The 144,179-nt window shown below is 45.7% G+C and overlaps 2 protein-coding genes across 3 annotated transcripts in view; both read left to right on the top strand.

Annotated features, from left to right (window-relative positions):
* LOC137323971 (caspase-8-like) overlaps positions 1–59,702 on the top strand; it is a 60,185-nt gene extending 483 nt beyond the window's left edge. The window contains exons 2-11 of the mRNA XM_067988133.1: positions 8,734–9,038; positions 23,838–23,937; positions 24,546–24,687; positions 26,832–26,971; positions 29,611–29,674; positions 30,425–30,487; positions 36,429–36,532; positions 41,910–42,024; positions 48,868–49,360; positions 59,307–59,702. Of these exons, the coding sequence (XP_067844234.1) occupies positions 8,749–9,038; positions 23,838–23,937; positions 24,546–24,687; positions 26,832–26,971; positions 29,611–29,674; positions 30,425–30,487; positions 36,429–36,532; positions 41,910–42,024; positions 48,868–49,360; positions 59,307–59,454 (1,659 nt within the window). The 5' untranslated portion in view covers positions 8,734–8,748 and the 3' untranslated portion in view covers positions 59,455–59,702. The remainder of the gene's footprint in view (positions 1–8,733; positions 9,039–23,837; positions 23,938–24,545; positions 24,688–26,831; positions 26,972–29,610; positions 29,675–30,424; positions 30,488–36,428; positions 36,533–41,909; positions 42,025–48,867; positions 49,361–59,306) is intronic.
* Positions 59,703–73,808: 14,106 nt separating this feature from the next.
* On the top strand, positions 73,809–142,232 carry LOC137323970 (sentrin-specific protease 2-like). 2 transcript variants are annotated; one of them, XM_067988132.1, is made up of 15 exons: positions 73,889–73,977; positions 74,293–74,426; positions 75,233–75,288; positions 77,417–77,556; positions 85,447–85,522; positions 86,971–87,037; positions 90,305–90,431; positions 103,133–103,251; positions 112,007–112,107; positions 117,923–117,983; positions 124,773–124,854; positions 125,386–125,550; positions 129,451–129,582; positions 134,385–134,588; positions 142,052–142,228. In XM_067988132.1, the coding sequence occupies exons 4-15, from the start codon at positions 77,500–77,502 to the stop codon at positions 142,208–142,210; spliced, it is 1,350 nt and encodes a 449-aa protein (XP_067844233.1). In that variant the 5' UTR covers positions 73,889–73,977; positions 74,293–74,426; positions 75,233–75,288; positions 77,417–77,499; the 3' UTR covers positions 142,211–142,228. The 2 variants fall into 2 exon arrangements, with proteins under 2 accessions (XP_067844232.1, XP_067844233.1); XM_067988131.1 differs by lacking the exon at positions 74,293–74,426 and having other exon boundaries at positions 73,809–73,977; positions 142,052–142,232.
* The last annotated feature ends 1,947 nt before the right edge of the window (positions 142,233–144,179 follow it).

Genomic DNA, 144,179 nt, shown 5'->3' with positions numbered 1-144,179 from the left:
TAAAATCCAGAAGCTTTCGGAGGCTTCCTCCTTCCTCAGGTGAATGTCAATTCCACATTCACCTGAGGAAGGAGGAAGCCTCCGAAAGCTTGTGGATTTTAAAATAAAATTGTTGGACTATAACTTGGTGTTGTAAAATTGTTTACAATTGTCAAGCCCAGTCCATCACCGGCATCTCCACATCCCGCAATCCACATAGAGGAGACAGGGGGACCCGATGGTAACTCAGACTCGCACCTTGCCAGGTGTACAGTAACACTTTCCCCTCCACTCCCGCTACTAACTAGGCTGAGTTGCTGATCGGTGCCGTCTGTTGCAGGCAGACGGTGTTAAAGGCCGATAGTGACTGGTAAGGACACACACTAATATTCGGGAGCACAGGTGCTGGATGGTGAAGGTGGAGAGAGGGGGATCAGCCGCTGTTGTGGCTCTGCTCCGCCAGTTGCTGGAACTGGCATTAAATGGCGTGTGCCCGGGCTGTGGTCAGGTTAGCGGCAACCCACTCACCGATTGCTTGGTGAGTCGTGCCCCTCACACTAGTGCTGGCGGGGAGTTCCTGGTACCTGGTGCCCACCTAACGAGGGCTCAAACCCGTGCGTTTAATGAGACTATTTTAATTTTAAAGGGGGTGCAGGAACAGAGAGACCTGGAGGTGCACAGCCACAAATCTTTGAAGGTGGCAGGACAGGTTGAGAAGGCTGTTAAAAAAGCAAGCAAGTTACGCTAAACCTTTATAAATCACTGGTTAGGCCTCAGCTGGAGTATTGTGTTCAGTTCTGGGCACCGCACTTTAGGAAGGATATCAAGGCCTTTGAGAAGGTGCAACGGAGATTTACTAGAATTATACCAGGGATGAAGGTCTTCAGTTATGTGGAGAAGCTGGGATTGTTAACATAAGAACATAAGAAATAGGAGCAGGAGTAGGCCAATCTGCCCCTCGAGCCTGCTCCGCCATTCAATAAGATCGTGGCTGATCTGATCCTAACCTCAAATCTAAATTCATGTCCAATTTCCTGCCCGCTCCCCGTAACCCCTAATTCCCTTTACTTCTAGGAAACTGTCTATTTCTGTTTTAAATTTATTTAATGATGTAGCTTCCACAGCTTCCTGGGGCAGCAAATTCCACAGACCTACTACCCTCTGAGTGAAGAAGATTCCCCTCATCTCAGTTTTGAAAGAGCAGCCCCTTATTCTAAGATTATGCCCCCTAGTTCTAGTTTCACCCATCCTTGGGAACATCCTTACCGCATCCACCCGATCAAGCCCCTTCACAATCTTATATGTTTCAATAAGATCGCCTCTCATTCTTCTGAACTCCAATGTTCTCCTTAGAGCAGAGAAGGTTATGGGGAGATTGGAAAGAGGTGTTCAAAATTATGAATGGTTTTGATAAAGTAAATAAGGAGAAACTGTTTCCAGTGGCAGATGGGTCGGTAACCAGAGGACACAGATTGAAGGTGATCGGCAAAAGAGGCAGAGGCGACATGAGGAAACATTTTATTCACACAGCGAGTTGTTCTGATCTGGAATGCGCTGCCTGAATGGGAGGTGGAAGCAGATTCAATAATAACATTCAAAAGGGAATTAGATAAATACTCGTAGGGGAAACATTTGCAGGACTATGGGGAAAGAACAGGGGAATGGGACTAAATGGATAGCTCTTTCAAAGAGCCAGCACAGGCACGATGGGCCGAATGGCCTCCTCCTGTGCTGTAGCAAACAATGATACTATGATTCTCTAGTGGCTGCAACTTCTTTCACACCCCTGGTGAAGGAAATTTGCAACCAAATCAACACCCTCACCAGACTCAGTAATTTAATACTGGAACCAGACAGGTCCACAGTACTCCAGGACATGGCTACTGATTTATCACAATAACTCAGGGCTAGACTAGGTAACATATAGGTTGGTTCTAGCTGAACAAGCCGATTTCAAATGTAATCTCAATGTCATGGGACAGAAATCAGTGCAAGTGCCCCCTCAATCTGAGGAGGGTACCACTAATAATAGTCTAACCCGAGGTCCAATCAAACTGAAAGCAGTGTAGCGCAAAACTAAATCAAAATCTCGGCGGAAGGTCTCAAGCGTACCAGTGGACACTGTACGGTCCCTCTCCAGAGCCACCTGGGCGCAGACAAGACAGCGGAAAGAGAGGCAGACAGTCAGAGCAAATCTCCCCGCAGGTCCCTTGCACCTTGGACCTGCTGGACAAGCAGCAGGAATCTCACCAATGTTCTGGAATTTTAAGTGGTGAGATTTTAACTGGTCAAACTCTAGCAGTATTCCTGTGCATACATGGGGATCCTCGAGCTTTTGGTTTGCTACACTGTGCCTTAACTCCTTGGACTCATGCTATGTCCCTGTTTCCATTGTTAAATAGCCAACCAACACTCCAGAGACTAATTTACACACTTGTCCCAAAAACAGCAAATGAATGAATAACCAGATAACTTGCCTTGGTTGGTTTTGGTTGAGGGAAGAATATTGGCCAGGGAACTGGAAGAAACTCCATGCTCTTCAAATAGTATCATGAAATCTTTTACACTACCTAATCAGGAACTCCGTTTAGTGTTTCATCTGAAAGCAACACCTCCCTCAGTACTGCACTAAAGTGGCAACCCAATTTAGGTGCTCAAGTTCTAGAGTGGAGCTTGAACTTACAATCTTCTAACTGCCAACTGAGCCAAGCTGGTATTTACCAAGTGGCCATTCTTAATTAGAAGCCAGATAGTGAGTGATGCTCATTGCATCTTTGACAGTTTCAGTTTCTCTGGCCCCTGTCTCCGCTTCACCATAAATAGCCAATCCCTTCGCACCTCAATTTCTCACTAGGGTGGTTTCTGGACCCTCCATTACTTCCTCAGTCAGAGCCCCGCCCAGTATCCACCTCCCTCAGGCTGAGCCCCGCCCTATCTCCATCTTCCTCAGACTGAGCCCCGCCCTATCTCCATCTTCCTCAGACTGAGCCCCGCCCTATCTCCATCTTCCTCAGACTGAGCCCCGCCCTATCTCCATCTTCCTCAGACTGAGCCCCGCCCTATCTCCATCTTCCTCAGACTGAGCCCCGCCCTATCTCCATCTTCCTCAGACTGAGCCCCGCCCTATCTCCATCTTCCTCAGACTGAGCCCCGCCCAGTATCCACCTCCCTCAGGCTGAGCCCCGCCCTATCTCCATCTTCCTCAGACTGAGCCCCGCCCAGTATCCACCTTCCTCAGACTGCGCCCCGCCCAGTATCCACCTTCCTCAGTCAGAGCCCCGCCCTATCTCCATCTTCCTCAGACTGAGCCCCGCCCAGTATCCACCTTCCTCAGACTGCGCCCCGCCCAGTATCCACCTTCCTCAGACTGCGCCCCGCCCAGTATCCACCTTCCTCAGACTGCGCCCCGCCCAGTATCCATCTCCCTCAGGCTGAGTCCCACCCTGTCTCCATCTTCCTCATGCTGAGCCCCGCCCTATCTCCATCTTCCTCAGACTGAGCCCCGCCCAGTATCCATCTCCCTCAGACTGAGTCCCGCCCAGTATCCACCTTCCTCAGACTGAGCCCCGCCCAGTATCCACCTTCCTCAGACTGCGCCCCGCCCAGTATCCACCTTCCTCAGACTGCGCCCCGCCCAGTATCCACCTTCCTCAGACTGAGCCCCGCCCAGTATCCACCTTCCTCAGACTGCGCCCCGCCCAGTATCCACCTTCCTCAGACTGAGCCCCGCCCAGTATCCATCTCCCTCAGACTGAGTCCCGCCCAGTATCCACCTTCCTCAGACTGAGCCCCGCCCAGTATCCACCTTCCTCAGACTGCGCCCCGCCCAGTATCCACCTTCCTCAGACTGAGCCCCGCCCAGTATCCACCTTCCTCAGACTGCGCCCCGCCCAGTATCCACCTTCCTCAGACTGCGCCCCGCCCAGTATCCATCTCCCTCAGGCTGAGTCCCACCCAGTATCCACCTTCCTCAGACTGAGCCCCGCCCAGTATCCACCTTCCTCAGACTGAGCCCCGCCCAGTATCCATCTCCCTCAGACTGAGTCCCGCCCAGTATCCACCTTCCTCAGACTGAGCCCCGCCCAGTATCCACCTTCCTCAGACTGCGCCCCGCCCAGTATCCACCTTCCTCAGACTGCGCCCCGCCCAGTATCCACCTTCCTCAGACTGCGCCCCGCCCAGTATCCATCTCCCTCAGGCTGAGTCCCACCCTGTCTCCATCTTCCTCATAGAATCATAGAATCATAGAAGTTACAACATGGAAACAGGCCCTTCGGCCCAACATGTCCATGTCGCCCAGTTTATACCACTAAGCTAGTCCCAATTGCCTGCACTTGGCCCATACCCATCTTACCCATATAACTGTCCAAATGCTTTTTAAAAGACAAAATTGTACCCGCCTCTACTACTGCCTCTGGCAGCTCGTTCCAGACACTCACCACCCTTTGAGTGAAAAAATTGCCCCTCTGGACCCTTTTGTATCTCTCCCCTCTCACCTTAAATCTATGCCCCCTCGTTATAGACTCCCCTACCTTTGGGAAAAGATTTTGACTATCGACCTTATCTATGCCCCTCATTATTTTATAGACTTCTATAAGATCACCCCTTAACCTCCTACTCTCCAGGGAAAAAAGTCCCAGTCTGTCTAACCTCTCCCTGTAAGTCAAACCATCAAGTCCCGGTAGCATCCGAGTAAATCTTTTCTGCACTCTTTCTAGTTTAATAATATCCTTTCTATAATAGGGTGACCAGAACTGCACACAGTACTCCAAGTGTGGCCTCACCAAAGCCCTGTACAACTTCAACAAGACATCCCAACTCCTGCATTCAATGTTCTGACCAATGAAACCAAGCATGCCGAATGCCTTCTTCACCACCCTATCCACCTGTGACTCCACTTTCAAGGAGCTATGAATCTGTACTCCCAGATCTCTTTGTTCTATAACTCTCCCCAACGCCCTACCATTAACGGAGTAGGTCCTGGCCCGATTCGATCTACCAAAATGCATCACCTCACATTTATCTAAATTAAACTCCATCTGCCATTCATCGGCCCACTGGCCCAATTGATCAAGATCCCGTTGCAATCCCAGATAACCTTCTTCACTGTCCACAATGCCACCAATCTTGGTGTCATCTGCAAACTTACTAACCATGCCTCCTAAATTCTCATCCAAATCATTAATATAAATAACAAATAACAGCGGACCCAGCACCGATCCCTGAGGCACACCGCTGGACACAGGCATCCAGTTTGAAAAACAACCCTCTACAACCACCCTCTGTCTTCTGTCGTCAAGCCAATTTTGTATCCAATTGGCTACCTCACCTTGGATCCCATGAGATTTAACCTTATGTAACAACCTACCATGCGGTACCTTGTCAAATGCTTTGCTGAAGTCCATGTAGACCACGTCTACTGCACAGCCCTCATCTATCTTCTTGGTTACCCCTTCAAAAAACTCAATCAAATTCGTGAGACATGATTTTCCTCTCACAAAACCATGCTGACTGTTCCTAATTAGTCCCTGCCTCTCCAAATGCCCGTAGATCCTGTCCCTCAGAATACCCTCTAACAACTTTCCCACTACAGATGTCAGGCTCACTGGTCTGTAGTTCCCAGGCTTTTCCCTGCCGCCCTTCTTAAACAAAGGCACAACATTTGCTACCCTCCAATCTTCAGGCACCTCACCTGTAGCGGTGGATGATTCAAATATCTCTGCTAGGGGACCCGCAATTTCCTCCCTAACCTCCCATAACGTCCTGGGATACAGTTCATCAGGTCCCGGAGATTTATCTACCTTGATGCGCGTTAAGACTTCCAGCACCTCCCTCTCTGTAATATGTACACTCCTCAAGACATCACTATTTATTTCCCCAAGTTCCCTAACATCCATGCCTTTCTCAACCGTAAATACCGATGTGAAATATTCATTCAGGATCTCACCCATCTCTTGTGGTTCCGCACATAGATGACCTTGTTGATCCTTAAGAGGCCCTACTCTCTCCCTAGTTACTCTTTTGCCCTTTATGTATTTGTAGAAGCTCTTTGGATTCTCCTTTGCCTTATCTGCCAAAGCAATCTCATGTCCCCTTTTTGCCCTCCTGATTTCTCTCTTAACTCTACTCCGGCAATCTCTATACTCTTCAAGGGATCCACTTGATCCCAGCTGTCTATGCATGTCATATGCCTCCTTCTTCTTTTTGACTAGTGCCTCAATCTCCCGAGTCATCCAAGGTTCCCTACTTCTACCAGCCTTGCCCTTCACTTTATAAGGAATGTGCTTACCCTGAACCCTGGTTAACACACTTTTGAAAGCCTCCCACTTACCAGACGTCCCTTTGCCTGCCAACAGACTCTCCCAATCAACTTCTGAAAGTTCCTGTCTAATACCATCAAAATTGGCCTTTCCCCAATTTAGAATTTTAACTTTTGGGCCAGACCTATCCTTCTCCATAGCTATCTTAAAACTAATGGAATTATGATCACTTGTCCCAAAGTGATCCCTCACCAACACTTCTGTCACCTGCCCTTCCTTATTTCCCAAGAGGAGGTCAAGTTTTGCCCCCTCTCTAGTCGGGCCATCCACATACTGAATGAGAAATTCCTCCTGAATACACTCAACAAATTTCTCTCCATCCAAGCCCCTAATGCTATGGCTGTCCCAGTCAATGTTGGGAAAGTTAAAGTCCCCTACTATTACCACCCTATTTTTCTTGCAGCTGTCTGTAATCTCCTTACATATTTGCTCCTCAATTTCCCGTTGACTATTTGGGGGTCTGTAGTACAATCCTATCAAAGTGATCTCTCCCTTCTTATTTTTCAGTTCTACCCATATAGACTCAGTGGGCGAACCCTCGGATATATCCCCTCTCACTACTGCCGTGATGTTCTCCCTAATCAAGAACGCAACTCCCCCTCCTCTCTTACCTCCTGCTCTATCTTTCCTATAGCATCTGTACCCTGGAACATTGAGCTGCCAGTCCTGCCCCTCAGAGTGAGCCCCGCCCAGTATCCACCTTCCTCAGACTGCGCCCCGCCTAGTATCCATCTCCCTCAGAGTGAGCCCCGCCCAGTATCCATCTTCCTCAGACTGAGCCCTGCCCAGTATCCACCTTCCTCAGACTGCGCCCCGCCCAGTATCCATCTCCCTCAGAGTGAGCCCCGCCCAGTATCCACCTTCCTCAGACTGAGCCCCGCCCAGTATCCACCTTCCTCAGACTGAGCCCCGCCCAGTATCCATCTTCCTCAGAGTGAGCCCCGCCCAGTATCCATCTTCCTCAGACTGAGCCCTGCCCAGTATCCACCTTCCTCAGACTGCGCCCCGCCTAGTATCCATCTCCCTCAGAGTGAGCCCCGCCCAGTATCCACCTTCCTCAGACTGCGCCCCGCCCAGTATCCACCTTCCTCAGACTGCGCCCCGCCCAGTATCCACCTTCCTCAGACTGCGCCCCGCCCAGTATCCACCTTCCTCAGACTGAGCCCCACCCAGTATCCATCTACTACTGCCTTCCTTTCCTGGATGACTTTGTTCTAACCTTCAACTATTTCTCTTTTCTAACTGCACTAACTTCCTCTAGATCTAGTGGCATTATGAGAAGCCCATTGGTCCCAATGAGCTAGATGGAATACTGTCCACTCACTGGGCCTTTTCACTGATGGTTCCTTTCAGATCTTGAGAAGTTCATTGACTGCACTCCCCACTTCCATCCATCTTTACATGATCCACCTCTCGACTGTTCCCTGCCATTTTGGGAGTTCTCTCTTTCCGTTTCTGGCAACCGGCTTTTCACAATTAACTCTTACTAGCCTACTGATTCCTAGAAACAACTCAGATTCTGAGCTTCCTTCCTGTAAAGACTCTACTTGTTTGTGTCAGTTTCTCCAGCTTCTTCACTTTAGCTTTGATGGTTCCACTTTCCACACCAGAGCTTCTGAAATGCACCATTTTCCCTTTTTCCCACGGTTAACAAGGCACAACTTCCTGTGCCTCTAGTCTTATTCCTCCCTCCGCTCACAACAAGGCAGGGTCCATCCTGTCCTCACCTTCTAACTACATCTGAATGGTCACTTGGGCAAGATATTGCAGCGTGGTGGAAGTGCTTTGGAACTGCGCCACAGCAAGAAACAATAGAAGTGGCAAAAAAAAGAGAAAGTTGGAAACAAAAATGACCACCAGAATTCACTAAGCATATGCAGCAACGCAGCCTGAAGTCCAAATTTTGTCAATGATACTACAAATTCATCAGTGATACTACAAAAACACCACCTTACATGGGAAGATCTTGCAGGTATGGCGGTGTAATGGTTACGTTACTGGACTAATAATCCAGAGAACACGAGTTGAAATCCCATCATGGCAGTTTGAGATTTTGAATTCAGTTTTAAAAATCTGGAAATAGGAAAAAACTGGTATCAGTAACAGTGACCATGGAACTGTTGGTTTGTCGTTAAAATCCCAACTGGTTCACTAATGTCCTTTAGGGAAGGAAACCTGCCGTCCTCACCAGATCTGGCGTATAGGTGACTGTAGTCTAGTCCCACACCAGCGTGGTTGACTCTTAACCGCCCTCTGAAGTGTCCTAGCCAGCCGCTCAGCTGCATCAAACCACTGCAGCGATTCATAAAAGAAGGCCCACCACCACCTTCTCAGGGCAACTAGGGATGGGCAATAAATGCCAGTCTTGCCAGCGACACCCACATCTTCAGCAAAATGAGAATTATTTCTGAACCTAAATTTTGCTTTTCTTTAGGAGACTGCGGAGAAGATGGCCATTAAGTCAAACATCAATGCCACTTTGTTAAATATAAGCGAGGAATTGAGCGACGAAGAGGTGAGGGACCTGAGCTTCCTGTGCTCCGACCACTTTTCAGCGGGCCAAAACATAAAGACCGCACTGAAGATTTTCACACAACTGCAGCAGCTAGACCTGGATATTATTCCAGAACTTCTGTATCGAATTCAGCGTTTCAATTTACTTTCCAAACTAGGAAAGCGGAAGGCAGACGTGGAGATTTTTTTGCAACACCGAGAAAATTGTAAGATCTCAAATTACAGGTACAAATTTTTATTTATTTATCTACTTATTGAATTTTTGCGCTGACCTTACCTTGAAGGTGTGGTCTCTTGCTGGGGTATGGCTGCAGACACTCTCTGGAGGTTTTTCACAGAATGATACAGCACAGAAGGAGGCCATTCGGCCCATCGTCTTTGTGCCGGCTCCCCGGAAGACCCTGTACCAAATCCCTGCAAATTTTTCCCCCTCAAGCATTCATTCAACTCCCTCCTGAATGTCACCATTGAATCTACTTCCACCGCTCTGTTCAGGCAGTGCATTCAGAGCAGAACAACTCACCGTGTAAAAGAATGTTTCCTCATTACTGAATTGCGGTGATAATTTTTGTTTCCAACTTTCTCTTTTTTCACCACTTCCATTTAACAATAGAAACATTACAGCTGACCCTGATTCTGTTTACACACACACACCTTCCTAGTTTAGGGGTTATTGCAGTTCCAACTACTGCATCGACCTCGATCAACTAATTCAGCAGAGTCTGGGAATCGATCCTGCAACTTTCTAGTCCAAGTAGCTTACTTACACGTTGACTTTACCAACTTGCTTTATTTTTGCGCAATTTATGTCTTGCTCATGGCAGCTTTACAAATGGCATTGTCAGGACTTGAATTAAAGTAATACCATATAAATGCATTTCACGGCATGTTCCAAGACTTGGCAAACACTGAATATATTACAGCCTTGTAACTCACTCTCAGCTAATTGTATTTCATTGGTGTCTCGCAACACTTGAACATTGGCAGATTATTCCTTTATAGCTGTATGACTTTCTTGCTTCCCATCTGGCTGAGTTGCTTTGATGACTTGCTATGCAGTTGAACCAGGGAAATTACTACATGCAGGGTCATTTATAGTGATTTATTCTGTTTGGTCTTGGGGAGGATTTTTGAATCATATCAGCACTTTTATGATTGAGCACTTTTATGGTTGAGCACTTTTCTGCTCCCTCTCAGCTTGAGCTCTCTCTCCCCCATTTCAGGGGTGACCTGGCTACTTGTTCAGGTGGACATTAAAGATGCCACAGCATTATTTGGAGAGCAGCAGGGAGTTCTCCTGGATAACATTCCTCTCTCTGCTAACACCACCCAAAGTAGAATAACTGCTCATTCATTGCTCTCATTGCTGTTTGTAGGAGCTTGGTGTGCACAAAGTGGCTGCCATGTTTTCTACATAACACTTCAAAGTAATTCATTGTGAAATCTTTGATGTTTTGGAGAGATGTGATAAGATATAACATAAAGACAATTCCTTCCCCCCCCCCCCCCCCCCCGCCTTCTGATATAGCAATTCTCTCCGGGATCTCCCTTTCCCTTTCTTTTCTTTTCACCGAGAGATTTGGGTAAAGCTGCTGCGAGGTGGTGCTATCTTACTACTCTTGCATCCAGCCATAGTAATGGTCTGATGCCAAAAGACATTTAGTTATGTTGGATTTTCCTAGCATTAGGCAGCTGGGCTAACAGCACCTCTTCACAGCACCTTTTCAATACAATGGCATAACGCTCTCTCAAGGTGAGCGTTCACATAGAGAGTGGACACCAAGAACTGTGCTGGTCAGAGACTGTGCACATAGAGCTTCAAGACTCGCGACAGAAGCCGGGGGTTCCCTGTACGCCATCAACGCTCTCAAGACCAACCGCAACATCGTCATCAAACCAGCGGACAAAGGAGGAGCCACTGTCATACAGAACAGAACGGACTATTGCAAAGAAGCATACCGACAACTGGACAACCAGGAACACTACAGACAGTTACCCGCAGATTCATAGGGCCATCCCCTATGGACAGGCCCTATGAATACACAGGATCTGCTCAGACGAGGAGGAACGCGATGGACACCTACAGACGCTGAAAGACGCCCTCGTAAGAACGGGATATGACGCTCGACTTGTCGATCGACAGTTCCGATGGGCCACAGCGAAGAATCGCATAGACCTCCTCAGAAGACAAACACGGGACGCAACCAACAGAGTACCCTTCGTCGTCCAGTACTTCCCCGGAGCGGAGAAACTATGCCATGTTCTCCGCAGCCTTCAACATGTCATCGATGACGACGAACACCTCGCTAAGGCCATCCCCACGCCTCCACTACTCGCCTTCAAACAGCCACCCAACCTCAAACAAACCATCGCTCGCAGCAAATTACCCAGCTTTCAGGAGAACAGCGCCCACGACACCACACAACCCTGCCACGGCAACCTCTGCAAGACATGCCAGATCATCGACACAGATACCACCATCACACGAGAGGACACCACCCACCAGGTACATGGTTCATACTCCTGTGACTCGGCCAATGTTGTCTACCTCATACGTTGCAGGAAAGGATGCCCCGGAGCATGGTACATTGGCGAGACCATGCAGACACTGCGACAACGGATGAACGGACACCGCACAACAATCGCCAGACAGGAGGATTCCCTCCCAGTCGGGGAACACTTTAGCAGTCAAGGGCATTCAGCCACCGATCTTCGGGTCAGCGTTCTCCAAGGCGGCCTTCGAGACACACAACAACGCAAAATCGTCGAGCAGAAGTTGATAGCCAAGTTCCGCACCCATGAGGACGGCCTCAACCGGGATCTTGGGTTCATGTCACGCTACACGTAACCCCACCAGCAAAAAGGGAAAAAAAAAAGTTATGTGTTTTAATATTCTCTCTCTCTCTCTCTCTCTGCCATTTGGGTCTCTTTCTGTCTGTCTGTGTAATTGACACAATGTATATCCAGTGTACTGGGACGTGCTGTTCTCTGTGACTGGCCTGTTTGAACAACAACGACACCTTTTGATTGGTGTGATGCTGTCCCAGCCTAATATAAGATATGCGATTTGAGAACCTTCCACTCATTCACCTGACGAAGGGGATAATCTCCGAAAGCTTGTGATTTTAAAATAAATTTGTTGGACTATAACCTGATGTTGTTAAGATTCCTTACATTTGTCCACCCCAGTCCATCACCGGCATCTCCACATCATCAAGATTGCGGATCATGGAATAATGGGGGCAGTAGCAATATGGATACAGAATTGGCTAAGTGACAGGAAACAGAGAGTAGTGGTGAACGGTTGTTTTTCGGACTGGAGGGAGGTGTACAGTGGTGTCCCCCAGGGGTCAGTGCTGGGACCACTGCTTTCCTTGATATATATTAATGACATGGACTTGGGTGTACAGGGCACAATTTCAAAATTTGCAGATGAGACAAAACTTGGAAGGGTAGTGAACAGTGAGAGGATAGTAATAGACTTCAAGAGAATATAGACAGGCTGGTGGCATGGGCAGACACGTGGCAGATGAAATTTTTAACGCAGAAAAGTGCGAAGCGATATATTTCGGTAGGAAGAATGAGGAGAGGCAATATAAACTAGAGGGTACAACTCTAAAAGGGGTACAGCAAAAGAGAGATCTGGGGGTATATGTGCACAAATCATCGAAGATGGCAGGACAGGTTGAGAAAGCGGTTAAAAAAGCATTCGGGATCCTGGGCTTTATAAATAGAGGCATAGAGTACAATAGTAAAGAAGTCATGATGGACCTTTATAAAACACTGGTTCAGCCACAACTGGAGTATTGTGTCCAGTTCTGGGCACTGCACTTTAGGAAGGATGTGAAGGCCTTAGAGAGGGTGCAGAAGAGATTTATTAGAATGATTCCAGGAATGAGGGACTTTAGTTACGTGAATAGACTGGAGAAGATGGGGTTGTTCTCCTTGGAACAGAGAAGATTGAGAGGAGATGTGATAGAGATATTCAAAATCATGAAGGTTCTAGACAGAGTAGATAGAGAGAAACTGTTCCCATTGGCGGAAGGGTCAAGAACCAGAGGGTTTAGATTTAAGGTGATTGGCAAAAGAACCAAAGGTGACACTAGGAAAAACTTTTTTACACAGTGAGGGTTAGGATCTGGAATGCACTGCCTGATGAGGTGGCGGAGGCAGATTCAATCATGGCCTTCAAAAGGGAACTAGATAAGTACTTGAAAGGAAAAAATTTGCAGGACTACGGGAAAAGGGCAGGAGAGTGGGACTAGCTGGATTGCTCTTGCATAGAGCTGTCGTGGACTTGATGGGCCGAATGGCCTCCTTCCGTGCTGTAACCTTTCTATGATTGTATAAGGGCAAAATTGAAACTAAAGAAAAAGGCATAAAGTACATAGACAACAAAGGAAAGGGCGCTAAAAGGGAATATGAAAGGGTTAGGAAAGTCAAAAAACAATTGGGAAAGCAAAGAGAAACTACAAAATTAAATTATCAAGGAATATAAAAAGAAATAGTAAAATATTCTACAGACACATAAATAACAAGAAAAATCAGGATAGTGATAGGGCCACTAAGGGATACGCACGATAAACTCACAGGTAAGGACAGCAAAATGGCAGAAATATTGAATAGTTACTTTGCCTCAGTATTTACTAGGGAGACTAACATGGTGGGCATTAGAAGAAGAGATCAAAAAAGATATAAAGACATTTAAAATAGAAAGGGTTGGGGGTGTTATAGATAATTCTTAAACTAACCAAACAGAGGATAAACCCCTGGGTCCAGATGGATTGCATTTGCGCATATTAAAAGAAGTTAGGGAAGAGACAGCAGAGGCACTGTCACATATATATAAAAATTCATTAGTAAAGGATATAGTGCCAGAGGACTGAGCTAATGTGATTCCTATATTTAAAAAGGAAGATAGAACAAGTCCAGGGAACTATAGACCAGTTAGTTTTGGCAGTGGGAAAGATAATGGAATCCTTACTCAAAAGATGTAATAGATAAACATCTAGAAACCGAAAATATAATAAAGAATAGTCAACATGGATTTCAAAGGGAAGGTCATGCTTGACCAACCTTAAAGAATTCTTTGAAGAAGTAACAAAGTGTAGACAAGGGCAATGCAGTAGATGTAAATATTTGGATTTTCAAAAGGCATTCGATAAGGTACTGCACAGTAGACTCATAACTAAGGTCAGAGCATGTGGAGTCAGGGGACAAGTAGCAGAATGGATAGCAAACTGGCTACAAAACAGAATGTGGAGATGCCGGTGATGGACTGGGGTGGACAAATGTAAGGAGTCACACAACACCAGGTTATAGTCCAACAGCTTTATTTGAAATCACAAGCTTTCGGAGCTTGTGATTTCAAATCCTCCTCACTTCACCTGACGAAGGAGCAAAGCTCCGAAAGCTTGTGATTTCAAATAAACCTGGTGTTGTGCGACTCCTTACATTTACAAAACAGAAAACAGAGAGTAGGGGTTAAGGGTAGTTACTCAGACTGGAAAAAGGTGGGAAGTGGTGTTCCACAGGGATCGGTGCTGGGACCACTGTTGTTCACCATTTACCTAAATGATTTGGACTCGGGAATCGGAAATACAATTTCAAAATTTGTGGATGACACCAAATTGGGGGGGGGGTACAGTTAATACTGAGGAGGACTGCGACAAAATACAGGAAGACATTAATAAATCTGGAGAATGGGCGTGTAATTGAATTTCAATATAGATAAGTAACAGGATAGATAGTATGTTTTGGTAGGAAGAATAAGGAGGCTACATACTCCTTGGTAAATAAGAGTCTTATTGGGATAGAGGATCCATATTATAAATAGGATATAGAGGCACTGGAGAAGGTGGCAAAAAGATTTACTAGGATGACTCCAGAACTGAGAGGTTATACCCATCAGGAAATATTGAACTGGCTGGAGCTCTTTTCTCTAGAAAAGAGAAGGCTGAGGGGTGACCTGATAGAGGTCTTTAAGATTATGAAAGGGTTTGATAGGGTAGATGTAGAGAAGGTGTTTCCACTTGTGGGGAAGATCAAAACTAGGGGCCGTAAATATAAGATAGTCACTAATAAATCCAATAGGGAATTCAGGAGAAACCTCTTTACCCAAAGAGTGGTGAGAATGTGGAACTCGCTACCACAAGGAATAGTTCAGGCGAATAGCATGGATACATTTAAGGGGAAGCTAGATAAACACATGAGGGAGAAAGGAACAGAAGGTTATGCTGAGAGGGGTAGATGAGGTAGGGAGGGAGGTGGCTCATGAGGAGCATAACCACTGGCATGGACAAGTTAGGCCAAATGGCCCGTTTCTGTGCTGTACATTGTGCTGTACAATGAAAAAGCTTGGGTACCCTGATGGCCTAGTGGATCAAGGCACTTCCCAGTGAACCATACAAACCGGAAGGTCCTGCGTTCAATTCTTGATCTGTGCTCAGTTACTTGATCCCAATTAACTTTAATGTCACTGAGCTAAGGAATGGAAAATCAATCAGAGTTCCAGTTCCTGATTGCTATCTAGTGACCCCCAGCTGCAAAATGCACGTGGGAATAGGATTGGGCTTGACTGTCATGTTGACGAGACGGCTGACAGAGTTATAGATAAAGGATGTACACTTGGGTGATGTATTGAAAGGTTACGCACACCTGTAGAACCAAACCCCAGGAAGAACTGTCATTTATCACTGATGCTGCTGAAAATTCCCGTAAATTTCCATTCTTCAGAATTAAAGTTAATCCAAATACTTTTGCATTCTGGGTTTCCCCAGCTTAGACTAAAATGCAAGTGATGATCAGAAGAAAAATAAACATGATGCTTCCTGCTTAAACCCTGTGCTTTAATAGTCCATTCTCAAGATCATCCTGCATCCTTTAACTACTAACCCTTTATTACTAAGGTTCTTGAACATGTTGCCACTCAACTCTGAACCCAACTCCGTATTTGAATCCCATTAGTCTGGTTTCCATTTCCGCCCATAGCACGGAGACGGCCCTGATCAAAGTCATTGAAGTTCATCACCCCTCCTGGATCTCCCCACCACAGTACATTGTCCCTCCTTGTCCTTGGACTTCACCATGGTTGAGGTCATCATCCTCCTCCAAAATGACGTCAGTCTTGGAGCTCTTAGTTATGAGGACAAGCTCCAAGAGTTGCAGCTATTTTCTTTGGAGAAACACAGCCTTATAGGGGACGTGGTTGAGGAGGAGGCACATCATCATCCGTGGCAGGCACGGCATGCAGTTCTGGGAGTTGCAGATGTACAAGACAGAGGTACACCACAAGGACCTGCAGAAGAGCGGAGAGGGGACCAACGGAGGGGCTGAGGTCGCTGGAGACACTACCCACGTGAGAGGGTCCACAGGCAGAGGCTGAGCTTCCTGGATCTCTCTGAGGAGCAGTGCCTATGCAGGCTCATATTGAATCACCAGGTGATTACAGACATCTTCACGCTCCTTCGTGCAGAGCTGCTCCTGGCTGGGCCTGTTGGGCACACATTGCCCGTCGCAGTTAAAGTCACCACTGCTCTCAATTTCTTCACCTCTGGATCCTTCCAGGGCGCCATTGGTGACATCTCCAGGGTCTCTCAGTCGTCTGCACATGAGTGTATACGACAGGTCACAGATGGCTTGTTTGCCAGAGCATCCCACTGCGTCAACTTCCCCATCGACGACATCAGCCAGACTGAGAGGGCAGTGGGTTTCCACTCTCTGGCTGGCTTCCCACGGGTGCAGGGTGCAATTGATTGTACACATGTAGCAATCCAAGGACCTCCATCTGAGCCAGGACTGTTCATAAACTGAAAGGAATATCACTCCATCAATGCACAGCTGGTTTGTGACCACTGGAGGAGGTTTCTGCAGGCGTGTGCCAAATTCCCTGGCAGCTGTTATGATTCGTTCATTTTGCGCGAGTCCAATATCCCGGACCTCTTCCACACAGAAAACAGACTTAAGGACTGGCTGCTTGGAGACGAGAGATACCTCCTGCAGACATGATCATGAGAAACCCTACCAACGAGGCACAGCAGTGGTACAACGACAGTCACATCACCACCAGGTCTGTCACTGAACAAGCCATAGGAATGCGAAAGATGCGCTTCAGGTGCCTGCGTCGATCTGGGGGAGCCCTCCAGTACTCACCAGGGAGGGTATGCAGAATAATCGTTGTCTGCTGTGTCCTGCACAACATCGCTGAGCAGAGAGGATTACAGGTGGAGGAGCTCGAATGTGCTCATGAAGCATCCTCATCTTTTAACATTGAAGAAGATAATGAGGAGGAGGAAGATGACGATGGGCAACCCAACGCCAGAGCCGCGGCACACATGGCTGCTCGTAATGCCAGGGTCTAACGGGTTCTCATAAGGAGGTCTGCAAACTGAAGAATGTGAATTACTCACACCGCCTGGAACAAGCACCAGCATTACCAGCCCACCCCCTCCGCTTGCACAAAACAGTCCTTCAACCACGCCTACATCCATTGTACACATGCCCAATGGGTGGCGTCAAATCTTGGCATTCATGATGAAGCATGATAAAAGGGTGCTTTCAGAAAAGACATGGCAGTGGTGGTGACAACAACATTTAATGTGTAGGTATGAGAAAACAAATATAAATGAAAAACATGACATTGCGTCATATGCATAACCTTGGTGATTACAAAACCTTTGCCTTCCTCTTCCTAGCGTTTCTACGTGGTGCATCCCCTGTGGCTTCAGCAGAAGAGGCAGGTTGCTCAGGTCCCTGCCCTGACTGCTGAGATGCTCTCGGCTGACGCCCTTTGGGTTTTGGAGCCCACGAGGGCCCCGCCAAAGACTGTTCCACCTGCACCTGTGCAGGGGCAGACTCGGCCATTGGGAAAGGAGGCAGCATTGCGGGTACTGGTTGGAGATGGGGGGGGGGGGGGGGGTGGGAAAAGGGTGAGACGTGGGAGCGCTTTGAGTGGAGTTCCCACTTCTATGTCCCCATTTGCCATCATCTCTCTCCAGAGCCAGGGCCACATCACTCCTACCACCCTGCTGGACACCAGCTTGAAGCACATCTGTGACTCATTCAAAGGCCACAGCTAAAGTATCTGTCTGCCTGTTTAAGGCGGCAGATATGTTGGCATCCTGAGTCCGCACGGCCGTTGTCATGGCTTGAATGGACTCATTTATGGGCCGTGCTTGAAGCTCAATGGAGACTTCCATTCTCTCCATCGCAGACATTCCTGCCCTTACCTGCACCACCATTCCACTAATCCTGGAGGTGGACTCCTTCATCCTCTCTGATATTGTAGAGAGTGTGCGTGACAAAGGTACACCCATACCTCTATCATTCTCATTCTCAACAATGGCCCCCAGGGTTCAGCATCTGTGTCCAGCTGAGCAGAGCTTGGAGAGAAGTGCGCCCCCCGCAATGCGGACTCACCATTGCTGGCCCTGCCACCAGTGTCTGCTCGTGCTCACTTGTGAGAGGTGAATCACCAGGTGGCAACACAACTATCTGCCTAACAGGACCCACCGAGGTGCCAGTATCTGCGCTGGTTGCATGGCTGGATGTGATGTGAGGGTGGACTCTCAGAGGAATGGAGCTCTTCTGAGGAATCGCCTTTTCCCATGGAGCATGCCTCCTCATCAATCCGTGAAGGACCTGGAAGAGAACATAAAGCAATATTAAGAATCATCGCAGAAGTTAATTTGCAATGAGCATACTGAGGTGTGCATCAGGTCAATCATTGATAACATCAATCCATGATGTGCATGAAGGATGTTAAAGTTCTGTCACCAGCTGTTTGCAGGTTGCCAGTCTTGCCATCTCCAATGGCCAGGCATTCACCCGTGCGGCTGAGCTCCGACGCCTTCTCCTCGTTAAAGCGGGGAGCTGCCGTACTCCTTTGATGCTGCATCTCTGCACATTCCTCCTTTCTCCCTCAAAACCCATGGTTGCAATGGCCCTTTAAATACTCCAGCTCCCAGCACATCATTCGGGTGCGCAGTACACCCGCTGCGCAGCTTGGAGACGCGGAACCTGGAACTTACATTAAGGCCCTTCAATTTAGTCCCGATTGCTCGAGCCGATGCATAGAAAATTTTTCCGTGTTTCCCATGCAACTATTCACCCCCCGCTGAGGTCCTGCTGTCATGTTAAAATTATGCCCATGACATCAGGTTCCACACGACACCCAGCTCTACCTCACCGCCATCTCTCTCGACCCCTCCAATGCCTCTGCGTAAGTCACACTGCTTGTTCGAATCCAGTCCTGGATAAGCCACAATTTCCTCCAATTAAACATTAGGAAGACCAAAGCCATTCTCTTTGTCCCCCATCACGAACTCCATTCCCTTGCCACTGATTCTAACCCCTCCTCAGCCTCTAAGGCTGAACCAGACTGTTTGCAACCTCGGCATCCTATTTGACTGAACTGAGCTTCTGAACCCCACATCCTGTCCATTAGAAAGAACACTTACTCCACCTCTGTAACATCGCCCATCTGCCATTGAAACCCTCATCCATGCTTTTGCTACCTCCAGACTTGACGAGTCCAATGCTCTCCTGGCCGGTCTCTCAACTTCCACCTTTCTTGAGACTTGAGCTCATCCAACACTCTGCTGCCCGTATCCCAACTCGCACCAAATCCCACTGACCCATCACCCCTGTGCTCACTGACCTACATTAACTCCCCGTCCACCAATGTCTCAAATTTAAAATTATCATCCTCATGTTCAAATCCCTCTATGGCCTTACCTCTATCTCAGTAACCTCCAGCCCTACAACCCTCTGAGAATTCTGCTTTACTCTAATTCTGGCTTTTTATGCACCTCCCACTCCCTTCGTCCCACCATTGGTGATTGTGCCTTCAGAAATGTGGTAAGATGCTACATGAATGCAAGTTTCTTTCTTTCTCCATGCTGCCCAGGTCATGTACAGCACAGGTTAGATGCAGAGTAAAGCTCCATACTGCTCACCAGTGCCTCTAAATCCCAATTGCAGAAGTGACACCCTTCCCATTGCTCCAGCGTGTAATGCTTCTTTCCAACATCAACCTCCTAATTGCTTCTCTGAGTGAGTCTGGCAATTTGTAATGAATTAGGGACAGTTTGTCCTGGGGGCCCTTGCCGATTAGGAACTGGATCAAAACTGCTCAAACGCATTTCACTTAGCATCCTTGCAGCCACCAGATGCAGGAGACTTGTAGTTTAGGAATCAAACCCCAGTTCAAAGAGGCAAAAGGAAAATGCATCACCCAGTCCCCTTCAAAAGTAATCTCCAGTAACTGAATGCCTATTTCCCAATGTATCATTGTTGGGATGACCAATACGTGGGATCTCATAACCGTACGAAGCACACCCAACAACCTAGTTAGTAAAAGTATTGCCTGGTGCTATAATCTATCACAGTGTGTACACAGAGTCATATGAATCACAGAAAATAGGAGCAAGAGTAGGCCATTCGGCCCTTCGGGCCTGCTCCGCCATTCAAAATGATCATGGCTGATCGTCTACCTCAGTACCCTATTCCCACTTTTTCCCCATATCCCTTGATCCTTTTAGCATTAAGAAATATATCTATCTCCTTCTTGAATACATCTAATGACTTGGCCTCCACTGCCTTCTGTGGTAGAGAATTCCACAGGTTCACCACCCTCTGAGTGAAGACATTTCTCCTCATCTCGGTTCTAAATGGCAAACCCCGTATCCTGAGACTGTGACCCCTGGTTCTGGATTCCCCAGCCATCGGGAACATCCTCCCTGCATCTAGTCTATCTAGTCCTGTTGGAATTTTATATGTTTCGACGAGATCACCTCTCATTCTTCTAAACTCAAGTGAATATAGGCCTAGTCGACCCAATCTCTCCTCATACGACAATCCTGCCATCCCAGGAATCAGTCTGGTAAACCTTCGTTGCACTCCCTCCATGGCAAGGACATCCTTCCTCAGATAAGGAGACCAAAACTGCACACAATACTCCAGATGTGGTCTCACCAAGGCCCTGTACAACTGCAGTAAGACATCCCTGTTCCTGTACTCAAATCTTCTTGCAATGAAGGCCAACATACCATTCGCCTTCCTAACTGCTTGCTGCACCTGAATGCTCGCTTTCAGCGACTGGTGTACAAGGACACCCAGGTCTCGTTGCACCTCCCCTTTTCCCAATCTATCACCATTCAGATAATAATCTGCCTTTCTGTTTTTACAACCAAAGTGGATAACCTCACATTTATTCACATTATACTGCATCTGCCATGTTCTTGCCCACTCACCCAACTTGTCTAAATCACATTGGAGCCTCTTTGCATCCTCCACACAGCTCACATTCCACCCCAGCTTTGTGTTGTCTGCAAACTTGGAAATGTTACATTCCGTTCCCTCATCCAAATCGTTGATATATATTGTGAATAGCTGGGGCCCAAGCACTGATCCCTGCGGTACCCCACTAGTCACTGCCTGCCACCCGGAAAAAGACCTGTTTATTTCTGCTCTTCGTTTCCTGTCTGTCAACCAATTCTCAATCCATGCCAGTATATTCCCCCCAATCCCATGTGCTTTAATTTTGCACACTAACCTCTTGTGTGGGACCTTATCAAAAGCCTTCTGAAAATCCAAATACACCACATCCACTGGTTCTCCCCTATCTATTCTACTAGTTACATCCTCAAAAAACTCTAATAGATTTGTTAAGCATGATTTCCCTTTCATAAACCCATGCTGACTTTGTCCAATCCCGTTAATGCCCTCCAAGTGTTCTGTTATCACATCCTTTATAATAGACTCTAGCATTTTCCCCACTACTGATGTTAGGCTAACTGGCCTGTAATTCCCTGTTTTTTCTCCCTCCTTTTTTAAATAGTGTGGTTACATTTGCCACCCTCCAATCTGTAGGAACTGTTCCAGAGTCTATAGAATTTTGGAAGATGATCACCAATGCATCCACTATTTCCAGGGCCACTTCCTTTAGTACTCTGGGATGTAGATTATCAGGCCCTGGGGATTTGTCAGCCTTTAGCCCCATTAATTTCCCTAGCACTATTTTTTTACTAATACTGATTTGCTTCAGTTCCTCCATCTCACTAGACCCTTGGTTCCCTAACATTTCCGGAATGTTATTTGTGTCCTCCTTTGTGAAGACAGAACCAAAGTATCTGTTTAATTGTTCTGCCATTTCTTTGTTCCCCATTATAATTTCCCCCATTTCTGACTGTAAGGGACCTACATTTGTCTTCACTAATCTTTTTTTCTTGACATATTTACGTGTACGGAGTGAGCTGACAGTCGGTAGGAGTGCTATAATCTATCTCAGTGTGTACGGAGTGAGCTGATCTCCGAGCTGACAGTCGGTAGGAGTGCTATAATCTATCTCAGTGTGTACGGAGTGAGCTGATCTCCGAGCTGACAGTCGGTAGGAGTGCTATAATCTATCTCAGTGTGTACGGAGTGAGCTGATCTCCGAGCTGACAGTCGGTAGGAGTGCTATAATCTAACTCAGTGTGTACGGAGTGAGCTGATCTCCGAGCTGGCAGTCGGTAGGAGTGCTATAATCTAACTCAGTGTGTACGGAGTGAGCTGATCTCCGAGCTGGCAGTCGGTAGGAGTGCTATAATCTAACTCAGTGTGTACGGAGTGAGCTGATCTCCGAGCTGGCAGTCGGTAGGAGTGCTATAATCTAACTCAGTGTGTACGGAGTGAGCTGATCTCCGAGCTGACAGTCGGTAGGAGTGCTATAATCTAACTCAGTGTGTACGGAGTGAGCTGATCTCCGAGCTGGCAGTCGGTAGGAGTGCTATAATCTAACTCAGTGTGTACGGAGTGAGCTGATCTCCGAGCTGGCAGTCGGTAGGAGTGCTATAATCTATCTCAGTGTGTACGGAGTGAGCTGATCTCCGAGCTGGCAGTCGGTAGGAGTGCTATAATCTAACTCAGTGTGTACGGAGTGAGCTGATCTCCGAGCTGGCAGTCGGTAGGAGTGCTATAATCTAACTCAGTGTGTACGGAGTGAGCTGATCTCCGAGCTGGCAGTCGGTAGGAGTGCTATAATCTATCTCAGTGTGTACGGAGTGAGCTGATCTCCGAGCTGACAGTCGGTAGGAGTGCTATAATCTATCTCAGTGTGTACGGAGTGAGCTGATCTCCGAGCTGGCAGTCGGTAGGAGTGCTATAATCTATCTCAGTGTGTACGGAGTGAGCTGATCTCCGAGCTGACAGTCGGTAGGAGTGCTATAATCTATCTCAGTGTGTACGGAGTGAGCTGATCTCCGAGCTGACAGTCGGTAGGAGTGCTATAATCTATCTCAGTGTGTACGGAGTGAGCTGATCTCCGAGCTGGCAGTCGGTAGGAGTGCTATAATCTAACTCAGTGTGTACGGAGTGAGCTGATCTCCGAGCTGGCAGTCGGTAGGAGTGCTATAATCTAACTCAGTGTGTGCGGAGTGAGCTGATCTCCGAGCTGGCAGTCGGTAGGAGTGCTATAATCTAACTCAGTGTGTACGGAGTGAGCTGATCTCCGAGCTGGCAGTCGGTAGGAGTGCTATAATCTATCTCAGTGTGTACGGAGTGAGCTGATCTCCGAGCTGACAGTCGGTAGGAGTGCTATAATCTAACTCAGTGCCTCTAGGGTAGGGAAGGAAAAAAAAAATCAGCCAGGAATCCTACTCCTGATTGCTATGCAGTGACCCCAAGGGTAAATGTAGGATCACTGGGTGAGAACAGGATTGGACCTGGGCTGTGAATTTTCCCTCCACCGCCCTCCTTACCACTGCCAATAGCCTTTCAACACTCTGTGTTGGTTCACACACAAAGACTGGCCAGGTGGGTGAAGTGATGAGAGGTGCAGGGTGCCAGCACCTGTGGAACCAAACTCCAAGCAAGAGTCAACACCTATACGATAGGAGGAGAGAAAATTTGGAAAAGAAACCAAGATGAGTATCGCTTCATACCATCGGGAAATTGTGCCTTAAAGAAGTGATTTCTATTTCTCGGAACATAGCTTCAGAACTTCCTTCAGAAACCAGCCCTAAAACTTCTTGTTTCTGTTTACAGAGTGCTGCTCTATGACCTTTCCAAACAGCTTGATGATGAAGACCTCAATAGGATAAAATTTATACTGAAAGTGGAGAAGAGCAAATGGCAGGACATTAAGGTGAGCTGGGGTGTATATTAGTAATAGTGTCTGCTCCATTGGTGCAATAACACCTGTTAAGTTTGAACCCCAAAATTCACTAATCCCCTTAATCATTTCCATGGAAGTGGGTTTTTTGTTAAAATGGTGAGCTTAGACATTACTTCCTGGTGGCTGATTTGTTCAAGGCAATGTATAACTGACTCATAGACCAACAGGCCCCGGGTTCAATTTCTGGTCTAGGCCATCTCATGGGATCTCAGCCGGCATACTGGCAAGGGTGATGCAATCGGCAATCACTCTTGGGCTAGCAAGAAATTAGTGAGTGTTTCCGCTCCTGATTGATATCCAGGGTTGCTATCCATTGCTGGAAAGCAGGTGTGTGAACTCTGCATGAGGACAGGATCAGATTCAGTTGTGATGTCTTCACCTGATGAAATAGCCTGATGACACTTACTGTCTGGACTGACATATCAGGAACAGCCACTTTGGTGAAGTACAGGTGGGCACCTGGTGCCTGTGGAACCGAATCCCATCAAAAGTCACTGCCTTCAGGACAGGACGGGAGAAAATTGAAAATGTTTTAAAGAAACCTCACTGAACTATGCTTGTGATTTGTTTTCCTTTAGAATTTTATGGATGTCTGCACTGATCTGGAAAGAAAGGAGTCACTGGCGCCAGATAACCTACAGCTTCTGCTGAGTATCATGGGGAATATCAAAAGATTAGATCTCAGGAAGAAACTAGAAAAGTACCAGAACGTGACTGATGGTACGCAATGTGACATTCTGGTTTATAGATCTGGGAGCTACTTATCATTAGCTGACATCTGTTGTGGTGACAGGGGCTATGTCTGCAGGCTTTTCAGACCAGTATGGTTGAGAATGGGAACTTAGTGACGTGAGGGGTTGGTGGAGAAGGAATCAAACAACTGTTCAATCTGAAACTAATGATTCTCTGCTAATAACTACTGTAAATCCAACTACTATAAGAGTTGCTAGACACCATCGAAAAGAGGAGATAACTTTACGCCTCCAGTGGTCAGTCTACTCCTTTGCTGCATGTCTTGTACCTTCAGTGAATTCTCCTCTTCTGTCTTGATGGTACAATTACTAACTCTCCTAAAGGGAAAGCTAGCCTTTTTCACCTCCAGTTCTACTCTTGATGATCCTGGCCAATAAGCCCACCCCTTTGCTCCAAATCATTCAACTCTCAAAAATTGGCTCAGTGACAGGATGTAAAGTGTAATGGTTGACAGGTGTTTTTGCGACTGGAAGGCTGTTTCCCACGGGGTCCCGCAAGGCTCAGTACTAGGTCCCTTGCTTTTTGTTGTATATATTAATGATTTTGACTTCAATGTTGGGGCTTGATGAAGATGTTTGCAGTTGATACAAAAATTGACCGTGTGGTTGATAATGAGGAGGAAAGTTGAAGACTGCAGGAAGATATCAATGGACTGGTCAGGTGGCAGAAAAGTGGCAAATGGAATTCAATCCAGAGAAATGTGAGGTAATGCATTTGGGGAGAGCAAACAAAGCAAGGGAGTACACAATAAATGGGAGGATACTGAGAGGTGTAGAGGTACAAAGGGACCTTGGAGTGCATGTCTACAGATCCCTGAAGGTAGGACAGGTAGATAAGGTGATTAAAAAGGCAAACGGGATACTTTCCTTTATTAGCCGAGGCATAGAATATAAGAGCAGGGAGGTTATCCTGGAATTGTATAAAACATTGGTTGGGCCACAGCTTGAGTACTGCGTACAGTTCTGGTCACCACATTACAGGAAAGATGTGATTGTACTAGAGAGAGTACAGAGGAGATTTACGAGGATGTTAGCAGGGCTGGAGAATTTTAGCTATGAGGAAAGATTGGATAGGCTGGGGTTGTTTTCTTTGGAACAAAGGAGGCTGAGGGGAGATTTAATTGAGGTGTATAAAATTATGAAGGGACTAGATAGGGATGACCTATTACCCTTAGCAGAGGGGTCAGTGACCAGGGGGCATAGATTTAAAGTAATTGGTAGAAGGTTAGAGGGGAGCTGAGGAGAAATTTTTTCACCCAGAGGGTGGTGGGGGTCTGGAACTCACTGCCTGAAAGGGTGGTAGAGGCAGAAACCCTCAACTCATTTAAAAAGTACTTGGATGTGCACCTGAAGTGCCGTAACCTACAGGGCTACGGACCAAGTGCTGGAAAGTGGGATTAGGCTGGATAGGTCTTTTTCGGCTGGCACGGACATGATTGGCCGAATGGCCTCCTTCTGTGTCGTAACTTTCTACGATTCTAATTGTTAAGACCAACATCAAGTTTTATATCTGGCTGGTGTTTTAGATCCCGTCCTCTCTGGATATCAATAAAACTTTACTGCCGACATACTTCTTTTCCCCTCTACTATTAACTGTCTATAAAGCACGTCCATCGGAGACTTGAATACATCTCCCATATCTTGGGTCTTCTGGCAGTTCTCTCACACTCTTACTCGTCTTCCGATGGGTTATACCTTTCAACCTTTTTGTCTTGTGTTTTTTTTATAAAAACTACTACCATGGTTCTACACCCTCATTAAATCAAGATTCATCACACTGTTCCTCTCTAACTCGTTCTTTCCCAGGGCCTCGAGACTGCCTTACCTCCTGCAGTCTTCCTATCCTCTTGAAAAGATTTTTAAAACCCTAACCTTGGCATCAACTTGCCACTACTTACTGATTTGCCTCATCTTCTCATCTACTCTTTTCAACTTGGTGGTGGTCTGCCACCTTGGTAGCTCAGTAAAAACAAAACTGTGCCCTACCACTTGGCTTACAGTGATTTACTGTGATGTGCACCATGTAGACTCCTTTTATTTCTTCTCATACTTTTAAAAAAAAATGAGATGAATCCACTAATGAAACTCTTACCTTTTTTTTTTACTTTTAAGTTACACTGCCACAAGAAGAAAGCAGGGGAAAAACAAAAGATATTGAAGAGCCTACCCAAGAAACCAGGTGCCCTGCTCAGGTCGATGCCAAGCCAGTTGGAACCAAGAGTCACAAAGACCTTCAGCAAGCACCATCCACCGTAGGAATATAAAGAATTCTTGCAGCTGTCAGATAGGAGTGCACAGAGGAAGTCTTGCTATGGCATTGTGCTTTCACTCACAACTTTTTATTGAAGTCCACTAACTTGCTTTCTCTCACACACTTTCTCTGTGTCGTCAGACTCTGAAAGGGAGATCCAGAAACGCACTGAGCAGCAGATACCCTGAGGGCTATAGGTGACGGGGAGAAGGGCCACAAGTAGTCGCCAGGGCCTAGTTATGACCAGCACTGATTTACATTGTTGCACCAATCTGCTGTGAATATAGTGCTCCTCTGGTGGAGATCACTTATGTGACCACCTATCTAGTTTGAGTTGGACAGTTCAATTTTGGAGATGGCCATGCAATCATTTTGAGAAATGAAAACTGGACAGAAAAAACTTTGGTTTTCAAGTACTGGATTTAAAAAAAAACAGTGCCAAAGTGCAAAACTGAAACCAATCGTGCACATATTGCTTTGCACGTGCTCACTCAACCCCTCAGCTCATCCATGTGTAGTTGGGGCCCATTTTGCATGTGACACCCTAGCCCACCCCAGTCAAGGTTTTGGATGAGGCAAAAGTTGAGAAGTTTGAATTTGAGGGCTACCCACCACAATCTCACCTCATGTGGGTACAATTCAAGAGTTTGGTTACCTGAAGAATTCAGTAAGAACAGTATTCCAGTGCAAGAGGAGCATAGAACTATTATTACCTTGCCCGCCCAAGTCCTCCTGCAGGAATCCCATTTCCGTCATAAGGTGGTGAGTGACTCACTAACCTGCACTCTCAGTTGGCAGACGATAAATGTTACCAAGCAGATTTGTTTAGGAAGAAAAGATATTTAGTTTAATTACAGGCAACCAAAGGTTAAGAGAATGGAACACAATGTACTCCATGACTCAGGGGGTTTCCATGAGCTGCAGACTTTTTTTTTCTTCTCTCTCATTGATATCATTGGGGCCAATACTGCTCTTGTTGCTAGTAAGCTCCAAATCATTGTATATGCTCATTTTTCAGCTGTTTTGCATTGCCACTGTGTTGAGATCAAAACTCACATACCTGAGTTTTTGAGATGGCCTGAGTCCTGAGTCTTTCCCAGGATCTCAAAGCTGCAAAACACAATTCCCTGCGTCTTCCTTTCCTCCTACAATCTACATGCTTTTAAAACAAAGCTTGCCATCATTTCATTATTAATTACTTACTTTATCTCATCACTTTTTCTCTTTGCTGGTATTCTGCACTATGAGCCATGGCACTTCACCCTGGTTTCTTAATTTAAAGAAGTCAATGGTCTGTTGCTGCCAGGAGTGAAAGCTGTGGAAGTGTTCAAACAATTTACAGTAGATGAGCAATCACCTAAATCTGAGATGGCATGTACATATCCTGAGTTAAGTTGAGGGTTCACTCCCACAATTTCTATTATAGTGAAGTACTAGACGCAACTAGGCCAACTGGAGACAGTCCGTTCCTTAACTATAAGGGAGGGTCAGCGGAGAGCCAACGCCGGTTATCATTCACCCCCTCAAGGTCTCATTACAAATCACCTGCTGGTCCTGTTGGCCTGGAATTGGTCTGGGACAGGAGTGTCCATGTTGTTGCCTTTCTGCCACATACCACGGAGCCTCAGGGACCACATATAAAGTCAAACTCAAAGATCCCATTAATTTTCATACATCTCAAGCTGCCGATACTAAGATCTTGGTGCTCTGATTTAGGAGTTATCCACCAAAGAGGCAATAGTGCTAAAGTTCCCTTTCCAAACCTCCAGGCTCACAAAATTCAATCAGGATAAACCACAAACAAGTGTGCAAATAGGACTTCATTGCCTGGGCTTCAAGAGCCAGATTGCCTGAGTTAGGCAGCAGCATGTGGCCCTGGGGTTTTCAGGATGGATACCCCTAGTCTAGAGCTAGGCAGCAGCATGTGGCCCTGGGGTTTTCAGGATGGATACCCCTAGTCTAGAGCTAGGCAGCAGCATGTGGCCCTGGGGTTTTCAGGATGGATACCCCTAGTCTAGAGCTAGGCAGCAGCATGTGGCCCTGGGGTTTTCAGGATGGATACCCCTAGTCTAGAGCTAGGCAGCAGCATGTGGCCCTGGGGTTTTCAGGATGGATACCCCTAGTCTAGAGCTAGGCAGCAGCATGTGGCCCTGGGGTTTTCAGGATGGACACCCCTAGTCTAGAGCTAGGCAGCAGCATGTGGCCCTGGGGTTTTCAGGATGGATACCCCTAGTCTAGAGCTAGGCAGCAGCATGTGGCCCTAGGGTTTTCAAGATGGACACCCCTAGTCTGGAGCTCTGTGAACATCAGAAGTACAATGCAGAGCAGGTCCTTGATTCAGTCCCCGGTCTGTGTCGAGTTAGCTGATCTCAGCCAGGATGGGACACTAAGGGCACTACAAATGGCCTCATTGAACTAGAGAGGGGGAAATCATCTGGAGTTCCCACTCCTGATCACTATCCAGTAACTCCATATCAGGTGTGCTACCTCCACAATCAATCAAATAGCCTGCAAACATTCACCATCTAGGCTTATACACAAAGAACGGGTAGTGGGCCTTCAAGAGAGGAAGAGAAAACGGTCAAAAATATACAAACACAAGACATATATAATTAAATTGTTCTTTCTTGTTTCTCACAGGTGGATGACCCAGCAGTAGAAATGCCACATCTCCAGGGAGCAGGAGGTTCAACTACAAAGCAGAGTAAGTGGAAATATGTTTATTTTCCGCAGCAATTTTTTTCCTCTTTCTCTCCTGTAGGCACTGACTTTTACAGGGGTTCAGATCGATCGGTACCAGTTACACTCTGGTATCTTGCCGAAACGGCCATTCGTATGCAAGCCTAGGCAGTGAGGCTGTTTGGTCGTGAGGGATATTTTCTGAGCCCGATCCTGCCCTCACTCGCACTTGCAGTGCCTGCAGAGGTCCGGGGTTGTAATCAGGAGTAGGGATGCTGGCTAATTTCACCACCCACCTCCCCCCCCACCGCCACCCCGCCCCCCCCCACCCCCACCGCCCCCACCGCCACCCACCCCCACCGCCACCCCCCCCCCCCCCCACCGCCACCCACCCCCACCGCCACCCCACCGCCACCGCCCCCACCGCCACCCCCCCCCACCGCCAACCCCCCCCACCGCCAACCCCCCCCCCCCCCGCCACCGCCCCCCCCCCCCCCCGCCACCGCCCCCCCCCCCCCCCCACCTTTCCCAAAGCAATGATGCCAATTGTAGTGCTCCAAATGGGGAGATCAGTTAAATCAACATAGACCAGGGATTGCACCAGAAACCGTCTGGTTTGCATGAGTCAGTGCCAGACTGAATGATGCATCTGTCAACCAAGCCATCAGGAATGCTCGAGTGGAGATCTTTACTCTGAACTAACACTACTTATACCTCCTGCAATTTTTCTTTGCTTTATACTGATTTATCTTTTATTGCTAATGCTGTTTTTCAGATTCAAATGCCATGGCCAATCTACAAAGTGCTATGGAGGCAATAAGTGTGGAATCTGCACCAGGTAACACTGCAAGTAGAAAATATATTTTCTTTTCTCAAGGTATATTGTGCACTGCTCCCCCACCCCTCCTCTATTTTCTTCTTTGTTCAGGTCTCACCAGGCCGCAGACTCCAATAGCCGAGAGAAACAGGTGTGACCTGCCCTTAGTATGATCACCCATCCAATTTTGAAGCAGAGAGTCTGTTTTCTGGGGGTGGCTGTCCAGTGATTTTCGGAACTTCAAAAAATATTGCATTTGTTCCCTCATTTAGAGAACAATTGCTGCATGCAGGCACAAGTGGGTCTACCTGGAGTTGTCGTCCCCCACTTCCCACCGCCCCGCCCCCCCCCCCAGCCCCACTGGTTTTGGAAAGGGGAAAAGACGGCAGTCCTACCTACTCTGCTAATGCCGCTGAGAAGCTGGATCGAAGAAAGATTTGTGGAGGTACAGACCAACCATACTCTCAGCTGTACTAGGCGTGTGGCCCAGGGACAAAATACAGGGCTGGGGTAAATCTGAGAAAATGCACAGCCTCTAAAGGAAAACCAAATATTTGGGCTCTTTATAAGTCAGGTTTCACCACCTGAATTTGTGTCTGTTGCTGCTAACAGTTTCTGCATCCATGGGCACGATATTCCACACTACATGACGGAAGAATTACATTCACTGCCTTAAACGAATACTTATCAAGACTTTTCTGTCTAATCACTTAATTTCTTTATATTCCCATTCTGTTTTGTTTGGATAAGAATTTTTGGGATCAGCAAATAGCTATTAGATCCAACAAATCCAACAAGCCTGTTCCTGTTTCATAGTTCAACTCCATCTACCCACCATATCCTTCAATCTCTTTCAGAAATGCACCTGGTGCTTTCTTGAACCCATTTATGCTCTTCATCAATGGGCTTTCCAAGGGGGTTAATTTCCTCTGTGGGTTAGAGCTAGCAGATAGAATCATAGAATGGTTATAGCACAGAAGGAGGTCATTCAGCCCATCGAGTCCTTGCCGGCTCTCTGCAAGAGCAATCCAGCTAATCTCACTCCCCTGCCCTATCCCTGTAGCCCTGCAAATTTTTTCCCTTCAAGTACTTATCCAGTTCCCTTTTGAAAGCCATGATTGAATCTGCCTCCGCCACCCCCTCAGACAGTGCGTTCCCGATCCTAACCACTCGCTGTGTAAAAAAAGTTTTTTGGCGTATCACCTTTGCACAGTACATGCACTAATTGGGATGTGGTATATCAATGGTGTATGAACGCTTGGCTACAGGTCTGTTGATGGGGAATTCTCCTTACATGCTGCCTTTCACTGATGTCCAGACAAATGACTGTTGGTCATACCCGTTCTGCATTGGCTAGTAACAAGTCCAGAAAGGCAATTAAGGGTAAGAATTTTGTAATTTATTAAGTTGGTGGCTTCTGCAAGTAAATGTTTCCAATACACAGACTTTTTTTTGCACAGACTCGTTAACTGCTTGTTCAGTCCCAATGAACTCAGTTACTTCATTCCCACACTGCATTAATTCCTCCCATTTAAACCTGGTTAGGGGGTCTGGCATAGTTCTAACGGTGAGCAAAGCAGGAGAATTTGCCTGAAGAAGGCTCTAGACTTTCCAATTACTGCTATTTCAGTGCTGGAGTTAACCTGTTTATTTTAGATGGGTTAAGGCTGATCAGAAAATCTAGACTGAGTGTTTTTAGATGAACACTGCAGCATGCATGATGGGTCAAGTTTGGCAATGCTAGATATTAGGCTATTTTACAACACCAAGTTATAGTCCAGCAATTTTATTTTAAATTCACAAGCTTTCGGAGGCTTCCCCCTTCGTCAGGTGAACGATGTGAAATGAAATCCTCGAAATCATTTCACATCGTTCACCTGACGAAGGGGGAAGCCTCCGAAAGCTTGTGAATTTAAAATAAAATTGCTGGACTATAACTTGGTGTTGTAAAATTGTTTACAATTGTCAACCCCAGTCCATCACCGGCATCTCCACATCATCAGATATTAGGCTGGAAGAGTAGCAAAAGTAGCAAAAGGAAAAGACAGTGACCTGGTGGGTAGAGGACACAGGTGACTGCCTTTCTGGACTTGTTACTAGCCAATGCAGCACGAGTATGACCATACTATATGGGATTAGAGTAGACAGGGCTGATGGCTGGCGCGGACACGATGGGCCGAAGGGCCTCTATCCGTGCTGTATAACTCTATGACTCTATAACAGTCATCTGTCTGGACATCAGTGAAAGGCAGCGTGTAAGGAGAATTCCCCATCAACAGACCTACAGCCAAGCGTTCATACAGCACTCTCAAGTGAAAAGAAAGTGAGCACCACACCAAAAATCAATGCCATTAGGGTGTTTCCAGACTCCAACGGGTCAAGTGAAGTGAATCAGCCATAAAGCAGTCCACTGCTGCGTCACGGAGGTTTTAAGTTTCTCTTCCACCATGTGTCGGCATACATCAAATTCAGTAGCAATGCAGCACCCAACGTTGCCAGTCATGTGGAATTTCCCCAAGCACAGGACACTATTGACTGTACTCGTGTTGCTACTTGTGCACCTCCCAGTAATGAACAGAAAAGGTTATTGCTTCCTTCAATATTCAGATAGTATGCGACTCACCTCAAATAAATAATTTTATAAGTTAATGCTTGTTTTGTGGGAAGTGCCCACGATGCACATATCTCAAGGGAGATGGGAAGGGAAATACTTCCCAGTTCATGCTTCTCCGTTTCATCAGTCACTCTGTGAGATTGGAATCACAAAGCAATTCAGCAGGTCTCTAACTTCAATAGCCGTGTTGTAAAGACTTCCCATAATCAGTGGCTGACTCACAAATACCTTCCAAAGTACGTGTTTGCCTGCGCTGGTTCTGATTCCAGTGAAGTGGATGAGTCAGGGTATTGAGTTGCGTGACTGGTCTTTTCATAGAATCATAGAAAGTTACAGTACAGATGGAGGCCATTCGGCCCATCATGTCCGTGCCAGCTGAAATATAGAGCTGTCCAGCTTAATCCCACTTTCCAGCACTTGGTCCGTAGCCCTGTAGGTTACAGCATTTCATGTGCATATCCAGGTACTTTTTAAATGAGTTGAGAGTTTCTGCCTCTACCACCCTTTCAGGCAGTGAGTTCCAGACCCCCAACACCCTCTGGGTGAAAAATATTCTCCACAGCTCCCCTCTAATCCTTTTACCAATTACTTTAAATCTATGCCTCCTGGTCATTGACCACTCTGCTAAGGGAAATAGGTCCTCCCTATTCATTCTACCTAGTCCCATCATAATTTTATACACCTCAATTAAATCTCCCCTCAGCCTCTTTTGTGCAAAGAAAACAACCCCAGCCATCCACTCTTTCCTCATAGCTAAAATTCTGCAGTCCTTGCAACTTCCTTGTAAATCTCCTCTGCACTCTCTCCAGTGCAAACACACCTTTCCTGTAATATGGTGACCAGAATGTACACAGTACTCAAGTTGTGGCGTAACTAATGCTTTATACAGTTCTAGCATAACCTCCCTGCTTTTATATTCTATGCCTCGGCTAATAAAGAAAAGTATCCCGTATGTCGTCTTAACCACCTCATTGACCTGTCCTGCTACCTTCAGGGATCTGTGGACATGACTCCAAGGTCCCTTTGTACCTCTACACCTCTCAGTATCCTCCCATTTATTGTGTATTCCCTTGCCTTGTTTGCCCTCACCAATGCATTACCTCACACTTCTCTGGATTGAATTCCATTTGCCACTTTTCTGCCCACCTGACCAGTCCATTGATATCTTCCTGCAGTCTACAGCTTTCCTCCTCACTATCAACCACACGGCCAATTTTTGTATCATCTGCAAACTTCTTGATCAAGCCCCCCCACATTCAAGTCCAAATCATTAATATATACCACAAAAAGCAAGGGACCCAGTACTGGGCCTTGTGGGACCCCACTGGAAACAGCCTTCCAGTCGCAAAAACACCTTGCTTCTTGCCACTGAGCCAATTTTTGACCAGTCTGCCATGTGGGATCATGTCAAAAGCCTTGCTAAGATCCACATAGACTACATCAAACACGTTACCCTCCTCGTTACCTGCTCAAAAAATTCAATCAAGTTACGTCCTTCCCGTAACAAATCCATGCTGACTGTCCTTGATTAAACCGTGCCTTTTTAAATGATGATTTCTGCTGTCCCTTAGAATTGATTCCAATAATCTGCCCACCACCAAGGTTAGACTGATTGGCCTATAATTACTCGGTCTATCTCTATCTCCCTTTTTAAACAATGGTACAACATTAGCAGTCCTCCAATCCTCCGGCACCACATCTGTAGCCAGGGAGGATTGGAAAATGATGGTCAGAGCCTCCGCTATTTCCTCCCTGGCTTCTCTTAACAGCCTAGGATACATTTCATCCAGGCCTGATGATTTATCTACTTTCAAAGATGCTAAACCCCTTAATACTTCCTCTCTCACTATGTTTATCCCATCCAATATTTCACACTCCTCCTCCTTAACTTCAATCCCTGCATCGTCCCCCTTTTTTGTAAAGACTGATGCAAAATATTCATTAAGAACCCACATCTTCCGCCTCCACACATAGTTTACCTTTTTGGTCTCTAATAGGCCCTACGCTTTCCTTAGTTATCTTCCTGCTCTTAATTTTCCTTAAATTTACTTGCCAGTCTTCCTGGATGTGTAAAATTTCTGTTATATAAAAAACAACACATACAAGATGGCACAGGAGGAGCTCACGGACTTTGTTATGCATATTGTTGTTGCATACTTTGTTTCATGAGAAGCACAAACACTGCTTTGAATCTACTGAAATTCATTACCACTGTGAACATATTATTATTGTAAAAACCACTGTTGTCTTGACATTTCACTGAATGTTGAAGTGTGTAGAGGACAAGGTTGTGCAGTGAGTTAGGCAGTGGGCTTTGAATCTGGGACCTGGGTTCAAAACCAGCCCAGACTCACTTTGCTGGCACTAAGGGTCCTATGTGAAGTGAGTTTGGGCAGTCTCAATGCAATCTCTTGTGGATAGGGATCCACTGCTTAAAGTGGCATTAATCTAGACTCAGAGAGACCACAGGATGGTTGGTTGGTCTTGAAATGGAAAACCATTACCCTGGTCCAGTAGGGGACACTCTTCTGAGGGTGGGACTGATGTACATTCTGGGGAAGTGTAGAGGGAGCTTTACTCTGTATCTAACCCGTGCTGTACCTGCCCTGGGAGTGTTTGATGGTACAGTGTAGAGGGAGCTTTACTCTGTTTCTAACCCGTGCTGTACCTGCCCTGGGAGTGTTTGATGGTACAGTGTAGAGGGAGCTTCACTCTGCATCTAACCCGTGCCGTACCTGCCCTGATGCTGGCACTGGGTGCCTGAAATGGAAAGGGTTCTACTTCCTATCTGCAACATCCCTGAACCTTTGGGTTCAAACTTTTTTTTTTAAATAGAGTGTTATTTGATAACAAACTAGTTCACATGGTATTATGAAGTAATCTCAACTACAATGGGCTGAATGGCCTCCTTCCGTGCTGTAACCTTTTTTTTACCTCACCACCCAAATGACTACTGGGGAGGGGAGTGGTCATGTTGTGCTCTCCGAGATACACAGTCCCTGTTATGCTTTTAAGGTGACCACAGACAGGAGAGAGCAGAGGCAATTGTGTAATGTTTAAAATTAATTCATTCACTGCTCAGAAAAACTTGCTATGTGTGTGGCCATCTGTACACAGTCCAAAAGCTTATGTTAATTTGCTGCATTAGAAACGGAAATCAACTTAAGCTTTCTTGCAATGTGCACGAGTGGAGGGCAAGTGTTTTCAGAACTCCTCTCCCCGCTCTCCATACTGTACGGTCCATTTGAAAACTGATAGTCACCCTAACTGCTTTGAGGTTGGGTATGTGTGAAACCTCACATCTGCAGCATCATAAATACTGTTTTGCTCTCTCTCTGGCTCACACAGTAGAGACCTCGACAGCCTCCTCAATGGATGCAGTAGCTGGCCCTCCTCCGCGTCCTTCGGCACAGACCGTTTCAAACTCAGAGGGGAATCAGCGCAATTTCCAGGTTGGTGAGACCCAAGTGAACAGTGTGAAAGGCAATACTCTGAGCTCTCCCAGAGGTGCTCCAGGATATCAAACGAAACTGTTGTAAATCTCCTCCTACCTCTCTCCTCCCACCTATGACCTCGTCAGCCAGATCATGAGTTCAGTGGGTGGTCTGTGCTGTCAATTTCAGTCCGAGCTGATACATTTGACCTGTGACCCTGGGCAAGAGTGAAGACGAGCCAGTTAGGTGAGGGATTGGAGGGAGGCTGGCATCCCCGGAACGGTACCCTCAGCAAGAGTCAGTGCCTTCAGGAGAGCATGTTAAATAAAAATGGTGTAGCACAACAGTGCCATGAGCAACTTAAAATTATTTATTGATACAGCTCCCATGAGCAAGATCTCTTTGTGATTAAATTGGCCTCAAGGAGAAACCCTTGGCAATGAAAAATTGGAACCAAGTTAACCCTGCGTGGCAGACTTGGTAATCCAATACCTGAGCCAGACAGGTCTGCAGTACGCCAGGGCGCAGTTGATGATCAGCCTGCATTCCTCATGAACTGGGAGGGATACAGCCTCCACTAGGCATTGGGATTCTTCCCATTCGGCTCCGGATAACCGTGCGACCCAAAACCCTAATAGATAGGGTGGCACCATTTGGACAAGCAGCAGGAAACTTACCAGTGCCCTGTGCTGTGATGCTGTGCAGTTTTAGGCACTTGAACTCCAGCAGCACTCCTTCGCACATCTGGGAGATGCAGACCTGCCCCTACGTTATTTAGGCTTAGGTAAGTGTGATTTATCCCTACAGGGAGAGTGTGCACTCCATATCATGCAAACATGTGTGGGTTTTTGTGTAAACTGGTTCGGGTAGATTTTGCGAGTCCTCACCTGCTATGAGTGCTTATTGAACATTAGGTGCAGGCTGTCCAATAATTTCCATTCATTATATTTTGCGGGGGTACGGTGTCTCTGGTGCCTTGGCTCAAGTGGCCATTTTTCATGTGTAAACCTAGGCAAGGAGCGACGGTGGGCTATTCGACCATAGGGAGCATTCAAAGCCGAGCTCGAGCCATCCCTTGCCCATCATCCGCGCACACGCACTTTCCAGTGGTGATCATTGGGCAGCGATCATGAGCAGGGGCCTAGGGTCATTTCTACTATCCCTGGTCCAAGGGTGCTGACGCCAGTTGTTATGCCCTAGTTGTCAGCTGTGGCTCAGTGCGTAGCACTCTTGCCTCTGAGTCAGAAGGATATGGGTTCAAGTCCTCACTCCAGAGATTTGAGCACATAATCCATGCTAACATTTCAGTGTAGTACTGAGGGAGTGCTGCACTGTCAGAGGTGCCGTCTTTCTGATGACACATTAAATCAAGGTTCCACCTGCCCTCAGGAGGATGTAAAAGATCCCATGGCACTATGTGAAGAAGAGCAAGGGAGTTCTTCCAGTGTCCTGGAAAATATTTATCTCTCAACCAATACTATTATAACAGATTAACTGGTCATTTAACTCAAGCTGTTTGTGGGATCTTGCTGTGCGTAGTCTGGCTGTTGCATTTCCCTATAACAGTGACTACACTTGAAAAGTAATTAATTGGCTGTGAAGGGGTTTGACACTTCTTGAAATTAGAATCATAGAGCACAGAAGGAGGCCATTCGGCCCATTGTGTCTGTGCCGGCTCTTTGAAAGAGCTATCCAATTGGTCCCACTCTCTTGCTCCTTCCCGATAGCCCTGCAAATTTCTCCTTTTCAAGTAAATATCCAATTCCCTTTTGAAAGTTATTATTGAATCTGCTTCCACCACCCTTTCAGGTAGTGCAGTCCAGATCATAACAACTCGCTGGGTAAAAAAAAACTTTCTCTGCATCTCCCCTCTGGTTCTTTTGACAATTATCTTTAAATCTGTGTCCTCTGGTTACCGACCCTCCTGCCAGTGGAAACAGTTTCTCCCTATTTACTCCATCAAAACCCCATATTATTTTGAACACCTCTATTAAATCTCCCCGTAACCTTCTGTGTTCTAAGGAGAACAGTCCCAGCTTCTCCAGTCTCTCCACATAACTGAAGTCGCTCATCCCTGGTACCATTCTGGTAAATCTCCTCTGCACCCTCTCCAAGGCCTTGACATCCTTCCTAAAGTGTGGTGCCCAGAATTGAACACAATACTCCAGCTGAGGCCTAACCAGTGATTTATAAAGGTTTAGTATAACTTCCTAGCTTTTGTACTCTATGCCTCTATTTATAAAGCCTTGGATCCCGTATACTTTTTTAGCAGCCATATCAACTTGTCCTGCCTCAAATTGTGAAAGATGCTAAATAAATGCAAGTTTACTTAGGGGTCAAATCTGGGACTCTGTATGACTCAGCTCTACATCTGGGAGTGCCATCAAGGGCTGTTTTTCCAGTAATTGCTTTTCTTTAAGTCTCAGCATTACTTTTACACAAGGGACCTCATCAGAATTCTCATTAAAAGTTTGAAACAAAAGAATTACCGATAAGTTTCTCCTTATTTTTTGAAGGGGAGATAGAAATTTTATTTTAGTAGAGAATATATAGGACAATATTGGGATAAGTAAGCACCATAGAGAGAGCTTTGCTGTGTATCTAACCCGTGCTGTACCTGCCCTGGGAGTGTTTGATGGGACAGTGTAGAGGGAGCTTTACTCTGTATCTAACCCGTGCTGTACCTGCCCTGGGAGTGTTTGATGGGACAGTGTAGAGGGAGCTTTACTCTGTATCTAACCTGTGCTGTATCTGCCGTAGGAGTGTTTGACGGGATAGTGTAGAGGGAGCTTTACTCTGTATCTAACGTGTGCTGTACCTGCCCTGGGAGTGTTTGATGGGACCAGATGATCTTGTTTTTATCTCATTGCTCTTTCTGGAACCTTGTGTGCAAATGGACTGTTGTGTTTCCCTACATCACAACAGTGACTACACATCAAAAGTACTTGATTGTCTGTAAAGCACTTTGGGAGGTCCTACGGTCATGAAAAGCACGATATAATTGCAAGTTCTTTCTTTACTGTTGCCCTGGCTTACATACCTCCTAAAAGGTGTCTATCTGAGCACTGGCAGAGGCCACCCACCCTCTGCATCACAGGTTTTGGATCTCCTGAGGAGAAAATTATAGCGACATTTTATCTTCAAATGTAAAAAAAAATCCAAATCTGATGCTGCCCTAACGGAGTTTGTGTGAGTGTGCAGCGATCGTGCACGTGACACGTGGCATTGTTGCAGAATGGTTTCAGCAGAAATAAAATACGATCAGCTGAACTGGATTAGGGATAACATAACAAAAGCCAGGGATGACAAAATGCCATTCAGCTTATTACATCGCTCACCACAAAATCTAATTGAGTAATGGCAATGTTTTGCTCATTAGCTCTGCTTGGTAAATTATCCAAAACATGTCTCATTCTTTGAGAAGAATCTGCTTTAAATTTACTTTCCACTAATTTTCATTTATGTCCTTCAGCCCGACTTTCCTAGCCTCAGCTGACTTGGTTCATTTTCCTACTATATAAAGAGAGCTAGGTGGTGCTGTGGCTTAGGCAATGGCATAGGGATGGGCAATAAATGCTGGCCTTGCCAGCGACGCCCACATCCCATGAACGAATAAAGAAAAAAACAAATGGGACGGACGTCTCCATATGGAAAGAGACTAACCAATCTCAACCCTAATGGGCAGCAGGAAACTACCCCTAATTCTGCACCAATTGGCAATCTCAATAACGTGCCTCAACCCCAACCTCAGAAAGCAGGACTGCAAGATTGCGATATTTTCATTTGCTACATCAACTGTCCTTGTGGTATCTCTCCGCGAGATTGCCAATTTACTGCCAGTTAATGCTGGTTGAGTCAGTTTTGCGCTACCCAAACTCATTTCAAGTAGGATTCCTATGGGCATCAGAGAGAGGAAGCAGGCAGCCCAGCAGCCTGACCTGGATGTGAGCCCAGGTTCCAGGAGAGAAAGGCCACGTTTCAACGCGCTGAATCACTTGCTTCATAGAATCATAGAAAGGTTACAGCACGGAAGGAGGCCATTCAGCCCGTCGAGTCCGTGCCGGCTCTCTGCGAGCAATCGAGCTAATCCTACTCCGCCATCCTATCCCCATAGCCCTGCAATTTTTTTCCTTTCAAGTACTTATCCAGTTCCCTTTTGAAGGCCATGATTGAATCTGCCTCCACCATCCCATCAGGCAGTGCGTTCCCGATCCTAACCACTCGCTGGGTAAAAAAGATTTTCCTCATGTCACCTTTGGTTCTTTTGCCAATCACCTTAAATCCATGTCCTCTGGTCCTTGTCCGCACCCCTCCCCCCCCCCCCCCCCCCGCCAATGGGAACAGGTTCTCTCTATCCACTGTGTCCAGACCCTTCATGATTTTGAAAACCTCTATCGAATCTACTCTCAACCTATTCTGCTCTAAGGAGAACACCACCAGCTTCTCCAGTTTATGCACATAAGTGACATCCCACATCCCTGGAATCATTCTGGTAAATCTCCCCTGCACCCTCCCTAAGGCCTTCACATCTTTCCTAAAGTGTGGTGCCCAAAATTGGACACAATACTCCAGTTGTGGCCGAACCAGTGTTTTATAAAGTTTCATCATAATCGCCTTGCTTTTGTTCTCTCTGCCTCTATTTATAAAGCCCAAGATCCCGTATGCTTTTCTAACCACTTTCTCAACCTGCCCTGGCACCTTCAACGATGTGTGCACATATACCCCCAGATCTCTCTGTTCCTGTACCCCTTTTAGAATTGTACCCTTTAGTTTATATTGCCTCTCCTCATTCTTCCTACCGAAATGTATCACTTCACACTTTTCTGCGTTGAATTTCATCTGCCATGTGTCTGCCTATTCTACCAGCCTGTCCAAGTCCTCTTGAAGTCTATCACTATCCTCTCATTGTTCACTACCCTTCCAAGTTTTGTGTCAACTGCAAATTTTGAAATTGTGCCCTGTACACCCAAGTCCAAGTCCAAGTCATTAATATGCATCGAGAAAAGCAGTACTGACCCCTGGGAAACACCACTGTACACCTGCCTCCAGTTTGAAAAACAACCGTTCACCACTACTCTCTGTTTCCTGTTACTTAGTCAATTCTGCCACTATCCCCTTTATTCCATGGGCTTCAACTTTGATGACAAGCCTATTATGCGGCACTTTATCCTTTTGAAAGTCCACATCAACCGCATTGCCCTCATCTACCCACTCTGTAACCTCATCAAAAAACTCAATCAAGTTGGTTAAACACAATTGGCCTTTAACAAATCCATGCTGGCTTTCCTTAATTAATCCACACTTGTCAAAGTTCTAAAACTTTTTAAACACTCTGTTGATAAAATCTGTCACCCTGTCGAATTTGTATCTCATGTTGAGATAACTGTTTCAACAGCGTATTGAAGTGTACAAAATGGATAGTTCACCACTCGGAAACTGTTTAATATTGAACAACAGTTTATTTCCTGGGACAATGTACAAAGAAAGAAATGGGACCGAAAATGATGCAGGTAAAGTATTTATCCAATTCCCCTTTGATAGTTACTATTGAATTTGCTTCATTTGGGAGATTGGGAGAGTTTTAGAAACCAGCAAAGGACGACCAAAAAATTGATTAAAAGGGAGAAAATAGAATATGAAAGTAAACTAGCAAGAAATATAAAAACAGATTGTAAGAGCTTCTACAAGTATGTAAAAAAGAGTAGCAAAAGTAAACTTTGGTCCCTTAGAGGCTGAGACAGGAGAAATTATAATGGGGAATCAGGAAATGGCAGATGGGTTAAACAAATATTTTGTATCTGTCTTCACAGTGGAAGACACCAAAAGCATACCAGAAATAGTAGGGAATCAAGGGGCTAATGAGAGTGAGGAACTTAAAGTAATTAACATCAGTAGAGAAAAAGTATGAGAGAAATTAATGGGACTAAAAGCCGATAAATCCCCTGGGCCTGATGGCCTGCGTCCTCGGGTTCTGAAAGACGTGACTGCAGAGATAGTGGATGCATTGGTTGTGATCTTCCAAAATTCTCTAGATTCCAGAATGGTCCCAGCGGATTGGAAGGTACCAAATGTAACCCCGCTATTCAAGAAAGGAGAGAGAGAAAAAAACAGGGGACTACAGGCCAGTTAGCCTGACATCAGTCATTGGAAAAATGCAGGAATCCATTATTAAGGAAGTGGTAACAGGGCACTTAGAAAATCATAATCAGGGTCAACATGGTTTAATGAAAGGGAAATCGTGTTTGTCAAATTTATTAGAGTTTTTTGAGGATTTAACCAGCAGGGTAGATAAAGGGGAACCAGTGGATGTTGTATATTTGGATTTTCAAAAGGCATTCGATAAGGTGCTACATAAAAGATTGTTACACAAGATAAGGGCTCATGGGGTTGGGGGTGACATATTAGCATGGATAGAGGATTAGTTAAAGGCAGAAAACAGAGAGTAGGGATAAACGGGTGATTTTCAGGTTGGCAGGCTGTAACTAGGGGGTGCCGCAAGGATCAGTGCTTGGGCCTCAGTTATTTACAATCTATATTAATGACTTAGATGAAGGGACCGAGTGTAATGTATCCAAGTTTGCTGACGATACAAAGCTAGGTGGGAAAGTAAGCTGTGAGGAGGACACAGAGTCTGCAAAGGGATATAGACAGGTTAAGTGAGTGGGCAAGAAGATGGAGTATAATGTGGGGAAATATGAGGTTATTCACTTTGGTAGGAAGAGTAGAAAAAGATCAGAACATAAATACATAAGAAATAGGAGCAGGAGAAGGTCATATGGCCCCTCGAATTTTGAATCTGTGTCGCCTGGTTCCCGACTCTCCTGCCAGTGGAAATACTTTCTCCCTATTTACTCTTTCAAAACTCATCATAATTTAGATCAATGTGTTTTCAGTTCAAGAGGCAGTACTGGACCTAATCTAGGAAATTAAGTGGGACAGGTAGCTATTGTAAGGGTAAGGAAACAACTAGGAAACAGTGACCATAACATAATTAGATTCAATCTAAAATTAAAGAGAGGGAACCATCAAAGATAAAGGTACATGAATGGGAAAAAAGCCAATTTTCATGAGATATAAAAGGAACTAGCCCAGGTAAAGTGGAAATAAAAATAAGCAAATGAAACAGTGCACAAACAATGAGAAAGGTTCAGAAGGGAGCTGATTACGATACAGACTAGACACATTCCTAGAAGTAGTAAAGATAGTATAGCAAAAGCTGGAGTTTCTCGGATGAGGCAACAATTAAAATGAGAATGACACTTAAAAAAAAGCATATGTCTAATATAGGACTAGTAATATAAAAAAAGAATAAGAGGAGGTTTAAAAGAGAGGGGCAGGGAACAAAATAGGAAATAGGAAAGGATATTATAATCACATAAAAAATAAAAGAATACCTAAAGAGAAAGATGGATTAGAGATGAAAAAGGAAATCTAATGGAGGGTGTAGGAATGCTGGGATACGAAATAAAGTACTTTGCACAGAAGAGAGAATTAGTGGGAATGAAAGGGTACAAGTCGAGGAGGCAGAGCAGTTAGTTAGCATAACTATGGATAAGGAAGCAGTACTGAAAGAAGTGGTGGATCTGAAACTGGAAAAGGCACTGGGCCCTGGTGGCATGCATCCGAGAATATTGAGGGAAGTCAGAGTTTCAAATCACAATCTTTCAAGCATTCTTAGGTAGGAAGTTGTGCCAATGTAACACCACTGTTCAAAAAGGGGGAAATCAAATAACTAGAAACCAGTCAGCCAAACATTGGCAATGGGTAGGCTTCTAAAGGCCATAATACAGCATAAATACTAGAAGGACATTATAGAATCATAGAATCATAGAAGTTACAACATGGAAACAGGCCCTTCGGCCCAACATGTCCATGTCGCCCAGTTTATACCACTAAGCTAGTCCCAATTGCCTGCACTTGGCCCATATCCCTCGATACCCATCTTCCCCATGTAACTGTCCAAATGCTTTTTAAAAGACAAAATTGTACCCGCCTCTACTACTGCCTCTGGCAGCTCGTTCCAGACACTCACCACCCTTTGAGTGAAAAAATTGCCCCTCTGGATCCTTTTGTATCTCTCCCCTCTCACCTTAAATCTGTGCCCCCTCGTTATAGACTCCCCTACCTTTGGGAAAAGATTTTGACTATCGACCTTATCTATGCCCCTCATTATTTTATAGACTTCTATAAGATCACCCCTTAACCTCCTACTCTCCAGGGAATAAAGTCCCAGTCTGTCTAACCTCTCCCTGTAAGTCAAACCATCAAGTCCCGGTAGCATCCTGGTAAATCTTTTCTGCACTCTTTCTAGTTTAATAATATCCTTTCTATAATAGGGTGACCAGAACTGTACACAGTACTCCAAGTGTGGCCTCACCAATGCCCTGTACAACTTCAACAAGACATCCCAACTCCTGCATTCAATGTTCTGACCAATGAAACCAAGCATGCTGAATGCCTTCTTCACCACCCTATCCACCTGTGACTCCACTTTCAAGGAGCTATGAATCTGTACTCCTAGATCTCTTTGTTCTATAACTCTCCCCAACGCCCTACCATTAACGGAGTAGGTCCTGGCCCGATTCGATCTACCAAAATGCATTACCTCACATTTATCTAAATTAAACTCCATCTGCCATTCATCGGCCCACTGGCCCAATTTATCAAGATCCCGTTGCAATCCTAGATAACCTTCTTCACTGTCCACAATGCCACCAATCTTGGTGTCATCTGCAAACTTACTAACCATGCCTCCTAAATTCTCATCCAAATCATTAATATAAATAACAAATAACAGCGGACCCAGCACCGATCCCCAGTTCTACCCATATGGACTCAGTGGGCGAACCCTCGGATATATCCCCTCTCACTACTGCCGTGATGTTCTCCCTAATCAAGAACGCAACTCCCCCTCCTCTCTTACCTCCTGCTCTATCTTTCCTATAGCATCTGTACCCTGGAACATTGAGCTGCCAGTCCTGCCCCTCCCTTAGCCATGTTTCAGTAATAGCTATAACATCCCAGTCCCATGTACCCATCCATGCCCTGAGTTCATCTGCCTTGCCCATCAGACTTCTTGCATTGAAATAAATGCAGTTTAATCTAGACTTCCCTTGGTCTTTGCCCTGCTTTCTCAGACCATCTGTCCGGTCATGTTCTGTACACTCTCCCTTACTGCCTTTTGTTTCTGTCACCACTTTATTTCCCACTGACTTCCTGCATCGGTTCCCATCCCCCTGCCACATTAGTTTAAACCCTCCCCAACAGCACTGGCAAACACTCCCCCTAGGACATTGGTTCCAGTCCTGCCCAGATGCAGACCGTCCAATTTGTACTGGTCCCACCTCCCCCAGAACCGGTTCCAATGGCCCAGGAATTTGAATCCCTCCAGCTTGCACCATCTCTCAAGCCACGTATTCATCTTAGCTATCCTGTCATTCCTACTCTGACTAACCCGTGGCACTGGTAGCAATCCTGAGATTACTACCTTTGAGGTCCTACTCTTTAGTTTAACTCCTAACTCCCTAAATTCAGCTTGTAGGACCTCATCCTGTTTTTTACCTATATCGTTGGTGCCTATATGCACCACGACAACTGGCTGTTCACCCTCCCCCTCCAGAATGTCCTGCAGCCGCTCCGAGACATCCTTGACCCTTGCACCAGGGAGGCAACATACCATCCTGGAGTCTCGGTTGCGTCCGCAGAAACGCCTGTCTATTCCCCTTACAATCGAGTCCCCTATCACTATAGCTCTGCCACTCTTTTTCCTGCCCTCCTGTGCAGCAGAGCCAGCCACGGTGCCATGAACCTGGCCACTGCCACCTTCCCCTGGTGAGTCATCTCCGCCAACAGTATCCAAAACGGTATACCTGTTTTGGAGGGAGATGACCGCAGGGGACCCCTGCACTGCCTTTCTACTCTTCCTCTGTCTGTTGGTCACCCATTCACTATCTCCCTCAGTAATTTTTATCTGCGGTGTGACCAACTCACTGAACGTGCTATCCACGACTTTCTCAGCATCGCGGATGCTCCAAAGTGAGTCCATCCGCAGCTCCAGAGCCGTCAAGCGGTCAAACAATAGCTGCAGCTGGACACACTTCCCGCAGGTGAAGGAATCAGGGATACAGGAAGGATCCCTGAATTCCCACATCCCACAAGAGGAACATGACACGGCGCTGGGATCTCCTGCCATGACTTAACCCTTAAATTAGCTTAAGAACAACTACAATGTCAAGAGAAAAAAAAAGGAAAGAAAAACTACTTCCCACTCCCTTTAAGGAGTTTACTCCTTTAAATTGTTCTCAATTTAGAGAATGTTAACTACACTAGGGACCTTGATTCACTAAAAAATAAACGCTACTTCCTATAAGACCTGCAGACCTTCCCTTTCCTTTTACTTCAGTTACTGTAGATAAGGAGAAATACTGACCTGAACCAACTCACCAATCAGGTGCCTCCCCTGTGTCGCGTCCCGATCTGATTCCTGACGTCACTTCGAACTCGGCCGCAGCTCCGCTCGGCTCGGCTCCTCTCAGCGCTCTGAAATCCCGCCTTTTATCGGACGCTCCCTCCGCTCGGCTCGGCTCCTCTCAGCGCTCTGAAATCCCGCCTTTTATCGGACGCTCCCTCCGCTCGGCTCGGCTCCTCTCAGCTGTTCTCAGCGCTCTGAAATCCCGCCTTTTATCGGACGCTCCCTCCGCTCGGCTCGGCTCCTCTCAGCGCTCTGAAATCCCGCCTTTTATCGGACGCTCCCTCCGCTCGGCTCGGCTCCTCTCAGCTGTTCTCAGCGCTCTGAAATCCCGCCTTTTATCGGACGCTCCCTCCGCTCGGCTCGGCTCCTCTCAACGCTCTGAAATCCCGCCTTTTATCGGACGCTCCCTCCGCTCGGCTCGGCTCCTCTCAGCTGTTCTCAGCGCTCTGAAATCCCGCCTTTTATCGGACGCTCCCTCCGCTCGGCTCGGCTTAATTAACCAATTAACATTGGTTAATTAAGAATAGCCAGCACAGATTTGTAAAAGGCAAGTTGTGCCTGACAAACTTAATAAAGTTCTTTGAGGAAATAACAGCATATTGATAGAGGTAATGCAGTGTATGTTGTGTATATAGATTTCTAAAAGGTGTTGCATAGGAGGCTAGTGGATAAAATTATGGTACATGGTAAGAAGTGGATTGATGAACAGAACACAGAGTAGTGGTTGATAAATATTTTACAGACTGAAGGGATGCAAACAGTGGTGGTCTCTAGGACCGTTGCTCTTCTCAATATTATATCTATATAGTATACGTATATGTGTGTATATATATACACACACACACACATATATATATATATATAAAATGATGTGACATGGGGACACAATATTTGCAAATAACAAAATTGAGCATGGTTCATTGTGACTTCAGGAGGACATAGATTAGTAGGTTGTGCAGAGAGATGTCAGATGGAATTTAACGTGGAGAAGCATGAGATTACATACTTTGAGAGGAAGAATAAGGAGAGGAAATACATACTATATGGTAAAACTTTAAAGGAGTAGAGGAGCAGAGAGACTTAAGGTTTGATGCACAAATTTTTTTAAAGTGGAACAAGTTGATAAAGCTGTAAAGAAAAAGCATATGGGGTCCTAGGTTTTATAAATAAGGGTACAAAGTACAAAAGCAAGGAGGTAACACTAAACCTATACAATTGATTGGTTAGGCTGTAGTTAGAACATTGTGACCAGTTTTGAGGTGCCCTACGTCAGGAAGGATGTCATGGCCACGGAGAGGGTGCAGAAACAATTTACTGAGACGATACCGGGGATGAGAGGCTATAGTTATAAGGAAAGACTAGAGAAATTAAAAGAAAGACTTTAAAAATTAGAACAAAGAACATTAGCAGGAGGTCTAATAGAGGTGTTCAAATTATGAGGTAAATTTCCACTGGTCAGTAAGTCAGCATCTAGAGGGCCTAAATTTAAGATCAGATTAAGCAGAGGGTTGTTACAGCATGGAATGTCTTAGCAGAAAAAGTGCTGGAAGCAGAACCCGTAATAACTTTTCAAAAGAAAGTGGATAAATATTTCTGAAATAATTTAAAATGGTATGGGGAAACAGGCAATGTGGACAGCTTTTTCAAAGAGCCAGTATAGGCACGATAGGATGAATAGCCGCCTTCTGCCCCGTAAAACTATGATTAATCATTGGAAGGCTGAGAGAGGAACTTCAGAGCAGCAGGCCAAAGAACCCCATGTCAGTGAGACTCAGTGTCTTCAGAGAAGGAGCAGAGAAATTTGGAGGGCAAAAAAAAAACATAAATGTACATTCAATAATCAAAAAAATAGCCCATAAATGTATTTTTCATTTCCTTGCAGCAAGATTGGATAAAGTGTTTAAGAAGTTGGGGTTTGAGATCTACAGACACGATAACTTAACCGTGGAAAGTATGAAGGAAACGCTACAGAAGTATCAGAAGCGTGATCATCACAACATTGATTGTTTTGTGTGTTGTATCCTCTCCCATGGTGAAAAAGATGCAATTGTGGGAACTGACGGAAACCTTCTTGATATCAAAGACATAAGGTCCATGTTTTCGGGGTCCCAGTGCCCCTCACTGCTGGAGAAGCCCAAGGTCTTCTTCATTCAAGCTTGTCAAGGCACAAGATCACAAACAGCCTGCCCAGTGATGGAAAATGTTACAAGCAGCAACTCTGACCTCGAATCAGATGCAATGTCGTATTCCATCGCTGAGGACAGGGATTTCCTAGTTGGAATGTCTACAGTTCCTGACTGTGTTTCCTATAGGACTAGTGAAGGCTCCTGGTTCATTCAAACACTGTGTGCCTGTTTGGAGGAATACTGCTGGCAGTAAGTGTTCTGGTTTTATTTTCTTTCCTTTCTTAAAGTTGTTGACTCGTTATTGGAGTACAGTTCCACGGGCACCAGTAGCCCCCCAGTACTTTGCCCAAGTAACCATTACTCACGCATGAGGTGAGATGGTGAGCATTGGCAGGTTTTCCATGGCAGCCCAGCTTGACCCGGTCTTAACCACAGGGTCCACACACCAGCATTCTTTTCACGTGCTGGTGGACCTGCTGTGCATTTCCAGCACATTTTGCTCCAAATTTGTTCTTTTACTATTGTGCTATTAGAAGAACTTTTTCAGTGCTATGTTTAACATTTTTCACGATACTCGTCTCTCTAAAGGTCCCCTTTCCACTTTGAACATCCCTTTGAATCTGTCTTAGCACATTTTTATTCATTCTCAGGATGTAGGTGGCATTGGCAAGGCTGCAATTGCCCAGCCCTGTTTGCCCTGAGAAGGTGGAGCTGGGCCTTCTCCTTGAGTTGCTGCAATTCTTGTAATGATGGTGCTCCCACAGTAATGTTAGGTAGGAAATTCCAGGATATTGAGCCAGCAAAAATGCACTGACATCTGTCCAAGGCAGCATGGTATTTGACTTGGAGGGGAACTTGGAGGTAATGGTGTCCCACAACGTTGATGCTGTTGTCCGTCTTGGTGGTAGAGGTCGCAATGTTGGGATAATATGTAATGCAGCTGCAGTGTGTCAGTGATGAGCCGGGGGGGGGGGGGGGAGGGTGGCGCGGGGTTGCTGTGCAGCACACTGCAGTCCAGTGCAGCAGGGGCAATCAAGCGGACTGCTTTGTCTTGCATAGTGTTGAGCTTCTTGAGTTTTGTTGAAGCTGCACTCATCCAGGCGAGTGGTGAGTATTCCACTACACTCCTGACTTGAACCTTGTAGCTTCTGGGGAGGCTTTGATGGGTCAGGAGATGAGGCACGTGTCAGAGTACCCAGCCTTTGCCCTATTGTTGTAGCCATGGTGTTAATATGACTAGTCCAGTTACGCTGCTGGTCAGTGGAGACCTCCAAGATGCTGATGGTGAGGGACTCTGCGATAGTGGTGCCATTGAAAATTGGGGGGTTGGGGGGTGCTTTCTCTCGTCACCATGGTCATTACCTGGCACAATACTCTTCTGAAAGTCGTCCTCCTCCTCCTTTTCCATGTGCCTTAATATAATTCAAATTGTCATCATTTTGGGGACTGCTTATTTAGCCTACACTTATTTCTCTTAGTTTACAAAATAAGTATATACCCAACATTATAGTTTTAAAAGTGCTCGAGCTCAAAGTTTCAGGAGGTGGTCACCCCGCAGCTACAGAGTTCAGGCAGGAAGGGAAACAGACTAGGAGGAACAGGCAGGCAGTGCAGGAGTCCCCTGGGAGTGTGGCACTCACAAACTGGTATTCAGTGTTGAATACCAGTGAGGGTGTTGACATCTCGGGTGAGTGCAGTCAGGAGCAAATCCACGGCACGGGGGAAGACGACTGCAGGGGGGGGGGGCAAAAGAAATGCAGTTATAGGGGATTCAAAAGTCAGGGATAGACAGGCTTTTCTGCAACCGCTGACCTGAGTCCTGCATGGTGTGTTGCCTCCCTGGTGCCAAGGTAAAGGACATCACAGAGTGGGTGCAGAACATTTTGTGGGGGGTGGAAGGGGAACAGCCAGAAGTCGTGGTCCATGTGGGAATCAATGACATAGGAAGCTATGGGGCCGAGGTCCTGCAGTCAGAGTTTCAGGAGCTAGGGAGGAAGTTAAAAAGCAGGACCTCAAAGGTAGTAATCTCTGGATTACTCCCAATGCCACGTGCTAGAGAGTATAGGAATAATAGGATAAGAAAGGATAATGCGTGGCTGGAGAAATGGTGCAGGAGGGAGGGCTTCAGATTCCTGGGACCAGTTCTGGGGCAGGAGGGACTTGTACAAGCCGGATGGGTTGCACCTCAACAGGGCTGGGACCAATGTCATCGCGGGGAAGTTCACTAGTGCTGTGGAGGAGGGTTTCATCTAATTTGGCAGGGGTGTGGACACCAGGATGAAACATTAGAGAGGAGAAACAAGGTGCACAGAGGACTGGGAGGGGCAAGTAGCACTAGAGTAAAGAATAGTTCAGAAATAGGAGGGATCAGACAGGGGGCAAATGCGAGACTGTCTAAGATGAGTTTAGAGTGCATGTGCATAGATGCACATAGTGTGGTAAATAAGGTTGGTGAGCTGCAGGCACAAGTCGCCACATGGGACTATGATATAGTGGCAATAACAGAGACCTGACTCAAAGAAGGGGAGGATTGGGTACTTAATATTCCCAGCTACAAGGTATTCAGGAAAGATAGGGAAGGAAAGAAAGGGCGGGGGGGGGGGGGGGTTGGCAGTATTGATCAAAGAAACTATTATAGCACTGGAAAGGGATGATGTAGATGAGGGGTCAAAGATAGAATCTATTTGGTTAAAATTAAGGAACAATAGAGGAGCTATTACACTACTGGGTGTAGACTATAGGCCACCAAATAGTGGGAAGGAGGTAGAGGAGCAAATTTGCAGGCAAATTACAGAAAGGTGCAAGAACTATAGAGTAAGTGATAACGGGAGATTTCAATGATCCCAATATAGACAGGGATAGTAACAGTGTAAAGGGCAAAGATTCCTGGAATGTGTACAAAAGAACTTTCTTGATCAGTGTGTTCCCAGCCCAACGAGGAAGGAAGCAGTGCTGGATCTAGTTCTGGGGAATGAAGTGGGGCAAGTGGAGCATGTTTCAGTGGGGGAGCATTTGGGGAACAGTGATCATTATATCATTAGGTTTAGAATAGTTATGGAAAAGGACAAGGAATAATCAAATGTGAAAATACTTAACTGGAGGAGGGCTAATTTCAGTGAGTTAAAAAGGAATCTTGCCCATTGTGGATTGGAATCAAAAATTGGTAGGCAAAACAGTAATCGAACAATGGGAGGTCTTCAAGGAAAAGATGGTTTGGGTACAGAGTAGATACATTCCCACAAGGGAGAAAGGAAGGACATCCAAAGCTAGAGCTCCCTGGATGACTAAAGATATAGAGATTAAAATGAAACAGAAACAGGAGGCTTATGACAAATATATGGTTGATAATACAGTAGAGAACCAAGCTAAATACAGAAAGTACAGAGGAGATCTAAAAAAGAGAATAAAAGGGGCAGAGAGAGAATGTGAGAATAGATTCGCGGCCAACATAAAAGGGAACCCAAAAGTCTTTTATAAACATATAAATAGTAAAAGGGTCGTCAAAGGAAGCATGGGACTGATTAGGGACAAAAAAGGAGATCTTCTTATGGAGGCAGAGGGCGTGGCTGAGGCACCAAATGGATACTTCGCATCAGCCTTCACGAGAGAAGAGGCTGCTGCCAATGTAGCAGGAAAAGGAGGAGGTAGTAATGATATTGGAAAGGATAAAAATAGATAAAGAGGAGGTACTTAAAAGATTAGCAGTACTCAAAGTAGAAAAGTCACCCGGTCCAGATTACTGAGGGAAGTAAGGGTAGAAATTGCAGAGGCAACAATCTTCCAATCCTCCTTAGATATGGGGGTGGTGCTAGACTGAAGGATTCCAAATGTTAAAAGCCCTGTTCAAGAAGGGGGAGAGGGAGCCAGCAATTACAAGCCAGTCAGTAGATGGTGGGGAAACTTTGAGACAATAATCCAGGAGAAAATTAATTAGCACTTGGCTAATAATGAAAGTCAGCATGGATTTGTTAAAGAAAAATCATGTTTGACTAACTTGATTGAGTTCTTTGATGAAGTAACAGAGAGGGTCGATGAGTGTAGTGGGGTTGATGTGTATCTGAAGTTTCAAAAGGCATTTGATAAAGTACCACATGCATAAGAACATAAGAAATAGGAGCAGGAGTAGGCCATATGGCCCCTCGAGCCTGTTCCGCCATTCAGTAAGATCATGGCTAATCTGCGACCTCAACTCCACTTTCCCACCTGATCCCCATATACCTTGATTCCCTTAGGGTCCAAAAATCTATCGATCTCAGCCTTGAATATACTCAATGACTCAGCATCCACAGCCCTCTGGGATAGAAAATTCCAAAGATTCACAACCTTCTGAGTGAAGAAATTCCTTCTCATCTCAGTCCTAAATGGCTGACCCCTTATCCTGAGACTATGCCCCTTGGTTCTAGACTCTCCAACCAGGGGAAACAATCTCTCAGCATCTACCCTGTGAAGCCCATTAAGAATTTTATATGTTTCAATGAGATCACTTCTCATTCTTCTAAACTGTAGAGAATATAGGCCCATTTTACTCCATCTCTCCTCATAGGACAACCCTCTCATCCCAAGAATCAATCTAGTGAACCTTCGTTGCACCCCCTCTAAGGCAAGTATATCCTTCCTTAGGAAAGGAGACAAAAACTGTACACAGTACTCCAGGTGAGGTCTCACCAAAGCCCTGTGCAATAGTTGCAAGACTTCCTTCCTCTTGTACTCCAACCCCATTGCAGTTAAAGGCTAACATACCATTTGCCTTCCTAATTGCTTGCTGTACCTGCATGTTAACTTCTTGTGTTTCATGTATGAGGACACCCAAATCTCTCTGAACACCAACATTTAATAGTTTCTCACCATTTAAAAGATATTCTGTTTTTCCAATCTTTCCACCAAAATGAATGAGACTTAAGATTGACAAATCTCCAGGACCTGATAATTTTCACTCCAGAGTATTAAAAGAAGTTTGTGAGGAAGTTGTAGATGGTCCAGTCATGATCTTCCAAAACTCTCTTGATTCAGGAATTGTCCCTTTGGGTTGGGAAATTGCCAATGTCACTCCATTATTTAAGAAGGGTAGGAGAGATGAACTTAGAAATTAGAGGCCTATTAGTTTAATGTCAGTTGTAGGGAAGTTACTAGAATCTGTTATTAGGGACAGTGACTGAGCACGTGGACAAATATGAACTGATCAGAGAGAGCCAGCATGGATTTGTAAAGGGTAAGTCATGTCTAATGAACCGAGTTGAATTTTTTGAGGCGGTAACTAAGGTGGTAGATAAGGGAGTATCTATGGATATTATTTATTTCCAGAAGGCATTCGACAAGGTTCCACATAAGTGACTTAACAAAAATGACAGTGTATGGAATTGGAGGCAACCTATTGACATGGGTAGGGAATTGGTTAGTAGGTAGGAGACAGAGAGAAGGGATAATGGGTATGTACTCAAATTGGCAGGAAGTGACTAGTGGTGTCCCTCAGGGATCTGTACTGGGGCCTCAGCTTTTCACTGTATTTATAAATGACTTAGATGGAGGAATAGAGGGCCGTATATCCAAATTTGCTGATAGCACTAAGTTAGGTGGCACAGTAAATAGTGTAGAAGGGAGCAGAAAGTTGCAAAGGGACATTGATAGATTAAGTGAGTGGGCAAAACTGTGGCAGATGGAGTTCAATGTGGAAAAGTGTGAGGTCATCCACTTTGGACCCTAGAAAGATAGATCAGAGTATTTTCTAAATGGCGTGAAGCTAGGAACTGTGGATGAGCAGAGAGATTTAGGGGTCCAAGTACAGAAATCACAAAAAACTAGTGAACAGGTACAAAAAAAAATTTAAAAGGCTAATGGAATGTTGGCTTTTATCTCAAGAGGGCTGGAATACAAAGGGGTGAAAGTTATGTTCCAGCTGTACAGAGCTCTGGTTAAACCCCATCTGGAAATACTGGATTCAGTTCTGGGCACCGCACCTCAGGAAGGATTTATTGACCTTGGAGGGGGTGCAGTGCAGATTCACCAGAATGATAGAATGATAGAATCATAGAAGTTTACAACATGGAAACAGGCCCTTCGGCCCAACATGTCCATGTCGCCCAGTTTATACCACTAAGCTAGCCCCAATTGCCTGCACTTGGCCCATATCCCTCTATACCCATCTTACCCATGTAACTGTCCAAATCCTTTCTAAAAGACAAAATTGTACCCGCCTCTACTGCCTCTGGCAGCTCGTTCCAGACACTCACCACCCTTTGAGTGAAAAAATTGCCCCTCTGGACTCTTTTGTATCTCTCCCCTCTCACCTTAAATCTATGCCCCCTCGTTATAGACTCCCCTACCTTTGGGAAAAGATTTTGACTATCGACCTTATCCATGCCCCTCATTATTTTATAGTCTTCTATAAGATCACCCCTAAACCTCCTACTCTCCAGGGAAAAAGTCTCAGTCTATCCAACCTCTCCCTATAAGTCAAACCATCAAGTCCCGGTAGCATCCTAGTAAATCTTTTCTGCACTCTTTCTAGTTTAATAATATCCTTTCTATAATAGGGTGACCAGAACTGTACACAGTATTCCAAGTGTGGCCGTACTAATGTCTTGTACAACTTCAACAAGACATCCCAACTCCTGTATTCAATGTTCTGACCAATGAAACCAAGCATGCTGAATGCCTTCTTCACCACCCTATCCACCTGTGACTCCACTTTCAAGGAGCTATGAACCTGTACTCCTAGATCTCTGTTCTATAACTCTCCCCAACGCCCTACCATTAACGGAGTAGGTCCTGGACTGATTCGATCTACCAAAATGCATCACCTCACATTTATCAAAATTAAACTCCATCTGCCATTCATCGGCCCACTGGCCCAATTTATCAAGATCCCGTTGCAATCCTAGATAACCTTCTTCACTGTCCACAATGCCACCAATCTTGGTGTCATCTGCAAACTTACTAACCATGCCTCCTAAATTCTCATCCAAATCATTAATATAAATAACAAATAACAGCGGACCCAGCACCGATCCCTGAGTCACACCGCTGGTCACAGGCCTCCAGTTTGAAAAACAACCCTCTACAACCACCCTCTGTCTTCTGCCGTCAATCCAATTTTGTATCCAATTGGCTACCTCACCTTGGATCCCGTGAGATTTAACCTTATGTAACAACCTACCATGCGGTACCTTGTCAAAGGCTTTGCTGAAGTCCATGTAGACCACATCTACTGCACAGCCCTCATCTATCTTCTTGGTTACCCCTTCAAAAAACTCAATCAAATTCGTGAGACATGATTTTCCTCTCACAAAACCATGCTGACTGTTCCTAATCAGTCCCTGCCTCTCCAAATGCCTGTAGATCCTGTCCCTCAGAATACCCTCTAACAACTTACCCACTACAGATGTCAGGCTCACCGGTCTGTAGTTCCCAGGCTTTTCCTTGCCGCCCTTCTTAAACAAAGGAACAACATTTGCTACCCTCCAATCTTCAGGCACCTCACCTGTAGCTGTCGATGATTCAAATATTTCTGCTAGGGGACCCGCAATTTCCTCCCGAACCTCCCATAACGTCCTGGGATACATTTCATCAGGTCCCGGAGATTTATCTACCTTGATGCGCGTTAAGACTTCCAGCACCTCCCTCTCTGTAATATGTACACTCCTCAAGACATTACTATTTATTTCCCCAAGTTCCCTAACATCCATGCCTTTCTCAACCTTAAATACCAATGCGAAATATTCATTTAGGATCTCACCCATCTCTAGTGGTTCCGCACATAGATGACCTTGTTGATCCTTAAGTGGCCCTACTCTCTCCCTAGTTACTCTTTTGCCGTTTATGTATTTGTAGAAGCTCTTTGGATTCACCTTTGCCTTATCTGCCAAAGCAATCTCATATCCCCTTTTTGCCCTCCTGATTTCTCTCTTAACTCTACTCCGGCAATCTCTATACTCTTCAAGGGATCCACTTGATCCCAGCTGCCTATGCATGTCATATGCCTCCTTCTTCTTTTTGACTAGGGCCTCAATCTCCCGAGTCATCCAAGGTTCCCTACTTCTACCAGCCTTGCCCTTCACTTTATAAGGAATGTGCTTACCCTGAACCCTGGTTAACACACTTTTGAAGGCCTCCCACTTACCAGACGTCCCTTTGCCTGCCAACAGACTCTCCCAATCAACTTCTGAAAGTTCCTGTCTAATACCATCAAAATTGGCCTTTCCCCAATTTAGAATTTTAACTTTTGGGCCGGAGCTATCATTCTCCATCGCTATCTTAAAACTAATGGAATTATGATCACTGGTCCCAAAGTGATCCCTCACTAACACTTCTGTCACCTGCCCTTCCTTATTTCCCAAGAGGAGGTCAAGTTTTGCCCCCTCTCTAGTCGGGCCATCCACATACTGAATGAGAAATTCCTCCTGAATACACTCAACAAATTTCTCTCCATCCAAGCCCCTAATGCTATGGCTGTCCCAGTCAATGTTGGGAAAGTTAAAGTTCCCTACTATTACCACCCTATTTTTCTTGCAGCTGTCTGTAATCTCCTTACATATTTGCTCCTCAATTTCCCGTTGACTATTTGGAGGTCTGTAGTACAATCCTATCAAAGTGATCTCTCCTTTCTTATTTTTCAGTTCTACCCATATAGACTCCGTGGGCGAACCCTCGGATATATCCCCTCTCACTACTGCTGTGATGTTCTCCCTAATCAAGAACGCAACTCCCCCTCCCCTCTTACCTCCTGCTCTATCTTTCCTATAGCATCTGTACCCTGGAACATTGAGCTGCCAGTCCTGCCCCTCCCTTATCCATGTTTCAGTCATCGCTATAACATCCCAGTCCCATGTGCCCATCCATGCCCTGAGTTCATCTACCTTGCTCATCAGACTTCTTGCATTGAAATAAATGCAGTTTAATCTGGACTTCCCTTGGTCTTTGCCCTGCTTTCTCAGACCATCTGTCCGGTCATGTTTTGTACACTCTCCCTTACTGCCTTTTGTTTCTGTCACCACTTTACTTCCCACTGACTTCCTGCATCGGTTCCCATCCCCCTGCCACTTTAGTTTAAACCCTCCCCAACAGCACTAGCAAACACTCCCCCTAGGACACTGGTTCCAGTCCTGCCCAGATGCAGACCGTCCAATTTGTACTGGTCCCACCTCCCCCAGAACCGGTTCCAATGGCCCAGGAATTTAAATCCCTCCCTCTTGCACCATCTCTCAAGCCACGTATTCATCCTAGCCATCCTGTCATTCCTACTCTGACTAGCCCATGGCACTGGTAGCAATCCTGAGATTACTACCTTTGAGGTCCTACCTGATACCAGGGCTAAAAGGGTTAAATTATGAAGACAGATTGTACAGACTAGGCTTGAATTCCCTTGAGTATAGAAGATTAAGGGGTGATCTAATTGAGGTGTTTAAGGTGATTAAAGGAATTGGTAGGATAGGTAGAGAGAAAATGTTTTCTCTGGTGGGGGAGACCAGAACAAGGGGGCATAACCTTAAAATTAGAGCTAGGCCGTTCAGGGGTGATGTTCAAGAAGCACTTCTTCATACAAAGGGGAGTGGAAATCTGGAACTCTCTCCCCCAAAAAGCTACTGAGGCTGGGGGTCAACTGACAATTTCAAAACTGAGATTGATAGATTTTTGTTGGGTAAGGGTATTCAGGGTTATGGAACAAAGACGGATAGATGGAGTTAAGATACAGCTCAGCCATGATCTAACTGAATGGTGGTACAGGCTCGAGGGGCTGAATGGCCTACTCCTGTTCCTATGCTCCATTCCTTTGAAGTGTATCTTTTTTAAATCACGTATAATTTTGTCCTGGTCCTTACTGTGTTGGTAAATTTAACCATATTTTGGTCACTGGTCCCTTCAGATTCTACTATTTCTATATTAAGGATGTTATCCTAAATACTTATGAAGATGATCTAAATGCAAATTCCTTTAGGTCTGTAATGCATTGGATAAAAAACATGCCATTAACACATTCACTACTTCTGACTCTATAGACTCACTTCCTTTTGAGAATTCCCAGTTTATCCTGGGGTTGACTGAAGTTACCCATTATAACATTATTGTCTTTCCACATCCTTCTTAACCCATCCTACTTGATGTTGTCAACATCATTATCCAGTCCAGGGTCTGTTGCAGACCCCTGTTGTTGATCTGGTCCCCTCCGCCTGCTTAGTAACACTTCTGTTTGCTTCCTCAGAGGATACGACCTCCTTACAATTCTGACTGAAGTGAATCGGAGAGTGAGCGAAAAACATCGCGATAAAAAGCAAATTCCAGAGCCAAGGTTCACCCTATCCAAGAAGTTGATCATTTTGCCCCCTTCTACACAGACAACGAACAGTTGATCCAACTTCAGCTGCACAGGAATGAAAACTTTGTGTTTGTCATCTCAGGAGAAAATTGAGCAAGTACGCACTAACAAGATAGCTTGACTTGTACCTGTGCGCCAAGACCACTATCGTGAGTGGGAAAATTCTGGATTAATTTTCTGTAGCTGCCTGAAGGAAATTTCCACGTGGATCGTTTTTAAAATTTCTTTTAAATGTAATTGTAACATTTATATTACAAGAATAAACATTTCCAGAAGGAGAAAGGGCTGTCCAGGACTCTTGCTGTGTGAGGAGGAAACTGTGTATTCAGCTTATCCCTCCCAAATCAGTGGTTGTGGATACTGTGTAAGTAGCAGCTCAGTCAGAGCAACAGGCCTTTGGAGAAAGATCAACTTGCATTTATATAGCGCCTTTCACAATCCCAGGGCGTCCCTTTGATCCTATGTGTTTGGCGTAAATCTGAGAAAATGCATGCAGGGCTACAGTGTACAGAGTGACTGTGGACTCCCCCAGCTCAGTGCGATCCAACTAAAACCACCTGCAAAGAGGACCAGACGCATCCCACTCCTAGGGTACAGAAGAGTCACCACATCCAGGACACAGGGGAGGGGTTGCACTGTCCTGCTCCCGTGCCCTTCACAGGTGCATGGAAGAGTGATCATGCAGTCCCCATCCCAGTCCAAATAGGAGGTCTTCGTGGGGAACGAAAGCATCACTTCAGTTATAACTGGCGTCACACCAAGAAGTTCATGGATACTGGTATAAACCACTCTTGAATATGACTGTGTCAGGCTGTTGCTTGACTAGTCTGTGGGACAGCTCTCCCAACTTTGGCACCAGTGCCCAGATGTTAGGAGGACTTTGCAGGGTCGTTGCTGATGCCTAGGTCACAGCTGAGTGGTCTGTAATGGTTCTTATTCTTCTGTGTAACGGTTTGATACAATTGAGTGCTTTTGCGAGGCCATTTCAGAGGGCAGTTAAGAGTCAACCATGTGGGTGTGGGACTGGTGTCACAGAAAGACCAGACCGGGTAAGGACAGCAGTTTTCCTTCCCCTCAGGACATTAATGAGCAATCCGTCGGCTTTGTGGTCACTGTTACCGGTATCAGCTTTTTATTCCAGTTTTATTTAGTTTCTTTTTTTAAAACTGAATTGAAATTCACAATCTACCAGGGTGGGATTTGAACTCATTCTCTGGGTTACTAATCCAGTAACATATCCACTACACTACCTTTTCTATGTAATCATCCCCCTATCCATGTGTTCACATCTTCTGGCCACAATCTTCCAATCCTTTTTCGATATGGGGACAGTGCTGCAAGATTGCAAGTGTTACACCCTTGTTCAAAAAAGGGGAGAGGGATAAACCTGGCAACTATAGACCAGTCAGCCTAATGTCGGTGGTAGGGAAACTTTTTCTTTACTAATCGTAATTACTTTCAACTGCACTACCCTCACCAACCCTCTCCTTTACTTTATCAAAGAATTCAATCAAGTTAGTCAAACACAATTTTCCTTTAACAAATCCGTGCTGACTTATCCCATACTGTTCCAAGTGCCAATTAATTTTACATGGCTATGGACAAAGAGCAGGGGAATGGGACTAATTGGACAGCTCTTTCGATGAGCTGGCACAGGCACGATGGACCGAATGGCCTCCTCCTGTGCTGTACCTACTGCGATTCATTCCCCTGAATTCCATGTGCTACTATTTGCCGTAAGTAACTTATCAAACACTTTTTGAAAATCTATATAAACCACATCCATACTCTTATTACTCAAAGAATTATAACAGGTTGCTCAAGCCTTTTAGAAATCTGTGCCAAATGGTTAAAACTCATATTTCTTCAAGTGCTTAGTAATTTCACTATTGCACAACAACAACTGAAGTAAGTGTAACTGGCTTATTAGTTTCATTGTTTGAAGAGGCGAGTCCCTCCACAATTTTCCCTTGCATAAAATTTTGGAAAACTATGGTTAAAGCTTCCTCTATTTCTTTTCTAGCTTTACTCAGGGTCCTTGGTTGTAAACCATCAGGTTCTGGTGACTTGTCTGCCTTAAATTTCCGCAACTTCTTTTGCATAGTAATCTGCTCTCTAGCTGTTTTATACCCAAGTCTGGTGGTTCCATAATCCCAATAATGCTCCTTTACCCTGTGATGTTTTATTTTACAAGTTTTATAGGAGCATGTAAAGGGGATGGAATTGCAGCCTCATGGTGGCTGTTGTCTTAGTTCTTATTATCAATATCTTTGACACCTTGGCTGGGAGATAAGCTTCTTTGCCATTTGTTGACCTCTTCCAAACACGCACACAAACTCACTCACTGACTGAATCTGACTGGTTTCCTGCCTCTTCATGTAGATGCTGTAAACCTGCTTTCCTGTGTCTCAGGCTTTTCACAGATGGTCCTCTTTACATTCCATTAGCCTCCTTTTCCCTGATCATCGGCTGTTTAGCCCTAATTTACTCTTTGTCAATTTCTTTTTTCCGAACTGATTATCAGGAAGTGGTCTCTATGTCTGTTTGACCTTGAAGGGGCAGGCTGAGGGGATAGATAGGCCATCATCTATATTCCCCTAATTTTACAACTGTAGGGGTGAATATTATATGCCATTCCTCCAATTTTGATTAGCAGCTCCTGCAGAATGTGATGAGAAGCCAACTTTTGCAGAGAACTTTATCAATGGTAATTCTGTTCTGTCAGTAACAGTGACCTGTCACCTATTCCGTTACACTCAATCAGACACATGGGAGGTCATTGTAATTTACCCATGTTTGTTTTCTGTTCAATTAAAAGCATAATGAGTAACATTCCCAGTCAATCCATGGTCTGTGCTGAGTTAGCAGATATCTGCTCCTAATTGGCAGGATAGCAGTAGGATAGGATCACTACAGCTAGCCTTAGAAAGGAGGAAATAAATCAGGGATGCTTGGTTCTGATGCCTCTCTGGTTGAATAGCCTGCTGACAATCATCCTCAAAGCTGACACTTGAAGAATGGCCATCTGAGCAAGGTACCAGTGGTGCATGGGGTGGGGAACCATCTCCTGAGCTGGGTCTGTACCACTGCAGGGGCAGGTGTGGTAATAAGTGTGGCATGAATGTGACACAGTTACTGACTGCCTTAAACAAACTATATCAGTAAATGTTCCTGATAATTGTGCCTCCAGCTCTCCCTCTGGCTCATCATCCCATGGAATCTCAGTAAGAACTGCATTGCTCACACCCCAATTATGCATCAGAATTTTTACAGGACAAAATACTGCATGGGATGTCAAGACTACCAACTATTTTTGTAATTTTTACTGCCCGGGGTATTGCTGTACCCAATGTGCAAGATCAAAATTTATTCATAGAATCATAGAATGGTTACAGCACAGAAGGAGGCCATTCAGCCCATCAAGCCCATGCTGCTCTTTGTAAGAGCAATCCAGTTAGTCCCATTCCCTTACTCTTTCCCTTCGAGTATTTATCCAATCCCTTTTTGAAAGCCATGACTGAATCTGCTTCCACCACCATTTCAGGCAGTCCAGATCATAACAACTCGCCGCATAAAGAAGTTTTTCCTCATGTCGCCTTTGGTTCTTTTGCCAATCACCTTTAATCTGTGTCCTCTGGTTCTCGACTCTTCCATCAATGGGAACAGTTTCTCTTTATTTACTTTATCTAAACCCTTCATGATTTTGAACCCTCCTATCATATCTCCTCTAAACCTTCTCTGTTCCAAGGAGAACAACCCCAGCTTCTCCAGTCTATCTACGTAACTAAAGTCCCTCATCCCTGGAACCATTCCAGTAAATCTTTTCTGCACCCTCTCTAAGGCCTTGACATCCTTCCTAAAGTGTGGTGCCCAGAACCGGACTCAATACTCCAGTTGTGGCCAAACCAGTGTTTTATAAACGTTCATCATGACTTCCTTGCTTTTGTACTCTATGCCTCTATTTATAAAGCCCAAGATCCCGTATGCTTTTTTAACTGCTTTCTCAACCTGTCCTGCCATCTTCAGCGATTTGTGCACATATACCCCCAGATCTCTCTGTTCCTCTACCCCCTTTAGAATTGTACCATTTCGTTTATATTGCCTCTCCTCATTCTTCTTGCCAAAATGTAACACTTCGCACTTCTCTGCATCAAATTTCATCTGCCACGTGTCCGCCCATTCCACCAGCCTGTCTATATCCTCTTGAAGTCCATCACTATCCTTCCAAGTTTTGTATCATCTGCAAATTTTGACATTGTGCCCTGTACACCCAAGTCCAAGTCATTAATATATATCAAAAAAAGCAATGATCCCAGCACCGACCCATGGGGAACACGACTACACCTTCCTCCAGTCCAAAAAACAACCGTTCACCACTACTCTCTATTTCCTGTCACTTAGCCAATTTCGTATCCATGCTGCCACTGCCCCCTTTATTCCATGGGTTTCAATCTTGATGACAAGCCTATTATGCAGCACTTTATCAAACGCCTTTTGAAAGTCCATATACACCACACCAACCACATTGCCCTCATCAACCCTCTCTGTTACCTCATCAAAAAACTCAATCAAGTTAGTTAAACACAATTTACCTTTAACAAATCCGTGCTGGCTTTCCTTTATTAATCCACACTTGTCCAAGTGACTATTAATTTTGTCCTGGATTATCGTTTCTAAAAGCTTCCCCACCACCGAGGTTAAACTGACTGGCCTGTAGTTGCTGGGTTTATCCTTACACCCTTTTTTGAACAAGGGTGTAACATTTGCAATTCTCCAGTCCTCTGGCACCACCCCCATATCTAAGGAGGATTGGAAGATTATGGCCAGCACCTATGCAATTTCCACGCTTACTTCCCTCAGCAACTTAGGGTTCATCCCATCTGGACCGGGTGACTTAACTTTTTTAAGTATAGCCAGCCTTTCTAGTACCTCCTCTATCGATTTTTAGCCTATACAGTATCTCAACTCTTTTACTGTCATTTTGGCAGCATCTTCCTTGGTAAGGACAGATGCAAAGTACTCATTTACCACCCATGCCCTCCGCCTCCATGCGTAGATCTCCTTTTTGGTCCCTAATCAGCCCCGCCCCTCCTCTTACTACCCATTTACTATTTATTTGCCTATAGAAGACATTTGTGTTAGCCACCAGTCTATTCTCATACTCTCTCTTTGCCCCTCATTCCCTTTTTCACTTCTCATCTGTAATTTCTATACTCATCCTGGTTCTCACTTGTATTATCAACCTGACATCTGTGATAGGCTCCCTTTTTCTGCTTCATCTTACTCTTTTTTTCATCCAGGGAGCTCTGGCTTTAGTTGCCCTACCTTTCCCCATCGTGGGAATGTACCTGGACTATATCTGAACCATCTCCTCTTTAAAGGCTGCCCATTGTTTGATTACAGTTTTGCCTGCCAATCTGTGATTCCAATTTACCCGGGCCAGATCTGTTCTCAATGCACTGAAATTGGCCCTCCTCCAATTAAGTATTTTTACTCTAGATTGCTCCTTGTCCTTTTCAATAGCTAATGAAACCTTATGATACTATGATCACTGTTCCCTAAATGTTCCCCCATTTGACCCACCTCATTCCCCAGAACCAGATCCAGCAATGCCTCCTTCCTCGTTGGTCTGGAAACATACTGATCAAGAAAGTTCTCCTGAACACACTTCAGAAATTCATCCCCCTCTTTGCCCTTTACACTATTACTATCCCAGTCTATATTAGGATAGTTGAAGTCCCCCATTATCACTACTCTATGGTTCTTGTAACGTCCCTGCAAATTTGCTCCTCTATATCCTTTCCACTAGTTGGTGGCCTATAGAATACTCCAGTAGTGTAATGGAACCTCTATTGCTTCTTAACTCTAACCAAATAGATTCTGTCCTTGACCCCTCAAGGACATCCTCGCCAGCATTGCAATATTCTCCTTAATCAACACTACCACCTCCCCCCCTCCTTTTTCTCCTTCCCTACTTTCCCGAACACCTTGGGGGAAAAAGTGGATTGGGCCTAATATTGGGCGTAGGTAGCATGATCTGCTATTACCCCATGCCCAATGGCCCCTTCGCAGGCAGGACAGACTTTCGTGAGGCCTGAGGACTCACCATCAATCAGTGTTCCGAATCAGCGCTGAACGAGCATTCAATGCACTTCACACTTTCCATCAGCAGGGGGAGCCCCAATCTCTTAAAGGCAGGCTGTCTCTTAAAAATCTCTAAGGTAGCTGGTACCTGCTATTTGCTGAAAATAACAGTCTGCTGTCTGCACGGAGTCTGACTGGAGATCAGAACAGAGCACATGCAAAACACAGGTGCAGCTCCCATCCCTATGTTTACAAACTGATGAGTTATGTTAAAACATTGAATAAAGGTTGCGCACTACTAAATCCCACATCCTCCAATCTGCACGCCAGACCTCACCAATCTGAGTTTGTACGAGAGTGCATGCACCAAGGTTCTCTGCTGATGCACTGGAGGCCTTCATGCAAGAGGGAGACAGAAGGAGGGACAAGCTGTATCTGCAGGGAGGAAGGGAGGCAAGAGGTCCTCCAGACACATACCTAAAAGGCAGTGGGAGGCAGCGGGGGACGAAATCAATGCCAGGCACACAGCATCGTGAACATGGATGCAGTGCAGGAAGAAGTTCAATGCTTTGACATGAGTGGTCAAGATGAGTGAGGTCAACTGTCAAGTGGTGTCTCCTACCAACTGCACCATGCACTACACCCCCCATCACCCACATACCAACAAACTCTTTCCATCAGTACTCAACTCTTCCAACCAGATGCTTCCTCTCACCCTTACACATTACCACTGTTGCAAGTCGCCCACCCACAACTCACAGGCCACACACACTGGCAGCTATTGAAACATCACTCAGACACACATCACGCTTTCTTGCATGAGATGGTGGCCCAAATCAGGAGGCAGCAAGTGGCAGTGGCATTTAACCCCTCGAGCCTGTACCGCCATTCAATGAGATCATGGTGGACCTGTGACCTAACTCCGTATGTCCACCTTAGCCCCATATCCCTCAATACCCTTGGTTCACAGAAATCTATCAATCTCATTTAGAATTCACAATTGAGCTAGCATCAACTGCTGTTTTCAGAAGAGTATTCCAAACTTCTCCCACCCTTTGCGTGTAGAAGCGTTTCCTAACTTCACTCCTGCACGTCCTGGCTCTAAATGTTAGGCTATGTCTCCTAGTCCTAGTGTTCAAGTATAGGAGACCGGAAAAATGTTACAAATGTCTCGGCAGCCAGAAGCAATAATCCAGCCACTAATCTGTAAATCCTGCATGGTCCCTTTAAATAGCGCTGGTGGGGGTTCTCCAGGCACTCGAAGACAGGTTCAGATGGTTGGGGTTAAGACTGTGCGTTGAGTTGAGCGTTAAGACACCATTTTGGGACTTATCACTTTAAATCAGCGTTGTACACTGATTCTATCCATTTTCTCCCTACTTTACATGTATCCGGCATTCAGTATTTGCGCATGCGATAACTCCTATAGCAAAATGGCGTCCGGCACGTCACGCTGGAAACGTTCGTGCGCAGCAAGACGCCATCTTGGATGTTGGAGAGGCTGTATAGCTCCAAAATGGGCGCTACATGGCCCAATTTAGCGCCCAGTGTATCCAGGAATATTTAGTCCCCAATCCTGCCCTTTTTTGAGCCAGGTCTCTGTTGTCGCCACATCATCCTATTCCCATGAGGCTATTTGTGCCTGCAGCTCACCAACCTTATTTACCACACTTCGTGCGTTTATACACATGCACTGTAAACCCATCTTCGACCTTCTCGTATTCTCTCTTAGTCTGATCCCACCTAATACTGTACTATTTCTTACTCTGGTGCCAGCTGTCTCTCCCAATCCTTTGTGCACCTTGTTTCTCCTTTCCAGTGCTACATCCTGGTGCCCATCCCCCTGCCAAATTAATTTAACCCCTCCCCCACAGCACTAGTGAACCTCCCCAAGAGGACATTGGTCCCAGCTCTGTTAAGGTGCAACCCGTCCATCTTGAACAGGTCCCTCCTGCCCCAGAGCTGGTCTTGGTGCCCCAGGAATCTGAAGCTCTCCCTCTTGTACCATGTCTCTAGCCTTATCTTCCTATTTCTGTAATCACTGGCGCGTGGCACTGGGAGTAATCCAGAGATTACTACCTTTGAGGTCCTGCTTTTTAACTTATTCCCTAGCTCCTGAAACTCTAATCACAGGACCTCATCCCTTTCCTTCGCTATGTTGTTGGTTCCCACATGGACCACGACTTCTGGCTGTTCCCCTCCCCCCCGCAGAATGTTCTGCACCCTCTCCGCGATGTCCTTTACCTTGGCACCAGGGAGGTAACACACCATGCAGGACTCATGTCAGTGGTCACAGAAACGCCTGTCTGTCCCCCTATCGAATCCCCCATGATTACTGCATTTCTACACTACTGTGCCCTCCTGTGCAGTCCTTTGCCCCATGGTGCCATGCTCAGGACTGCACTCCTTCGAGGAGTAGTCACCCTATACCGGTATGAGGGTGCCACACACCCAGAAGATTCCTGCACTGCCAGCCTCTTCCTACCCTTTCGGATGGCCACCCACTTGCCATCCTAAATTCTCTTTGGCTGCAAGTGAGCACCTGGGGAGGGGGAGTGGGGGCAGGGATTCCCAGCCTCTGGGGAGGGGGGGGTGTGGCGGGGATTCCCGGCCTCTGGGGAGGGGGGGGTGTGGCGGGGATTCCCGGCCTCTGGGGAGGGGGGGGGAATCCCGGCCTCTGGCGGGGGTTGGAGGAGAGGGAGATTCCCATTTGAACCATCTTACAGTTCACCAATAGTATTTTACATTTCTGTACCACAGCTTTCATGGAGTTCCATGGGCCATTGCAAATACCCTTGTATAAAAATTATGGTGCAATCCAGGCTTAGTATCATTAGTACAGTTAATAAAGTGTAGCGTCTTGTGTCTCTTTCGAATCAGAGGAGGGAGTGTGGGTTACAAGTTCTGTAAAAATGACACGTGGCAGTATTGTTTATTGCTACTGCTGATCTGTATTTTTAATAAATCCATTCCAGGTTACAACCTACATCATAGTCCTAAAAACGTTTGTTCTTTTGCATTCAAAGTCTAAGAGAGCAAAAGGGCTCCTGTCATACCCAGCAAGGTAAATACGGTTAATAACCTTTAGTTCGATCTCGAGGCTACACTGCATTACCAGAGTGTGCATATAAAGTCACACTTGTAGGGAGTGAGGGCTTGCTTACAGGAGTGGCCTTTGGCTCATGGCATGAGAGAAATATCTTGGTAAAGTCTAAAATGTTACCAGTGGGTGCAAGGAGGGTCACCTGTTTGGAACACCCTACCCAGAGGATGGGAGTGCACCACAGGAGGCAGAATCCCGGCTCTACAGTAACTGCAGGACGTAGGAACAGGTAACAACCAAAGAACTTGCAATTGAAATGTATTATCTGTTGTGTAAACGGATAAACAGCTGCGAAGAAGACAATTAAAGAATCTGGCAAGATAAGCATCCAACAGTGTCACAAGATGTCACACCACAACTTGTGGCCTGTCAATCAGTTCTATATTTGCTGCTTGCCCATGATAAACTCTCACACAACTGTATGGCTATGTCATTGCATCGCTTGCATAACCATAACTCAGCAGGGTACAGTCAAGATGCAATGTACAATTGAGAGCCGTACTCATATCTTTCATGGGTTTCACAAACGAAAGCAATGAAACACAAACTAGGTCACTTACTCACAACTAAGATGGGTTTCAAGCTGAGCTCATGGTACTCATCACTGACACCTCCCTGCCCAATCCTTTACAAAGTACAGCACTGCAATTATTGAGCTATTGAGTGGGAAAGGAGATGAAATTGCTAGCCACGTTGATCAACGCAGCAGTCACTTGATTCATATGGAAGCCCCCAATGTGGTCGTGTGGTTGGGAAAGAGCCATAGGCACAATACTTGAACTCAACCACTGGCACTCCAGGCCCTATGTTGCAAATGGGCTGCAGGTGTCTTTGCCGCAGATGGTAAAGCTCTGATCTGCCGACCTGAAGCAATTCAGCAGCAGATTGGTGTGCCAAGCTCTGCGAATATGGTCTCGGGCCTGCTGCTCTCTGCGGCATGCCTTCCTTCATCCACCTACACCATGAAAAACTATATATGAAGGGGTCGAGTTTCCGCTAATTATATCAGCCCATTCCGGGCGGACTGGGATAAACCAGTGCAAAAGATCGGGGAATTTTAAATGTAAGTGAGCTACGTCCAAAAGCCACTTCCATGATTTTCTGTGATCTTTTACACTGGTTTAAGATTCAATCCCCCACCCCCACCCCCCGGATCAGGCCACGCCCACAAAACTGGCCACGCCCTCAGGTCGAAATTGTGAGATTCTGCCGATTGGGCTGGTTCGGGAAGACTCTTCAAATTGGGCTCATTCCCTTCGGCACGCAGGCACGTTTTAAAAGTTTTTCATATCAAAACATTTTTAATTTTCTAAGAAACTGAGTAGTGTGCACCAATGAATCTATTAAATGGTTCAGTATAGTTTTTAAAAGTCACTTTCAGTTTATTTTAAATCAGGTTACTCACAGATGGAGCATTTATTAAAAATGTTTATTTTTGGTGATAAACCCATTTTCAGCTGAATTAATAAAATTGCCAGGTTAACACTCTTCAATACATCAAGGAATACATTTTAATGGAACAAAAAAATAAACAATGATGTTATATTACACTAGCTGATTATGCTGATTCATGGAAGATTTTACGTTTTGTGATTATGCAAATGAATGTTATCGGAAACTTGAACCGTAATCGAACCAGCGCAGTTTCAAGCGCATTTCCCATTGCGCCCAAAGCAGAAACTCGACTCAGAAGTGTTTAAAAACAAATGTGGCATAAGGAGTGAATAGATTGGCATGTAGATTTTTGGGGAAAAATAATAAAGAAAAATTGCTGAAATATTGAAAATGTCTAATCAAAACACTACTAAAAAGGTACTGCGATCAGTGCAACAAAAAGAACATAAAAAGGAACTTAAGAGCTCCCCTTGTTTCCATTCCAAATGACTGATATGAACATACGAATTAAGAGCAGGAGTAGGCCATTTGGCCCCTCGAGCCTGCTCTGCCATTTGATAAGATCATGGCTGCGACCTCAACCCTACTTTCCCGTCTACCTACTATAACCTTTGACTCCCTTGTTAATCAGGAATCTCTCTAACTCAGCCTTAAAAATATTCACTGACCCTGCCTCCACCGCTCTCTGGGGAAGGGAGTGCCACAGACTCACGACCCTCAGAGAAAAAATTTCTCCTCAGCTCCGTCTGAAATGGGAGACCCCTTATTTTTAAACTGTGGCCCCTAGTTCTAGTGTCTCCACAAGGGGAAACATCCTCTCAGCATCCACCCCTTCAAGTCCCCTCAGGATCTTATATGTTTCAATAAGATCACCTCTCATTCTTCTAAACTCCAATGTATACAGGCCCAACTTGTCCAACCTTTCCTCATAAGATAACCCCCTCATCCCAGGAATCAGTCGAGTGAACCTTCTCTGAACCGCCTCTAAAGCAATTATGTCCTTTCTTAAATAAGGAGACTAAAACTGCACACAGTATTCTAGATGTGGTCTCACCAATGCCCTGTACAACTGTAGCAAAACATCTCTACTTTTATATTCCATTCCCCTTGCAATAAATAACAACATTCCATTTGCCTTCCTAATCACTTGCTGTACCTGCATACTAACTTCTTGTGATTTATGTACTAGGACACCCAGATCCCTCTGTACCTCAGAGTTCTGCAATCTCTCTCCATTTAAATAATATACTGCTTTTCTATTCCACCTGCCAAAGTGGACAAGTTCATATTTTCCCACATTATACTCCATCTGTCAAATTTTTGCCCAATCACTTAACCTCTCTATATCCCTTTGCAGACTCCTTATGTCCTCTTCACAACTTACTTTCCTACCTAACTTTGTGTCATCAGCAAAATTATTAACCATACATTTGGTCCCTTCAACCAAGTCATTGACATAGATTGTAAATAGTTCAGGCCCTGTGGCACTCCACTCATTACATCTTGAGACTGAGCAAGAAGAAAAAAGAGCAAACCCAGTACAAATTCTGCCAAATTGCATTAGATGAAAGAAAGAACTTGCATTTATATTGCGCCATCAGGACGTCTCAAAGTGCTTTCCAACTAATGAAGTACTTTTGAAGTATAATCACTAGGAAACGTGGCAGCTAATTTGCACACAGCAAAGTCCCACAAACAGCAATGAAATAAATAACCAGATAATCTGTTTTAGGTGTTGGTTGAAGGATAAATATTGGCCAGGATACCAAGGAGAACTCCCCTTCGAAAAAGTGCCATGAGATCATTAACATCCACCTGAGAGGGCAGATGGGGCCCCGGTTTAATGTTTCATCCTAAAAACACCTCCAACAGTGCAGCACTCACTCCCTCAATACTGCCTAGATTTTGTGCTCAAGTTTCTGGAGTTGGACTTGAACCCATGACCTCTGACTCTGATGCGAGAGTGCTCCCAATGAGCCAAAGCTGACACCTTGTAAGTAGCACAAGCATTTCAGCTTACAAAATGCATTAGAGCACTGAATTGCAGCCCAGATATAAACAGGTGCATGGTTTGCTCTCCTTCTGCACACCTACTCTCCTGGTGCACAGGACCACTGAACTGGACCTATAAAATCTAGCTCACTTGTTTTTTAGGTTACATACCATGAATAGAGGGGCTGCAACCCGGCCTCTAATAATGCTAGCCCAGGTCAACCAGCAGCGAGTACACAGGCACACCTGAAAAGAAATCAAAACTGTCCCATTATTCTATGACATTTTTAGCTTTCGTGACACGGTGTCAGTCACGGCTCAGTGGGTAGCGCTCTTGCCTCTGAGTCAGACGTTTGTAGGTTCAAGTCCCACTCCAGAGACTTGAGTGCGTAATCCAGGCTGACACTCCAGTGCAGTAATGAGGGAGTGCTGCACTATCAGAGTTGCAGTCTTTCAGATGAGACGTTAAACCAAGGCCCTCTCAGGTGAATGTGAAAGATCCCATTGCGCTATTTGAAGAAGAGTAGGGGAATTCTCCCCGGGGTCCTGGTCAATATTTATCCCTCAGCCAACATTACTATAACAGATTATCTGGTCATTATCACATTGCTGTTTGTGGGACCTTGCTGTGCATAAATTGGCTGCCGTGTTTCCTACATTACTGCGGTGACTACACTTCAAAAGTATCTCATTGGCTGTAAAACATTTTGGGACGTATTGAGGTCATGAAAAGCGCTATATAAGCAAGTTCTTTCTTTTCATTTTGACACCGATCGCATCAAAACACTAAACCAATACCACAGAATAAACATGTGTACATCTCCTCTGGACTCTGCTCTGTGCCTGATCCGAGCAAGGAGCCACTAAGTACCTTGTCTCCCAGTTGGTGGGGGGAAACTAGGGAAGCGTAAAGAAAAATGAGGGGGCTGCTGAGCAGTCACTGGTCCATCCTGGCATCTGGCTGCAGAGGGCATTAGATCTCTAAATAAGGCTGCCATATTTTAGCTAATCCAATTCCAAATGGGCCCACTTGTGCAAGCACAAACTCAAAATACATCTGCAAAGCATTTTTATTTAAAAAAAATTAATAGAAAAAAAGCTTTTCTCTGTCCAGTTTTCATTTATCTAAATTACTAGACAGCTTCCCAAACCTAGCCGGTCACAGTTCAAAACTGAACACGTGGTCATCTTACAAAGCTGAGCATCTACCCTCTCCACAGGCAATGGTGGCAACCCTACATGTACACATGGTACAACCAAATTTGGTGAGGATTCAACAGCTACAACTTGCCTCGATAAAGCACCTTTAAAATAGAAAAACACCCCAAAGCGCTTCACAGAGGCATAATAATAAAAAAAAAAGGATGCTGAGCCAAAGCAGGAGCTATTAGGAGGGGTGGCCTAAAGCTTAGTCAAAGAGTTGGGTTTTGAGGATGTTCTTAAAGGAGAGGCTAAGGGGTCGTATGGCCTACTCCTGCTCCTATTTCTTATGTTTAGGGAGAGAAATCCAAAGCTTAAGGCCTTGGCAGCTGAAGGCGTCTCCTCCAATAGTGGGACAAAGGGAGGGGGTGATATGCACAAGATTCAGGGGCTGCTTTAAGCCTCGAAAGGCTGAGTTCTGACAAACTTATTTCGCCTTATAAAAACATACCAGTAAACTAGGTGAGGAGATATCCATGTGCAGTGAGAGATGCCGCTACCTCTTCAAGGAGGAGGAGGGGGGGGGGGGGGGGAGAGAGAAGCTGAAACTTCAACCGCCATTGGGCCTCAGAGCTGACTGCGCATGCGCGCCCCCTTTTTTTTCCGCCGGTTTCCTTGGCAACGGGCCAGGCCCAGCTGAGGCCTCACTCCTGGCCTCCAGCGGGACATGTACGAATGGATCCGCGGCAACATCACCTCGCTCTTCTCCGCTGTGCCGGGAGCACCGTCACTCAGTGCTTCGAATAGTAGCAGCGCTCTCCCGCGGAAGAGGAACTACGAGAGGTAGGTCTGGTGTCAGCTAGGCCGCGGCGGGGGGGGAGGGGCCGACGAGTCAGACAATAATAAAGAGGCCAGGCAGACAGGCCCCTCACTAACTAGCATTGTTAGACCTTTATAATCTGGACCCCCCCCCCCCCCTCCTTACACGTTATAAACCCCTCACTTACTACGGACACTGTAATACATTTATAACTCAGGTCTCTCCTTAACTACTAACATGTGTATCCAGGGGCTCTTTAACTACTGACATTGATATTCATTTCTAACCCGCATCGCCCACTAACCAACTACTGACTTTGTTATAACTCACTGCTGCAGTCAACTGATTAGCAACCGATACTGTTGGGGACAGCTGTGTGGACGTGAACACCAACAAGAGGACTGGTTTTCGGAGCACTTTATAATTGCAAACTGCGGATATGATACCAGGAGCCTAACGGTATAACACACAGGTATAAATAACACTATTCTGCTAATTCCCCCCCCCCCCCCCCTTATCTGCAAGAATGTTGTATTAATTCCAGTCCTGATCAGGTTAGCATGTAACTTCACACTTTGCTGATACTTGTAGAATAAGAGTCATAGTTAGGAGGTCATAAATATAAAATAGTCGCTAATAAATCCAATAGGGAATTTAGGAGAAACGTCTTTACCCAAAGAGTGGTAAGAATGTGGAACTCGCTACCACAAGGAGTAGTTGAGGCGAATAGCATAGATGCATTTAAGGGGAAGCTAGATAAGCACAGGAGGGAGAAAGGAAGGTTATGCTGATAGGGTGAGATAAAGTAGGGAGGGAGGAAGGAGGCTTATGTGGAGTATAAATGCCAGTGTAGACCAATTGGGCTAAATGGCCTGTTTCTGTGCTGTAGTTTCGATGTAATTCAATTTCTGGAAGGGGAGCCCAACAAATTCATGAAAAATGTTTTTGGAGAACATGTTTTCATACAAACTCTTGACATAGTGTCACAAATCAATTGCATGGATAAGTGATTTCAGGATTGTGAAAATGATGGGCAGTCTTGCTGCCGGCTCCCTTTTAACAGGATGTCGGATGTGTTTGAGCACCAAGGCAGTGAGGTAAAAATTAAAAGTTTGCCAAATGTGTTTTCATGGAGAGCGTAATTCTTTTAAAAAGCAGGTGTTTTCTCAGTGGAGAAACCCCCTGCCATTCACAGGAAATCTGTAAAACTGCACTTTTTTCTAAAGTCCCCGAATATTGTCTTCTGAAGTTATGTCATTTTTTAATTTTTTGCCCCAGTGTCCAGGCTTCTAATGATGAGATTGAATGGATATCAGTAAAAAGACGAAGACTGGGTAAGTTCATGCAGTTAGAGGTTAAAATATTCTGACTGAACAGAAGGTATTGCATAACTATCCCAAGTTATTTTGCCCACTTCCCTTTCCTTGTGGTACACCGAGCCATGCACCCTCTGGGTGCGAGCATTGATGTCTCACCACATTCCCAAGGCTCTACCAATGCTGATTAGTAACCAGCAATTAACTGAATGTAGTATTGTTTTAAAGAAATGCGGTTGATGGCACTCAGGGTTCTAAAGCTGGCCACCCTCGGAGATCTGACTGCACCAGACACCCACGTTTTATGGGTCCCACAAGGTGCTGTTAGTCTCCAATTACCTTTTAAGTTAGTCGATTTCACATGATGCTGCACATGGGGAACGAAGACAAAGTGGTCTTCATGTGAAGCAAGGTTAGAGGGCAGGGGACAGTTGGACAAGGGTGCATAGATGTAATAAGTGCCCATTTCAAAATCATACATTTCTCATTTTTATAATTCCATTTTAAATTTCTATGTCCACATTTATAATTACACCCATCTGCCAGCAGGTATGCTGCAGTGCCCCCACAGGGTTGGGGGGAAGGTGGGGGAGTGTAATTACAGCATGGCAAGTTGACATAGGCAATTTCCATTATAAATGTGGACATAGGAATTTGTAATGGCAAAGGTTAACAGAAAATGTGCACAGCCATATGATTTTTAACAGACAGTAAGGGATTTTTTTTTCAGCAATGGAGATAGCAACAAATATGAATAAGAAGAGTGGCTACAGATCTCCATGAGTGCCACTGTATATGTTCTTGAAATTCAAGTGCCTGTCAACGTGCATTACAGGTCCCCAGGAGGCATCTTCCTCTGATTTTTATCAGCACTGTCTCAGTACTTTGGTACCATGGAGTAGGTTTGAATCGTCAGATCTCGATGACACCACTTTCTGGGTGCAGAGCAGAGGGTGGGATATTCCTCCTGTGGAGAGGGAGGAAAAGATAATCAGGAAGAATGATGGATCACCACAAAACAGAGACGTTAATGCTGTATTAATGGCTTCTCTAAAAAGAATGAAAATGAAGGTGACTTTGAAAAGTGGAGAGTGGAAAATTCATGGGGAGAGGAAAGTGGGAACAAAGGTTATCTGGTTTTATCGGATGATTGGTTCAATGAATGTACAGCATTAGATGTTAATACAGCAGCTCTGCCAAGGGATCTTTCATTGGAAACTCACCATAAGGTGGAAGCAAGGTATCCGAAATGCCATTACAACAACAACATGGTTTTCTGTAGCGCTCCTCATTTTAAAAAAAAAGACATCTTGCCTGGTGAAAGGCAAACTTGGACACTGAGCAAGTGTGGGGGTGGGAGGGAATAGAAAAGTTGAAGGGAGCATAAAAGTAGAAGAGAAGGGCATTTTGAACGCATTGAGGAAGAACAAATGTTTAGGTAGGAGTTTGAGGGCAGGGGCAACGGTGCACTGGTGGATGTGGTAAGCCCGTGTCAAAGGGAAAGAGGGTGGCTGTGGGGATACGTGAGATTACTGAAGTTTAGGGTGTAAGAAGCTGGGGATGAGAATCTTGCAATCAGCTTGCTAGAGGATGTGGAGCTTGGCAAGGATCGGGATAATAATGCAGGATTTTATTCTTCAAAACTTGGGATGTATCTGGACAGAGCATTTTGAGCTGTGTAATGCTAGGGTGCAATACTGGTATTGCAAATCACAAATTTGTTGTTAATGGTTTGATTAGCCAGAAGATTGCTTATTAGAATAGCATGCAACTTGTAGATGATATTAAGACCACCTCATTGAGGCATCCAAAGGACATTAAAAGAATGTGAAAATAGCTTGGTGGTACAACACATTGGCGCCCCAATGTACTGGGCTATAAAATGGTAGGATACAATTCCCCAATGCTGAGTTGTGTGCCCAGTCTGGGGAAGGTGCTGAGCCAATCTGGCACTTCACCACAAGGAAAGTCGCTCCAAACTGCTGACTCACACCTCGGCAACTAGCTGCAGAGAGGGAATGGCAGGGGCCTTGCTGTAGGCCTTTAGCCTGTCTTCCCAGCCAAAGAACGCAGAGGAGTCAACGAGAAAGGTAAAATGAGGAAAAATGAAATTACACAGAGAAACAAATTGTGCTTTGTTTTCTAGATGACTTTGTGAATACAGTTAAGAAGTCTATATCAGGATTTGTCAGCTATATAAAGTCAGTGTCACCATTTGGTTACAAAGTCATGCAAGTAGAATCCAAATCCACCGTGCAGAGGAAGTCAGCCCAACCTTTGAAACAGGTCAGTGCTATCATTAGCCAAGTCCAAGGTTATGGAGATCATCAATATCCACACAGTGACAACTTGATATTTTGCACTGCATTGTTTGTTTATTGGTACAACTGTAACTCTGAACATGTAAATATTGCCCCTGATGGTGTGAAGCAAACTTGCTGTGGAACTGTGTCACTGTGTCAGACCTGCATACTGCAAAGAGCTCCCTATGTCACTCCAGCACAGCTGTTCCACACACTGCAAGGGGGTTTCTCTGTGCTCTGTGTTACTTCAGCACGTCTGCTGCTAAGCAAAGAGAGGGTTGTGCGGGAGAACTCTAAATGAATGATGGGTGCATTGTTTAAATGTTTATTTTTTCCTGCAGTTTTTTATTCATCCAGTCTCTCTGTAAGGATTTGATTGGTAAGTGAGGATCTCAGCCATCTAATTTCCATGGTGTCCCAATGGCTGTACCTGTAACCTGGCGATGTTCCCAGTGATTTAGGAAGGCCTTCTCTTTTCATGTTGGCTTGCTACTTCCTTTGTTTTCTTTCCCTCTCTGGAGAGATGGAACAAGCAGTCCTTCCTGATGGCGTGCCTTCATCTGCTGCATTTTCCTATTTTCAGAGGGCTTTGCATTGTAGATTTAGGAAGGGTTATTTTTGGGGAGGGGGGGGGAACAGAGGTCTTGGCTCACCCTTGTACAGTGGCAGTGTTTATCTCTGTTGGGAATGAGACTGAGAATAGCTGTATTGTTTTGCAGTACAAATATGGTTACATTTGGATCGTTAGTCAAAAATTCAGTATTAAATTCATGATCAATACTGCATATATTGTGTGTGTGCGCGTGCTTTTTATTGAATTTTAATGAGTCATGGCTTGTGAGTAGATCTAAATCATGTAAATTGCTCCTCCTGCTGGCCCAGTTGATAAAGGCAGCATGTAGCTGAGCCATAGTCTTAAAGATTGCAGGTTCAATTCCTGTGTGTGTATCAGGAAGGTCCCAGATTCGATTCCTGCTCTACAGTCAATCAGCTACTCTCAGTTGGTAGAACAGTTGAGTTGCTTCAATTTGCCGTAGAACCTTGGGAGGGAACAATCGGCCAAGGTTCCTACCAGTCACCCCCTGCTGGAAAGTGCAAGTGCCTGCACTCTGGGCATGAACAGGATTGGTATCGACTGCGATGCCTTCATTGTCTAATATCCTGTGAAAATTCACCTTTTGGGCTCACATATTATGAATGGTCACAGGTGAAATAGGCAGACACGTGGCAGAGCAGTGTCAAGTGATACATTTTGGAAGGAATCATAGAAATTTACGGCACAGAAGGAGGCCATTCGGCCCATCGTGTCTGTCAGCTGAAAGTGTTACCCAGCCCACTCTCCAGCTCTTGGTCTGTATCCTTGTAGGTTACGGCACTTCAAGTGCATATCCAAGTACTTTTTAGATGCAGTTAGGGTTTCTGCCTCTACCACCCTTTCAGGCAGTGAGTTCCAGACCCCCACCACCCTCTGGGTGAAAAAATTCTCCTCAACTCCTCTCTAATCCTTCTACCAATTACTTTAAATCTATGCCCCCTGGTTATAAACCTCTCTGCTATGGGAAATAGTTCCTTCCTATCCACTCTATCTAGGCCCCTCATAATTTTATACACCTCAATTAAATCTCCCCTCAGCCTCCTCTGTTCCAAAGAAAACAACCCCAGCCAATCCAATCTTTCCTCATAGCTAAAATTCTCCAGTCCTGACAACATCCTCGTAAATCTCCTCTGTACCCTCTCTAGTGCAATCATATCTTTCCTGTAATGTGGTGACCAGAACTGTTCGCAGTACTCCAGCTGTGGCCGAACCAATGTTTTATACAGTTCTAGCATAACATCCCTGCTCTTTTCTTTATTAGCCGAGGCATAGAATATAAGTATCCCATATGGCGCCATAACCACCTTATCTACCTGTCCTGCTACCTTCAGGGATCTGTGGACATGCACTGCAAAGTCCCTCTGTTCCTCTACACCTCTCAGTATCCTCCCATTTATTGTGTACTCCCTTGCCTTGTTTGCCCTCCCCAAATGCATTACCTCACACTTCTCTGGATTGAATTCCATTTGCCACTTTTCTGCCCACCTGACCAGTCCATTGATATCTTCCTGCAGTCTATAGCTTTCTTCCTCACTATCAACCACACGGCCAACTTTTGTATCGTCTGCAAACTTCTTGATCATGCCCCCTACATTTAAGTCTAAATCATTGATATATACCACAAAAAAGAAGGGACTTAATATTGAGCCCTGCGGCACCCTGCTGGAAACAGCCTTCCAGTCACAGAAACCCCCGTCAACCATTACCCTTTGCTTCATGCCACTGAGCCAATTCTGGAACCAACTAGCCACTTTCCCTTGGATCCCATGAGCTTTTACTTTTCTGGCCAGTCTGCCATGTGGGACCTTGTCAAAAGCCTTGCAAAACCTCATGTACACCACATCAAATGTGCTACCCTCATTGACCCTCCTTGTTAGCTCCTCAAAATTCAATCAAGTTAGTGAGACACGACCTTCCCTTAACAAATCCATGCTGACTGCCCTTGATCAATCCGTGCCTTTCTAAATGACTATTAATACAGTCCCTCAGAATTGATTCCAGTAATTTGCCCACCACCGAGGTAAGGATGACTGGCCTGTAATATCTATCCCTTTTTAAACAACGGTACAACATTAGCAGTCCTCAAATCCTTCGGCACCGCACCTGTAGCCAGAGAGGATTGGAAAATGATGGTCAGAGCCTCTGCTATTTCCTCCCTTGCTTCTTTTAACAGCCTGGGATACATTTCATCCGGGCCTGGCGATTTATCTCCTTTCAAGGATGCTAAACCCCATAATATTTCCCCTCTCACTATGTTTATTCCATCCACTATTTCACACTCCTGCTCCTTAACTACAACGTCCGCATCGTCTCCCTCTTTTGTGAAGACAGACGCAGAGTATTCATTAAGAACCATATCCACATCTTCCGCCTCCACACACAGGCTACCTTTTTGGTCTCTAATAGGCCCTACTCGTTCCTTAGTTATCTTCTTGCTCTTTATGTATTTATAAAACATCTTTGCGTTTTCCTTGATTTTACTTGCCAATATTTTTTCATGCCCTCTATTTGCTTTCCTAATTTCCTTTTTAATTTCACCTCTGCACTTTCTATTCTCCTCTCTGCTTCCTGCAGTATTGAACTCTCGGTATCTGACATAAGCTTCCCTTTTTTGCCTTATCCTACCCTGTGTGCTCCTTGTCATCCAGGGGGCTCTAGATTTAGCAGTCCCACCCTTTTTTGCATATTTGTCCTGAACCCTCACCATCTCTCCCTGGAATGCCTCCCACTGCTCTGACACTGATTTACCTTCAAATAGCTGTTTCCAGTTTCCAGTTTTGCTTAATCACATCTCAGCTTAGTAAAATTGGCCTTTCCCCAATTGAGAACTTTTATTCCTGGTCTATGTTTGTCCTTTTCCATAACTATATTAAATCTAACTGAATTATGATCACTACCACCGAAATGCTCTTTTTTTTCCCCGCCCCGCCCCACTTCATTCCCTAAAACTAAATCCAGAACTGCCCCCCACCCCCCCCCCCCCCATTTCTTATTGGGCTTGCTACGTACTGGCTAAAAAAGTTCTCCTGAATGCATTTTAAGAATTCTTCGCCCTCTAAACCTTTTGCACTGATTCTATCCCAGTTAATATTAGGGTAGTTGAAATCCTCCACTATTACTGCCCTATTGTTTTTGCACGTCTCAGAAATTTGCCTACATATTTGCTCTTCCTTCTCCCTATGACTCCCTCTACTATAGTAAACTCCCAGCAGTGTGACTGCCCCTTTTTTGTTCTTCAGTTCAACCCATATGACTTCACAACTGTAATTGTTTCTTTAACCAATATTGATTTTTTTTATCTCACCTGAAAACCCTGTAACCAGGAACGTTGAGCTGCCATTCCTGCCCCTCTTTAAGCCAAATTTCAGTAATAGCTAAAATATCATACTTCCACGTGTCTATCTGTGCCCTCAGCCCATCTGCCTTATTCACTAGTCTCCTTGTATTGAATTATACACCATTAAGCACTGCCAACCTCCTTTGTTGTCTATTTTCTAGCCTTTGTTTCCTCTGCCTTCTAAACTTGCTTACTAATTTTCTACCTTCCATTTCCAGTTCTGCTTCTCTCCCTTCTGAATCTACGCTTAGGTTCCCATCCCCCTGCCAAGCTAGTTTAAACCATCCCCAACAGCATTAGCAAACCTGCCCGCGATGCCACGCAGTCATCTGCACTAACCTCCTATTTCTGTACTCACTAGCGTGTGGTACTGAGAGTAATCTGGAGATTACTACCTTTGAGGGCCTGGTTATTAATCTCTTTCCTAGCATCCTAAAATCTGCCTGTAGGACCTCATCCCTCTTTCTTCCTATGTCATTAGTACTGATATGGACCACAACTTCTGGCTGTTCACCCTCCCACTCTCCTCTTTTCCCCCCCCCCCCTCAGAATGAGGAGAGGCAATATAAACTAAATGGTACAATTTTAAAGGGGGTGCTGGTACAGAGAGGCCTGGGGTTCACTTATACAAATGTTTGAAGATGGTAGGACAAGTTAATAAGGCTGTTGAAAAAGCATTTGGTTTCTGGGCTTTATAAGTAGAGCTATAAGAGTACAAAAGCAGAGAAATTATGCTAAACCTTCATAAATCACTGGTTAGGCCCCAGCTGGAGTATTGTGTCCAATTCTGGGCACTGCACTTTAGGAAGGATGTCAAGGCCTTGGAGAGGGTGCTGAGGAGATTTGCCAGAATGGTATCAGGGATGAGGGACTTCAGTTATGTGGAGAGACTGGAGAAGCTGGGAATGTTCTCCTTAGAACAGAGAAGTATAAGGGGAGATTTAATAGAGGTGTTCAAATTATATGGGGTTTTGATAGGATAAATAGGGAGAAACTGTTTCCACTGGCAGGAGGGTCAGTAACCAGAGGACACAGATTTAAAGATAATTGGCAAAAGAACCAGAGGGGAGATGAGGAGAATTTTTTTTTAAGCAGTGTGTTGTTATGATCTGGAATGTACTGCCTGAAAGGGCTGCATATAGTGACACCACTATTCTCAGCCAGAGTGGAAATGATTGGGTAATTCCCTTGTCAGTCACTGCTGTAAGTGACCGGGCTCGATTTTACGCACCTAATTGGTATGAAACTAACCTCCACTTACTGCTTTTTGCTGGAGAAATCACCCTTTTATCGGGAGATGTTGCTATAGTTTCGGCCATGGGTTCTGTTCACTGTAGTTCGTAGAGATTCTCTTTAAATAGACTCTGTTGACTGTTTGCTGCAGTGCGCTGTTCAAATAGACTCTGTTTGTTGTGTGACCTGCCGTAAGTCCCGCCCCGCCTCCAATTTATTGGCTGACACAGGGACGTCAACAGACACTCTGGCCTAGAAGGGTGGTGGAAACAGGTTCAATAGTAACTTTCAAAAAGGAATTGGATAAACACTTGAAGGGAAAAAATTTACAGGGCTATGGGGAAAGAACAGGGGAGTGGGACTAATTGGGTTGCTCTTTCAAAGAGCTGGCCCAAGCACGATGGGCCAAATGGCCTCCTCCTATGCTGTATCCTTTGATACTATGAATGGGCAATGTATCTACTTGCTTTAAGGTGTGCCCCAGTTTTGACTTAACAAATGTTTTTTTAAACTGAAATGCAGACCCTTAACAATTCCACATTCAGCTTTCGACTGGCAATTGTGAAACTTTACTTCAGCAGGAAGTCATTGGGCCAAGTCTCGTTGGAACGGGGCATCTTGGGGCATGCCCAGTTAGTTAGGCTTTTTCCTGCACCCTTCATCTCAAATTTTTTTTTTCCCTGTAAGTAGCTGGAAGTGCAAGCTGATAACAGCGAGGGCAACGGGGCATCTGGGACCTTACCCAATGAGATTAAAGGATTGAGAAATAAACAGAGGAACGACGGAGAAGGAGGTTGAATTCAATGTCAAATCAAGTAGAAACATAGGGAACATAGGAACAGGAGTAGGCCATTCAGCCCGTCGTGCCTGCTCTGCCATTTGATAAGATCATGGCTGATCTGTGATCTAACTCCATATACCTGCCTTTGGCCCATATCCCTTAATACCTTTGGTTGCCAAACAGCTGTCTATCTCAGATTTAAATTTAGCAATTGAGCTAGTATCAATTGCCGTTTGCGGAAGAGAGTTCCAAACTTCTACCACCCTTTGTGTGTAGAAATGTTTTCTAATCTCGCTCCTGAAAGGTCTGGCTCTAATATTTAGACGGTGCCCCCTACTCCTAGAATCCCCAACCAGCAGAAATAGTTTCTCTCTATCCACTCATCTGTTCCCCTTAATATCTTATAAACTTCGATCAGATCATCCCTTAACCTTCTAAACTCGAGAGAATACAACCCCAATTTGTGTAATCTCTCCTCTTAACTTAATCCTTGAAGTCCGGGTATCATTCTAGTAAACCTACGCTGCACTCCCTCCAAGGCCAATATGTCCTTCCGAAGGTGCGGTCTAACCAGGGTTTTGTATAGCTGCAGCATAACTTCTGCCCCCTTGTACTCCGGTCCTCTTGATATAAAGGCCAGCATTCCATTAGCCGCCTTGATTATTTTCTGCACCTGTTCATGACACTTGGATGATCTATGTACCTGAACCCCCAAGTCCCTTTGGACATCCACTGTTTTTAACTTTTTACCATTTAGAAAGTACCCTGTTCTATCCTTTTTTGATCCAAAGTGGATGACCTCACATTTGTCTACATTGAATTCCATTTGCCACAGTTTTGCCCATTCACCTAATCTATCAATATCACTTTGTAATTTTATGTTTTCATCTACACTGCTTACAATGCCACCAATCTTTGTGCCATCAGCAAACTTAGATATGAGACTTTCTATGCCTTCATCTAAGTCATTAATAAATATTATGAATAATTGAGGCCCCAAGACAGATCCCTGCTGGACTCCACTAGTCACATCCTGCCAATGTGAGTACCTACCCATTATCCCTACTCTCTGTCGCCTTTTGCTCAGCCAACTTCCTAACCAAGTCCGTACTTTTCCCTCGATTCCATGGGCTTCTATCTTAGCTAACAGTCTCTTATGTGGGACCTTTGAAATGCCTTCTGGAAGCCCACATAAATAACATCCATTGACATTCCCCTGTCCACTACTTTAGTCACCTCTTCAAAAAATTCAATCAGGTTTGTCAGGCACGACCTACCTTTCAAATAACGAGAGAGAGAAATAAATAGAGGAAAGAAAGATTAGATTAAGAGAGAGAGAAAAAAGGAAAAGTAAGAAAAAAACCCCTAAAAATTAACATTTTTAAAATCTCCCAACAACAATTCACAGTTTAAATTGTTCAGTTTCTGGGCCAGAGAGGATGATTGTCAACATTAACATTTATCATGTTGTTAAAAGGGTGCTTATACTATTAACTGCTAGACTTAACTTTCTGTGGCGAGTTTAGTGGGCAGTTAATCTGCAAATCCAGCAACTTCATGGAACTCACGGGGAGGTTAAGTACGAGATCCCGTTTTCGCGAGGCTAACTGTGGAGTGGCGCAAATTGTCCAGCAATTTGTGGCGATTCGCAATTCACGGGGCATCTCTTCCTTGCCACAAGTTGCTGGCCGATTTGTATGTTAGTAACAGCGTGCGTCGTTTACACATTTATTTTTTCCGTAAATTCCGGCCTAATGTATTCAGGAGAGAACAAGTGGTGAAAATAACAGTGGAAGAAAACAGAAAAAATGAGCATGTTTTGTTGTGCGTGTAACTATCCAGTATGTTAATATGCACGGCATAGCAACGGATGGTGATTCTTTTTCTTTTTGTATTTGACATTAATGATGCATCTCCTTCTTTAAAGATTCTTTCCTCCTCCCTGACTGATCTCCGTTATTGCGGTACTGATGAATCTTTACCAAGAGCGGATTTAAAATTAGGTAAGAGCGTGTTTTTATAGGTTGTTTTACAGTTGATGCAGATCTTTCCCGCCCCTCACCCCCGCCATTCATCTTTGTCTCTTTCATTTTCTCTCTCCTTTTCTCCCCCCATTCTAGTTCCCGTCTCCACATTTCCCCCCTCCCCCCACCCCCAAGCCTTAGCATCCCGACTATTAGTTTATTTCCAACCCTGATTTCCTCACTTGTTCCTATTCTTGGTTTCCCATTCGCCCCAGTCCTGCCTTCCCTGCTCATGCTCTCCCAGGCTGGAAGGAAGTAGGAGGAGCTGGGTCTTCTGGTCAGATGCAATGATGAGTTGGGAGGCCATTTCATGGGGCTGGGGCACATACGCAATACACAAAGCAACGCACACTGGCCCTCAACTTCCAGGGAGAGATAATACCATTTCTATAGTTATCAGTGGGTGGAAGCTCCAAGCTGGACTCCAGGTCTCAGCAGAAGGTGAGATGAGAATGAATGTGAAGAGAGAAAGGCACGGACTGTTCAGAGAGAAAGTTTGTAAGAAGCATACAGAAAGATACTGAATTTCCTGGATTCAGTGAAACAATATGGATAGGAATCCCTGCTTTCTCGGCAGAAAAGATCTTGGAGGCAGAATCACCGACACATACAAAATAAAGATGTAGCTGTTGATTTGTTTTAAAACTGGGACCATTATGGTTTACCACAGATGTATGTAAACCAGGAATTGCCATTGTGCCCAACCCACTGAGGGAGTGTTGCTTATTAGGCTAGATGAGGAATGTTAGAGCTGGGGGTAGAAGACTACATTTCAGACTCTGTGTCTGACATTAAGTGCTGCACCAAGGTAAGATGCAGAGTAAGGCTCCCTCTAATTTTCTCCAACAATATTTCTCACCTCAAACTCAGAAGTGTGCCCTGTCGTGTACCAGTGTGACATTTTTCCATCTGAGTGAGATTGCCAAATGAATAATTTTTTGCTGCCCACAAGGAACTGGATTGATTCAAAGGACCCTAACAGCCAGCAGGTAGAGAATTGCCTTTCATCCCATCACTTTGGTCTGATATTTGAATCAAGACCTCAGAAGTAGGGCCCAGTCCCCTTGTACATAAGACACCCAATCTCATCTGGCAGTAAATATTGTGTCTCATTGTTCTATAGAAGAGCTGGTATCAGATGAGTTTTTTTGTTTTGTGTCTGTAATTTTCTCTGTATTTTTTCAATCTTGATGGTCTGCCAGGGAAAATACAGAGAAACAATTAGGGAGAATCCACAGGGAAAATATGATCAGTGAGCTCCAAGGCCCTCTGGGTGGAAATCCAGCATACCACCACTGCTGGAGCTTCGGCTATCCTTCAGGCACCTTCGTTTGAGGAATTGTGTTGAACTGATTGATTTTTACGAGGCTCGACTGATCGGGGAGGAATCGTTCACATTGCTTTTTGGCTCTTGCTGTTTGACTTAGATGTTGACCGAGAATCAAGGAGAAGGAATGAAGGGAAATGGCGTGAATTTGACAAGACCAAACAGAGGTAAGTAAAAAGTCTGATTTGGACATAAATGTCAAACCACCCAATTTCTTTGTCTTTCTTTAGATCTATAATATAATAATATGTCAACATGCATTCCCTGTCAACTTTTTCCATCCTCTATTCCTCTGTCCACATTTACAATAGGAACTGCCTATAAAAGCTTACCATGCTGTAATTACACCCTCCCTCCAGTGGAGACATTGGAGGGAGGGTTTAATTACAATGTGACAAGTTTACATTGGCTGTTTGTATTATAAATGTGGACATAGGAATTCACAATGGAAATATGAAAATAAGGACAGAATGTATGAGTTTAAAATGGAGATTGAATTATGCCTGCACAACTTGGTCCAATCATCGACTGCCCTCCAACCCTCCGATACTTGAAGACTATACTTGGCCTTGATTCCTCACGTGTAACGCGAGGTCGACCAGTTTATATTCATTGTAAGCGGAGATACTTGTCACTTTCCTGTCCGAACTGGTAAGCCTGTTAATGGAATATGTTATACTGCACTCTTAAAAGGCATGGAACTTCTGGAAGATTAGCTTTTATTATTCAGTGTGGTTCCCAGGTCAATGGAACAACAAATTTGGGGAAAGAAACTACTTGCAAGAATTTTGTACTCCATATCTCCAGTGCAGATTTGTCCGTAGTAATTGCTGACAAGCCAGAGGGGTGGCTACAACTAATGTGATTTAGCCACATGCACTAATTTTAGAGGAAATACATCCTACACAATACAGGTAAATATACTTCAGGCGTACATTCACTTTACAAACTTTATCAGTGTGTCAGCAGAGAATGTTTAGACTCGCACCATGAGCCCACCACCCCCCCTGCTTGTTCTCTCTCTCTCTCTCTCTCTCTCTCTCTCTCTCTCTCTCTCTCCTCCCCCCCCCCTCCCTGCTCGTTCTCTCCCCCCCCCCCCCCCCCGCTCGTTCTCTCACCCCCCCCCCCCACCCCCTGCTCTTGTCCCCCCCCCCGGCTCGTTTTGTTCCCCCCTTCCCCCCCCCGCTCGTTCCCCCCTTCCCCCCCCGCTCGTTCCCCCCTTCCCCCCCCGCTCGTTCCCTTCCCCCCCCTGCTCGTTCCTTCCCTCCCCCCCCCCTCCCCGCTCGTTCTCTCTCCCCCCCCCTCCCCGCTCGTTCTCTCTCCCCCCCCCTCCCCGCTCGTTCTCCCCCCCCCCCCCGCTCGTTCCCCCCCCCGCTCGTTCTCTCCCCCCCCCCCCCCCCCGCTCGTTCTCTCTCCCCCCCCCCCCCCCCCCCCCCCCGCTCGTCTCCCCCCCCCCCCCCCGCTCGTCTCCCCCCCCCCCCCCCGCTCGTCCCCCCCCCCCCCCCCCGCTCGTCTCCCCCCCCCCCCCCCGCTCGTTCCCTCCCCCCCCCCCCCCCCCCGCTCGTTCCTTCCCCCCCCCCCCCCCCCTCCCCGCTCGTTCTCTCCCCCCCCCCCCCCCCCCCCCGCTCGTTCTCTCACCCCCCCCCCCCCCCCCCGCTCGTGTCCCCCCCCCCCCCCCCCGGCTCGTCCCTCCCCCCCCCCCCCCCCCCCCCCCCCCCCCCCGGCTCGTCCCTCCCCCCCCCCCCCCCCCGCTCGTTCCCCCCTCCCCCCCCCCCGCTCGTTCCCCCCTCCCCCCCCCCCCGCTCGTTCCCCCCTTCCCCCCCCGCTCGTTCCCCCCCTTCCCCCCCCGCTCGTTCCCCCCTTCCCCCCCCGCTCGTTCTCTCACCCCCCCCCCCCCGCTCGTTCCTTCCCTCCCCCCCCCCTCCCCGCTCGTTCTCTCTCCCCCCCCCCCCCCCCCCCCTCCCCGCTCGTTCTCTCCCCCCCCCCCCCCCCCCCCCCGCTCGTTCTCTCACCCCCCCCCCCCCCCCCCCCCCCCCGCTCGTGTCCCCCCCCCCCCCCCCCCCCCCCCCCCCGGCTCGTCCCTCCCCCCCCCCCCCCCCCCCCCCCCCCCCCGGCTCGTCCCCCCCCCCCCCCCCCCCCCGCTCGTTCCCCCCTTCCCCCCCGCTCGTTCTCTCACCCCCCCCCCCCCCCCCCCCCCCCCCCGCTCGTTCCTTCCCTCCCCGCTCGTTCTCTCTCCCCCCCCCCTCCCCGCTCGTTCTCTCTCCCCCCCCCCTCCCCGCTCGTTCTCTCTCCCCCCCCCCCTCCCCGCTCGTTCTCTCTATCCCCCACCCCCCCCCCCCGCTCGTTCTCTCCCCCCCCCGCTCGTTCTCTCCCCCCCCCCGCTAGTTCTCTCCCCCCCCCCCCCGCTCGTTCTCTCCCCCCCCCCCCCCCCCCCGCTCGTTCTCTCCCCCCCCCACCCCCCCGCTCGTTCTCTCCCCCCCCCCACCCCCCCGCTCGTTCTCTCCCCCCCCCCCCCCCCCGCTCGTTCTCTCCCCCCCCCCCCCCCCCCCCCCCCGCTCGTTCTCTCACCCCCCTCCCCCCCCCCCCCCCCCCCCCCCGCTCGTTCTCTCACCCCCCTCCCCCCCCCCCCCCCCCCCCCGCTCGTTCTCTCTTCCCACTCTTCCCCCTCCCCACGCCTCAGCTTGTTCTCTGCCCCCCGACCCTGGTCCTAATTTGCCATATGTGGCTAATGTATCGGGCAGCACTACTCCAATGGATGATGTCGTCTTCCAGGGCCCTGAGACTCCAAATAGGCCCTCGGGTGAATCTGAAGTCTCTGGGCCCATTGATTCCAATGGGTTCTCTCTAGAGTACATGGGGAAACTTGCCCTCAGTGTCGTAACGGAGCAGTGAAGCAGATAAGATCTTCTGGTACCTCCCAGAAGCTTAGAAAAATTTAATTAAAAAAAAAAAAAATAATCTCGAACATGGTTTGTGTAAGTGAATTTTTTTTTTCCTATTTTTTTCTTAAAAAAAGGAAACAAATAAGCTGGACTGCCCTTTCACTCTAAACAAAGTCAAACCTTTCCGTCCTTTCTCCCCCTTCTGAAAGATTTTCCCCCTTCTGTACTCTGAGGCCGGTTCCAGCATCCATATTTCTCCCTGGCTGAGGGCACTGAACTTAGCACAGAATTAGGACAATCAGTTACATCCTTCCTTTCCCAAGGGAACTGATGGTCCTAATTCTTGGAGGAGCTATCCCTGATACTCCAGGAAGCACAGGGGCGTACAGACATTTGGGAGATGGGGAAATCCTGCTGGGTCTGCTATGGCACGTGTCAAAACCAGAAAAAATGTGCTTCCTTCCTTTAATGTGTGTGGATGGGGAGTGGAACTGTGACACACAGAGGTGAACTGGGAATGGTGTTTCATCATGCAGTATATGTTCCTAACAGAACGCTTTATGGGAATCCAGGAGAAACCAGTGAGCAGCAGCCTTTTCCTCCACAGCACCGTAGCCTTCCATCAACGCCGTCACCGATCAGGAAAAATGTCAGGAGACAGCACTGCGCTGTCAACGAGGTGAGCAATATGCCGCTGATCTTGTGGGGGGAGGGGGGGTGGGGTGGAGTTACAATTGGCCTAGTATTTCTGGGTTAGGGGAGGGGGAAGAATCAGCTCGGGTTCCCAGTTCAGATCTCTGCCCATTGACTCTCTCTGCTGGGTGAGGGTAGGATGGGGCTCAGCTGCCATGCTCCCTGCGGTAGGTCACTCACACTATCCAGGCACATGCATGAAGAGTGGCCACTTTGGGGCAAGGTACTGGCACCTGCCGCGTGGTACCACACCTCTGAAGTAAAAGCCTTCAGGGAATGGAGAGCAACCCAGGATTTTAGCAAAACCTAATGAGGCTTCAGAGGAGGCATGGAAGATCTCAGAGCAGGTCAGGAGAGGGAGCTGGATTTCCCCTTTTTCGCAAGTGAGTAGGTAATAGTCATCCTTTTATTTTTACTGGGCATTGAAAAAAAAACTCTCAGCCGCAGGATTACTGCACTTGAGAAAAACATGCTTGAATGTATCGTTGATATTTGTACAAGACAGCTTTTTATTTAAACTTCACTGGTCATTTTTGTGACTAATAAAGTTTAAAAACGCTGGTTAAATAGTCATTATTAGATTTGGTCCCTAATTGTGACCAGTGTATGCTGCTGGGAAGTCCCAAGTGTATCCTTGGAATGCACAATCTTCAGCTTCTTTCAGAGAAACTCCAGACACATTTGTATGTGGAACAGAGTAATAATGAAATGTATCCTTCATACATGTCAAATCCTACAGCGTTTTCTGCTCTTGCCCCCCCCCCCCCCCCCCCCCCAAAACCTTTTCCCAAACCCTGGTGAGAGGAGCCACAACTCTAATTTCCCAGACTCTAGCCCCTAAGGATTGAATTATCCATCCACTCCATATCTGAATATGTAACATAAAAGATCCCCCTGTAACTGTGCTGTAAAACAAATGAACACTTAACATCAAAACACTGAAGAGACATACATACTAATATACATGGAGTGCCACAATTCGAACCCATTCTCTGTTGATTGTTTGGCAGTTACCCTGGGATCCAAAACCTTTTACAGTGTAATGGCTTTTAAACCATGTGTTCTCTCCCTTGAGTAACTTTGAGGTTAAGCAAGGTTGCCCTTATCAGTCTTCTCTGATCTAAACCCAACTGAAGTCTTATCAGATGACCCCAACTCTGCAACATATTACCATGGGCTCAGAATCAACGCTGCATTACTTCTTCAGATACATCTACCAAAATGTCTGTCTCCTCCACTGGCACTAGTAGTATCTGTGTTAACCAACCATTAGAAGGTAACACAGAAGGTGATTGTGATGTTGATGAGGATGATAATTATTATTCCCCATCCAGGATTACCTCAGGATTTTCTGGTACCACCTTCTCTTGTCTTCCATGAACTTATTCCCACTTCCATTATAGAAGCATGTCACACACATAGAAGACCATTGTGCCTTCCAGTAATCTCAGAAGTCTTTACCTCATTTCCTATAACTTGTCAAATACAAGTTGATAGGGACTAGTTTAGCTGTCACACATTGCACTGCTGTCAATGTCGGGGATGGTCCTTACTTTCATAAAGTCACTGATATCAAAGCAAATTGATTGTATTGTTTTGTCATAATGTTTCAAATGACGTGCCATAGTGGTCTTTTACTGGCCAATACGTATCTTCCAAAATAGTCATCAGCCAGCCATTGAAAGAGCCAACAGATTTAGGATTTGCAATTAGGTGGATAAAGATTACCAATTCCTTTCCAAAGAGGGTAAATGCTGATTTATCACTGATTTATGAAGTCCTTATAGCAAAAGTCAACAGAGCCCTATGTCTATTTTATTTGTTAATTTCTGGTCTAGATAGGCCCTTATGGAGTCTTGATTATTCTGTTCACTCTGTCAGTTTGGCTTAACTGAGGATTATAAGGTGACATCATATGGAGTTCAGTTCCCACTGCCTCTGTTGTTTTCCTGAACTCTACACTTGTAAATAGGTGTCAGCTTTGGCTCTGAGTTTCACTCTGAGTTAAAAGATTATGTGTTGGAAGTGCCACTCCAGAGACCGGAGCACAAATTCCAGGCTGACGCTCCAGTGCAGTACTGAGGGAGTGCTGCACTGTCTGAGACGCCATCTTTCAGATGGGACGTTAAACTGAAGCCCTGTCTGCCCTCACAGGTAGATGTAAATGATCCCACGGCATTATTGGAAGAAGACTCATAGAATCATAGAAAGGTTACAGCACGGAAGGAGGCCATTTGGCCCATCGAGTCCGCACCGGCTCCATGCAAGGACAATCCAGCTAGTCCCACTCCCCCACCCTATCCCTGTAGCCCTGCAATTTTTTTCCTTTCAAGTACTTATCCAGTTCGCTTTTGAAGGCCATGATTGAATCTGCCTCCACCACCCCCTCGGGCAGTGCATTCCAGATCCTAACCACTCGCTGTGTAAAAAAATGTTTCCTCATGTCACCTTTGGTTCTTTTGCCAATCACCTTAAATCTATGTCCTCTGGTTCTTGACCCTTCTGCCAATGGGAACAGTTTCTCTCTATCTGCTCTGTCTAGACCCTTCATGATTTTGAATACCTCGATCAAATCTCCTTGCAACAGTCTATGTTCCAAGGAGAACAACCCCAGCTTCTCCAGTCTATCCACGTAACTAAAGTCCCTCATCCCTGGAATCATTCTAGTAAATCCCTTCTGCACCCTCTCTAAGGCCTTCACATCTGTCCTAAAGTGTGGTGTCCAGAACTGAACACAATACTCCAGTTGTGGCCGAACCAGTGTTTTATAAAGATTCATCATGACTTCCTTGCTTTTGTACTCTATGCCTCTATTTATAAAGCCCAGGATCCCATATACTTTTTTAACCGCTTTCTCAACCTGCCCTGCCATCTTCAGCGATTTGTGCACATATACCCCCAGATCTCTTTGTTCCTGTACCCTTTTTAAAATTGTGCCCTCTAGTTTATATTGCCTCTCCTCATTCTTCCTACCGAAATGTCTCACTTTGCATTTTTCTATGTTAAATTTCATCTGTCAAGTGTCTGCCCATTCCACCAGTCTAGCACTATTCTCCTCACTGTTTACTACCCTTCCAAGTTTTGTGTCATCTGCAGATTTTGAAATTGTGCCCTGTACACCCAAGTCCAAGTCATTAATATATATCAAGAAAAGCAGTGGTCCCAGCACCGACCCCTGGGGAACACCACTGTACACCTTCCTCCAGTGCGAAAAACAACCGTTCACCACTACTCTCTGTTTCCTGTCCCTTAATTAATTCCGTATCCATGTTGCTACTGCCTCTTTTATTCCATGCGGCACTTTATCAAACACCTTTTGAACATCCATATACACCACATCAACTGAAACGCCCTCATCTACCCTCTTTGTTACGTCATCAAAAAACTCTATCAGGTTAGTTGGAGTTTTTTGATGAGGTAACAGAGCAGGCTTTTACCCAGTGTCCCGGCCGATATTTATCCCTCAACCAACACTACTTTAAAAAAAAATTACCTGATCATTATCTCATTCCTGTTTCTGGGATCTTGCTGTGTGCAAATTGGCTGCCGTGTTTCCTACATTACAACAGTGACTACACTTCAAAAGTACTTCATTGACTGTAAAGCACTTTGGGATGTCCTGAAGTCATGAAAGGCACTATATAAATGCAAGTTCGTTCTTTATTTTTAGTGTACCTTGGTCAGACCCCAGATTTGTTGGAGCATCAAAATTTCTCAGCAGTGACCTTAGTGTGACTCATGGGGAATTTCTCTCCCATGTAGAAGTCAACAAATATTAATGTAATAATTAGCCTTGTTGGATCAGGGTAGGGGTCCAACAAAGTCCATCAGTAAGTACTCCCATGGACCCATATGCTTTATCGTGACTTTTAACCCAGTTGGAGCCTCTGTGATGGTTTTGAAACATGGCACATGTCATCAGATTTCACTTGTTTAGTGACTTCTTTTCTCTTGGCTAGTCAGCTCGCTGGCAAAGTTGTAACATTGTTTTCGTGATGAACAGTTGCCCACTAATAGAATGATCAAGGAATTCTTTCAGATAAGTCACTTGTAACTTTTCTGGCACATATACCTTTGGGGCTGCCATCAGATTCACACATGGCCTGTTTGCTGAGCACACAGTGTTCTTCTCGAGCACTGAAACGCGTTTCCCCTTTTCACCAGCTGACCTGCAAGCCTGCTGACCGGCCCCATCACAATTGTTATCTTGGCCCATATTTTGCTGGAGCGGGGCATCTCGTGGCGTGACCTGTTAGTTAGACTTGTTCATGCACGTTTAGGTTTTAGAATCTTTTAAAAGTTGCTGGCAGTGCGAGCTGATAACAGCATGGCAAGAGGCTGATTGACAGTCATTAACAATTATCACTTCATTAATTACTAGACTTAACGTTCTATGGCGAGTCAGGCTTTCGGAGTTAGGATTTCTCGTGGTCATTAGTGCAGGGGAAGGGGAGCAGTGATCTCTGATCTGAGGTTTTCTTCGATAAAGGAATGCTTACCTTTGAGACTTTCCTCAAGGCTTTTATACAGAACAACACTGCCTCTCGCAGTTCTGTCGGGTGATCTGGCGGGAATAGACACTGGGGTTCGTGCTCCTTGGTTAGACTATTGGTCAAGTTATGATGTGGGCCCCAGCCTCTTCCTCAGCTGCTTTATTCTCTTGCGTCTGCCTTTTGCTCCTTGACTTGTTTAGTGTCTCCCTCCCACTTCCCCGCAGTATCTCTCTTCCAGCCTCACTCTACAGTAGCTGTTGTTTCTTGAGCTGCAGTGATCTTTTCTGTCCCATTTCATCTGCTGAGAGATATTTTTTAAAATCAGTTTCATTCTGCTGTCTCTTTGTTCTCTCTGACCTGCTGCAGCCCTCCCCCCTGCTCAGTGTTTTTGTTTTTTTTACCTTTTTCTTTTGTTCCTCCTTTTTTTTTCTTCCCTTCTTCCTTTTCCTCTGATGTCCGTATCTTTCCCTCCTTCCCTCTGTGATTGCATTGTCTAGTGATGCAGGTGAAGTTAGGTGTCGCACTTGTGCGATCAACCGAGTATAGAATCATAGAAAGTTTATGGCACAGAAGGAGGCCATTCGGCCCATCGTGTCCGCGCCGGCCGAAAATGAGCCACCCAGCCTAATCCCACTTTCCAGCACTTGGTCTGTAGCCTTGTAGGTTACCGCCCTTCAGGTGCACATCCAGGTACTTTTTAAATGAGTTGAGGGTTTCTGCCTCTACCACCCTCAGGCAGTGAGTTCCAGAACCCCACCACCCTCTGGGTGAAAAAAATTTTCCTCCGCTCTCCTCTAATCCTTCTACCAATTACTTTAAATCTATGTCCCCTGGTTATTGACCCCTCTGCTATGGGAAATAGGTCCTCCCTATCCACTCTCTCTCTCGGGCCTCTCATAATTTTATACCTCAATTAAATCTCCCCTCAGCCTCCTCTGTTCCAAAGAGAACAACATCACCCTATCCGATCTTTCCTCATAGCTAAAATTCTCCAGTCCTGACAACATCCTCGTAAATCTCCTCTGCACCCTCTCTAGTGCAATCACATCCTTCCTGTAATGTGGTGACCAGAACTGTACACAGTACTCAAGCTGTGGCCTAACTAGTGTTTTATACAGTTCCAGCATAACCTCCCTGCTCTTATATTCTGTGTCTCGGCTAATAAAGGAAAGTATTCCCTACCACCTTATCTATCTGTCCTGCTACCTTCAGGGATCTGTGGACACTCACTCCAAGGCCCCTCACTTCCTCTACACCTCTCAGTATCCTCCCATTTATTGTGTATTCCCTTGCCTTGTTTGCCCTGCCCAAATGCATAACCTCACACTTCTCTGGATTGAATTCCATTTGCCACTTTTCTGCCCACCTGATCAGTCCATTGATATCTTCCTGCACCCAATTAATCCAAATTAAACAGGTTCGAACACCAGAGATGAATCAACTTCTTAATTTTTTTAATATCGACAGAAAATACAAGCTAATTATACATCTACACTTACTATAGTAGGATATCCCTCGAGTTTGCCTTTAACTTGAACCAATCTGGGCGAGTTCTCAGCATGGAATACCAAGGGATTACTGGAAGTGAACTTATTTACACACCTAGATGGACAAGGTCAGATGACTTGCTCTGAACCTATCAATTCTGAGATTATTGTCATGAATCTTTGTGTCATATGTTACTACACCAGTAGATGCCATTGTAGCACCACATGCACCCCATTCCCACTGGAATAGAGGCTTTGTTCATTTCTTATCAGTAGAAGATGAGACAGTTTTGCAAGGTTATAAATACCACACCTTAACACAATAACAACAGATGAAACATAGATACGTTGACTCCAAACTAGCTATAATTCTCACACAAACCCTTTGATGCTTCTTAAATTGCAATAACCTGATACCTTCTGCTTTCTTTGCAGTGCCCTACAGAATCCTAATGACTACTCTTAACCTTGTCAGCCTCAATCACACAGAATACACTCTCATAAGACAAAGATATTAAAACTGACTTACATAAGAAATAGGAGTAGGCCATGCGGCCCTTCGAGCCTGCTCCGACATTCAATCAGATCATGGCTGATCTCAACTCCACTTTCCCGTCCTATCCCCATATCCTTTGATTCCCCTCGTGTCCAAAAATCTATCTATTTCAGTCTTGAATATACTCAACGACTGAGCACCCACAGCCCTCTGGGGTAGAGAATTCCAAAGATTCACAACCCTGTGAGTGAAGAAATTCTGTATAAATTTATGGCACAGAAGGAGGCCATTCGGCACATCGTGTGCCGGCCGAAAAAGAGCCATCCAGCCCAATCCCACTTTCCAGCTCTTGGCACCTCAAGTGCACAGCCAAGTACTTTTTAAATGAGTTGAGGGTTTCTGCCTCTACCACCCTTTCAGGCAGTGAGTTCCAGACCCCCACCACCCTCTGGGTGAAAACATTTCTCCTCAGCTCCCCTCTAATCCTTCTACCAATCACTTTAAATCTATGCCTCCTGGTTATTGACCTCTCCGCTAAGGGAAATAGGTCGTCCCTATCCACTCTATCCAGGCCCCTCATAATTTTATACACCCCAATTAAACCTCCCCTCAGCCTCCTCTGTTCCAAAGAAAACAACCCCAGCCAATCCGATCTTTCCTCATAGCTAAAATTCTCCAGTCCTGACAACATCCTCGTAAATCTCCTCTGCACCCTCTCTAGTGCAATCACATCTTTCCTGTAATGTGGTGACCAGAACTGTACACAGTACTCTAGCTGTGGCCTAACTAGTGTTTTATACAGTTCTAGCATAACCTCCCTACTCTTATAGGATCATAGAATGGTTACGGCACAGAAGGAGGCCATTCGCCCCATCAAGCCTGTGCTAGCTCTCTGCGAGAACAATCCAGCCAGTCCCACTCCCCCGCAAATTTTTCTCCTTCAGGTACTATTTAATTCCGTTTTGAAAGCTACAATTGACCCTGCTTCCACCACACTTTCAGGCAGCGCATTCCAGATCCTAACCACTCGCTGCATAGAAAAGTTTTTCCTCATAATGTCTTTTGTTGGCCAATCACCTGAAATCTGTGTCCTCTGGTTTGCGACCCTTCCGCCACTGGGAACAGCTTTTCTTACTCTGTCTAGACCCTTCATGATTTTGAACACCTTTATCAAATCTCCTCTCAACCTTCTCTGCTTAAAGGAGAACAATCCCAGCTTCTCCAGTCTATCCACGTAACTGGTCCCTCATCCCTGGAACCATTCTAGTAAATCTTTTCTGCACCCTCCCTAAGGCCTTCACATCTTTCCTAAAGTGCAGTTCCCAGAACTGGACCCAATACTCCAGTTGTGGCCGAACCAGTGTTTTATAAAGGTTCAACATAACAACATCCTCGCTTTTGTACTTTATGCCTCTTAACCGCTTTCTCAACCCGTCCTGCCACCTTCAATGACCTGTGTACATATACCCCCAGGTCTCTCTGTTCCTGCACCCCCTTTAGAGTTGTACCCTTTAGTTTATACTGCCTCTCCTCGTTCTTCCTACCAAAATATATCACCTCACATTTCTCAGCGTTATATTTCATCTGCCATGTGTCCGCCCATTCCACCAGTCTGTCTATGCCCACTTGAAGTCTGTCACTATCCTCCTCACTGTTCACTACACTTCCAAGTTTTGTATCATCTGCACATTTTGAAATTGTGCCCTGTACACCCAAGTCCAAGTCATTAATATATATGAAGAAAAGCAGTGGTCCCAGCATCGACCCCTGGGGAACACCACTGTACACCTCCCTCCAGACTGAAAAACAGCTGTTCACCACTACTCTCTGTTTCCTGTTACCCAGCCAATTTCGTATTCATGTCTCCACTGCCCCTTTTATTCTGTGGGCTTCAATTTGATTGACAAGCCTATTATGTGGCACTTTATCAACCACCTTTTGGAAGTCCATATACACAACACCAACCGCATCGCCCTCATCAACCCTCCCTGTTAGCTCATCAAAAAATTCAATCAAGTTAGTCAAACACGATTTGCTTTTAACAAATCCGTGCTGGCTTTCCCTTATCCAACATCCAAGTGACTATTAATTCTGTCCTGGATTATTGTTTCCAAAAGCTTCCCCACCACCGAGGCTAAACTGACTGGCCTGTAATTTCTGGGTTTATCTTTACATCCTTTTTTTGAACAAGAGTGATACATTTGCAGTTCTTCAGTCTTCCAGCACCACCCTGTGCCTAAGGCGGATTGGAAGATTGTGGCCAGTACTTGCGCAATTTCCATCCTTATTTCCCTCAGCAACCTAAGATGCATCCCATTTGAACCTGATCATAGAATGGTTACAGCACAGAAGGAGGCCAATCGCCCTATCAAGCCTGTGCTAATAAAGGAAAGTATCCTGTCTGCCGCCTTAACCACCTTATCCACCTTTCCTGCTACCTTCAGAGTGACTTATCTATTTTTAAGTACAGTCAGCCTTTCTAGTACCTCCTCTTTATCAATTTTTATCCCATACAGTATCTCAACTACCTGCTCTTTTACCGTGGCTTTGGCCGTATCTTCTTTCTTGGTAAACTCTCACATTCCGTGCTTCTGCTAATAAAGGAAAGTATCCTGTCTGCTGCCTTAACCACCTTATCCACCTTTCCTGCTACCTTCAGGGATCTGTGGACATGCACTCCAAGGTCCCTCTGTTCATCTCATTTATTGTATATTCCCTTGCCTTGTTTGCCCTCACCAAATGTATTACCTCACACTTCTCTGGATTGAATTCCATTTGCCACTTTTCTGTCCACCTGACCAGTCCATTGATATCTTCCTGCAGTCTACAGTTTCCTTCCTCACTAGCGACCACACGGCCAATTTTTGTATCACCTGCAAACTTCTTAATCATGCCCCCTACATTTAAGTCTAAAAAAGCAAAGGACCTAATACTGAGCCCTGCAGAACCCCGCTGGAAACAGCCTTCCAGTCACGAAAACACCCGTCAACCATTACCCTTTGCTTCCTGCCACTGTCAATTTTGGTTCCAACTTACCACTTTCTCTTAGATCCCATGGGCTTTTACTTTTTTGACCAGTCTGCCATGTGGGACCTTGTCAAAAGCTTTGCTAAAATCCATGTACGCTACATCAAATGCACTATCCTCCTTGTTAACTCCTCAAAAAATTCAATCAAGTTAGTCAGACATGACCTTCCCTTAACAAATCCGTGCTGACTGTCCTTGATCCGTGCCTTTCTAAAATTATGCTATTGAGCCGTGTCTTTCTAAATTTATGCTATTTTTCCTATTATATCATACACTATCCTACAGCACTTATAGCTAACACTACTTTATTTAAACATCTCTTACAACAATTAATACTATTATAAGGTTAAACATTGAGAGTTACATTGATTGCTTGGTGCTTAAGAATATCACACTTTCTCAGCCTTACTGAGTATTATGAGCTATATTTATTAGTTTTTTGAGGACATAACTAGCAGGGTAGATAAAGCGGAACCAGTGGATGTGGTATATTTGAATTTTCAAAAGGCATTCGATAAGGTGCCACATAAAAGGTTGTTACACAAGGTAAGGGCTCATGGGGTTGGGGGTAATATATTAACATGGTTAAAGGACAGAAAGCAGAGAGTAGGGATAAACGGGTGATTTTCAGATTGGCAGGCTGTAACTAGTGGGGTGCCACAAGGATCAGTGCTTGGGCCTCAGCTTTTTACAATCTATATTAATGACTTAGATGAAGGGGCCGAGTGTAATGCATCCAAGTTTGCTGACGATACAAAGCTAGGTGGGAAAGTAATCTGTGAGGAGGATACAAAGAGTCTGCAAAGCGATATAGACAGGTTAAGTGAGTGGGCAAGAAGGTGGCAGATGGAGTATAATGTGGGGAAATGTGAGGTTATTCACTTTGGTGGGAAGAATAGAAAAACAGAATATTTTTAAAATGGTGAAAAACTATTAAATGTTGGTGTTCAGAGACATTTGGATGTCCTGGTACAAAAAACACAAAAAGTTAGCATGCAGGTACAGCAGGCAATTAGGAAAACAAATGGAATGTTGGCCATTATTGCAAGGGGGTTGGAGTGCAAGAGTAGGGAAGTCTTACTACAGTTGACAATTGTAAACAATTTTACAACACCAAGTTATAGTCCAGCAATTTTATTTTAAATTCACAAGCTTTCGGAGACTTCCTCCTTCCTCAGGTAAATGTTTAGGAAGGAGGAAGTCTCCGAAAGCTTGTGAATTTAAAATAAAATTGCTGGACTATAACTTGGTGTTGTAAAATTGTTTACAATTGTCAACCCCAGTCCATCACCGGCATCTCCACATCATTACTACAGTTGTACAGGGCTTTAGTGAGACCTCGACTGGAGTACAGTGTACAGTTTTGGTCTCCTTATCTAAGGAAGGATATACTTGCCTTAGAGGCGGTGCAACGAAGGTTCACTAGATTAATTCCTGGGATGAGAGGGTTTTCCTTTGAAGAGAGGTTAAGTAGAATGGGCCTGTACTCTCGAGTTCAGAAGAATGAGAGGTGAACTCATTGAAACATATAAGGTTCTGAGGGGGCTTGACGGGGTAGATGTTGAGAGATTGTTTCCCCTGGCTAGAGAGCATAATTGCAGGATAAGGGGTCGGCCATTCAAGACTGAGATGAGGAGGAGTTTCTTCACGCAGATGATTGTGAATCTTTGGAATGCGCTACCCAGAGGGCTGTGGATGCTGAGTCATTGAATACATTCAAGGCTGAGACGGATAGATTTTTGGACTCTAGGGGAATCAAAGGGAATCGGGCGGGAAAGTGGAATTGAGGCTGAAGATCATCCACGATTTGATTGAATGGCGGAGCAGGCTTGAGGGGACGTATGGCCTACTGTTCCTATTTCTTATGTTCTTATTCAACATACACGATTGCAATATGGTTTAGCAAGGTTAAGTTTACAGTTTATATTCAACATACCTGTGACAATTCAGTTTTCGGTTGTTCTTTGAATACAATAAGGGTAAATTGTGTGTGTGCGTGTGCGTGTGTGTCTGTGTCATTTTTCAGACACAGCACATCTTAGTGCAGTTTCCAAGTTTTTGTCCAATAATTGCGAGCTGTCCAATGACCTCATCAGTGTGAGTGATGAGAATGTTGACTCACAGAACGAGTCCTGTCAGACCCCGCCCCCCCCCCTCCAATTTCCCATCACCCCAACCCCCAATGGAGATGAATAAAGATGAAAAAATATATTGTCTTGATTTAAAAGGAAGACCATTTTCCAATTTCTCTCCCTGGGTTGGTTGTATCCAAGGTAATGGAAGCAAACTGCCAGGCCTCTTGTTTGTCATATCTTCCCTTGGACAATAATGTGAAATAGTGGAAGGATTCACAGGCTGACCAACCGTCTGACAGGCCGTGACGTGAACACTCCTTCTGCATAGCTGATCGTGGTTGGTCCTAAACGCCGGGTGGGTTTTCTGGGCTTCTACTACCTGTATGATGAGGGAGGAAGGGACCACCCACACCCACCAGATGTGAATGTGTCACTGGACGTCAACCCAGAAATGAGCTCCGGCCTCCGCTCGCCCAACCGTGACTCAGAGGTGAGAATGCCATCACTAAGGCAAAGGCTTACTCTTCTGGGCTTCTGAATATGAACTTATAAAGTCCCAGCTGAGCACTGCAAGGGGGAGAAAGGAGACGAATGGTATTTTTGTTAGGGTGCCACATTTAAAGACCTCACCACCCCTCCTGTACAGCTCTGGATGACCTGACCCATGAGATGTGCATTTCCAGCATTTTCTGTTTTATTTCCAGTACTTGAGTGGCTCAGTTTGAGGCATTGAATAGCTGAGCCAGACAGATTGGGACGGTCCCAAGCTCAATCCCTTGGGTGTGCTGAATTAGTTGCTAACAGCCAGATGACAGTAGAGATGCTACAATTGGTGGCAGCACCCCTGGGTTAGAGAGGGAAAACTGGCCCTGGTTCCTGCTCCTGATCACTATCCAGTGACCCCTGCTGGAAATAGGCATGTCTGATGAGGGTCCCATTGGGCTCAGCTGTGATGCGCCCTATGGTTGAATAGCCTGCTGATGATCACTATCTTGGCTCACAAATGAAAAATGCAACTGTCCCCCAACAAGTCTGCGTCTTCAGGAAAGGGAGACGATGGGGAGGAAATTTCCAGAATTTAAAACATTATTTTCTTTTTGTCTCTGCAGAACACTGAGAAGAATGAGAAGGAACAGTATCAACTTCTGTTACGAATGGTAGCTGCAGGGTTGGACAGAAAATCTAAGCAGCAACCCGTGGTTCCTGCATCCAGTGCAATACAACATGTGTTAGTATCAATCATTTTACCTGTTGCAGTAGATGATGTGTTGGAGAGGGCGTTCTGCCTCTTATTATACAATGGACTCTTTCAGTTACCCGGTCTCTCACCTTTTACCTTTTAATATATTTGTTAAGCTAAAGCCTGGAACGTACTGTCAGTGATGTTATGATAGGAACATTTAATTCACTTGTATCAAATTCCCCTATTGTAACAGAGGCATTAAGTCATTTAAGATTATTTAATGTGAGTGTGTTAGGCGTTTGTTCGATTATATTGTTGACTGTGATTTCTAACCTGGGTTTTTCTTGCGATGGGGGGGAGGTGTGGGGTGGTGGCATTTTGTTCCCTCCCCTTTTGTTAGAACTCCCTGTACCACACACCATCCAAACAGCGGGCAGCTTGTTGCCCAGCATGTGCCACTCACCAATACAAAGCTGCCAGCCTCTCGAGACCACGGCAGTGGCGATACATGTTTTTGTGGCTGCCGTTGGGCTCCATTTACCTCTTAATGGTAGGTTTACTTTTCCAGGACCAGTGGCACTAATAAATACCAGAGGAGAGAGGCACGCAGAAGTCATGGGTCTCTGTTTGAGCTCTGCTGTCCTGGGACCTTGCCTATGTTTAATATAAAAGCTCCTTATGAGGTGTGAGAGGGGACTGGGCGAGTCCAGCTTCATTAATCCTCCCTCCCCGCAGATACAGGTGGATGTAAAATGGTCGCTGGCTCAAATTTCGTCCTGGCTTCCATTTCATGCCTCCCTGCCCTTGTGTGAGTGAAAGGACAAGGACATAATCCAGTTCTGCCACCCCATAGTGTAGCGTGTTAGAGCTCCAGCACATTGTGCCCCAGCTTTCCCTTTTTTTATAAAGGTTTTTATTTTGTCTAATTTTCTCCCCATTTCCTTTTGAACGTGCTGGCTAAAGGCTGGGGTACAGTCCCACAGGAACACCGGCCCTCTGCTACCCCGTTCCCACTTGGACAGTGAGTGTTGGTGAACTATTTGGCTATGAAAGCCATCGTCGCCAAACAAGATCCTGCCCCCACCTGACATCCACGTGCACTTTACGACAGATCACTGGATAGAGATCTGAATCGGGAACTGTGGCTGATATTTTGCCAGCCCAGCTGTGCTGAGGCCAGTTGTAGCACCTATACTGACATCAGCTAACTCAGCATAGGACAGACCAGAACCTGAGACCTTTTTAGATCCATCTGTATCAAAGACAGAATGTCTGTATCAAAGACAGAATACATGTAGCAAATACTACACATTCCTCTGTAATTGTGGCTCGCAGCCAACTGGACTGGAGATGTGCAATGGCAGCCAATGGTGGTGGGTCATACAGTGCACCTCCTCCCCTTTCCATTGAAAAAAGCCCCTCACATCTGCTGGATGTCTCCCCATGTGTGGGGGCTCGTGTGAATGCTGTGTTAATGTACTTAATGATGGAAACCCTCTTAACTTCACTGCTGAGCTGTGTCTCTGAGTCTCTTTACAGCACTGGTGGAGTCCTGCCAATTGTATGGTGCAATACAACTCATTTGGTGAAATGAACACATCCAAAACTGTGTGGTATCAATTGCTAATGCAGTTCATAGCTTGAATACTTCAGTATGTGCAGAATCACTGAAACCTCAATTTGCTGCAATAAAATTCAGAATAACAGGTTGGGTAGGATGTCTTCTTAAATAATCCCCTTTGAGAGCCTGAGTAACACAAGGGATTAGACACTAGATAGTGATCAGAAACAGGACCCAAGTTCGAATCCAGCCCAGACTGATGGCATGAATGTTTCCTCTGTCTGGTTGTGAGGCTGTTGCATGCAGTGAGTTTTGTCCAGTTCCTGGTGGGAGTGGACCCACATTGAGGGTGCTGTTTGGAGCTGAGCTAAAATTATTGGGGCATTGAACTAAGACAAGAGTTTAATGCTGGCGTTACATGTTTTAAATTCCCCAGCACCAACACTTCTCATGTGAGTGCAAGATTCACCAAAAAAACCAGCTGAAAAAATAGAGAACGACCAGTAATCATTCTTAGCACATTTCAGACTTTCCCCTGCATGAGAGAATGTGGATTTTGGCACCATTAGATTTTGGTTTATGCTGCCATTAGGGGCTAAAAATAAACAATGAGGATAAAGGTGTGACAGAGGGATCAAAAAATGTGGAAGGGATGTAAGATGGATATACAAATGCAATGAAAGGGATGAAATTACAGGACATATTATAAAATAAACAAGCGTTAAAAGGAAGGAAAAAAACAACCAAAGGAAGGGATATATATTATGCTGAGACGCAATGGCTGGATAGGATCTTGTCACCTTTTGCTGAGTTAGCTTTACCTAGACAGGAGAGTCAGCAAAAGCAGCTGTTTGTCTCAGCTGGTCCTTTATCAGGAATCCTGTTGCCTGAAAATGTGTTGTTCCTGTAGCTTCTCTTTTTTTCGTGCTGTTCTCACCAACCCTCTTGAGTCAGTGCCTACCCAGTGGTGGTTAGGGTTTTGGTGCAAAGCACTGGGCAATTACAACTGTGGCAGTCTGTTGGGGGATTGTAGGAGGAATTGATTGCGATTTAGGTTTATGTGTATGGATTCTATTCCAATGGTTAATTTGGTTCTGGGATTGTCCTACATACATTAACTCAATTAAAACGATGGCCAGAGCTCAGCCATCAAACAAGTAAAGTGTCGCACTGGTAGAGATGCAACTTAACTCTTAGATGGGACTAGACACTGTTCAGTGTACTACAGATAACTGCTTTATTTCACTTCTTCAGCGAAGATAATGCAAGTGTGAACATACCCATCACAAATATAACTCTAAACTTGATTCCAAAGTTTCAGTTTTTGCTTAACATAAGATAACCCTGTTCAGTATTACAATAAACAACAGCTTAACATGACAGAATTCAGTTCCCAAGATTACAGTGCGTGCTTGGCAAAGTTAACTTCTGTAGTTTATAGGAATCATACACTTCCTGACTTAAGTAAGTAAGTTGGATGGCATTAGTACAATGATACACTTTGTGAGGAAGAATGCAGCATGTAGGAGGATTAGCAGAGTGGACAGTGAGGTGGCAGATGCAGTTCAATGCAGCAAAATGTGAAATAGACATTTTGGGGCAAAAGAACAGTGAAAGGAAATGCACCCTAAATGCTATGTTACTTCACAGAATGGAAGAGCAAAAATATTGAGGGCTGTATATATGTAGCTCTTTAAAGATGGGAGTGCAGGTACAAAAGACCATTTTTAAAAAAGGGAAATCTAGGATTCTGGATTTTAGGTAGAGGGGTTTTGAATATGAAAGCAAGAAAATGACATTGAATTTGTCCAAAATGTTGTTTAAGTTACTGATGAAGTATGCTTTATAGGAAGAATATTAGAGCCATGGTAGGAGCACAGTGAAGATTCGCTAGATTGATAGCAAGAATGAGAGGTTATCGTTACAAAAACAACTGAAATTTATATAGTGCCTCGAAGGTAGAAAAATACCCCAAGGTGGTTCACGGGTGTAAAGGGAAAACCTGGACACAGAGCCAAAGAAAGAGATATTTGGAGGGTGAGGTGGTAGGTTTTAAAGAGGGTCTTGAGGGAAGTTGAGGTTGAGGTGGAGGAGGTTGGGAGGACGTTTCAGAGCCGAGGACATAGGCGGTCAATGGTAAGGTGAAGGGAGACAGGATATACGAGTCCAGAGTCAAAAGAAAGGAGAGTTCGGGGTTGGGGGGGGGTGGGATTTGTAATGCTGGAGAAGGTTACACAGATAGCGAGTGGCAAGGTCACGGAGGGATTTAAACACTGATAAAAATGTTAAATTTTATTTTAAGTTGCAGGTGTGGAAGAAGAGACTGATGATAGATCTTTGAGAAACTCCTGAGGTGATGGTGCAGAATGAGAAGAGCAGCCATTGATGGAGATGCTCTGGCTATGATTGGATAGCTAAGAGGAAAGGGGTGAATGACCGTGTCAAAGAGAAGTTGAAGAGGGTGAGGAGGGATAATGCACCCCCGTCGCAGTCATAGAGGATGTCAGTTGTGACTTTGATTAGGGCCATTTCAGTGCTGTGGGAGAGGTGGCAACCTGATTGAAGAGATTCAAACAGAGAGTTGCTGGCGAGGTGGGCATGGATCTCAGAGTTGTGAAGAAAGGTTCAAAGAATTGGGAATTTTTCACAGTGCAATGGGGATTTAATAGAAGTTTTCAAAGGATGAAAGGTTTTGAGAGGATAAATAGTGAATAATTGTTTCCATAAATTGGTAACAAAGGGGGCATAGACTGAGGATTAGCACTAGAAGAGCAAAAGAAGGAGTTAGAAGAAACCGTTTCATACAGAGGTTTATTAGAACATGGAATACTTAATCGTACGTGTCTATTGAGGCAGACTCTAGAACATCATCTAAAAGGTAATTGGATAAGTATTTGAAAAGGATAAAATGTGAAAGGATATGGGGAAAGGGTAGGGAAACAAAATTATGAGTACACAGCCCCAGTTGAAGAGCCAGCAGCATTATAGGTGCAATGGGCTGAATGGCCTCCTCTGCTTTAATTTCTGATTCAACAAGCTCTATCATCAGGTAATAAATTAACTCATTTATTAAAACAGTTCAGTTTTTTCTGATGTGTTAATTTAGTCTGTGGGGTCTGAGATGTCTGCTGTCATCCTGATTTGTCTGCAGTTGTCTTCTATCCCTGACTTCCTGTTAATGCTTTGTATGTGCTTATTCTGTTGCCCTCATCCTATATTTCTACAAACTTGACCTATTGGGTGAAGTGTTCAATTATATACTACTATGCAGTTTGACACTATTGTAGACAGCTGTTAAACTGTGCCATCCTTAAAGCAAAAACTTATCAGTGCTAAAGCATACTTCAGGCAGTCTGACCAATCGATCACTTTTCGTCAAGGTTGAAATTTCAATTAAATCTCTCAAACATATCCATAAATTTTAACTGTCTGGCTAACTTTATCTATGCAGCATTCTCATATAATTATAAGTTAGCAAAGCACATGTCACTGTTGATAAAACTGCCCCAATATTGTTTGGCCATGACTGGAGAAGAAGAAAATTCTTCCTAGTTAAATATTTACCGTTTCACTCATCATTGTGTATAGGACTCAAGGTCAGTTCAGATACATACTTGCTTTGTATACCAATTTCATATAAAGAACTTGGATTTGCTACACCTTCAGGGAGAGTAGCAGAGACCGTGAAACAGAAAGCACCTTTGGGAAGCCAGCCTCCTTGCGTAGTATTGTGGCTACAGGAAACAGCAGTAAACAAACTTGACTTCAGCTCTAGGGAACAGAGGAGGTAAGGACATTTTAGTTTTAATTAAAGACTTGAGGACACTGCTTGGGCTCTGTTTCGCACATCCTTGAGGCAGTGTCCTAACACAATAAGTGTTTGGATCTGGACTTCTACAAAAAATAGTGCCAACCAAATTGATGCTGAGTTTTATTTTAGGTTAGTGCAGTCGGTTTGGAGGTGTGTGGCCCCATGCCTGTTCACCACAGGACGTTAATTGTTAGTGAGGGAGGTGCAATGTAGGATGGTAACATACGGTCAGTGTGGAAAAGGGGGTTTCGGGGGAAGTGCAACTCCTTTTTGTAAAAATGAAATCTGAAATAAAAACTGGAAATGCACAGCAAATCCATCGAAATCTGTGAAGTGAGAAAAGGCTGCCATTTTGGAAGTTATTTAATGGAACTGAACAAAACAAAAGGTGTGGGGAAGGGAAGGGAGGAAGTGAGATGACGGCTGAATGACCAAACAAGATTTATTGAATAGCTGAGAAGCAGTGAAAACCACTGAAGGAATTATAAAGGTGTGAAAAGGGGCTGAAAGTAGGTAACGAGAAAAACTATGGATTCTGGACTCTGAAATTAAAAATGTAAAATTTATGGATATGTTTGTGTACTTTAATTGAAATTCTAACCTTGATGAAAAGTTATCGATTGGTTCACAATGCTGGTAACACACAACAGACCTCCATCAGCAGCAAAGAGAAAAGACAGACTCCCCCCGCCAGAGCTGTATTTCCAACAAAGTGTATGCATCTGCAACTGCAACACAAACCTGCCATACATCCTCCACACCTCTCTCAGTAAATGGGAGAGGGATAGCAAAGATTGGAAGTTGCTAAAGAAAGAACTTGCATTTTTATAAATTTGATGCATTTTGGAAAGAAGATTGAGGAGAGACAATATAAACAAAATGGTACAATTTTAAAGGGGGTGCAGGAACAGAGACACCTGGGGGTGTATGTACACAAATCTTTGAAGGTGGCAGAACTAGTTGATAAGGCTGTTGAAAAAGCATATGAGATCCTTGGCATTATTATTAGACATGATGTGGAGATGCCGGTGATGGACTGGGGTTGACAATTGTAAACAATTTTACAACGCCAAGTTATAGTCCAGCAATTTTATTTTAAATTCACCTGAGGAAGGAGGTAGCCTCCGAAAGCTTGTGAATTTAAAATAAAATTGCTGGACTATAACTTGGTGTTGTAAAATTGTTTACAATTATTATTAGAGGCAGAGTACAAAAGCAAGGAGGTTGTGCTAAACCTTTATAAATCACTGGTTAGACCCCAGCTGGAGTATTATGTCCAATTCTGAGCACCATACTTTAGGAAGGATGTCGGCCTTGGAGGGGATGCAGAGGAGATTTACTAGAATGGTGCCAGGAATGAGGAAATTCAGTTATGTGGAGAGAGCATAAGAACATAAGAAATAGGAGCAGGAGTAGGCCATCCGTCCCCTCGAGCCTGCTCTGCCATTCAACAAGATCATGGCTGATCTTCTACCTCAGTTCCATTTTCCTGCACTATCCCCATATCCCTTGATGCCTTTAATATCTAGAAATCTATCGATCTCTGTTTTGAATGTACTCAATGACTGAGCCTCCACAGCCCTCTGGGGTAGAGAATTCCAAAGTTTCACCTCCCTCTGAGTGAAGAAATTTCTCCTCATCTCAGTCGTAAATGGCCTACCCTTTATTCTGAGACTGTGACCCCTGGTTCTAGATTCCCCAGCCAGGGGAAACATCCTCCCTGCATCTACCCTGTCGAGCCCTGAAAGAATTTTGTATGTTTCAATGAGATCACCTCTCATTCTTCTAAACTCTAGAGAATACAGGCCTGGTCTACTCAATCTCTCCTCATACGACAATCCCGCCATCCCAGGAATCAGTCTGGTGAACCTTTGTTGCACTCCCTCTATGGCAAGTACATCCTTTCTTAGGTAAGGAGACCAAAATTGTACACAATACTCCAGGTGGGGTCTCACCAAGGCCCTGTATAATTGCAGTAAGACATCTTTACTCCCGTACTCAAATCCTCTTGTAATAAAGGCCAACATACCATTTGCCTTCCTAATTGCTTGCTGCACCTGCATGTTAGCTTTCAGTGACTCATGCACAAGGACACCCAGGTCCCTTTGAACATCAACATTTCCCAATCTCTCACCATTTTAAAAAAAAAATACTCTGCATTTCTGTTTTTCCTACCAAAGTGGATAACTTCACATTTTTTCACGTTATATTCCATCTGCCATGATCTTGCTCACTCACTTAGTCTGTCTATATCCCCTTGAAGCCTCTTTGCATCCTCCTCACAACTCAAATTCCCACCTAGTTTTGTGTCATCAGCAAACTTGGAAATATTACATTTGGCAAAAAGAGACTGGGATTGTTCTCCTTAGAGCAAAGAAGGTTAAGGGGAGATTTAATAGAGGTGTTCAAAATGATGAGGGGTTTTAATAGAGCAAATAGAGAGAAACTGTTTCCACTGGCAAGAGGGTCAGTAACCAGAGGGGATGGATTTAAGATAATTGGCCGGGGAGTGGGAATAATTGGATAACTCTTGCAAAAAGCCAGCACAGGCACGATGGGCTGAATGGCCTCCTACTGGGCTGTATCCTTCTACGATACAGCACCTTTCACAGGACATCCCAAAGTGCTTCACAGCCAATTAAGTACTTTTCAAGTATAGTCATTGTTTTAATGTAGGGAAATGCAGCAGGTCAGTTTGAACACAGGAAGGTGCCTCAAACAGCAGTGAGATAAATGACTAGCTTTCTGTTTTTAGTGGTGTTGGTTGAGGGATAAATATTGACCAAGAGAACTCCCCTGCTCTTCAAATAATGCCATGTGATCTGTTACATCCATCTCAGAGGACAGACAGGGCCCCGGTTTAATGTCTCATCTGAAAGACAGCACCTCCGACAGTGTAGCATTCCCTTTGTACTACAGTGAAGTGCTTTAACTGAGTCAAGCCTGACATAAAATTAATGTTCAGACCAACGGGCTGCAGAGTACTCAGGAGAAGGATTTATTTTCCTGCCCTTTTAATGTCTTTTTATATTGTCACCCTTCTTCCACTACTCTTCACCTCTTTCCAACCTTTTAATAAAATCTGCATGGGTATTCTCCCATTATATATCTCACTTCCTCTCCCCTCCCCCCCTCCCTCCCCCCCCCTCAACCATCTGTTTTGTGCAATTCCATTTTTTCTTCCACTTTTGATGAAGAAACAATACCTGAAACAATTTCAGATGCTGCAGGACCTGCTGTGCTTTTTCCAGCATTCTCTGTTTTTATTTTAGGCCTGATTTGCTCTGTCACGATAAAGAAGGGCAGCTTTTTATTTGGGAACTAAGAACTGATCGTAAGAGCTCTCCTAACTATTCCTCCATTATTATCATTTTTGTGCGAAATTGCCATGCTCCTCATAGGTTTCATACTGTCTTTGCTGTTTGCAGCTCTGCCAGTCCCAGCCAGTGCTGTCGTATAAAGGCCGGATCTAAGGATAGACTCGGTAGCTTTGAAAACAGTCCAATAGCACTGCCACCGCTAAAACTCGGTAAGGTCAGCTGTTTCACCAACTTTCACTGAGCAATTTATCATTGTTTATTTGGGAAAATGTTAACAAGTTGTTCAGTGCTTATTAATGTGGAATACTGTGTGTATATGCTTGTGTATAAGACAAGAAATGGAGGTCATTGCTTGGGGGTTAAAAGTCAGAGGGTTTATCTTCTTCGTGAAACATTACAGTGGAGGGTACTGTAACTCAATCAATGTAGTCACCAGTTTTCAACTCCACTCCCTTCTGTTCTGCACTCCAGATTTTGTCCTTGTACTAACAATTTGCATTTATATAGCACCTTTTAATGTGGAAAAACGTCCCAAGGTGTAATCCAGCCCAGAGTTGTATCTGGAAAGAGGAATTTGAGCTGTACAGTACTAGGGTGCAGTAATGGTGTGTAGGAGGAATTTGAGCTGAGGAATTAAAAGAACCACAATATTAAATGGTATCGGCTAAATGTGATTTTTGTTTTTTTTATGGTTTAGAATCATAGAATGGTTACAGCACAGAAGGTGGCCATTCGGCCCATCGAGCCCATGCCATCTCTTTGTAAGAGCAATCCAGTTAGTCCCATTGCCCCACTCTCTCTTCCCGTAGCCCTGCAAATTTCTTCCCTTCAATTATTAATAGTGTCAATAAACTAAATAGGTCTGGCAACAGCACTATAGCTGACGGTAATCACACAGCAGTGAGATCAACGGGGAAGTCTAGCAAGACTGTTATTTTTAAATCAAAAGCAAAATACTGCAGATGCTGGAAATCTGAAATAAAGACAGAAAATGCTGGAAATGCTCAGCAAGTCAGGCAGCATCTGTGGAGAAACAAACTGAGTTAATGGGCTTGATTTTCAAAGTAAAAAAACGGGTGGGTTGGGGGCGGGGGGCATTAAAAATTGTCACCGTTTCAGACCTGCCTTTCATGGGGGCGGGACGAGGGGCAGGCAGCCAACCCGCTCCCAGGAAATGGGTCGGGCCTTAAAACCTTTCAAGGAGACTTCAGGCCTCCATTTTAAACTAATTCCCCATTTCAACCCGGGGGGGCCGGGACTCCCGGGCCTTCTGTTTTACGCTTCGAAAAAGGAGGCGAGAAGGCCCGAGACTATAGGTAAGTGCCTAGAAAGGCACAACTTGTGGGCCCGGAGGCACAGGAGTGCTTCCCCCAGACCCAACAAGCCTACCTGCACCGACCACTGCTCCCCCCTCCCCTTCCCCCCCCAGCCCCGATCGCGGGCCCTCCTCGCCCTCACCTTCCACCCCACCAGCTCCAAATTCAATGCATCATCCTCTGCCATTTCCACCACCTCCAGCGCGATCCCACCACCAAACGCATCTTCCCCTCCCCTCCCCTTTCAACATTCCGAAGGGACCACTCCCTCCGCGATACCCTGGTCCACTCTTCCATCACCCCCAACACCCGCTCTCCTCCCCACGGCACCTTCCCGTGCGAGCGCAGGAGATGCAACACCTGCCCTTTCACCTCGTCCCTTCCCACCGTCCAGGGCCCCAAACACTCCTTCCAGGTGAAACAGCGATTTACTTGTACTTCTTTCAATTTACTATACTGTATTCACTGCTCACAGTGCGGTCTCCTCTACATTGGGGAGATCAAACGGAGATTGGGTGATCGCTTTGCTGAACACCTCCGTTCTGTCCGCGAATTTGACCCTGACCTGCCGGTCACTTGCCATTTTAATTCCCGTCCCACTCCCACTCTGACCTCGGCCTCTTACACTGTGCTAATGAAGCTCAACGTAAGCTCGAGGAACAACACCTCATCTCTCGTTTAGGCACTTTACAACCTTCCAGACTCAACACTGATTTCAATAATTTCAGATCAGAACCACTGCTCCCATTTTTTTTGGACAGCAGGTGCTGGTAATGGTTCTGATGTTGCCATTTTAGCATCTCCTCTGGACCCATCTTTTGTTCCTTTACTTGACCCATTACCACCCTCCTTTCCTTGCACCGTCATCCATTTTCTCATTTAATCATCCTTGCCCTCCACCCTAACACAGACCTTCCCTTTTGTTTTTTCCTTCCCTCACCATTTTGCCTGGCTGTTGCTTAAAAAGTGTTAAATCTTTACCTCCTTCCAGTTCTGACGAAAGGTCGTCGACCTGAAACGTTAACTCTGTTTCTTTCTCCACACATGCTGCCTGACTTGCTGAGTATTTCCAGCGTTTTCTGTTTTTATGTTATTTTTAAATGGTAGTTTATGCGAGGCGGGGTGGGGGGTGGGGGGGGTGGGGGTGGGGGTGGGGGAAGGATGTTAAAATGTGAAAAAAAATGGCAGGAAAAGACCAGCTGCTCAATCAAACCTGTGCCATCACAGCAAGATGTAACACTCACCATCACCCCATTCCATCCTCCTCACAATCTCCTGGGAGAGGCAAAAAAACGGGGGGAAAACTTTGGCCAATTTAAAAAAAGGAAACTTTTGAGAAATTCCTGTCCAACACCTGGAAGGTGATCAGGCAAGCTGCAGAAGATCACAATGACTGGTGACACCAATGACCAACCCCTGGAAGGTGATCAGGCAAGCTGCAGAAGATCACAATGACTGGTGACACCAATGACCAACCCCTGGAAGGTGATCAGGCAAGCTGCAGAAGATCACAATGACTGGTGACACCAATGACCAACCCCTGGAAGGTGATCAGGCAAGCTGCAGAAGATCACAATGACTGGTGACACCAATGACCAACCCCTGGAAGGTGATCAGGCAAGCTGCAGAAGATCACAATGACTGGTGACACCAATGACCAACCCCTGGAAGGTGATCAGGCAAGCTGCAGAAGATCACAATGACTGGTGACACCAATGACCAACCCCTGGAAGGTGATCAGGCAAGCTGCAGATGAGCACAATGACTGGTGACACCAATGACCAACCTACCTTCTAGAAGTACAGATCATCCAGCTCCCTTTTGGGAACTTGCAGTGAATCCGCACTCACTGCACAACCTGACAACTTATTCCAGAGGTCAACATCACTCTGCGAAAAGAATTAAAGTTAGTTCTATGCTTTTTAAATTTTATATCTATGTCCCTGGTCCTCTATAATCAACTTAGCTCAAATAGCCTATCCACATGGACTGTGTCTGAACCATTCGTTATTTTAAAGGCCTCAATCACTTTTCCTTGAAACATAGAAAATAGGAGCAGGTGTAGGTCTTTCGGCCCCTGGAGCCTGCTCCACCATTCAATATGATCATGGCTGATCCTCTATCTCAATACCATATTCCCGCTCTCTCCCCATACCCCTTGATGTCTTCTGTGTCTAGAAATCTATCTAGCTCCTTCTTAAATATATTCAGTGACTTGGCCTCCACAGCCTTCTGTGGTAGAGAATTCCACAGGTTCCCCACCCTCTGAGTGAAGACATTTCTCCTCATCTCAGTCCTAAATGTCCTACCCCATATCCTGAGACTACACTTTTCAAAGTAAAAAGCCCCAGCTCTCTAAGCCTGTCCTGATAACTAAGGGCCTTTAAACTAGATATCAATCTAAAGACCCTTCTCTGAATCTTTTCCAGGGATGTTGATCAACAACAACAATAGAGAATGTGTAAAACTCCTCTAAAGGTATAATGTGGAGTATCCAGGATGAAGTAGTTAAGTTGAAACCTCCTCTGCATCTTCCATCTTCTAAGCTTGAGCCCATGTTCCCTGGTTATACAGTTTGTGGCAATTTCAAACATTTATTGGGGTTCAATTTATCTATTCCTAAGCGTCATAAACTCACCAAGTGTGCTTCAACAGCATCTCAAGTCCCACAATCTCTTACCACCAAGAAGGCTAAGTGCAGCAAGTTCCCCTCCAAGACACGCACCATCCTGGTTTGGACATATGTCTCCATTCCCTCATCATCAATGGGTCAAAATCCTTAAATTCCCTAGCTATCACCTTCATGGAGCACCATCAGTGCAAGCACTGCAGTGGTTCAAGAAGAAAGCCCACCGTTACTTCCTCAGGTCATCAAGGGATGTGTAATATATACCACCTTCCCAGCGACGCCCATATTCAAAGAACAAATTTTTTAAAAACCTCTCCTGAGCCTTCTCTTGTGCCAGTCTCTCCTCATAGTTCAGGTGCCTTTTACTAGGTATCAGGTTTGTTTATCCTTTAGCACTGATTCCAATGCTTGAATATCCTCCTTATAGCAATATTCCAGCTGTGACCATACCAGTCCCATGTACAGATTCATTATCACCACCTGGGATTTGTGCTCTATCCCTCTGGGTACACAATCCCAGATCCAGTTAGCTTTCTTTACTGCTACTGCCCTCTGCGCTGCTGGTTCCAGTGAGCTATCCACCAGTACCCCAAGATCCCTCTCTTGTGTGGTGAGCCTTGTTGCCCGGGCCATTTAGTTTATATTCCCACCAGTTATTTCCCTTTCCTTGTCATTTGCCACTCATCAGCTCATCTTCCCAACCTGTCCAGATTACCCATTGTACTTGGTTTGCCTGTTCCTTATTGTTTGAAATCCCCCCCATCAATTGGTACAATCTGATAAATTAGACAGCTTTGTTTCTGCCCCCAGCTCCAAATCATTAATAAAACCATAGACATTCACAGCACAGAAGGAGGCCATTCAGCCCATCGTATCTACACCGTCTGGTTACCAAAACTTTCTCTGTAGCCCTGCATTTCCTATACTTTGAATGTTATCCATTTTCCCTTAATCGATGCAACGTTCTCTATCTCAAACACACCCTGTGGCAGAGCATTCCATATACTGTAAAGTCGTCCCAGCACTAATCACGTGGTACCTCGCTAGTGGTCCCTTGCTGCAAAGGCCCCTCCATCCGTAACCACCCTTTACTTTCTCTGGTGTCGTCAATTTTCTAACTGCTCCTGAAACAGCTCTTTTTGAGGCTGTAAAGTCCATGTTTCTCCAGCCTTTCCTCATAACCCAATCCTCAGCTGCTAGCCTTGTGACTCTTCTCCGACTTATATTCATCTGAATTTTGCTATGCAGTTGAACATTCTATTGACTTTGTTGATTTCTGCTCTACTTGTAGAATCATAAAGGTTACTGCACGAGAGGAGGCCATTCAGCCCATCGAGTCTGCGCTGGCTCTATGCAAGAACAATCCAGCTGGTCCCACTCCCCCGTCCTATCTCTGTAGCCCTGCAAATTTTTTCCTTTCAAGTACTTGTCCAGTTCCCTTTTGATTGAATCTGCCTCCACCACCCCCTCGGGCAGTGCATTCCAGATCCTAACCAATCACTGTTTAAAAAAAGAAGTTTTTCCTCCTATCACACTTGGTTCTTTTGCCAATCACTTTAAATCTATGTCCTCTGGTTCTCGACCCTTCCGCCAATGGGAATTCTCTCTATCTCCTCTGTCTAGACCCTTCATGATTTTGAATACCTCGATCAAATCTCCTCACAATCGTCTCTGTTCCAAGGAGAACAACCCCAGCTTCTCCAGTCTATCCACATAACTAAAGTCCCTCATCCCTGGAATCATTCTAGTAAATCTCTTCTGCACCCTCGCTCTCGTGTTGAGCGCAGATCTCCAAGGATCCCCACTTTGCCTTCAGCTTCATCCATAGCTATTTCAACACCATTCATGAACTTCTTGTGTGACCATTATTTTCTTTCCATCTGCACTTGTCCCTATCAAATTTCAGCGATTATTCCACCCACTGACATTTATTGTCGTTCCTGAGATTCAACTTTCCCTCCTAGTTTGGTATCATCTGCAAATTTTGACCAATTTACATGAGTTTCTGATTGAACATTATTGATGTAAATTAAAAATAGGGGCATTAATTAATCAGTGTTACTGTTATTGTTACTCCAGGTTCATCGGTATGGAAGGACTCTAATACCATCAAATCAGCATCAAACGAAGTCAATGGAAGGTAAGAAGATACGTTTAATTTCAGTAAGAACAAGTAAAATAGTTGGATGTTGTAATCAATGGACAATGCATCTTATTGATGTTAATGATTGAAAAGAAACTCCCAAAAGGCCAGCAAATGGCAAGGGGAATGGGTTTCAATACTTTTTTCTTCACCTGCTGGACAAAAGTTCAAATCCAGCCAGAAAAGGGGAGCTCCGATCTTCACGGGAACTAAAGTGAAGTGAGATGCAACAGTTTCAGACTATTTTCTAATCAGTGGATTAAAAACTACCCATAAGCTTAAGATGATTTGGGCAGCATTGGAAGAAAGAAAGACTTGCATTTATACAGCGCCTTTCACAACCTCAGGATGTCCAAAAGCAATTTACAGCCAATGAAGTACTTTTGAAATGCAGTCAGTGTTGTAATGTAGGAAACACGGCAGCCGATTTACGCACAGCAAGATCCCAAAAACAACAATGTGGTGTTGGTTGAGGGATAAATATTGGTCAGGTCAGCGGGGAGAACTCCCCTACTCAGCATTTCTCCAACTCGTCGTGGTGAAAACTGCTGCAGGAATTGGATCTGTTGTGCATTTATATTGGAGGAAACCTTTGAGGCTTTGGGAGTTCAGACAGAGTTTGATTGTGCGTTGCAGCTAATCTGTGCTGTTGTTGACCTAGAAATACTGTTTGTAGAAATACTTGCATCTGTGTCACCAGCTAATGGGCCAGTAGTTGGGTTTCCAGATTGAATCTTTAAATTCTGTTTGTCCAATGTCGTTTACTGAACAATTGTAGACCTTGTAACGAGTTTCTTCCAAATTTACCATGCGAGGGAATTTTCTAACACCGCTAAGTCTGTTCCTGTTGTAGCCTAACATCTGCATTCCCAAACTTTTAAGGAAGAGTCACGAGATAGCCACTTGCTAATTTGATTTCCCTCCTCCCCACTCAAGGGGCCCTGACCACTGCCTGGCTTGTGATCAGCTAACATCACAGAATGTGGGGACCTTTTTTATTATTCATCCATGGGATGTGGGCATCGCTGGCAAGGCCGGCATTTATTGCCCATCCCTAATTGCCCTTGAGAAGGTGGTGATGAGCCGCCTTCTTGAACCGCTGCAGTCCGTGTGGTGAAGGTTCTCCCACAGTGCTGTTCAGTAGGGAATTCCAGGATTTTGACCCAGCGATGATGAAGGAACGGCGATATATTTCCAAGTCAGGATGGTGTGTGACTTGGAGGGGAACGTGTGGGTGGTGGTGTTCCCATGTGCCGACTGCCCTTGTCCTTCTAAGTGGTAGAGGTCGCAGGTTTGGGAGGTGCTGTCGAAGAAGCCTTGGCGAGTTGCTGCAGTGCATCCTGTGGATGGTACACACTGCAGTTAAGGTGCGCCGATGATGGAGGGAGTGAATGTGTAAGGTGGTGGATAGGGTACCAATCAAGCAGGCTGCTTTGTCCTGGATGGTGTCGAGCTTCTTGAGTGTTGTTGGAGCTGCACTCATCCAGGCAAGTGGAGAGTATTCCATCACACTCCTGACTTGTGCCTTGTAGATGGTGGAAAGACTTTGGGGAGTCAGGAGGTGAATTATTTGCTGCAGAATACCCAGCCTCTGATCTGCTCTTGTAGCCACAGTATTTATGTGGCTGGTCCAGTTAAGTTTCTGGTCAATGGTGACATTCCCAGGATGTTGATGGTGGGGGATTCGGCGATGGTAATGCCGTTGAATGTCATGGGGAGGTGGTTAGACTCTCTCTCTTGTTGGAGATGGTCATCGCCTGGCACTTATGTGAATGTTACTTACCACTTAGCCCAAGCCTGGATATTGTCCAGTCTTGCTGCATGCCGGCATGGACTGCTTCCATTATCTGAGGGGTTGCGAATGGAACGGAACACTGTGCAATCATCAGCGAACTTCTGACCTTATGATGGAGGGAAGGTCATTGATGAAGCCGCTGAAGATGGTTGGGCCTAGGACACTGCCCTGAGGAACTCCTGCAGCAATGTCCTGGGGCTGAGATGATTGACCTCCAACAACCACTACCATCTTCCCTTGTGCTAGGTATGACTCCAGCCACTGGAGAGTTTTCCCCATGATTCCCATTGACTTCAATTTTACTAGGGCTCCTTGGTGCCACACTCTGTCAAATGCTGCCTTGATGTCAAGGGCAGTCACTCTCACCTCACCTCTGGAATTCAGCTCTTTTGTCCATGTTTGGACCAAGGCTGTAATGAGGTCTGGAGCCGAGTGGTCCTGGCGGAACCCAAACTGAGCATCGGTGAGCAGGTTATTGGTGAGTATGTGCCGCTTGATAGCACTGTCGCCGACACCTTCCATAGCTTAGCTGATGATCGAGAGTAGACTGATGGGGGGGTAATTGGCTGGATTGGATTTGTCCTGCTTTTTGTGGACAGGGCATACCTGGGCAATTTTCCACATTGTCGGGTAGATGCCGGTGTTGTAGCTGTACTGGAGCAGTTTGGCTAGAGGCGCAGCTAGTTCTGGAGCACAAGTCTTCAGCACTTCAGCCGGGATGTTGTTGGGGCCCATAGCCTTTGCTGTATCCAGTGCACTCAGCCGTTTCTTGATATCATATGGAGAGAATCAAATTGGCTGAAGACTGGCTTCTGTGTTGATGGGGATCTCGGGAGGAGGCCGAGATGGATCATCCGCTCAGCACTTCTGGCTGAAGATGGTTGCGAACGCTTCAGCCTTGTCTTTAGCGCTCACGTGCTTGGCTCTGCCACCATGCAGGGTGGGGATGTTCACGGAGCCTCCTCCTCCGGTTAATTGTTCAACACCATTCACGACTGGATGTGGCAGGACTGCAGAGCTTTGATCTGATCCGTTGGTTGTGGAATTGCTTAGCTCTGTCTATGGCATGCTGCTTCAGATGTTTAGCATATGTAGTCTTGTGTTTTAGCTTCACCAGGTTAGCACCTCATTTTTAGTTATGCCTGGTGCTGCACCTGGCATCTTCGTCTACACTCCTCATTGAACCAGGGTTGATCCCCTGGCTTGTTGGTAATGGTAGAGTGAGGAATATGCCGGGCCATGAGGTTACAGATTGTGCTGGAATACAATTCTGCTGCTGCTGATGGCCCACAGCGCCTCATGGATGCCCAGTTTTGAGCTGCTAGATCTGTTCTGAATCTATCCCATTCAGCACAGTGATCGTGTTGGTTCTCTCACCACCTGCCGCAGGACCAGCCTGGAAGCTATGTCCTTCAGGACTCGGCCAGCTCAGTCAGTAGTGGCGCTACTGAGCCACTCTTGGTGATGGACATCGAAGTTCCCCACCCTGAGTACATTCTGTGCCCTTGCTACCCTCAGTGCTTCCTCCAAGTGGTGTTAAGCATGGAGGAGGACTGATTCATCAGCTGAGGGAGGGCGGTAGATGGTAATCAGCAGGAGGTTTCCTTGCCCATGTTTGACCTGATGCCATGAGATTTCATGGGGTCCGGAGTCAATGTTGAGGACTCCCAGCGCCACTCCCTCCTGACTGTATATCACTGTACCGCCACCTCTGGTGGGTCTGTCCTGCTGGTGGGACAGGACGTACCCAGGGATGTCTGTACCTTCTCGCCTACATAGCTCAGCTGCTCACTGCCTTTTATGAACAGAGCCATGGCGGGTGGGGGGGGAGGGGGGATGCTGCTGATCCAAAAAGAATTATAAGGGGAAAATTCCATCCATGCTGAGTAAAGGTAGCCCTTTTAGAGGTGCAGCTGCAGGAAATGGCACTATGGCACTAAATTCATCAGAAAAATCTGAGGCCTGTGATCCTCCACATACTGATCCTGCTCTCAGCTGTGTGGCTGAGGGTGGGTAGTGATCAGGGACCAGGAGCTTCCGCACAAGGAAGGTGCGGAAAGCGGAAAGAGCACTTTTGTCGGCTGCTCTTGCACTTGTCCCAGTGGCAGGTTTTGAGGTGGCATTGATGGAAGCCTGGTTCCAGATCGCCTGCAATTTCAGCTGGGCAAGCTGCATAAGGAAATAGACTCGGGGGGGTGGGGGAACAAAATGCCTTCAAAATTCACCCCAATGGCTCTTTTGATGAATACACTGAGCCGCACAAACCGGCCAAAGTCTGTGCTGAGATCGCTCAAATCAACTGCAAAAGAAGTTGGAATGTTACAATTGGTCTCTGGGTCAGGGAAGGGAAAAGGTGTGGGTGTCCGGTGATGGCAGAATTGGGCTCGGCTGCGATGCCAGTCAAATAGCCTGCCCATATTCGCTGCCTGGGCTCACACACGCAGAACCACTTAGACAACGTGACAAGGCGGCCAGCGTGATTCTGCACCTTCAGGACGAGAGGGGAAAGAACTGGAGAGAAATAGAGGAAGCCCAAAAGAGGTTCAGTATCTTGCATCCCCCAGCTTGATGCAAACCTCGTGAGCAAACCACCCAATCCTGTGTAAAGTCAATCAAAAGAAATCATCACACAATAAATATCTGCTATCACTCGAGCACCATGGAAGCAGTGATGATAATATGGAGACGCGTGCTGGTGAATTTCCATCTCATCGTTTCCATTGAGTGCTTTTGGATGTCAGCCAGCACTTCAATGAGAAGCAGCGTTGAAGTGCCCGTTAATTGTTTCTCTCAGCTGCTTTCAACCATGTGAACATGCAGATTCACCAAAATATTACTGTCAGTATAATTGCATGAAAATTTGTTGCAGTATCTTCTATTAATTTTTTAAGTGCAGCCTATATTGCTGTACAAATAAAAAGCTGGAAATCTGAAATAAAAATAGAAAATGTTGAAACACACAGGTCAATCAGCATCTGTGGAGAGAAGGAATAAGGTAATGTTTCATTTATGCAGCTCTTCGTTAGAATTGAAAGAATGAAAGATAAACAAGGATTTTAACGGAAACTTAAGGAGGAGGGGGAATGGGAGAAAGGAGAGGAAGTATCAGTGGAATGATCAGTAACCTGCTGAAGTATAAAACAGGAGAGCTGACACTGACGTCAGACAATCAGAAGGATGCTTCAAAGAAATTGAAGACATTAAAGAAACAAAGCAAGGCAACCCAAGGAAAAGAATCATACTTGCCATTCGGCCCATCGTGCCTCCGCTGGCTCTTTGAAAGAGCTATCCAAATAGTACCACTTCCCTGCTCTTTCTCCTAGCCCTGCAAATTTTTCTTTTACAAGTATTTATTCAATTCCCTTTTGAAAGGGTGGTGGTGTGACCCTCATCACCAAATCACACTTTGGTCTGTCCCCCTACTCCTCTGGCACCTTCCTTGAGCATCTCACCTTGTTCCACCCCTACCAGCTCCTTTAAAATCCTGGTTCTCTACAGCCTACCCAAGTAACACGCCAGGTTTCTCACTGAGATATCTTCACTGCGTTCCTCCCTCAGTCTCTGCACTGAGCAACTTCTCATCCTCGGTGATTTCAACCTCCATCTCAACTCATCATGCTGTCTCTCCTCTGAGTTCACTGCCCTCCTATCCTCCCTTAATCTCTCCTTCCATATAAACTCCCCTACCCATATTCATGGCCACCCCCTCGACCTTGCCATCTCACGTGGCCTCTCTACTCCCATCGTCTCAATCGCAGATAAGGCCATCTCTGATCACTTCCTTCTATCCCACTCCACCCACATCCTCCTTCCCCCTCCCAATCCCAAGTCCTTCTGTGTTTGCCCCTGGAAATAAATCTCTCCCAGGTCACTTATAGCAGCACTTTCAAATTCCCAACGGCCTAGCCTTTGGCCCTCCATTCACCACGACATTTCTGCTGCGACCGATCTGCCCAATCACACCCTCACCTCCACCTTTGATGCCCTTGTCCCCATTAAAACCATTACACTCTCCCACCCTGGTCGTTCCCTCTGGTACGGCCTTCATCTGCGCTTCCTTAAATCCAAGGGATACAGATTTGAATGTTTATGGTGGACAACCAGTTTAGCCATTCATTGCCAGATCTGACTGGATCACATAAAACACCATCAGGTCCTGCTCTCCTCTGACAAAACTGCTCACTATTTCAGGATCATCCTGGAATGCAAAAATACTCTTCACTACAAACCGTCTTCTGAAACCCCTCTCCCCTGCCCCCTCCACCCTCACCTCCAACAACAAGTATGAGGAGCTCATGGACTACTTTGTCACTAAGATTGAGACCATCTGTTCAGCTGCCTCTACCGCTTCCCTCCCTTCCCCTAGCCCACCGAGCCAATCTTCCCCTCCGGTTTCCCCCTGCCCTAGCCCTGAACTCGCCTCTTTCTCTAGTTTCTCTCCTATCTCCCCTCACGTCCTCTGACTCCCCGTCAGAATAGGTCAACACCGAGGGTCAGACTCCCTGCCAGAACAGGTCAGTACTGTGGGGGGGAACCGTAGGGGAAGATTGGCTCGGTGGGCTGGGGAAGGGAGGGAAGCGATAGAGGCAGCTGAACTTGCGGGGGGAGGGGGGGGGGTCAAACGCTCTCCACCATGGGCAGTGAATACATTGTACTAGGTTAGAGGCAGTCTGCGTAAATTGCCGTCCCACAGGGAGAGTGTGTTTGGGGTCCTGGATAGTGATGTGAGAGGGGGGTGAATGGATACATATTGCATCTCCTGCGTTAGCCTGACAAGGTGCCCGGGGAAGTGTAGCTGGAGGTAGGGGTGGTGGAAAAGTGAACGAGGGTGTCACAGCAAGAATGGGCCCAGTAGAAAGCAGGGAAAGAGGGGGACGATGTGCGTATTGGTGGGATCATGTTGTAGGTGCAGACGTGGCAAAAAAATATTCTGGCAATGTGAAGGCTGATGGAATCAGGATAATAACTTGGATAATTCTGTTGGTCTACAGGCAAATCCACTACGATTATCAATCAAAAATCCTGCAGAAGACAGGAGGAAAGCCCACTGCAGGAATGAAAGAACGTACAGTGGTAAGGACTAGATCATGGGTGTGACTTTATATGATGGGAGTACAATGCCTTAGAATTGTTGTGTGAACTGAACTGGCACAATGGCTGAGAGAAAAATTATCTTTCACTTTTTTGGTGGTATTTTTCTATGCTTGTGTGTTTTTAAATGTAACTTTTATTTTGCTCACTTCCCACCCCAGTTTCCTCCTCCTCATCCCCTTTCTCCTCTCTTCTCTCCTCCTTTCCCCCTCGAAGTTACTGATTCAGTTGAGGTGCCCTCTGACCATTCCTGATGTATACGCAAAGTTCAATCCTGCTTTGAGTGATGGTGATCAGGAGCAGTAACCCTGGCTGATTTTTGCCCCTCTCCAGTCAGGAATAACAAGGCCAGTTGTAACATCTAACTGCTGCTTGGGCTGAGATTAGCTCACTAGGGGACCAGGGATCAACCCTGCGATCTTCTAGTTTATATGCCTTAGTCATCCACTGCCTTTATCAGTGGATGCATTCAGTGCCTTGTATGTATTCTTCTTTTGCCCTTTCTTTTTTCAGGAGCAGCATATAGAGCATGACCTATCGGATGAAGTGGCAACTCGATTGTGCTTGAATGAGAGAGATGCAGCAGCAGCTGTCAAAGTGCCAGCCTCTCAAATCCTAAAGGAAAATCTAAGCATCTTGGCTGAAAAGCAGAGAGGAGATCTTCCCCAATTTACTGAGGTATAGCCAAGCTACATTTTAGAGGCTTCAACATGGGGCTCTGTAGTGCACCAGAAACTGCCACTGTGCATGTGTCTATGTGTGAAGGTTAACAGCTAAAATGTATTTTTTTTTTATTCGTTCACGGGATGTGGGCGTCGCTGGCAAGGCCGGCATTTATTGCCCATCCCTAATTGCCCTCGAGAAGGTGGTGGTTAGCCGCCTTCTTGAACCGCTGCAGTCCGTGTGGTGACGGTTCTCCCACAGTGCTGTTAGGAAGGGAGTTCCAGGATTTTGACCCAGCGACAATGAAGGAACGGCGATATATTTCCAAGTCGGGATGGTGTGTGACTTAGAGGGGAACGTGCAGGTGGTGTTGTTCCCATGCGCCTGCTGCTCTTGTCCTTCTAGGTGGTAGAGGTCGCGGGTTTGGGAGGTGCTGTCGAAGAAGCCTTGGCGAGTTGCTGCAGTGCATCCTGTGGATGGTGCACACTGCAGCCACAGTGCGCCGGTGGTGAAGGGAGTGAATGTTTAGGGTGGTGGATGGGGTGCCAATCAAGCGGGCTGCTGTATGTAGCAGTGAATTCAGGGAGGGAGGAAAGCAACATCAATTTGCATTTATATAGCACCTTTAATGTAGTACAATGTCCTAAGGCACTTCACAGAGGAGAAACAGATGCCGAGTGGTAATAGACGACTTGGGAGAGATGACCGAAAGGCATGGTGGAAAAGCTAGGTTTAGAGACAACTTTTAATGGAGGGATAGAGGTAAAGGGGTTTACGGAGGGACTTCCAGAGAGTAGAGTCAGGGTGGCTGAGGCTCAGCCACCAACAGTGGAGTGGACTGGGCCAGTAATGTATAGAAGGCCAGATTGGGACTGAAGGGTAGAGACGGAGATGTTGGGATGATTGAGGTTGCAGAAATTCGGTGCAATGAGACCATGGAGGGAGGGTAAATGAAGACTAAGGCCCTGATATTTGCTAGGGGGGAGGGGAGGGAAGAGTGTTTGTGGGGGGAATACCCAGAAATTCAGGAACGTGGAGGTCCTGCCGAATTTAACGGCAGGACCTCATTATCATCATTTTCCTCCGTTTCCCGCCCAGCAGCCGGCCAGATTGAGAGGATAAGAAAGCCTGCTGGAGAAGGCCACCATTGGGGACCGTTGGGGAATGGCAATCGGGAGGAGGGACTGGGAAAGTTCATGGGTTGGTGAGGGGGTTGAAGGGGGGGGGTGGGGGGTGGGTGGCGTCGGCTGATCGTTGCAGAAAGTTTGCCTGAGGGGCCGGGGCAAGTATTCCTGCTCCTCCTGGCCCACAAGCAATGTTGGGAAAGCATTTATCCGATGGATCCGGCTGCTCCCGCCTCCCTTTAACTGCTGGGTTTCCCGAGCCCAGGGAAACCTGGCCGGCCAGCATTCAATTTAAATCGCTGCCAAAATCTCAGGAACGGAGCCTGATTTACACATTATAATGACTGACCCGCCTCTCCAGAGCAGGTTACTCTGACATCACCAAAACCCACCGTGGTTAAACCGGAAACAGGCGCGTGGGCGACAAGGTGGGGTCAGGTTTCACAAATTTGCCAATTTAACCTCTTCAGCCCGTCATGGGGGGTAAGAAATCCCCCCCCCCCCCACCCAAGATTTTGAATTCAATGCATTGGTGGATGTAAAGTTGATCAAAGGTGGTAAGAATCAGGGTTATGGACAATCAGGATTTAGTGTGTAACAGCCTGAAGGCAGCGGAATTTTGGACAAATTGAAGTTTGTGAAGGGTGGAGCTCGTGAGAGCAGCAAGAAAGGCATTGGAGAAGTTGAGTCTGAAGATCATGAAAGCATGGGTAGATCTACAGAGGTGGGATTAAGCAGTGTTGGTAATGAATAGGATATGGGGTTTGAGGGGCAACTCAGTCAAACAGGATATTGAGATTGCACACATCTCGTTCAGCTTGAGTGAAGAGACAGGCAGGGTTACAGGGTGGCTGGAGCCAAACAGGACGGCATTCGTCTGGCCGGTGCCAAGTTGGCGAAAATTCTAGCTCATCCGCAACTTAAGTCGGAAAAGCAATCTGACAGCACAGCAGTAAGGCACAGAAACAAGAGTGGTGGCAGAGAGTTAGGTGTTAACAGCATACGTATGGAAGCTGGTATTATGTCTCCGAATAATGTCACTGAGGGAAAGGAAGGGGTAACCTTGGGGTATTCCCATGGTGACAGTGTGTGAAGGGGAGATGAACCTATTGTTAGACGTGTACTAACTATGTTCGGATACGTAGGAGTGGAACCAAGAAATTGGCTGAGATTGTTGGACAATTGAGGCGAGCAGGTGGTGCAGGAGGATGGGATGATTGACTGTGTCATATGCTACGGGAAGGTTAATGATGAGGGATAACTCACCGCAGTCTCGGTCACAAAGGATGTTTTTGGTGAGTTTGACCAGGCTGTTTGCTGCTTTGCATTGGATGGAATACAGACTCATGGAATTGGAGCAGGAAGTGATGGGAGAAGTGATCACAAAGTGTAGCTTTGGGCTTATTCAAAGGGGATTCAATCCTGGGATGGCGATAGGGGAATTGGAAGACAGGGTAGTAGTGATGGCATTGGGGGAACAAAGTACCTGAGAGGGGAGAATTGAAAGATGGCATGACTGGGTGAGAGAAAGGGGAGGAGACCGGAGAGAAGGTCGCGAAAGGGCCGAGAGAAAAAGTAAGAGGAGACACAAGTAGTGGGTTCGGGCCTGGAGCAGCGGCCAAAATGCACACGTGAGAAAGGCATTGCGTTTGATAAGGTGCTGCAGAGGAAACCTGTTGATACAATTAAAGGGAGCATGGCGACATGGACGGGAACTTGGTAACAGGGCGGACAACAGAGACCAATGGTTAACGGATGTTTTTTGGACTGTAGGGATGCAAACAGTGGTGTCCATCAGGGGTCAGTGTTGGGATCGTTGTTCTCGGTGTAGAGAGATGGTCTGGACTTGGGGAGGGGGCACAACATCTGGATTTGCAGACACAAAAATATGAAGCACAGTTAACTAAAGCAACTACAGGAGACTGCAGACAGGTTAGTAGATTGGGCAGAAAAATGTTACATTAAATTTAAGGTGGATAATGTAAGGGGATACATCTTGTAAGGAAGAATAAAGAGAGGAAATATACACTTACTGGTAAAACTTTAAGGAGCAGGGAGATTTCAGATACACACACCTTTAAAAGTGGGGAAACTAGTTGACCAAGCTGTTTTTAGAAAAAACAAGCAATTGGGATCGATTCTAGGATTTATAAATAGGAGTCTGAAGTACAATAGCAAAGAGGTGATGCTAAATCTATACGAATCCTTAGTTAGGGCACAGTCAGAATATTGTGTGCAGTTTTGAATGCCTTAGTTTAGGAAGAATGTTATGATCATGGAGAAAGTGCATCTCCTTTTACGAAAATGACACCAGCGCTGAGAGGTTTTAGTTGGAATGAGAGACTAGGTAAACTGGGGCTCTTTTCATTGGAACGAAGCAGGTTGGGAGGAGATCTAATATGAGAGGTTTTGAAAAAATAAATTGGAAGAAACTACTTCCACTGCTCGTGTCTGGTTCGGGCGCAATTTTAAACCTTCCATATTAAAATCAGGCCTGGGAGCTAAAATCTCTCCAAATCTCCCACAGCGCCAGCACGCGAGCTTGCCCACTCGCTCCGCCTGCCCCCGCCCCACAGACCGATCCCACCTCCCGTTATAATCAACCCCTATTAAAAGACCTGGTCACCTTTAATTTTTCCGTTCTAAAGCACGGTTCTCTCCACAGCTGCTGAGGGTCCTGCTGTCTGTTTCCAGCACCTACAGTATTTTTGTTTCAGATGTCCAGTATTTGCAGTTTTTATTTTTGCTTTTTATCTGCAGTACTGGTAACTTATGTGATCTTCTGTTGCAGAAAATGGTGGAGGAGGTGAGGAAGGCTTTCGACTGTGGTGAGCCTGACGAAGTGCTCAGCACTGGCTTTAAACTGAGGATAACACGAAAGGACATCGGCACACTGTGTAATTACAACTGGCTCAACGATGAGGTACAGGACCCTTTCACATTTCACCATTCATTTTGTTTTTTAAGGTATTTTCTTCTCTTACTTGGGTCCTCACGTATCCCCCTTCCACCTCCTGAAAGTGCTGACTGACTCTTGAGGGTTTGCCTCCCAAGCACCAGCTGCCATCTTGTACCTTACCCAAGTGACTATATTCTTCATGAGTGAATGGGCTAAAATGTATTATTATTATTCCCCCATCGGTACACTGCTGGCGGGCTGCTCAGCACCCTTGGTGTCGACCTGTCCCTTTTTCTTGCACCAGGCTGCTGGGCCACTGGAGTCTGCTCCCCTTTGCCAGTTTTTCATGGTTCCCTCTCCCCTTAGCTATCCTGCTCTCACTATTCACTCGCGAGATGCTGTCAAATTGGCGAGAGGCGCAGATTTTGAAAATATAAAGCAGCATGTGGCTTTGTTTTTCAATTCATTATTAACTGTAATTTAAAATAATGAGAAAACATCAACTTGTTGGTTGGGACATATTGGTTGATTTGTTGTGGATACAATTATTTTTTAGATTGCTTCATGAGCTGCAATAGCAAACTGTCAATATTATAAACAATTTAGAGCAAAATACTGCAAATAAAGGGAGAAAACAGTAGGAGTTGAGCACAGTTTGTTCAGAGTGAGTGGAAGTGGGTACAGGTGTCCCTCAAGGTTTAGTTCTGGGGCAACTTGTATTCACTGTGTATGTATGATGTGGATATAGGTCTAGAGGGAGTCGAAATTTGCAGATGGTGCCATAATAGGAGATATAGTAAATTCTTTAGGAGACTAAAGGAAATTGCAAAGAGATGATAATGGGACAATGGACTAAAAAGTGGCAGATGGAATTCAGTGTCAGTAAGTGTGAGGTGATTTGGCTTGGTGCTGTGGAAGAGCAGAGGGTCCTGGGGGCTACAGGTTCACAAAGTTGCGTATGGAACAGAACCACTGACTGCGCCGGCTATCCGCCCTTTCTGATTTTCGGAGAGACATTCTTTAGCCAGCCCATCGGAAATGGGCGAGGGCTTAATGGATATATGCAAATCAGGGCAAATGACGTTCTGAAAACCCCCAACACCACTTTTGTCTCTGCCCATGTTGCCGCCAATTCCACTTCCCACCCACAAACCAAGTTGTAGAAGTTGGGACACTGCAGGAAAGTTTTAGGAAACTTTCTAGTTCTTTGACGAAGTAGGAGAGTTGATGAGGGTAGTGTAGTTGATGTTGCGTATGTGGACTTTCAAAAGGCATTTGATAAAACACCACATAATAGACACTAGCAACTACACCAGCGGGCACAGGGCCCCCCCACCAACTGCATCAGGAGGACACCAAGTGGACAGTACAGATGCCTGACTCACCTCTCGCCCAATCGATGTTACAGATCTTAGAATCATAGAAAATTTATGGCACAGAAGGAGGCCATTCAGCCCATCGTGTCCGTGCCGGCCGAAAATGAGCCACCCAGCCTAATCCCACTTTCCAGCACTTGGTCCGTAGCCCTGTAGGTTACGGCTCTTCAGGTGCAAATCCAAGTACTTTTTAAATGAGTTGAGGGTTTCTGCCTCTCCCACCCTTTCAGGCAGTGAGTTCCAGACCCCCACCACCCTCTGGGTGAAAAGAAATTTCCTCAGCTCCCCTCTAATCCTTCTACCAATCACTTTAAATCTATGCCCCCCTGGTTATTGACCCCTCTGCTAAGTGAAATAGATCCTTCCTGTCCACTCTATCTAGGGCCCCTCATAATTTTATACCTCAATTAAATTACCCCTCAGCCTCCTCTGTTCCAAAGAGAACAACCCCAGCCTATCCAATCTTTCCTCATAGCTAAAATTCTCCAGTCCTGACAACATCCTCGTAAATCTCCTCTGCACCCTCTCTAGTGCAATCACATCTTTCCTGTAATGTGGTGACCAGAACTGTACACAGTACTCAAGCTGTGGCCTAACCAATGTTTTATACAGTTCTAGCATAATCTCCCTGCTCTTATATTCTATGCCTCGGCTAATAAAGGAAACATTCCATAGGCCTTCTCAACCACCTTATCTACCCGTCCTGCTACCTTCAGAGATCTGTGGACATGCACTCCAAGGTCCCTCACTTCCTCTACACTCTCAGTATCCTCCCATTTATTGTGTACTCCCTTGCCTTGTTTGCCCTCCCCAAATGTATTACCTCACACTTCTCCGGATTGAATTCCATTTGCCACTTTTCTGCCCACCTGACCAGTCCATTGATATCTTCCTGCAGTCTACAGCTTTCCTCCTCACTATCAACCACATGGCCAATTTTTGTATCATCTGCAAACTTCTTGATCATGCTCCCTACATTTAAGTCCAAATCATTAATATATCACAAAAAGCAAGGGACCTGGAACTGAGCCCTGTGGAACCCCACTGGACACAGCCTTCCAGTCACAAATTGATTGCTCGTGCCTTTCGAAGTGACAGTTTATCCTGTTCCTCAGAATTGATTCCAATAATTTGCTCACCACTGAGGTTAGACTGGCTTGCCTGTAATTACTCGGTCTATCCCTTGCTCCCTTTTTAAACAATGGTTAGCAGTCCTCCAATCCTCCAGCACCATGCCTATATCGAGTGAGGATTGGAAAATGATGGTCAGAGTCTCTGCTATTTCCTCCCTTGTTTCTCTTAACAGCCTGGGATACATTTCATCCAGGCCTGGTGATTTATCTACTTTCAAAGATGCTAATCCCCTTATTACTTCCTCTCTCACTATGTTTATCGAATCCAATATTTCACACTCCTCCGCAACTGCAATGTCTGCATCGTCCCTCTTTTTTGTGAAGGCAGATGCGAAGTATCGTACCAACATCTTCCGCCTCCACACATAGTTTACCTTTTTGGTCTCTAATAGGCCCTACTCTTTCCTTAGTTATCGTCTTGCTCTTAATGTATTTATAAAATATCTTTAGGTTTTCCTTGATTTTACTTGTCAATATTTTTTCACGCTCTCTCTTTGCTTTCCTAATTTCCTTTTTAATTTCACCCCTGCACTTTCTATACTCCTCTAGGCTTTCTGCAGTATTGAGTTCTCGGTGTCTGACTTAAGCTTTCCTTTTCTGCCTTATCTTGCCCTGTATGCTCCTTGACATCCAGGGGGCTCTAGAATTGGCAGCCCCACCCTTTCTCTTTGTGGGAACGTGTTTACTCTGAGCCCCTTGAATGCCTCCCACTGCTCTGACATTAATTTACCTTCAAGTAGCTGTTTCCTGTCCACTTTTGCTAAATCACTTCTCAGCTTGTAGTGTAGAAACCCAAAGCCATAAGAATGAACCGAGGTAGTGAGTGTCAATGGGCTATTTGGCCATGGGGACCATCATAGCTGAGCTGGATTTTCACCCAGCACCTACACATGCACTTCCCAGCAGAGTCACCATATAGTGATCAGGAACAGGAGCCCAGGGCACTGAGTACAATTGCAGCACCCTTGCCGTGATCAGCTAATTTGGTCCAAACCAGGGATGGAACCTGAGGCTCTCTGAGTGTACATGATTGTTGCACAACACCTTTACCAAATGAGCCAAGTGATCAAATCTTTAAAGAGACATACCTTCAATTTAAAGCATCAGATTTCTCTGACGAGAGTTCATTTCACAAAATATCTGCTGCTTGCTAAAACATTCTCTGCATTGCAGTGTTGTTCAGGCCTGCCTCGTTAACACAAAAACTGCATTAAACACGTCCACTGGATTGCAGCCACAGGCAGCAGTAAACCTAGGGGGCTGTGGCGCATTATGTCTTTAAATGTTGAATAACTAAGTCAAGGACACCAAAGTGCTGGAAAATGAGAGAGAAGCCGCTATAGTTCACAAGAAAATCAATTACAACTGCTAATAAAATTGTGTCATAATAACAGTAAATTCAATTCAGTATAGTGTCTGTCACAATGAATGCTGCCACTTCCCACGCCTGTGATCCTTGGCATTTAATTGCATGTTCCTGGATAAGGCCTTGCCCTTGAATATTCCTGTGTGAAGTACAGCCCTCAATGTATTTTTTTAATACTATTGTATAAATGAGTGTATCTCTGTGCCCTCCCCTCCTTTCTTGTAGATGCTGGCACATGCTGCAGTATAGCTCCAGTGGCATGGATATTCTATGGTACTTTCCCCAGGGGGCCGTTAAATGTATCAGCCTCGGCTGTTCAACCATGGGGACATCGCAGCTGATCTTGATCCTATGCTCTTCTGTTTACACCTGTGCTCAGGTGTGTTAAGGCCACTTGTAGCCCTCCTGCAGCCTCAGCCCCAACATCAGAGGAGCATCTACAGCACAAAGCTAGTCTGTTCCACCCCAACATCAGTCACCACTTTCAGGAGAAGAGGAGAAATGAAGGGGAACAAATGATGTGGTGTCTTATCTTCCTGGCCCCTCTATCTGTGAATGGTACACAGATTGGAGAGTCCTGGCCCCCTCTATCTGTGAATGGTACACAGATTGGAGAGTCCTGGCCCCTCTATCTGTGAATGGTACACAGATTGGAGAGTCCTGGCCCCCTCTATCTGTGAATGGTACACAGATTGGAGAGTCCTGGCCCCTCTATCTGTGAATGGTACACAGATTGGAGAGTCCTGGCCCCCTCTATCTGTGAATGGTACACAGATTGGAGAGTCCTGGCCCCTCTATCTGTGAATGGTACACAGATTGGAGAGTCCTGGCCCCCTCTATCTGTGAATGGTACACAGATTGGAGAGTCCTGGCCCCTCTATCTGTGAATGGTACACAGATTGGAGAGTCCTGGCCCCTCTCTTTTAACTATTTTCTGCTGATATTTTGCAGGTGATTAACTTCTACATGTGTTTAATTATGGAAAGAAGTAAAGAGGCTCGTTTGCCCAGAGTTTACGCCTTTAATACTTTCTTCCATCTGAAATTGCATGCTGGAGGTTACCAGACAGTAAAGCAATGGACCAAAGGAGTCGATTTGTTTGAAAAGGACCTCATACTGGTACCGGTACATTTAGGAGTCCATTGGTGTTTGACGGTAAGCTAGTATTTCCCACGGGACTCTGTTTACTGTGCAGCGAGACAGGGTACCATTTGTTAACATTTTGTTGCATGCTCATTTCCACGAGAGTCTCTGGAACATGGCCTCGTGTGTAAAGGTGAAACATGGTGCCATTCTGGGCTACACAGGCTAAATTCAATCTTTGGTCAATGCTGCGTCAGCTAATCTCACCCAGGGCAGCAACTGAAGTGCCACAATTTGCCTTAGCATCCCCAGGCTCAGAGCAGAAAAGGGCAGCCCAATCCAGTGAGCAGAGATGGTTATCCAGGGGTCCCTGCTGGAAAGGGCGAGTGTGTGAATGTTTAGCGAGGACGGAATCAATTGAATATCAATCAATTGCAATTGAATATCCTGTTAGCATCTTTTGTCTAGGCTCAAACATGAAGGAAGGGAAACTCACACTCATAGAAACTATTCCCAACCAGAGCTGGCACCTTCAGGAAAGTGAAGGGAAATTGAAGGGGCGGGCGGCGGGGGGAGAAATGCTGTTACCATTTCACAATCTGTTATATTGTGTGCCCATATTTTCCATCATCCCATGTGGTCAGAGTGGAAATTTGCTTTATACGGAAGAACAGGAGTCTGCAGTTCATCCAACAAATTTGTTTTTTCAGTTAGTTGTGAATATATAATTTTGGAGTCTGCAATTTAGTAGCACTCACTGTACTTCGACCAGCTTGGTCAAAGCTCTTTTTTGAGAAACTGTACAGACTGACCGACTAAGCAGACATCTCCAATTAACTGCACAGAGCAGGCTCTCTCAGCATGTCGGCAGAGCAGGAAGAACTAGTATAAAAAGTTCACAGACTCAACAACAAAGGAAAATGATTGTGAAATTTCAGTGGTTAAAGTGGAATTTAACAATAGATACTTCCCCACCCCACAACAGTCACCACCTTGGCCATTCAGAGCCTTTGACTCCAGTCTGCTCTTTCATAGTATTTGACCCATTGTCAGTTTGTTTTCATTTGAATTTAAAAACAGTCAATATTCCATTACTTGGAGAAAAGAGTTTAAAATTTAAAAATAGAATCCTTTTTTATAGCATTAGATAATTCATTGCCTGACCTTTGGTATCGTATTTGCCATTAAGGGGTGGTTTCTGTTGCGGTTTCTCTCTCTTCATTCTCTGCTGCTCTCAGTTTCTTCTGCGGCTTCTCCCCGTGCCCTCGTCTGTGACCCACTTCCTGCCCCTTGACCCCCCTTCCCCTTCTTGGCCTTTTTAATGATTGACTTTCCTCAGGCATCATCCTTCCCCTTGTCCAAACTTCCTTTTCTCTAAGGTTCTTAAACCCATCATCACCTTCCTGAGCTGCAATCCATCTCTCCTATAACTCCCTGTTTCAGTTCCTCCAACCCAAACTGCCCTTGCTTATTTCCACTCATCACCAAATGTAGTATCTCCTGCAATGGCTTCTCTTCCCACTCATGTACCATCATCTCCAGGGTCCCCAAAGGACATATCCTTGGCCCCTTCCTCATCTGCATTCTGCCCCTCAGTGACAGTCGACAAACATAGGGTCAGCTTCTACATATACACTGATGACTCAGCTCTAGCTCCCTGCAACCTCTCATCCCTTCGATTGTCTGAGCCACTCTCACCACCAGGAAACCTAGGTCAATACTTGCACGGCTCCATCCCAGAGAAACCACTATCACAGATTTACTAGAATGATTCCAGGGATGGGGGGCGTTAGTTACGTGGATAGACCGGAGAAGCTGGGGTTGTTAACCATTGACCAGAAACTTAACTGGACCAGCCACGTAAATACTGTGGCTACGAGAGCAGGTCAGAGACTGGGTATTCTGTGGTGAGTGACTCACCTCCTGACTCCCCAAAGCCCTTCCACCATCTACAAGGCACAAGTCAGGAGTGTGATGGAATACTCTCCACTTGCCTGGATGAGTGCAGCTCCAACAACACTCAAGAAGCTCGACACCATCCAGGACAAAGCAGCCTGCTTGATTGGCACCCCATCCACCACCCTAAACATTCACTCCCTTCACCACCGGCGCACCGTGGCTGCAGTGTGCACCATCCACAGGATGCACTGCAGCAACTTGCCAAGGCTTCTTTGACAGCACCTCCCAAACCCATGACCTCTACCACCTAGAAAGACAAGGGCAGCAAGTACATAGGAACAACACCACCTGCACGTTCCCCTCCAAGTCACACACCATTCCGACTTGGAAATATATCGCCGTTCCTTCATCGTCGCTGGGTCAAAATCCTGGAACTCCCTTCCTAACAGCACTGTGGGAGAACCTTCACCACACGGACTGCAGCGGTTCAAGAAGGCGGCTCACCACCACCTTCTCGAGGGCAATTAGGGATGGGCAATAAATGCTGGCCTCGCCAGCGACGCCCACATCCCATGAACAAATTTAAAAAACTACAAGGGAATCCAACCTTTATACAGAAAAATGCAGTAACATTTTTAGATGTCATGTGGTCAGGTGTCATGCGATCCGATGTCATATAGTCAGAACATCACGTGATCAAACCTCGAGGAATGCCTCCAACCAGAGTTGGCAAGCCTACTCCACCAGTAGGTCAGGTATTGATGAGCTGCTAACTGACCCCTACCCACCCCCTAACATTTCAAACATTAGCAGCTGTCATAAAAAGTGGGAAGGGGTCTGCAGGACATTAATCCCTCCTTCCCCCCACCCCCCCCCCCTCCCACCAAATTTGGCTGGAATCTCCCTGACGCTCCAGCCCTACAGCAGCCACCTTGCCCTGTGCAGACTGCCAGAGTAGCAGATTGCAGGATCAGGACATCCCTCCCTCAATGGAAAAGGACCCCAGGATGGCAATGAACTGGGAAACCCGACGAACAGAAAATGAACTGAAATCACTTCCCACAGGCAGGGCTCCAGAATTAGGCACGATCCCAGGTGAGGGCGGAAAAAAGGAAGGAAAGCTGCAGGAGATACAGCCAATCCCGGGATATTTGGCTGATCGGATTTACTGTACATACAATGACCATTTTGAAAATAAGGACACCTTCAAATAAAGGACACTTGATGCAGGTCCCCTAAGGGTCCCAAATTCACAGGTTTCGCTGTATAATAGAACAATACCTCTTTTGCAATCACACGATGACAATAGATTGCAAGTAGGCTGTTTGTTGAAAGATTTCACTGTATGGATTCATTGTTTAGGTATCTCTTCTCCCATTTTCATATTAATGTAAAATCCAGCCGTCTTTGTGGCATCATATAGAATGATGCAGCACAGAAAGAAGCCATTCGGCCCATCGTGCGGCCGGCTCTTTGAAAGAGCTATCCAATTAGTCCCATTTACCTGTCCTTTCCCCATAACCCTGTAAATTTTCCCCCTTCAAGTATTTATCCAATTCCCTTTTGAAAGTTACTATTGAATCTGCTTCCACCGCCCTTTCAGGCAGCGCATTCCAGATCAGAACAACTCGCTGGATAAAAGTTCTCCAGCAAGCTGGCAAGATAAGTTAGATTTCTTAGGTTGCATGCCTGCAAATTATTTGAAACAGCATTTTCTTGTGTCCGTCTGTGTAATTCAGTTAAACTTATTCTCCTGTCTGGTCAGTCAGGGAACAGCAGCGGTCTGGAGAAATGGAAGAATCTCCAGTAAATGATGAAATGTGTAGGTAGGTGGGGCGAGAGGAACAGTGGTGTTTTAATGAGGCTCATCCCTTCCAGTGTCAAATCTGGTGTTAACACTAAGATCATATGGTGTTTGCAGACAAGTATCCCTGTGGAGCAGTAAAATCATTGCTTCTTTGTGTACATTATATCCTGCAACTTACTCATGTTATTGCTTTAAAATAAACAGATGGAACTTAGAATCATAGAAAGGTTACAGCATGAAAGGAGGCCATCCGGCCCATTGAGTCCGTGCTGGCTCTATGCAAGAGCAATCCAGCTAGTCCCACTCCCCCGCCCTTTCCCTGTAGCCCTGCAATTTTTTTCCTTTCAAGTACTTATCCAGTTCCCTTTTGAAGGCCATGATTGAATCTGCCTCCACCACCCCCTCAGACAGTGCGTTCCCAATCCTAACCACTCGCTGTGTAAAAAAAAAAGAGTTTTTCCTCATGTCACCTTTGGTTCTTTTGCCAATCACCTTAAATCTACGTCCTCTGGTTCTTAACCCTTCCACCAATGGGAACAGTTTTTCTCTCTCTACTCTTTCTGGACCCTTCATGATTTTGAATACTTCTATCACATCTCCTCTCAACCATTTCTGTTCCAAGGATTTCTTAATTTTTTCCCTCACCACTCTGTGCTTGGGGGCCTAAATAGACAAGAAGGACCTAAAGCAGTGTTGGTCTTTTAGACTATGTTCAGTGTGTTCCATGCACACGTTTTAAAAACACTAATATTTATATGGCATCTTCAACTTAGAAAAATTGTCCCAAGGAGCTTCACAGAGGTCTAATACAAAATTAGAAGGGGTAATGAAAAGCTTGGTCAAAGAGTTGAGTTTTAAGGAGAGCCTTAAAGAAGGAGGTGGAGAGGTCAGGGGGATCAGGGAGGGAATTCCCAGAGCTAGGTGGCTGAAAGCACAGCCACCACTGGTGGGGTAAGGGAGGGGATGCCCATTGGGCTGGTGTCAAAGGAAAGGAGAGTTTGGGGGGAATTTATGGGCTGGAGGAGGTTGCAGAGATGAGGGGTGAGGTCATGGAGGGATTTAAAACACAAAAATTAGAATTTTAACTTTGAGTCCTTGGGAGACTAGGAGCCAGTGTAGGTCAGCAAGGGGTGATGGGAGAGCCAGATTTGGTGCAGGATAGGATATGGGCAACAGAGTTTGGATGAAATGATGTTTACAGGTGCTGGATGAGAGGGCAGCCAAGAGAGCATTAGAATAATAGAGGCTGGAGGTGGCAAAGGCATGGATGAGGGTTTCAACAGCAGTTGGGCTGAGGTCGGGGCAGAGGTGGACAATGTTATGGAGGTGGAAGTAGATGGTCTTTGTGATGCAGAGGCTGTGGGATTGAATAAGATGTTGAGGTTGTGAATAGTCTGGTTCAACAACAACAACTTGCATTTATATAGCACCTTTAACATAGTAAAATGTCCCAAGGCGCTTCACAGGAGCGTTATTGGACAAAATTTGACACCAAGCCCCATGAGATATTAGGACAGGTGACCAAAAGCTTGGTCAGAGATAGGTTTTAAGGAGCGTCTTAAATGAGGAGAGAGAGATCGAGAGGCGGAGAGGTTCGGGAAGAAAATTCCAGAGCTTAGGGCCTAGAAAGCTGAAGGAATGGCCGCCAGTGGACGTGTAAAAGAAATCTGAGATCTGCAAGAGGCCAGAATTGGAAGAACACGGCTGGAGGAGGTTACAGAGATAGGGAAGGGCAATGCCATGCAGGGATTTGAAAACAAGGATGAGAATTTTAAATTTGAGGTATTGCTGGACTGGGAGCCACTGTAGGTTAGTGAGCACAGGGGTGACAAGTGAACAGGACTTGGTGTGAGTTTGATTCAGGCAGCAGAGCTTTGGATGAACTGAAGTTTATGGAGGGTGGAAGATGGGAGACCGGCCAGGAGAGCATTGGAATTGTTGAGTCTAATGGTTCAGCCTTAGGTAGTTGCTGGGGAGGGGGATGGAACCAGTGTTGAGGATACAGAGTTTGTGGTGGGAACCAAAGACAATGGCAACGGTCTTCCCAATGTTGATTTGGATGAAATTGCTGCTGATCCAAGACTGGAGATTGGTCAAGCAGTCTGATAGCAGAGAGGCAGAGGAGAGGTCGATTGAGGAGGTGGCAATGTAGAACTGTATATCATCAGTGTACATGTGGAAACTGACCCCACATCTGTGGATGATGTCAAGAGGCATCATGTAAATGAGGGAAAGAAAGAGGCAAAGATGGATTCTTGGGGATAGAATGGTGGAGGTGGGAAGAGAAGCCATTGCTAAACATGCTTTGGCTACAATTGGATAGGTAAGAGTGGAGCCAAGCGAGGGCAGTTCCACTGAGTTGGACAACAAAGGAGAGGTGTGGTGTGAGGATGGTGTGATTTATTGAAGGCAGCAGAGACTGAGGATGGATAATGCGCCATGGTGACAGTTACAGAAATATCGATTGCGACTTTGGTTCGGGTCGTTTTGGTGTTTTGGGAGGAACAGGGATCTGATTGGAGGGATTCAAAGAGAGAAGAGTGCTCATGGATCTGGGAAATTACAACACATTCAAGGACTTTGGAGAGGAAAGGGTGGTTGAAAATAGGATGGTAGTTTGCAAGGAGAGAGGAGTCGTCGGTGGTTTTTTTGAGGAATTTCAGGATGAATAAGAATATCTAAAGCTTGGAAGAGGCCGTCCTCCGTTTTTTAATTCTTGTTTGAAACAGTAAAATTTTCACCGCTGTCTGCCACTTAGTTCTTGTCTTGTCTTTTCACATAGTGACCTGGCATTTACCCGAGTGCAGCAGTAGGTAGGGATGATTTAAAACTCTGGTCTGAAACTACCACTCGAGTGAACAGAATATCTCACTCAACAGGTTGTGTGTTCCTCCTCTTATGTCACATTTGGGAATTGTCTTTGTTAATGAATTACACAGTTAAATCCACTGAATTTCAGATTTCAAAAGTACGTATTTGCAGCCATTAAAAAAGAGAACTGGGTGTTATAGTGAGTTAGATACTGGCATTTTACCTTCAGGCGGACAGATAGAGGGCTCCTCTGCTGGCTGTAAAGAATCTATGGGAAATGGGTTTGGGTGGTCTCAATCCACTTCCTGACCAATGGGAAATGGGTTTGGGTGGTCTCAATCCACTTCCTGACCAATGGGAAATGGGTTTGGGTGGTCTCAATCCACTTCCTGACCAATGGGAAATGGGTTTGGGTGGTCTCTATCCACTTCCTGACCAATGGGAAATGGGTTTGGGTGCTCTCTATCCGCTTCCTGAGTGCAGAACTGTTCTTAATTTTGCAAGAATTAGCATTCTCAGGCTATAAAACGGCTGGTGTGGGAAATGGAAAAATTTCACATCGATGTCTCAGGAGTGCCATTAAGAAGTTGGGAATCAGGCACATTGATTGGCAGACTGGATTGAGCTTTACTCTGTATCTAATCCGTGCTGTACCTGTCCTGGACGTTTTCTCGGGCGTACCGAAAACACACCTCTTACTATAAGTTCTGGAACGTTAGGGATTATAAGGACAGATCAGACTCTGACACATGTTTTCGGGCTCAACCGAGTTGTGTTTAATAAGATTAACAGTAACAATAGTAAACAGTACAACCCTGGCTTGTCCAATAAGCCCTACCGTGCTAAATTACCAGTTAGAGAACCCTCCCGTGAAATAAACTAACACAGGACGCCCCCAAGCACTAAAACCCTCCAGGGTTTGGTTGGGACTTACAATCATCCCCTCACAGCTAAGTGGTCTTGTGGATGTGTAGGCGCAGGCAATATGCTCACCCTGATTGCCCGTTGTTGCTTGCAGCTTCTTCCTGCACGTCTCGCTCCTGGTTCCGTACCACCGACACAGTATCCAAGTTCCAGTTTGAGTCGAGGTCTGTTGATGAGGGATGAAGAGCAGCGCTCAGCTTCTGGTGGTGTTCCGTTGAATCGAGCCGAGCCCCAATCAGGAGACTTGCTGTAGATTGATACCAAAGAGAAGAGAGCAGAGCGCAGAGCAGAGCCCAGCCGAGAGCAGAGCCAAGCCGATACTGATCGATGTATTGACTCAGGTCATCTGTCTGGACCCCCCCACCCCCGTGGCCTGAAGTGACTCATAACCTTTGAAATCTTTGTGAAAAATGCTATTTTGTTATCCCGCTCCCAGACCTTGCACCTGGGTGTTGTACCTGCCCTGGGAGTGTTTGATGGGACAGTGTAGAGGGAGCTTTACTCTGTATCTAACCCGTGCTGTACCTGCCCTGGGAGTGTTTGATGGGACAGTGTGGAGGGAGCTTTACTCTGTATCTAACCTGTGCTGTACCTACCCTGGGAATGTTTGATGGGACAGTGTGGAGGAAGCTTTACTCTGTATCTAACCCGTGCTGTACCTACCCTGGGAATGTTTGATGGGACAGTGTGGAGGAAGCTTTACTCTGTCTAACCCTTGCCGTACCTGTCCTGGGAATGTTTGATACAGACATTGGGTACTTGAATTTGAAAAACACCCTATTCACAGCATGGACCCCTCTCCTTGATGAACACAAAGTTCACAATTGAAGAAAGTTTTAGAGTCATAGAGTACGGATAGAGGCCCTTCGGCCCATCGTGTCCGCGCCGGCCATCAAGCCCTGTCTACTCTAATCCCATATTCCAGCATTTGGTTTTAAAGAAGTGACATATTTGTTATTAGGTTGCAGTACCACCTGCCAATGGTTCTATTGAGCAAGATGAGATCTTGTATCTGCAGTGTGGCCAGCAGGCAATTGGCAGTGCTGAAACCCAGATATAAGATGAACTGAATATTTTCCTGCATGCTGCACAGTAGAAAGCTAGAATTATAGTAGTACCAGTTTAGTTATCCACGTACTTCCACTCCTATATGCCTACTGATATTTCTTTCTGACTTTTCTCCTTTTTGAATTGCTCACTTCACATTGGTGCACAGTTCTACTGGGGATTCCTCAAGTTCCTCACCAATTAGACTTTCTTACAGTCAGCTTGACTCTGTCTGCCAATTAACTTCCACCAATGGGAGCATCACATCCAAACCGTCTCTGTCTCTCTCTCTCTCTCTCTCTCTCTCTGTGTCTCTCTCTCTCTCTCTGTGTGTCTCTCTCTCTCTCTCTGTCTCTCTCTCTGTCTCTCTCTCTCTCTCTGTGTCTCTCTCTCTCTCTGTGTCTCTCTCTCTCTCTGTGCTCACTCTCTCTCTGTGTCTCTCCTCTCTGTGTCTCTCTCTCTCCTCTGTCTCTCTCTCTCTCTCTCTCTCTCTGTCTCTCTCTCTCTCTCTGTGTCTCTCTCTCCTCTCTGTGTCTCTCTCTCTCTCTCTGTGTGTCTCTCTCTCTCTCTGTGTCTCTCTCTCTCTCTCTGTGTCTCTCTCTCTCTCTCTCTGTGTCTCTCTCTCTCTGTGTCTCTCTCTCTCTCTCTGTGTCTCTCTCTCTCTGTGTGTCTCTCTCTCTCCTGTGTCTCTCTCTCTCTCTCTCTGTGTCTCTCTCTCTCTCTCTCTGTGTCTCTCTCTCTCTCTCTCTCTGTGTCTCTCTCTCTCTCTGTGTCTCTCTCTCTCTCTGTGTCTCTCTCTCTCTCTGTGTCTCTCTCTCTCTGTGTCTCTCTCTCTCTCTGTGTCTCTCTCTCTCTCTCTGTCTCTCTCTCTCTCTTGTCTCTCTCTCTCTCTGTGTCTCTCTCTCTCTCTGTGTCGCTCTCTCTCTCTCTCTGTGTCTCTCTCTCTCTCTCTCTGTGTCTCTCGTCTCTCTCTCTCTCTGTGTCTCTCTCTCTCTCTCTCTGTCTCTCTCTCTCTGTGTCTCTCTCTCTCTGTGTGTCTCTCTCTCTCTGTGTCTCTCTCTCTCTCTCTGTGTCTCTCTCTCTCTCTCCTGTGTCTCTCTCTCTCTCTCTGTGTCTCTCTCTCTCTCTCTGTGTCTCTCTCTCTCTCTCTGTGTCTCTCTCTCTCTCTCTGTGTC

The sequence above is a fragment of the Heptranchias perlo genome, chromosome 7 (assembly GCF_035084215.1).
Source record: "Heptranchias perlo isolate sHepPer1 chromosome 7, sHepPer1.hap1, whole genome shotgun sequence".
Taxonomy (NCBI): domain Eukaryota; kingdom Metazoa; phylum Chordata; class Chondrichthyes; order Hexanchiformes; family Hexanchidae; genus Heptranchias; species Heptranchias perlo.
This window is presented reverse-complemented; position numbering and strand designations above follow the sequence as displayed.

Coding starts and splice junctions, on each gene's coding strand:
- LOC137323970 (XM_067988131.1), top strand. CDS start 73,862: ATGTACGAATGGATCCGCGGCAACATCACCTCGCTCTTCTCCGCTGTG. Junction 87,038..90,304: donor TTTGACAAGACCAAACAGAG/GTAAGTAAAAAG, acceptor TGTTCCTAACAG/AACGCTTTATGGGAATCCAG. Junction 117,984..124,772: donor TCAAACGAAGTCAATGGAAG/GTAAGAAGATAC, acceptor GTTGGTCTACAG/GCAAATCCACTACGATTATC.